The sequence below is a fragment of the Homo sapiens genome, chromosome 19 (genome assembly GCF_000001405.40).
Source record: "Homo sapiens chromosome 19, GRCh38.p14 Primary Assembly".
Lineage (NCBI taxonomy): Eukaryota > Metazoa > Chordata > Mammalia > Primates > Hominidae > Homo > Homo sapiens.
The window spans coordinates 22,575,933-22,720,111 of NC_000019.10; the positions used below are offsets into that span (position 1 = coordinate 22,575,933).

A 144,179-nucleotide genomic window follows, 5' to 3' on the forward strand; every position below is an offset into this window, starting at 1 on the left:
AAGGTAGGCTCGAGCGTGGTTATTGAGGACAAGTCGACGAGAGATCCCGAGTACATCTACAATCAGCCTTACGGTAAGCTCGTGCGCTCAGAAGCTAGGGTGACAATGGGGCAAACTCAAAGTAAAACTAAAAGTAAATATGCCTCTTATCTCAGCTTTATTAAAATTCTTTTAAAAAGAGGGGGAGTTAGAGTATCCACAAAAAAAAATCTAATCAATCTATTTCAAACAATAGAACAATTTTGCCCATGGTTTCCAGAACAAGGAACTTTAGATCTAAAAGATTAGAAAAGAATTGGTAAAGAACTAAAACAAGCAGGTAGGGAGGGTAATATCATCCCACTTATAGTATGGAATGATTGGGCCATTATTAAAGCAGCTTTAGAACCATTTCAAACAGAAGAAGATAGCGTTTCAGTTTCTGATGCCCCTGGAAGCTGTGTAATAGATTGTAAAGAAAAGACAGGGAGAAAATCCCAGAGAGAAACAGAAAGTTTACATTGCGAATATGTAGCAGAGCCGGTAATGGCTCAGTCAACGCAAAGTGTTGACTATAATCAATTACAGGAGGTGATATATCCTGAAACGTTAAAATTAGAAGGAAAAGGTTCAGAATTAGTGGGGCCATCAGAGTCTAAACCACGAGGGCCATGTCCTCTTCCAGCAGGTCAGATGCCCGTAATATTACAACCTCAAACGCAGTTTAGAGAAAATAAGACCCAACCGCCAGTAGCTTATCAATAATGGCCGCCAGCCAAACTTCAGTATCGGCCACCCCCAGAAAGTCAGTATGGATATCCAGGAACGCTCCCAGCACCACAGGGCAGGGCGCCATACCCTCAGCCACCCACTAGGAGACTTAATCCTATGGTACCACCTAGTAGACAGGGTAGTGAATTACCAGAAATTATTGATAAGTCAAGAAAGGAAGGAGATATTGAGGCATGGCAATTCCCAATAATGTTAGAACCACCTGGAGAAGGAGCCCAAGAGGGAGAGCCTCTCACAGTTGAGGCCAGATACAAGTCTTTTTCGATAAAAATGCTAAAAGATATGAAAGAGGGAGTAAAACAGTATGGACCCAACTCTCCTTATATGAGGACATTATTAGATTCCATTGCTCATGGACATAGACTCATTCCTTATGATTGGGAGATTCTGGCAAAATCGTCTCTCTCACCCTCTCAATTTTTACAATTTAAGACTTGGTGGATTGATGGGGCACAAGAACATGTCTGAAGAAATAGGGCTGCCAATCCTCCAGTTAACATAGATGCAGATCAACTATTAGGAACAGGTCAAAATTGGAGCACTATTAGTCAACAAGCATTAATGCAAAATGAGGCCATTGAGCAAGTTAGAGCTATCTGCCTTAGAGCCTGGGAAAAAATCCAAGACCCAGGAACTGCCTGCCCCTCATTTAATACAGTAAGACAAGGTTCAAAAGAGCCCTACCCTGATTTGGTGGCAAGGCTACAAGATGTTGCTCAAAAGTCAATTGCTGATGAAAATGCCTGTAAGGTCATAGTGGAGTTGATGGCATACGAAAACGCCAATCCTGAGTGTCAATCAGCCATTAAGCCATTAAAAGGAAAGGTTCCCGCAGGATCAGATGTAATCTCAGGTATGTAAAAGCCTGTGATGGAACTGGAGGAGCTAGCATAAAGCTATACTTATGGCTCAAGCAATAGCGGGAGTTGTTTTAGGAGGACAAGTTAGAACATTTGGAGGGAAATGTTATAATTGTGGTCAAATTGGTCATTTAAAAAGAATTGTCCAGTCTCAAGTAAACAGAATATAACTATTCAAGCTACTACGACAACAGGTAAAAAGCCACCTGACTTATGTCCAACATGTAAAAAAGGAAAACATTGGGCTAGTCAATGTCGTTCTAAATTTGATAGAAATGAGCAACCATTGTCGGGAAACAAGCAAAGGGGCTAGCCTCAGGCCCCACAACAAACTGGGGCATTCCCAATTCAGCCCTTTGTTCCTCAAGGGTTTTCAGGGACAACAACCCCCACTGTCCCAAGTACCTCAGGGAATAAGCCAGTTACCACAATACAACAATTGTCCCCCACCACAAGCAACAGTGCAGCAGTAGATTTATGTACTATACAAGCAGTCTGTCTGCTTCCAGGGGAACCCCCACAAAAAATCCCCACAGGGGTATACGGCCCGCTGCCTGAGGGGACTGTAGGACTTGTCTTGGGAAGATCAAGTCTAAATCCAAAGGGAGTTCAAATTCATACTGGTGTGGTTGATTCAGACTATAAAGGTGAAATTCAATTGATTATTAGCTCTTCAATTCCTTGCAGTGCCAGTCCAGGAGACAGGATTTCTCAATTATTACTCTTGACTTACATTAAGGTTGGAAATAGTGAGATAAAAAGAACAGGAGGATTTGGAAGCACGGATCTGACAGGAAAGGCTGCATATTGGGCAAGTCATGTCTCAGAGAACAGAACTGTGTGTAAGGCCGTTATTCAAGGAAAACAGTTTGAAGGATTAGTAGACACTGGACCAGATGTCTCTATCATTGCCTTAAATCAGTGGCCAAAAAATTGGCCTAAACAAAAGGTTGTTACGGGGCTTGTCAGCATAGGCACAGCCTCAGAAGTGTATCAAAGTACTAGGATTTTACATTGTTTAGGGCCAGATAATCAAGAAAGTACTTCCCATGCTAAAAAACATTTATTATCTTGTTTTGCTGTAATGGGAGTTCCAGAAAAAATTAAAACTGACAATGGACCAGGATATTGTAGTAAAGCTTTCCAAAAATTCTTACATCAGTGGAAAATTTCACATACAACAGGAATTCCCTATAATTCCCAAGGACAGGTCATAGTTGAAAGAACTAATTGAACACTCAAAACTCAATTAGTTAAACAAAAAGAAGGGGGAGACAGTAAGGAGTGTGCTACTCCTCAGAGGCAACTTAATCTAGCACTCTATACTTTAAATTTTTTAAACATTTATAGAAATCAGACTACTACTTCTGCAGAACAACATCTTACTGGTAAAAAGAACAGCCCACATGAAGGAAAACTGATTTGGTGGAAAGATAATAAAAATAAGACATGGGAAATAGGGAAGGTGATAACGTGGGGGAGAGGTTTTGCTTGTGTTTCACGAGGAGAAAATCAGCTTCCTGTTTGGATGCCCACTAGACATTTGAAGTTCTACAATGAACCCATCGGAGATGAAAAGAAAAGCGCCTCCATGGAGATGGAAACACCACTCACATGGATGGATAATCCTATTGAAGTATATGTTAATGATAGTGTATGGGTACATGGCCCCACAGATGATCGCTGCCCTGCCAAACCTGAGGAAGAAGGGATGATGACAAATATTTCCACTGGGTATCATTATCCTCCTATTTGCCTAGGGAGAGCACTAGGATGCTTAATGCCTGCAGTCCAAAATTGGTTGGTAGAAGTACCTACTGTCAGTCCCATCAGTAGATTCACTTATCACATGGTAAGTGGGATGTCACTCAGGCCACGGGTAAATAATTTACAAGACTTTCCTTATCAAAGATCATTAAAATTTAGACCTAAAGGGCAACCTTGCCCCGAGGAAATTCCCAAAGGATCAAAAAATACAGAAGTTTTAGTTTGGGAAGAATGTGTGGCCAATAGTTCAGTAATATTACAAAACAATGAATTCAGAACTATTATAGATTGGACATCTGGAGGTCAATTCTACCACAATTGCTCAGGGCAAACTCAGTCGTGACCCAGTGCACAAGTGAGTCCAGCTGTTGATAGCGACTTAACAGAAAGTTTAAACATTTCTGGTCATGAACATCCAAAATTATGGAGGCTTACTGTAGCCTCATACCACATTAGGATTTGATCTGGAAATCAAACTTTAGAAACAAGAGATCATAAGCCATTTTATACTATCGATCTAAATTCCAGTCTAACGGTTCCTTTACAAAGTTTCATAAAGCCCCCTTATATGCTAGTTGTAGGAAATATAGTTATTAAACCAGACTTTCAAACTATAACCTGTGAAAACTGTAGATTGATTACTTACATTGATTCAACTTTTAATTGGCAGCACCGTATTCTGCTGGTGAGAGCAAGAGAAGGCGTGTGGATCCCTGTGTCCATGGACCGACCATGGGAGGCCTCGCCATCCATCCATATTTTGACTGAAGTATTAAAAGGCATTTTAAATAGATCCAAAAGATTCATTTTTACTTTAATTGCAGTGATTATGGGATTAATTGCAGTCACAGCTACGGCTGCTGTGGCAGGAGTTGCGTTGCACTCTTCTGTTCAGTCAGTAAACTTTGTTAATGATTGGCAAAAGAATTCCACAAGATTGTGGAATTCACAATCTGGTATTGATCAAAAATTGGCAAATCAAATTAATGATCTTAGACAAACTGTCATTTGGGTGGGAGACAGACTCATGAGCTTAGAACATCATTTCCAGTTACGATGTGACTGGAATATCTCAGATTTTTGTATTACACCCCAAATTTATAATGAGTCTGAGCATCACTGGGACATGGTTAGATGCCATCTACAGGGAGGAGAAGATAATCTCACTTTAGACATTTCCAAATTAAAAGAACAAATTTTCAAAACATCAAAAGCCCATTTAAATTTGGTGCCGGGAACTGAGGCAATCGCAGGAGTTGCTGCTGGCCTCTCAAATCTTAACCCTGTCACTTGGGTTAAGACCATTGGAAGTACTACTATTATAAATTTCATATTAATCCTTGTGTGGCTGTTTTGTCTGTTGTTACTCTGCAGGTGTACCCAACAGCTCCGAAGAGACAGCGACCATCCAGAACGGGCCATGATGACGATGGTGGTTTTGTCGAAAAGAAAAGGGGGAAATGTAGGGAAAAGAAAGAGAGATCAGATTGCTACTGTGTCTGTGTAGAAAGAAGTAGACATAGGAGACTCCATTTTGTTCTGTACTAAGAAAAATTCTTCAGCCTTGAGATGCTATTAATCTGTAACCCTACCCCCAACCCTGTGCTCCCTGAGACATGTGCTGTGTCAACTCAGGGTTAAATGGATTAAGGGCTGTGCAGGATGTGCTTTGTTAAACAGATGCTTGAAGGCAGCATGCTCCTTAAGGGTCATCACCACTCCCTAATCTCAAGTACCCAGGGACACAAACACTGTGGAAGGCTGCAGGGACCTCTGCCTAGGAAAGCCAGGTATTGTCCAAGGTTTCTCCCCATGTGATAGTCTGAAATATGGCCTCGTGGGAAGGGAAAGACCTGACCGTCCCCCAGCCCGACACCCGTAAAGGGTCTGTGATGAGGAGGATTAGTATAAGAGGAAGGAATGCCTCTTTGCAGTTGAGACAAGAGGAAGGCATCTGTCTCCTGCCTGTCCCTGGGCAATGGAATGTCTCAGTATAAAACCCGATTGTATGTTCCATCTACTGAGATAGGGGAAAACAGCCTTAGGGCTAGAGGTGGGACATGCGGGCAGGAATACTGCTCTTTAAGGCATTGAGATGTTTATGTATATACATATCTAAAGCACAGCACTTAATTCTTTACCTTGTCTATGATGCAGAGACCTTTGTTCACGTGTTTACCTGCTGACCTTCTCTCCACTATTATCCTATGACCCTGCCACATCCCCCTCTCCGAGAAACACCCAATAATGATCAATAAATACTAAGGGAACTCAGAGGCTGGTGGGATCCTCCGTATGCTGAACGCTGGTCCCCTGGGCCCCCTTATTTCTTTCTCTATACTTTGTCTCTGTGTCTTTTTCTTTTCCAAGTCTCTCGTTCCACCTAACGAGAAACACCCACAGGTGTGGAAGGGCAACCCACCCCTTCATGTAATGTCCATTTAAATCCATAATAAATGGTATGCCCAGCCTGGCACGGGCTATTGATGAGTCTTTTGAGGGCTGGCATACATGCAACCCACTCACCTTACCCTTACCTCCTTGCCAACTTCCCTGTATTGCCTTATTACTCAGTCAGACTACACCCAGTCTCAGAAAAACAAGGAAAAGTGAAGGAAACATTGTCGATGACTGAGTCAGGGGTTAATTGGTCTCTTATCATTTAAACATGAAGGAAAGAATGTGAAAGAAGAAAATGATAGACAAGTAAAATTCTCTAGATCAATCCTGGAGATAATTGTGTAAAACTTTGCCAAGTATTTACCTAGTTACAAGTGCTAATCACTTTCACGTAAAAAGCCTTAATAAACTCTACACAGCACATTATTTTGAATCCACTAAAATCTAAATCTGAACTGTGTTAGATCTCTTCTTTCTAAAAAGTTTGATATACAGACCTGTATTACATTTAAAGAACACTGTGAGAAATTCAAAAATACTGAGACATTGATGAGCTGGGCACTTGGCTCAGGCTCCTATGAGACTTACGATTTCAAATTTGCTCCATCAGGCTAATTAAAGGGAGCCTGAAAAAAAAGCAAAATGGACTAAATTGGGAAGTCTTAGGATATATTTTAAGCTGGGTTATTTAACCATCTCTTGTTTGAAAGAAATCTAGTAATAAGAATGAAAATTGTGTAATGGATTTTTTTTTTTGTAGGCATCTTGTTTTTATTGAACAGATAGACTCTATTGATTTTGATCATAAAATAAATTTCTATAAGGGAAAGACTATTTTCCCTCACTGACCTCTATTCTAAATCAGAGAAGTAGTCCCAGAGAAAAATAATAATACGATGGTAAGTGAGAATAGCATCTCCTTTCAAAAAAATATAACTCAAGAAGGGCCTACAACTACCTTTCTCCTAGATCATAATGTTACAGTCTAAGAGGTAGGGTTTTCTAATGTATTTCCACCATATATTACACAAGTAAAATTTAATTTGGAGCAATAGGTTCTATTCTCTGGATGAGGTAATCCTACCATTGATTTATTCAGTAAATATTTTTATAATGTCTAATAACACCGTGTACTTGAGGAAATTAAATAAATTAGGTTCTTGACAGTCTCTATATAGCAAACACACAGTGGAATGTCAAATAAACAATATTTATTAAATATATACAATATAAATTCAGTATTATTCCAAGACTGTAGGGTTGGTGGAAGAAGTACGGAGAAATAAAAGAAGATTGAGTTCTTAGATTATGAAATTAACAAACTTGAATATCATGCAGTATTTTTTGGAGGCATCATGTACAGATTGAAGAATCCCATCAGGTGTTTAGCAAAATGAATGAAAAGTAAAGAGCATAATATAAAATAAAAGGTCAAATTTAATTATCCATATATATTATATTAATAAATAAATGGTATAGAAATCACCTATTATAACACAAAGACTCTCAGAGTGGACACAGAGTAAAATATAAGTAAATGTAGCATATGAGTCATTTACAACAAAGTGACTTATAAAGCCCTTTAGAAATTTTAAAATATGGTTCCTGAAATTAAAAAATAATAATAATACCATGGTTGGAAGATAAAGTCAAGGTACCATGATAAAATTAAAGGAAAATGAAAATGCTCAATAAATGTCCAGGTCATTGAATTAAAACACACACACATACACACATACACACACACACACGAAAGTAGGTCAAATTCAAAGGTACCAGACAACAGATATTCTAATAACAACATGGGCTGCTAAAATACAAAGAAGTGCTTTCAAAATTCCAGGAGAAAATAATTTCAATTTCAATTTCTGGAATCAAATGTGGTAGAATGAAGTATTTTGGTGTCTCATAAAATCTATCTCCTACGTACACTTTCTTAGAAAACTACTGGTAGATGTAATACAGTAAAGCAATGGCTTAAACTAAGAAAGAGGAAGACATGTTTTCCAAACATAATAGCTCCAACTACAAAGCCTAAATATGTCCTAGGATGACACCAGGGCAGCAAGGCTAGAGAGAAACCAGCACAAATTGGAGAAGGGTGGAAGATTTCAGGAAAGAGGACTTCAGGAATTGTTAAAATAGATGATATGATAAAACATTCTGATACAATTAAGGATATACGGAAAACAATAAGAGAATCAACAACAGTGATAATGGTTAACGTATATCGAACTAATTGTTAAAATAGATGATATAATTAAACATTCCAATATAATTAAGGATATATGGAAAACAAGAGAAACAACAGTGATAATGGCTAACATACATTGGTAGAGAGAATTATGCAACTAAAAACATTATACAAGGACTCAATTATTAAATTTAGGGAAAAATGCTTTATAAAATGGAAAAATGATTTGGCATACACTAGTTGCGCCTACCATTACCAAAATACATATAGTAATAATAAGATGAGTAATGATAGATTTAACTAAAAATACTGAGGTCACTGACTTTAGGAAGATGGTATGAAGAAAAGAATGGAATTTGAAAGAGCAATGTTTTCATTTATTGTAATAGGAAATTAATATATAATGTCCAGAATTGGTAATTCAAATAAAAGCAATGTAAGAATATTGTTTCTAAATGTTAAAACAACTACCAGAAGAAACAGTTAAGAGTTAAAGGGATTGCCACACAGAGTATGACTGTGTATCAGACTGGGTTTTTGTAAAAATTATAAAACCGCCAGAGATAATTTACTTTTTAAAATTATTAAATGTACTTGGTTTATTTAAAATGTTTAGTAAAGTAAAAGGTATGCATTACAAAATAAAGAAAGAACTAAGTGGTACTTTCAAAGATCTCCATTACTTAAAACACTTGCTCCAGCTGTTTTTACTCTATGACATACACTGAAGTGTGTTTGCTAATTCCTGAGGTATAAATAGTCCCATTACAGTTTATTTCAAGCTACTAACATGACATCACAGAATGTGGAGTTGAGAAGAGATGCAAAGTAACACACCATTATTATAGTAACTTCATCATACAGATACAGTAAATGTGAATAACCTTAAGAGCACAGATAATACCAAAATATAGTAAAATTATTAGGAAATGATGAGTTTTGTGTATCTATTAACTTTATTTTTAATATAATTTATTTGTTTATAAAATTTAGTTTTTTAATGGTTGTATGGAAAGCATGTAAAGTTTTCAGAAATTTAACAATCGTCCCTCAGAAGCCTATATGAGCCAGCTTCAGCTTACAGCTAATATTGAGATGCCCACCATATTCCTGTGGAGTGGGATGGGATATTAGCTGGCTGGCTGGCTGGCTGGATGGATGGATAAATGGATGGATGGATGGATGGATGGATGGATGGATGGATGGATGGATGGATGGATGATTAGTCAAAATGTAACTAACAGAAATGATTAACCACCCAATAGGCAATTCTCAGGACTGAGTTTCCTCTTCTGTGATTAATACCTTAAAATTCAAAGACAACCTACCCATAATGATAGTCGCTCTGTGTGGTGGCTTTAGTCAAGCGTTGTTCATTGTTGTTTTATAAAAAGCACAATTGGTTATTTTCTGACACTTTTGGCCACATTTTTTTTTTTTTTTTTTTTTTGAGACGGAGTCTCGCTCTGTCGCCTAGGCCGGACTGCGGACTGCAGTGGCGCAATCTCGGCTCACTGCAAGCTCCGCTTCCCGGGTTCACGCCATTCTCCTGCCTCAGCCTCCCGAGTAGCTGGGACTACAGGCGCCCGCCACCGCGCCCGGCTAATTTTTTTTTTTTGTATTTTTAGTAGAGACGGGGTTTCACCTTGTTAGCCAGGATGGTCTCGATCTCCTGACCTCATGATCCACCCGCCTCGGCCTCCCAAAGTGCTGGGATTACAGGCGTGAGCCACCGCGCCCGGCCGGCCACATTTACATAAAGTAAAATTTGGATGTTTCATCAAGTAGAATATCAACAAATCTAAAGAAATTATCAATAATTATCAGTTACCATAAATCTGGGCCTAGAGTGAATATTTACCTGAATTACCTGATGAAACTATGTTAGAATTAAGTTCTTCAAGTAAATTACAAGCACTTGTGGGCAGATTTTGTGTCTGGTTTGTTTTTCTAACTTCCTTAGCACCAATACAATGTTTAAAACTAGATTGGAATATACCACTCAATATTACAGTTATTTTTATGTTTTTGTCTTCTGATAACTATGGGATCTACTTGAGGGTGAAATTTTCATCTTGTCAAATCTATACACCAATGCCTAGTTTATATTAACCTCTCACTAAATATTAGTTCGGTTAGATTGAAGAGTGTCCAATACATATATATTGAATTAAATTAATTAGACTAGATCAGAATTTAATTTGATGTCATCTTAGCATAATCCTAAAAAAGCTATCAAACAGGCTAAGTTTTGTGTCATTAGGTAGTATAATGTATACAAGGGTGGATTCAAATTCCAGCTCATTTCTTATGAGCTTCCAGATCTTCATCAAGTATGTAATCTCTATAAACTTCATTTTCCCCACGCTAACAAGTAGATAATATGGTTGTTATGATTAAATCCATACAAAGTACTTAGCATAATACCTGGCACACAGTAAGCTCTTAATAAATGTTTGCTGTTATATTGCTATGCTTTATGCTCTAGATAAATCTGAAATGTGCTTATAATATATGATTTGCCTGAAGGGTGACCTAGGTCTTTAAAACAGTGACACATTTGCAATTGACCATCACAGGGCTTCTCACAAAATTGAACTTTATAATGCCATCGGATTGTCATAGTTTCCCTTCTAGAAAGGGAACCTATGATTCATTAAGCTAAATCAAGACTAAGTATCAAGTGACTATTGCCTTTTGATTTGTTTTCTTGCCTTAGGTTTGCCTTGATGATCTGGCATGTTAATAGAAGCCACGTATTGGTCTCTGTGTTATCTCATTGGATTTCCTGCCGACCATGGAGATTGACGGGTTTTATTAGCCCTCACAGGAAAACTGATTCTCAAAGTCAAAAATCTCAAGCATAGAATACAAGATATGGACCCATCGATCCCCACTACAAAAAGCCTTTCCTAGTACAGACTACTGCCTCTCAAAGATTGCGTTTCTCATCTCACTTTTCTTACCAAGATTTCTCCCTTGAAAAATCCAGGGAAATCAATTATGTGTGTTCATTCCTGATCCTCAGTTGTTAACATAAAGTTGTATACTGAGGCAAATTTAAAACATAGCTGAAAATCCTTTGACATTGATACGGTTTGACTCTGTGTCCCCAAACAAATCTCACCTCGAATTGTAATTCCCATAATCCCACATGTCAAGGGCGGGACCAAGTGGAGGTAATTGGATCATGAGGGTGGTTTCTCCCATGCTGTTCTTGTGATAGTGAGTGAGTTCTCACAAGATCTGATGGTTTTATGGGCATCTGGCATTTCCCCTGCTTGCACTCACTGACTCTGTCCTGCCACTCTGTGAAGAAGGTGCCTTGCTTCCCCTTCACCTTCTGCTATGATTGTAAGTTTCCTGAGGCCTCCCCAGCCATGCTGAACTGTGAGTCAATTATACCGTTTTCCTTTATAAATTACTCACCCCCACCTACCACCTTTTAGATAATGCTGTGGGACATAAAGACTTAGAATTCTCTCTTCAAAGGGCTTGGATATGGCTTCCAGGGTTCATGTTTCTCTCCTCCAGTTCTGTCTTTCATGGTGAGCCATGTATAGAGAGCGCACAACTAGAGGCCCTGTGGGCCAATGCAAAGCTGTTTACCAGAGGTACAGTGGTAGACTGAGCTTGGACATATCCACAGAGGTACCCAAAATGTGTACACACAAGGCCTGTCATGGTGTGAGACCACATTGGGGGACCAGCTCTCCCCATGCCCTTATATTCTGGTACTGGACTTTGAGGGCCCAAGAATTCCAGCTCTAAACTTGAATTTCATTAGGAAGCTACATGTGTCAAAGTGGGAAAACAAAGCATACTTAACAGTTTGTTAACATGATTTATAACTTTTAAATATTTAAACATGTACTATATAGGTTTTTATTATTATTCTTGCCCTAGGCCTTAAGAATGTTAAGTGTAAGACAATTAAATACTTTATTAGATATAAGAATGCAAGCACAGATACTCAGAAACTTAAATATAAGTCTCAAACTAGTCCTTACTTTTAAAAAATAATGATATATTCCATTTAACATCATATTTAGAGTGGATCCATTATGGCATCATGACATCTTTGCTGGTTCAGTTACAATTGAACAAAGTATTGGGCCTGACATCAACACTATTTCTCAAAATGCTAAAGATATAAAAGTGTGGGACAGATATGTCTTATGCTTATTTTGTAACATAACTATTCATTGCATATATCCAAACATCACTACATACTCCATAAGATTTAGTCTTATTTACAATTATTTAGTTGTTTACCTAATATTTGCTATGTAATACACACACACAGGCACACACCTACACACACATATGTGCACACATACACACATGTGCACACATATATATTTCAAATACAAACCATAAGAAGCAGCCAGGATGAATCCAGAGGACATTATGTTAAGCAAAATAAGCTAAGAACAGAAAGTTAAATAGTGCATGTTCTCACCGTATGTGGATGCTAAAAAATAGAAGATCTCATGGAAGGAAAAAGTAGAACAGAGGATACTAGAGGCTGGAGAGGTGGGTGAGAGATGGATAAGGAGAGATTTGTCAAAAAATACAAAATTACAGCTAGACAGGAGAAATAAGTTCTAGTGTTCTATAGCACTGTGAGATGACTATAGTTGACAATAATATATAGCTTCAAATTGCTAGAAGGAGTATATTGAATGTTCCCATCACAAAGAAATGATAAATGTTTGACATGATGCATATGCTAATTAATCTCTTAACTATTCATTGTATGTATCCGAACATCACTACATACCCCATAAATATGTACAATTATTATATGTCAATTAAAAAAATAAAATAATTAAGAAAAAATTGCAAAAGATTAAATAACTGTAACAGTAGATTTGTGCTCTCAAATATTAAAGCATTCTATAAATTTACATAGAATGGGGGTAGATATATAAAAATTAAAAATAATTGAAATGGAATCTGGGTGATAGATTGACAATACTACTCTTAATATTAAGAATAGTATAGCTGAACCAAAGTTTAACATGTTCAAACCTTTACATAAATGTATCCTCTCTAAACGATTTGACCCTGCTTATGGATAATTAAGGTTGTAATATTTTGGACATAAACGCCTGTTTACTTATACCAGAATATATCAGCAATTATAATTAAAATGATCTTACATATTATTTGTCATATCAGGACTCATACTATTTTTATTATGCTGAAGGTATATGGTGAATTTTTTATTTTTTTTTTTTGAGATGGAATCTCGCTTTGTTGCCAGGCTGGGGTGCAATGGCGCGATCTTGGCTCACTGCAACCTCTGCCTCCCAGGTTCAAGCAATTCTCCTTCCTCAGCCTCCCAAGTAGCTGGGATTACAGGCACATGCCATCACACTCAGCTAATTTTTGTATTTTTAGTAGAGATGAGGTTTCACCATGTTGGCCAGGCTAGTCTCAAACTCCTGACCTTGTGATCCACCCGCCTTGGCCTCCCAAAGTGCTGGGATTACAGGTGTGAGCCACTGCGCCTGGCCGCTTTTTTATCACTATGATTTACTCATCTACCTTTTTACAAAAAGAAAATGAGATCTCAGTAACAACTGGCAGCACTATGTTCCTCTGATGTATATGAAATATTTAAGTTCTAGGCTTGCTCAGGTATAAGCAGAGTATTCATAATGTCATCGTTTACATAAAGTATAAATGCACAACACCAGGAATACTTCAAAGACAAAAAGCAGAAATTATGCTTTAATGTATTATTACAGGAAATGTTGGTATCTTGTGCATTTGTGATTTGGAGCATTGAATGTTTATGACATGTTTCACTTGCCAATTTTCTGTCTTTATTTGGTAGCAGCCATTTATTCTTGAATCTTATTAATACATTTACATTCAGTGTATTGTTTATTTCATTTCATAAACTATGACACCTGAGCGAAAATGACTGGGTTTCTTAATCTGTACAAATCAGGGAGGACTTACAGGACATGGAAGCTGATTTGTACAGTATCCAAAGTATCCATTAGCAAGCAAGCTCATAGGGTTGTTGTAAGGATTAAAAGAGAAACCCTTATAGTCAATGCTACATATTATTATTATTATTATTTTTACTTTTTTTTTTTTTAGACAGAGTCTTGCTCAGTCACCAGGCTGGAGTGCAGTGGCATGCTCTCAGCTCACTGCAACCTCTGCCTCCCGGGTTCAAGCGATTCTCCCGCCTCAGCCTCCCGAGTAGCTGGGACTACAGGCGAGAGCCACCATGCCCAGCTAATTTTTGTATTTTTAGTAGAGATGGGGTTTCACCATGTTGGCCAGGATGGTCTCGATCTCTTGACCTCGTGATCCCCCCGCCTTGGCCTCCCAAAGTGCTGGGATTACAGGCATGAGCCACCGCACCCTGTCTTATCTCTTTTTTATAAACAAATATGAGATCTTTAAACGCATACTGTCTCTAGATTCCCTTGGTTGTGCTGTTTGTATATTTGGTGTCCCATGTGAAGTGCTTAGAACCAGACCTGATACTAAGCAAGAGCTTAATGGGTGATATTATTATTACTGCTGTTATTATGGTTCTGAAATTGTAGTTCTCTGGGTCAGTGGCTAAAAGTGGTTGGAGGAAGTCTTGTTAAAGTATAACAAAATTTACTATCTTTCCTGTTTGCAGGAAATCTGGAAAGTATTTGCCACTGATTAGGAAAGCTTTTTTTAGTATAATACATCCATCACTGAATGGGAAAGCAGGAAGGGGATCTGCCAATGATATGTAAGAAAATACTGTGGGTTAAAAAATTATCTTGGTGTGAAATACAGAGTTTTATGCGTTAACTTTTCTCTATTAATTCAGGAAATTGTTTTCTGGAAATAAATAACATTTACAGACAATTGAAAGTATTGATAGAACCACACAGTTGTTTCAAGCTATGTATGACCATCTATTAACATTCCGGGTGATAAATTTGGTCATAATTTTTATTTGTCATTGAGGATGCACCATCCAATGAGATTACCATTTAATGATTAAATATCCAATATGACTTATTTTATGAAATGATATAGCATTTCCTATTTAGTAAGGTAACACGGAAACTTATCTAGTATAAGACAAAAACCAGGCCCAATATATAAAATAATACATAATACTTGCTGTTAAAAGCTGAGAGAATCTTTCAGTACTGGAAGGCATTGCCTCTCTAAATTTAAGCCGAGAAATTGTTACCATAGCAACTCGCCTCTTATGTAGTTGTATTATTTTGTTCCCTTCATAAAAATTGCTATGTATTATCACTCTGTAAATAGAGACGATATGTTTAAATGCATATAATATCTGCTTTTCCTTAGTTGTGGAAAAGTTTATAATTCAGGTGAGTGACCATAGCAGAGAATGTCACCCAGGAACAGGAACATAGAGTGGGTTCTTGACATTTGTCTGGGGTACATCTGACAACCTTTACAAATTCCAAATTTGAGAATACTACTGTGGCACACCATTTTTCTGGAATTTCAATGTGCACCAAGAGGGGAGGAACATAAAGCTACATGCTCATGGAGATGTTGGGTTCCTCATTGGTTGCCCTTCCTGTACCAGCCAGCATCCTATTCTGGTGGACCAGCCTTGCACAGAGTTTGTCAATCACATTTGTATCCCAGCAACATTACACGTTACTTCGTGACATAAACCTGTGGGGTTGCTCAAGAAGAGAACTGAATCTGAAAATGCCTGAGTGACGACTAGATATGGAATTTGGCAGGGTACTGTTTAGAATGGGATCTAATCTCTGTTCTGCAGATTTAAAGTGCATTAAGGTTAAAGAATTTGACTAAGTCACAGAGTGTCTCAGTTTTTTCGTCTTCATGGTGTAGACGTTAGCTGAATGGACTGTGGAGCCTGACTCCTAGCAGTGGCATTTACTAGCTATGTCAACTTGGATAAGATACTTGGCATTTCTGTGCCTCTATTTCCACCTTTAAAATGGGAATTATGGGGAAGGAAGTGAGAGGGAGAGATATGTTAAAGCAGCGATCCTCAACCTTTTTGGCACCAGGGACTGGTTTTGTGGAAGACAAATTTTCCTTGGATGGGGATGGGGATGGTTTTGGGATGAAACTGTTTCACTTCAACTCATCAGGCGTTAGTTAGATTCTCATAAAGAGAACATAACCTGGACCCCTCCTATGTGCAGTTCACAATAGGGTTCACACTCCCACAAGAATCTAAAGCTGCAGCTGATCTGACAGGAGGTAGAGCTCAGGTGGGAATGCGGGCAATGGGGAGCAGCTGTGAACATAGATGAAGCTTCACTCACTCGCCCGCCCCCTGCTCACCTCCTGCTGTGTGGCCGGTTCCTAATAGGCCATAGACAGGGACTGGTCCATGGCCAGGAGGTTGGGGATCCCTGTGTTAAAGGATACAAAATTATAGCTAGATAGGGGAAATCAGTGCTAGGGTTCTATACCACAGTAGGGTGTCTACAGTTAACAATAATATGTGTTTCAAATAGCTAGAAGGAGGATATTAAATGCTCCCAACACAGAGAAATGATGGCTGTTGGAGATGCTGGATATCCTAATTTCCCCAATCTGATCTCTATACATTGTATGTAATAAAACATTACTATGTACCCCATGAATATGTACAATTATTATTTGTCAACTTAAAAAATGTCAAAAACCATACTAAATAAATAAAATGGGAATTATAATTTTACCTTATATGGCTGTAGTGCGAAAACCACGAGTGAATGCATAATGTACTCAATAAATGTTAGCCATGATCATAATGATAAATTTTACTCTGACCTTGAAAAATTCCCAAAGCTATGGTGACATTTTTATGAACAGGTAGCAGGGGAGTGTTTGCATGTGATCAAGGGTGAGTATAAAAGTATGTCTTTGGTATATATTCATTCATTTGGTCAATTGACATTCAAGAAGTATTTATTGAGTGTTAATTATCTGTTAGGCACTGAGAATACAACAGGAAACCAGGTATATTTAGTGCCTGTCACCAGAGAGATTATAGTTTAGAAAGGTATATCGAAAAATAAATACAAGATTATAAATAGTATGGTTAAGTTAGGGAAGGTACAGGGTGCTCCAGGAGGACAACGATATAAACACTAATGTGTTTTGAAATAAGATTTATAACTTTGCTACTCATCGTGTGTATCATGGACCAAGAGTACAGACATCACTTAGGAGCTTGTAAGGAATGCAGAATCTCAGGCTACGCCCTGCACCACTGAAATAGAATCTGCTTTTTAGCAAGATTTTTAGGTGATGTATACTGTATGCAATTAAAGTTTGAGAAGCACAGATTTTAAACAGAATGAGCAAAACCATAAGACAATTGAAGCATTTGTAAAATTACCTCAGGGCTAATTAAGAAAAAATATTTCTTGAGTACCTACTATGTGCAAGGCCTTGATGCAAGGTGGATAGAGTCTCAGCTGGGCAAGTGTTTGTGGATTCTCCATGGCTCAAGGCACATATAACAGCCCTAAGGAAAATAATCCATCCTGTGTGGTTCTTAGCTCCTGGGCCTGGCTCACTGACCACACACAGCTATTTGAAAAGTCTGGTTTTCAGAGAAGACTGTATTATGTAAAAATTAAGTCCTGTTTTAATAAACTTGAGACACTATCAAACCCTGAATTATATTCAACCTTCATGGAACGGGAGCATATAATATAACACAAGGAAGAGGCTTATATAATGAAATGTATTTAAAGTAATTGGTCTGTGGAAAGTTGCATTTGGAAACCACAAATTTAGAAGGAAGAAAGTAATACAGAAAGATATATCTTATTACTTCCAAATGCCCCTATGACTTGGATGTTATTGTTTCAAATTTAGGAATGAGGATGAGGAAACTGGGACATAGAGAGTTTGGAAACCTGCCTTGGGTTACACGAGTTGGGCCAGGATTTGAAGTGTTGCTCTGTGAGTGGCTGGTTTCAGGAGGGAAGTTCAGAATAGCTGAAGTGCATGATGTGGATGGATGAAGGTTGTTAGAGGAGGGAAGTGGGGAACTGATGAGGAATGAGGTTGGGGAACTGATGAGGAATGAGGTTGGGGAACTGATGAGGAATGAGGTTGGAAAGGAAGGATGTAGAAGTCAGATTCCAAAGGGCCTTGCAAGTCTCATAAAGGAGCAGCTTGAATATGACTTAAATGGTAGCCATCCTATCCAAACTTCAAATTCCTGCTTTAAAGTATTTCTGGAGCTCCTTCATCTTGCTTGATGTAGTGAAGAATATAGTCCTGGCTCAGCTGCCGTGACTTAAACATGACAAACTGTATTCCAGTAGAAACTGATTTTGGTTGAGGAAATTATTTTACCCTAGAGTAAAATAATCAGGAAAAAAAAACACTTCCTTATATGAACTTGTATCTTCCTGACAAACAGCATTCATTGTCTATAGTTCTTTTTGCTGAGATACATTTATTTTATTTTAATCTTTGGGTTAGATAGGACACAATGGACTGTCCTATTTTGTGGTAAGGGTGCCTCACCAATAATCTGTTATAAAAAATAAAGTATTGCACTTTGTGAATGTTTAATATAATTTAAAAGTAAACTCAGATTCAAAATGTTCCTTATATATAACCATTATATTAGAATTCTTCTTTTTTGAGTGGAAGAGGAAGAAGAGTTATTTTTAGTATACATACTATTGTATATGGAGGTGTTTCATGAATGACAATGACATTTCTCAAGTATATCAAGGCAAATGATCAATTGACAAAAAGTGTGGTGCTCTGGGAGGGTGGGGGGACTCATTAAAGAAGGAATGAGCTAGTGGCTACAGGAGGCTACATTCTTTTTTTTTTTTTTTTGACAGAGTCTCCTCTTTCACCCAGGCTGGAGTGCAGTGGCGCTATCTCAGTGCAGAGGCTACATTCTTAATCCTGGCCAATCATCTTATACTCAAAGAGCCAGGAAAAAAGAGTGTGTGTATTAGGGTTCTCCAAAGAAACAGTACCAATAGGAGACAGATAGATAGATAGACAACATAATTTACTAAGGGAACTGACTCACGGGATTATGGAGGTTCTTCTGAAATAAAATGGAAGTTTTGTCTTTGTGTCTGCTTGAGTACCTGCTCAGGAACCCTGAACTTAGTTCTAGGAATGCAACAAATTCTAATTTTTGGATTGCTAACTCAGGGTTAAAAAGAATCCTGTACATTCCCACTTTATTATCAACCACCTTAAATGTGGTTAATTATGTGAAATTATGGTTAAGGTGAGGGGTAAATATGGAGAAAAAGAAGGGGGCTTCCCTGTATTCACTAGACTTTTATTTCGTTCCAGGGCTTATGACAGAGCCCAAGAGAGTCAGAGAAGCTTTCTACAAATTCAGCTGTCGCATTCATTTTCTTACACACTAGAGTTGCCACTTAAAAATACTAAAATAAAATAAAAAATTAATGTTGACCATCTAACAGGAATACTTGACTCAGCTACTAAGTTACAAATTTGCTTCATTTTTGGAAGACATCTAGCATCTGAGAATTGGACTTTTCCCAGAAGTTCACTTGGTAACCTCAGGTAAGTCCTGGTTCATCCTGGAGAGGATCCGAGGGGAAAGCCTGATGGGACCCACGGCCGCCCTGAGAAGAAAGGGGTGCTGTGGGGTGCGGGAGGAGGAGGAGCTGGGAAGCAGGAGCGCCCGGGACTGGATCTAGCTGGAAAGGGGGCAGATGCTCTCCCGGAATCAGGGTAGGTACCCTCTAGGAATGGGACGTTCCGAGAGGGGGGTGTGTCTGGAACATTGGCTAGGGGTCCTTAGAGGTGATTTCTGGGAAGGGAAGGTCTGGGGCAGGGCTGTGAGGAGTCAGGAAAGAAACTGTGGAGTCCGTTCCTCACCCACTTCCTGAGCCCTAGGTTCCGAGGCCCCCAGGTCAGGGGGTTCAGTGGCGCAGGAGGGTCCAGGGCAGGAGTTGGTGAGTCACCTCTCAGGTCCACCTGTAAAGGAACTCTGACTCAGAGCATGAGGGTAGCCCAAGAAGCTTCGACTTCACCCAGAGAAAGTCTGCCCGCCGTTCTGCCCCTGGAGCAGGAGGCACCGCCCCTCTCTCACCCTTAGAGCCGGCGGCCCCGCCCCTTTCCTCCCACTGGAGCCTGCGGCCCCGCCCCCGCCCGCTCCCGGAGTCAGCGGCCCCGCCCCTCTCCCCAGAGTGGGCGGGGCCGCAATTGCCTGCTCAGCTTTCCTTGTGACGCCTCATATCCCCCTGGGTGCGCTGTTGCCTGGCTGCGCTTCCTTTTTCTGTCATCTTTCGCATCGACCAATGGGCTTGGAGCATGGAGGCCACGCCCCCCCTCTGCCCTAGTTGGCCCTGGTTACACCTTCTCTGGTCAGTCTCACAGCTGCGCGGTGGCAGACAGGACTTGTTCCACAGTGGTAACTGGGATAGAGCTGATGTGGCCCCAACCCCACCTCCCTTCCCGCCCTGCCATGTCGGAAGAAACCCGACGAGCAAATTGGCAGCAGCAAAGAAAAAGGTACAAGCGCCTGGTGGCAGCCCAACGACCCAGCCCCAGGTGCCGTCTGATGGCAGGACCACGGCCAGAGCTCATGCCACTCCCGAGGCTCACTGGGTTGGGCCCCCAGCTGCCTCTGGGCTCCCTCTACCAAAGTCTTGTCAGTGAGCCCCTCCCCTCAACAGCCCAGACCCTGCCTGGAGTGAGATTTGCTTATTTACCATGAAACAGATCTTGGGAAACTGAACTTGACACTTGAATCTTCCTCATATCTCAACCTAGGTGACTTTGAGTGCCACAGGGTAATATGGGGCATCTTTCTGAAGCATCAGTTTCCCTTGATTCTCTTGAGAGAGAAAAAACGTTCATGGACTTAGGGATGACAGCCCCATAGATTTCTAAGAGTATACCAAAATTCACTCTGAAAAGAGGCTTGGGTTGTCCTCTTTCTGTTCAATTCCCAGATGTAACAGAAAGGCTGCCTTCTGCCATGAGGACTCATTGATGTAAGAGTTTGAGAGGGGCTGCTGCACTTCCTACACTAACAGACATGTGATGATGTGTGACTCTAAACCACACAGTACCCAGTTCCTGCCTACTTAGTGTCTGTTTTTCTACCTCTGCCTCTGGTATTGGGCCCTGGCAGCTGCTGATTTGTGGCAAAACCCCAGATCTTGGAGTCAGAAGACAGAGTTCAAGTTCAATTATTGCCTTTTTTAAGCCGTGGTATCAATCCCTCTCAGTCATTAAGTCATTAAGACAACACCTTGTACAGTTGTTTGTGGCAATAAATCAGATGGCATAAAAGAAAGTTCTGTAAAAACTGTAAAGGCAGATGTGATTGTAGGGACTTCTCATGAGAATTCCTGCTCTTCTTTTCCACAGTTGAGAGACTATCAGTGGAGGAACAGCCCTGGTGTTCCTACAGGAGTGAAAAAGAAAATTAAAAATTGCAGTAACCCCGAGACAACCACTTCTGGTGGTTGCCACTCACCTGGAGATGTGAGTCTTGGCTGGCCAGGCTCCTGGGGACAGGGGGCCCAAGGGCAGTAGAGGGTACTTGTTAAGATTGTGGAAGAACTGTTGGGTCCTGGTTAAGAATTCTGGGTTTGAATCCTATCTCTCCCTCTGCTAGGGATATGATGTAGGGCAAATTGCTTGAGCTCTTTGGGCCTCTCTTTTCACATCTGTAAAATAAGGGTGGTATTGTTTGACTTACACTTGTGAAGCTTAAATGAGATTAGTTATTATTTTTATGTTAATGCCAAGTACAGGGCCTGCCATAAACACCCAGGACACCCAGGAAATGGTAGTTGCTGTTTCATTTTCCTCATCCCCAGTCTCAAGGGAAAGCCAGGCTAATGGGAACAGCCACTTGCCATCAGGCTGTCTCTTTTGGAGTGACCGAAAGGGCCCAAGGGTGCGATGAGGAGAGCCCCAAGCACTAAGATTGGGAGAAGATCTAACTTTTGAGCTCATCTTTGCCTCCAGCGTGCTGGGTGACCACAGAAAAATCACTTCTTCCCCTTGGCCTCTTTAACTCCTCTGTAAGATGACACTGGATAAGATCAGTGTCTTTCAGACTTGTTTTTTAGCTGGAGCCTCCTATGTTGAAGTGAACCCTTACTCAAAAGTCTGGTTTTTTAAATGGAGGTGGAGGTCTAGTGCTCTACCAGATTTATCCCCACATCCTGGGCCTGAGGAGAGCGGTCCAATGAGAGTATTCAGAGCAGCATTGTCAGGTGACTCCACCCTGTGTGACTGCACCACTCAGGGGACTTTTCCATCTATTTGTTTCTGCCCCTGGCAAGGCAGCAGGCAGCCATTTGGAAGGCACAGCCCCTGGTCTTGATCTCCTCCGCTCTTCTTCAACATTTCGCTTCCCTGAAGCCACCTCTTCCTCCTCCCCTGAATCTCTTGCCTCTCTCTAAGCCTCTTCTGTCTTTGTCCACCTGCCCTTGTTCTACCCTTTTGGCCTCCTGTGGATTCTCCTTCCTCCCGCTGCCAAGCATAGCCTGACACCCACAGTGCCAACTCAGAGAGGGAAGAGCCTCCTCACCCAAGCCTCTGGAGTCCAGAAGACAGGAGCTCCAGGAGGGCCCCACCCTCACACCCTACCTTTCCAGATGCTCTCTCCAGCTGTGCATGCCGCTGAGGCTCCTCTGGTTTGGGGGATACTTTGCCTCTGGCTTATTTTATGTTGCTGCCATTTCCCTTCTGACTGTTTATGTCTGCTTCTTCACCTGTTTGATTGATTGGGTTTTTTTCCTTCACCCACATCTTTTATTATCTTGGAGAAAGTGAGACATATCTTAAAGGTTAGAGGTAATTTGGGAATAACTTTAAGAGCAGGCATATGGAATTTGGGGCTTTTTTTCTTAGAGACAAAGTCTCACTCTCTCGCCCAGGCTGGAGTGTAGTGGTGTGATCTCAGCTCACTGCAACATCCACTTCACAAGTTCAAGCAATTCTCCTGTCTCAGCCTGCTGAGTAGCTGGGATTACAGGCGCCCGCCACCACACCTGGCTAATTTTTGTATTTTTAGTAGAGACAGGGTTTCACCATTTTGGCCAGTCTGATCTTGAACTCCTGAGCTCAAGCGGTCCACCTGCCTCAGCTTCCCAAAGTGTTAACATTACAGGCATGAGCCACCATACCCAGCCTGAGATCTTTTTAAAATTATTTAAGTTTTTATTTCTAAAGCAAAGTAACTTGACAGTAGAGATCTTTATTGACCGAGTTGTACATTGAGCCTAGCCCTAGCCCTTTTAAGGGGCACTGTGTGGAACAGCCTGGGGTCCCCAGACCTAAACTTCTCACTCTTCACCATCCAGTTTTCAAGCCGGTGTGAAGCCCCTGATGCTAACCAGCAGTTATGACAGGCCATGGAGGAGCGGGCACAGCTGGAAGCACACCTGGGGCAGTGAGGCTTTGCAGAGGGAGGGATGTGGAAGGAAGATGACCCCAGGTGGCTAGGAGCAGGAGAGGACCAGTGACAGTCCTTCCTAACTTCTGCACCCATTCTTGCAGGTAATGGAGGCATGTAGACAAATACAACTGGAGAGAGATACATTTGCTGAGATTCTTAAAGGAGAGAGAGCCACATGGCAGCAGAGGATGAATCAGATGTCGGAGCAGGTGAGACCTGACACTTCAGCCCCCACTTTAGATCTTTCTGGGCATCTGTAAAATGGGAGGGGTGGTCATGAGTCTGGGCTTTGTGGAGGAGAGGGCAGAGAGGGAGATGGTAGCCTGTCCAGCCAGCAGCCCCCCTCTCCAGGGCCCTTTCCCCCTGTGCTTTGTGCAGATGCACACACTGAGGGAGGAGAAGGAGTGTATTATGAATCGGTTACAGGAGCTGGAGACAAGCTTGGTGGAATTGAGAAAACAGATGAGTAAGCTGAGGCTGGGGTGACCTGGGAGGAGGGCTAACATCAGAGGGCCATGGGGGGTGGGTTAGAATGTCCTAGGGAGGTGGGTGGATGGAAGGACTTTGAGGCAGAGGAAAAGAGGTATGTGCCAGGAGATGACAAGTCTGGTTATCTCCATGAGCCTCAGTTTCCCAGTCAGCAAAGAGGGAGGAGTGCCTATTGTCAGCCACCCACACATGTCTGTATCTGTAAGTGGCTTAGAAGATTGGCTACCATCCAGGTGTGGGGAATCATTAGCAGGGAGGCCAAGTTTGTGGAGCCTGAGAGGAGCTGTGGACCAAGAGGAAGATTTTTTTTAAGATTCCAGAGGCCCTTATTGTCTGCTTTTTTTTCCTCAGCTGAACTCCCAGCCCTGGCACCCCCAGCAAGGCCCTCCGAGGTGGAGCAGCAGCTACAAGAGGAGGCTGAGCACCTGAGGGAGGAGCTGGAGAGTCTGGCAGGACAGCTCCAAGCCCAGGTACAGGACAATGAGGGCTTGAGTTGCCTGAACCGGGAGCAGGAGGAGAGGCTGCTGGAGCTGGAGCGGGCAGCTGAGCTCTGGCGGAAGCAAGTGGAGGCACAGAGACAAATCCTGTAGACCATGGAGACCACACCGCTGTCAGCCACGTGCTCTCCCAGACCTGTGAGGTCAAGGAACAGCTGGCCGAGCTGCAGAGTGGCTTCATAAAGCTGGTGCACGGCCCCACCTGGGGAGCCAGCCCTCCTCCCTAGCCCTTTGGGCCTTTGTTTTCCCACCTGTCAAATGGGGCCGTGTAGCCCTCACGTGAAATGGCACTTCTGAGGGCACCTGTGAGCCAGAGCCCTGCTCCAATGGCTGTGGGGAGGTGGGGATGATTTTTCTAACCTGACTTCACCCTTCCTGGTGCCATGGGAGGCAGACACCAAGTTCTGGGCTCTCCAGCTGCAATGAAGTTAGCATCTTCTTCGCAGAGGTGCCAAGGATTAAATGAGATAATACGTGGAGAGAATTAGGCATGTCGGACACTTAGCAGATGATGGCTGGCTCCTGCTTTTCCACCATTCTGTGGCCTACAGTTTAAGTGGTGGGAAGAAGAGTGTGAGATTTCATGCAGGGAAGGAGGCATGGGGCTCTAGGCAGTCTCTCAGGCCTGGAGCAAGGGGCCACGGGCCTGGGCAGGAGACACAGCCCTGCAGTGCCCTAGGTACCCTATTCATAGGCCCAGAATTTGAAAGCAGGCCACCACCTGCAGGTCTTCCTGCAGGTAGAGATGAAGAGCCAAGAGGCTCAGAGTCTGCAGCCGCAGCAAGACCAGTCCCTGGGTCCCCTGCATCAGTACATGGCCACTTGTCAGCAGCTGAGCTCTGAGATGGAGGCGCTGCACAGGCAGTTACTGCTGCAGACCCAGCTCATGGACCAGCTGCAGCAGCAGGAAGCTTAGGGCAAAGCGATGGCCGAGATGGCCCACCAAGAGTTGCGGGGGACCCAGGTGTGGGAGTTGCTGAGGGCGGGTCCCAAGGGGGACGACCTGGCAGCCTCTGTGCCTTCAACTCTCTTTCCCCGCCCCTTAGGAGCACCTGGAAGCTGCCAGCCAGAGAACCAGCAGCTACAGGCCCAGCTGAGCCTCATGGCTCTCCCTGAGGAAGGTACGGGAGATCACTCAGAGGAAGAGGAGGGAGCCCAGGAGGAAGGGGGGACTGTTAGCAGATAGGAGTGAGGAGTTTAGAACAGCTGGTCACTATGCCGACCGGGTTTCTGCGTTAAGTTCGGCATCAAAACGGTGACCTGGGAGTAGAGGGGCCACCAGGTTGCCTAAGGATGGGTGAACTGGCCCAAGTCAGAAATGAAGCAGGTCAGAACTCCCCTGCCGGGCAGTAGTGGAACTGAGCTTGGGCAACATAGTGCGACTTTGGTTCTCAAAAAAAAAATAAAAATAAATTACAGCTGCTCATTCCCCTCTGGAGAGGGACTGGCCCAGGGTTATACAGTGACGGTTGAGGCAGAGGTGGGCCCACCCTACTTCCCTTGTTGGGTCGCGTGAGGACCCCTCTAGCTCTGTGCCCTAGGAGGTAGACTGGACGGAGGGTGGGGGAGAAGGAGGGGCGGGGGGGGGAGGAGGAGGAGGATGAGGATGAGGAGGAGAAGGAGAAGGAGAAGAAGAAGAAGAAGAAGGAGGAGAAGGAGAAGGAGGAGGAGGCGTCTCGGCCCATGAAGAGCATCCTGCAGGACCTGGAAAGCCAGGAGTCCATGGTTAGCCTACTCCCCCTGCCCCACCTTTGCCCCCTCCCTCTGTGGTCCCTCCCAGACCCGCTTATGCTTTTGGTTTCCTGCTTTCTTATTTCTCTGGATCCTCACCCCTTTCCTGGGAGCCAGTGGTCAGACAGATACCATTTGACCTGTGACCAACAGGTGCACACTCTGAGGCCCCAAGCGAAGGGCTCCTCTCCACCTCCCTGCCCCGTTGGTCCTGTATATCCCCCAAGAAGAATGCACACCTCTTGCCTGCAGGTGGCATTTTTAACATCAGCTGTAGCCAGTGCAGATGGGGAGCAGGCTCGGCTCCGTGGGCAGCTGAAGGAGCAAAGGCTGCGCTGCCGGTGCCTGGCTCACCTGCTGGCCTGGGCCCAGAAGCAGCCAGAGGCAGCAGCCCCAGCCCCAGGGACTGGGATGGATTCTGTGTGTGGGGGGACCCACCGGGCCCTGCAGGGTGCCATGGAGAAACTGCAGGTGAGTGAGTCTCTTCTGGCATGGGCCAAGAAGGGTGTGAGCGAGGCAGTTCACTGCCGAGATGTGACCCCATTCTTTTGGCTCCAGAGCTGCTTTATGCAGCTGATGCAGGAAAAGGTGGACCTGAAAGAGCGGGTGGAGGAGCTGGAACATCGCTGCATCCAGCTCTCTGGAGAGACAGACACCATCGGTGAGGCGGAGGCCAGGGCACGGCAGGGGGAGCTGCCCAGTGGGTGAAGGGAACCCAGCGTCTGAGCCCTGTCCTCTCGCAGGAGTCTACACTGCCCTCTCTCAGCCAGGGGGCAGCGCTGAAGGAGCAGCACCGAGAGGAGGAGGAGCACATCCACAGGCTAGCCCAGGACAAGGAGGAGATGAAGGCAGGGCGTGGAGCTTCTCTGCCCGGCGGGGGGCTGCGGGGAGGGTGCAGCTTCAGGCATGGCAGCTGAACACCCTCTCCTCCAGGTGAAGCTGCTGGAGTTGCAGGAGCTGGTGTTGCGGCTTGTGGGCGACAGGACTGAGGGCCATGGCAGATTCCTGGCAGCTGCCCAGAGCCCTGCTCATGAGCCAGCTCCAGGGGCCCCAGCCCCCCAGAGCTCAGGGCTGCCGACAAGCAGGGTGATGAGTAGTGCCCTCAGGCGGTTTGGGCAGGCAAGAGCAAGGGAGGCTGGCAGTGTGCTCAGAGCCCTCCTCCCTCTCTCCAAAGATCTTTGCCAGGTGACCCTCACCAGCAGCGTGGAGCCTGCACAAGGAGAGGCCGGGGAGGGTTCTCCCCTCGACAACCCCAGTGCACAGCAGATCATGCAGCTGTTTGGTGAGATGCAGAACCCTCAGGAGCGCCCAGGCTTGGGCAGCATCCCCTGCATTCTGTTTTCCCACCAGGCTGACAAAAACCACCAGGTGAAGATCACCCTCATCTGAAAGCCAGTTGCCTTCAGCAAAGCCAGGAGAAGGGGGGTGGGAGGCTCCGCCCCCCCATGTCCCTCCCACCCCTTTGCAGTCACCCCTTTACCCTTAAAGTAAATGGATTTAGCCATACTGCTTGGCCTGGCGTATCCTGTTTCCCTCACTGGGTCCTGGGGTTTGTGCCACTGAATGGGGGCCCCAGAATGTCTGAGCATGTCGAGCTGGGCTGCTGGGGACCTTCCAGGCCTGTTACCTGCATGCTGCCTGGTGACACCTGGGGGATTCCACAGGTGGAATGGCACCCATGGGGGACAGTCCGGCCCTAATGGCCAACAGGCTCAGAAGCCTGATCTCTCGGTGGCTGGGAAGGCAGGGTGCCAGCACCCAAGGGCACTGACTTTCATCCAGCCCAGGCAACTTCAGTCCCATCCCCCTGTCTGCCTCACCTGCCTGTGCCTGGTAGCCTGTTCTGTGCCTTCCGTCCAGCCCAGGCAACTGCAGTCCCATTCCCCTGTCTACCTCACCTGCCTGTGCCTGGTGGCCTGTTGCATCCCTCCCTCCAGAGTGCAGGTGCCCCACAGGCTCCCTCTAGGCTGAGCTCATGGCCCTGCTCCTAGTGGCCAGAGGTGGCTTCCAGGATGAGCCAGCTAAGCTCCAGGGTCTTTCCGGGAAAAGAGTTCCTTGGAAAGCATGTGAACTTTTCACCGCTTCCGACAACCATGAAAGCTCTGAGCCAGGTTTAGATGCCGTAGGATTCAAGGGGGCAGCAAGGGGTCCAGAGCTGCAGACAGCTGAGGGTGACCATTGGGGTCTGCTCAGGCAAGATCCTGGAGTAGGTGACCACGTCCAAGGCAAACTGTGACTAAAAGGAAGTGCTGGGTTGGCCAGAATAGAGGAGGCTGAGTGCTGAGAATCCCCAGGGGATCTCGGAGGGGGCGTGGAAAGGGCCATAATGGGAGGGCAGAGGTGAGAACAGGGAATGATGATGTCACAGTGCTGAGCAGCGGGGCTGGGGACGGAGTAAGTGGAGGTGGAGGGAGTAGCCTGTTTAAACCTGGAGCTCATCCCTATGAACATGAACTACTGGCAAAAAAAAATCTTTTTAAAAGAAAAACTTAATAAACTTAGGGGTCAGTAGGCCCTTGATAGGGGAGAAACAAGCCTTTAAAGTGAGCGAAACCCAGGATTGAGGGTACGAGGTCTGTGCTGAATCTCCTGGATTCAGGATTATATCCCCTGAGGGCCCAGCCGGAAGGCTGGAACAGACCTGGGCACCTGGAAAGCTGACATGGGAAACAGGTAGCAGGTGAGACAAAGTGGGTCCTTGATGCCAGGAGGAGAAGTGAGTGCTGGGCCTTGCGGCCTTGGGTCCATCCTAGGAAGTGCTGGAGGTTCACACAAGAGCCCTGCCTGGCTGGGGTTTCTGGGAGCCAGAGGAGGAAAGTTAGGTTGGGAGGGAGCAGAGTGGGAAGCACAGCTACTAGCAGCCTAGAGACTTGGAGGGAGCCAGCAGTCTCGGCTTTTAGCCAGGAAGGGACTTAGGAAGTGGATAGTTTCCTGGGTGGGTCATGGTTTGGAGAAGTCTAGAGACTCGGGATGGTCGCTGACCTCCCTAAGGGATGGGGAGGGTGATCTCTTCACAGAAATTCATCAGCAGCCCTGAGGTCAGCGATCCCCATCCCATGTCCTGACAGGTGCCTCCTGCAGCCCCTCCACCGCCACTTGCCAGGTTCTGACCCTGCAAGCACATGTGTAAACACACACATATGTTCCTGCTTTCCTCCGGCAGCACCTTGCAGGGTTCTGAGCTCTTTATTCCCACTCCTCCATTTTGCTCCCTTTCCTGCCATAATTTCTCTGCCCGTGAAGCCTGCTCTTCTTCAGCAGATAGGAGGAACATGAGCTAATAGGGATGTGCTGGGCCCAGGCTGCAGGATCAGTCCCCCTGCAGTCCTGCCCTGGGGAGTGGGGCTGACAGAAGGTCTCATCGGGAGATGGAAGCGCCTCCTCAGCGGTGCTGTCAGTGGACATGTGGAGGGTGACGGTTCACAGGTCCTCTCTGTCCTTCCTACTCCTGGCCTCCTGGAGGGCAAAGAACGAGCCTAACCCCTCACTAGAATCCCTGGTTCTCCAGAGGGTGTGGCATGTTTGTGGAAGGAATAAATAAAGGAATGGCCGAGAGTCCTGCAGTAGGATGCCACGGGTGGGGGCACAGGTGGGTTCCAGTAGGAAAACGGCCAGCTGTGTCCTGGTCTCAGGGCCTCCTTCCTTTGATCAGCTCTCATGCACATGCTTTCCTTTCCCCGGTTCCTCTTGGCAAGTGCTGTTGTGTCCTGGGCAGCCTCCTGAGTGAAGGTGAGGAATCTCCCTCCCCTGAGCTCATCCACATCTACCAGAAATTTGACTTCAAGGCATTCTCCTTCCAGGCACCCAGCCACGTGGTGACAGCCACCTTCCCCTACACCACCATGCTGTCCATCTGGGTGGCTGCCTGCCATATCCATTCTGCCTTGGACACCTACATCAAGGTGATGCACAGGCCTGGAGTTTGTGTGTTGGGGACAGCCAGGTCCCTTGGGTGGAGCTGAGTAGGATTGCCCAGAGTGGGAGGAAGAGGTGATTTGGGGAGAGCAGCACTCTGGGGCCCTCATGGAACAGGTACCTGTGGAGCCAGGAAGATGGGCCGAGGTGTTGGCATCTCTTTCAGATGCCCAAGACCTTGTGGGAGCCAGAGCATCTCCCAAGAGCATGGAGAGCTTGTTCATGAACCTGGTCTGGTTGGTTTGGCTCTGGCTTTGACCAAAGACATGCTTAGTGCTAATCCCACACTCCTGGCTCAGATGGAAGGACAGTCCACTTTTCTCTCCCACTGCTAGAAGCCTGCAAAGCAAGGACCTGAGGCTCCCCGTGGCTGGGCAGGCCCCAGGTAATCACGTGTTGCCCTTGGCCCTGCCTCTGCTATGCACCTGCTCCCTGAGCCCAGGGCTGGGGCAGCAATGGCAGGCCCTTCTCCTTTACTTCCTAACCTGGTCACTGGCCATGGTGGCAGCACACCCTTCCTGGAGGAAGGAGAGCCAGCCACCAGGTTGTCTGACAGAGGTCTGTGTGTCTACAGAGATTTTTTTAAAACTTGCCCTTTTACGCATCCCTCCTCCTCTAAATGTTTTGTAAACCTGGAAACCAGGAAAATGACCCATTGGGGCTTGGAAGTGACTGTTGATTCATTCATTTAACTTGTTTATTTTCTGTGCGCCGGGTGCTATAATGGGCACAATGTGAATGAAACTTTGGTGCATGAAACAGGCATTTACAATGAGGTGGTGAAGACAGGTAATCAATGTCAGACAAAAATGGGACATGTGCTAGAGAAGGAGAGGGTGAGAAAAGTCAGGGAACCGACTTAAACAGAATGATCAGGGACAACCTCTCAGGGGAGATCACCTCAAGGCAGAGTCCTAGAGGAGCCTTTGGAGAAGAGGTAAGAACATTCTAGGCAGAGCTTTGGTCTAAATGCAGCAGGAAGTCACTGCAGTGTTCCAACCAGGAAAATAACACAGTTGGAGCAGCGTGTGTGCAAGGTGGGCTGTCCCATTCCCAGGCAGGAAGGGGCTGGACCACAGAACTGGGGTGAGGTAGAGGTGCTTAGGAGGCTGTCATGAATCCCTGTGTGAGTGGCAGCGGCTTGGGCAGGCCCAGTGGCTGTGGAGACGCAGACAAGGGCGGAGATTTACAGGCACTTTTGGAACAGAACTCACAGACTTCAGGTGGATTGGCTGTTGTGGGGAGAGGCAGTGAGGGAGTCACAGCGGGCTCCACTTCTCTCTGGCCTGGGCAGGTGGGCAAGCATGTAGTGATGCTTTTCACTGATGTGTGGGGGAACTGAGGGAGGCCCTGGTTTTGGGGGGAAGCCAGGTTATTGGGCTATCTCAGGGGAGCTGCCTGAGAGACATCCAAGTTAGGGGTGTGGAGTGGGCAATGGGATGTGTGGTCTGGAGTTCAGAAAGGGCTGGGCTGGTGGATATGTTTGGGGACATCAGCCTGCTGGCAGTATTTGACCAGCTGCCCTGTGCCTCCTGCCTCGGTGGGGCCAGGTAGGCCATGGACAGCCTGGGGCAGCAAGGGCTGGGCAGAGGGCATGGTCAGTGTGGCTGGGGTCAGGGAACAGGACAGGAGAGTCTGTGGGAGTGGGAGCTTGGAACACTTGGAGGATCCTTGCAACTTTGTTCACCAGAGCAGGCTGGGAAAAGGGACAGGGTGATGGGAATGGAAATGGAAGCTCTCCCAAAGTGCTGGGATTACAGGCGTGAATCACCGTGCCTGGCCTTCCCTCTGCCTTTTTCCCACTGCCCCATCAGGGCAGAAGGCAGCTGCAGTGAGGCAGTGAGCGCCCTGGGACTGGGTGGCTGCATTCTTCATGACTGTGCTGTGTGTGCTGAGCTGCCTTTTCCTGGAGGAGAAGGCGGAGTGGACCTGGCTAACCTGGGCTCCCTTTTCCTGGCCATAGGAACTGACATGATGAGTGACACGAGTTCTGGAAGCTTGGAGGTGAGCCCTGGTAGCCGGGAGACTTCATTTGCTACCGTGTCACCTGGGGAGAGCGGCCGCGGCTGGGAGGATGGTGACACCTGCAGTGAGTGCAGCTGCAGAGAGTCAGGTGCCAGCGGCTCCTCTTTTGAGGAGCTGGACCTGGAGGGTGAGGGGCCCTTGGAGGAACCACGGCTGGACCCTGAGACTGAGCCCCTGGGGGCTACCAAGTGGCCCTGAGAGCCCAGTACCCTGAGAAGGGCAAGGAGTAACCCATGACCAGCCCCCTCCTGCGGGGCAGGGCTGCGGAACCGAGCAGACTCTCCAGCCATCTTCCTCCTTCTTCTGGGGGCGAGGGGTTCCCAGGGGACGTAACTCCCCCTGCTCTAGGCCTCTTGTGAAGCCTTCTCCTCACTGTCCTTTAGGCTCCCAGGGCCAAAGCAGCCAAAGACTGTATCCTGCACCAGCCCTGTGGGCCGACACTCCTGTTGTATCTCTTTTTCAGACTGTCACTGGAGCTTCCAGGACCCAGAATAAAGCCAATGACTTACTTGTTTCACCTGGATTTGGGCTGCGTATTTGTTTGACAGTTTCACCTTTGTGGGGACCCCTGTATAGACCGGCCAGGAGTAGGAAGGAGCCTCCCCTCCCCAGGACGAGGAAAGGAGGGACCATGCCAAATACTGGGGTCGGGGAGGAGGGGTGGTGGAGATCCTCCAAGTCCTGCTCTGTGACCCCCAGCGGCCAGCCGCCCTCCACTGCAGCACTTTTTCACAGAGGTGGTTATATCTCTAGGATATGTTCCTTAAAGTGGGATTGCCAGGTCTAAGGGTGTATGTGTGGCCATGAACAGGGTTAAGAACTCTCGCCAAGCTCCCCTCAGTGGAAGTGGTTCTCATGTATCCTCCCAGCACTGAGACATGAGAGCTGCAATGCTCTCGTTCCTAGCTTTGTATTATAGAAATTTTAAATTTTCATACATAGAGAGAAGTTGAAAAAAAGCACCATGAGCACCCATGTACCCTGCACCTAGATTTAATGATTATCAGTTTTCATAAGCCTTCTTCTTTTCTCCCTCCCTTTCTATTATTTGAGTCATTTGTAAGTCGAAGACATCATGTCATTTTATCTCTAAGTACTTCAACATGCCTCCTTTAAAATTAAGAATATTCTGTTCTAGCCGCAATATCATTATTACACTTAGAAAAAGCTAACAATTCCATAGAATTACCTAGTATTCAGGCTGAAATTCAGACTTCCTGTTTGTCTCAGCTGTCTTTCATAGCTTTGGATTTTGTTTTGTTTTTAAATCAGAAGGAACTGCTTTTTAGCTTTATTTTCCTCTCTCTCCCACCCAAATCACTGTCTCTTACTGCAAGAAAAAGTCTGACCAGTTTTAAGAATGATGTCTTAGCGTTTTATATTCCTTATCTCATAGGATTCACTTTGGTATCATTTTACACATTGGGGGACTGCCTTGTCATGGATAGACATTTCAAATAATTTTTTTCTTTGTGACTGGAAAAGGTTGACTGGGAGATGTTGTTAGACATCAAACTAACAGAATTTCAGGGACCACAGGTCAGGAATTTTTTAATGGAATTTTCTCCTCTACCCTCCGCTCCCTGGGCATTCTGGTTCTCTGTTACCTATATTTTGTCTCCAGGTTCCCAGGTATCTTCTCGTCAGTCCACAAGCAACGTCAGACAAGTGTTTCTTCACCCAAAGACCCCCACCCTGCAGGGCTGCCCAGGCCCATCTCTCCTGACAGCCTGGAGATCATCAGTGAGCTTCAGCAGTGGGCAGATGTGGCTGCTGCCTGGGAATCCCATCAGAGTTCCCCAAGTACCAATGCTGCCCTGCCTGGCCCCCGGCCCACCTTGTGGACTGCACTGCTGTTCCCGGGACAGCTCTCAGAGCTGAGCCTGGACTCGGTGGTCATTGCCTCCATAGTTCCCTCTGGGTGACTGGCAGTTCTGTGGTCATAGGCACCCAGTGCTGGACTGAAGGGGCCACAAGTGGAAGTTGACCATACCATCTTCTCCCAGGAGTCAGCCTGCTGGTGGTCCAGCAAGGGCCATCTGCCAGCCCCTGTGCAGCTGCATGAATACAGGTGTCCAGTCTCTGGAGGGTTTGCCAAGCCACCTGTCTCCTTACATCATAACCTCACCACCCCTTCACCTCCTAAGCTGGGGACAACACTCTGTTTATGGGCAGTGCCCCCTCTTACTGCCAGCTACCCAATTTGCTGGCAGGTGCCCACCTGGTGTTTCCAGTGACTACTGACCCTCTGATGCCAGCCAGCAGGCCCTGTCCATTCCTCTTCTAAGCTACTTCCATCACTGCCAGCAGCCCCTCCTTCATGCTCAGCCCTTCTGTGCCAGGGAAACCACCCAGCTCTCCACTTCCATTCTCACAGCGACTCCTGACTGAGCTGAGGATGTTTGCACCTTTTCCTTCCCCTGTCGTGCCAAGCAACCTTTCATGGGGCATGTCTATCTACCCAGGCTACATGTCCCCATGGGCAGGCTACCCAGCTGGTGGCCTCCTTCCATTCCAGGTGCCTCTATTTCACTCTCATGAGGTTGCTGAAGTGGGGTTCAGCTCCAGTGATGATGAGAATAGGGACGATGATGTGATAGAGGTCACTGGGAAATAGCTGGGGAGCTCCTCTGCTCTTCAATTGGGGTCCCCAGGAGGTTGCCCACCAAGCTGGAAGGCAATGATTTGGACTTCTCCAGAATAGGAAACTTGGCAGAAGAGAACACAAAGGGGACAAAGGAGGGTGGTTGGCCATGGTGGCAGAGCTGTGTTGCTGTTTAACAAAAGAGGCAAAAAAAAAAAAAAAAAAAGCCCAACAGGGCAGCCAACAGCGGGAAATTGAAGACCCAAAGCAGGGCTGGAGAACTGCGCAGCCTCTCCCACTCCCTGCCTTGCTCATGCTGTCTGCTTGCTTGCTCGCCCATCAAAGTGCAAAAGCTCACATCCCATTTCTGTCTCTAGGATCATTCTTTCCAAAGAGACCTGCCTTACTGAGTGATTTAACTTGGCCTGGGGAGGGGAGGGAAGGGAGGAAGAGGGAAGAGCGAGTGAGAGAAGGAGGGTGGGCAGGGGAGCAAACTGTGATCCCAGGTGAAGTTGGGTCTTTTTATGGGGTGGAAGGAAGCTGACCAGGCTTGTGTGTTTGTGAGTCTGTGTGTGTTGATGTATGTATGTAACAGAGCAGGAGTAAAGGTGGGAGGGGAGGGAGGGAGAAACAAAGGGGGAAACTGAAATAAATTTATCTTTCTTCTAATGGAAATCAGAGTTTGGTCGTTCATGGCACCTATTAGTGTGAACATCAGGGTGAGCCCAGGTGAAGAACCATGGAAATTACAAGTTTCCTTCTGGTTGGGGGAAGAGAAGGCCCAGCTAACTCAAGTCCCTGGTTTTAAGAGCCACATTTGTTTGAGAATTTGGGGGAAATCATGAGAGAAAATGGGCATTACCAATCTGCGTCTCTTAACCCCCATGGCTCTCTGTGAGCAGCGTGGAAGGTTGTCTGTGTGCAGAGGCTGGGAGGGGGAGGCCCTGGAGCTGTGGCTGGAAAAGACATTTTTCACCGGTGGGACCTGAGCCCCCAGCTGCCTATCCTGGTGTCTTTCCTGTTCCTTTCCTTCCCCTTTAGAGAGCTCCATGTTAATTTATTTCTTATGGGCAATTACTTCTTACTTGGGCTTTTCATGTGTCTTGTTTGTTTGTGGGTGGGGTGCGGGGAGGTTAGGGGAAAAGAGAGTAGGAGATAGAGATGTTTTCAGATATCCCAGACTCCATAGCTACTGGTGAAAAACAATCCTGGGTGGATGGATATTGATGAGGGAAAGAGTCTGTTTGACCAAGGTTTGGATTAAACAACTATATTTTTGAGAGATTGCTTTTCAGAAAGATCAAGGAATCCTGAGACTGGATAGTTAGTGGGAGGTGAGACTCATTCCACAGAAATTGAAAGTTGGGATCAGAGTTTACAACTGGGAAGTCGGGAAGCCCAGATTTGGAGCTGTGTCCTCCTGGGATGATCTTAGAGGCTGGCTGTCTATGCTGAAGAGTGAAGCTGTGGGTAGGTGGTTGCTGGGTTGAGGGACTTTTGATTTCTTGTTAGGAAATGTCTTCGGATGACCCACATGGGCCTGGTGTCTGCTGCCTCCATCTTCAAAGGACCATGGAGAAGCCCTTTCTCTGTAGGAGTCATAAGTTTGGGTTTTTTCTTAAAAGAACACATTAGTCATTCTGGGTCTCCCCTTATTGCCAATGCCAGGGAAGAGGCATCTAGTCCTTAAGTACAAACACTGGCTGTCTTCCTATTCCTATTAGCGTCCCTACCCCCTCTGCATCCCCCACTCCCCATACCCCAAGGCTTTACCAGATGGTTCTTTATGATGAAGAAAGTCTGACTTTAGAGCTTTACCACCTCACCTTGGCTCCCTCCTTACTGGGCAGATGCTGGACTTGCCTCTTCGTAGCCCAGAAGGCAGCTTAGTCAGGTCATCCCTATACTAGCTCCTGCAGCCCTCTGACCAGCCTGGTTCCATCATTGGAGGGCCATAGCAGACTCTGGGGTAAGAATCCAGAAAACCTTCTCAGCAGGGAACTGAAACCAGTCACTGGAGGCATAGATTTGTGAAATTGCCAGAGAGCAAATGGGTATTCTGAGAGGCAGCACATGGCTACTGGCTACCCATGTTCCAGAGACTGGGTCTTGCTTCTCCTCAGCAGAGGCCATCATTCTGGGAGGCTCACCTGACTAGAGAAAGCTTTCTCTTATATGTGCAGTTTCTATTGTGTAGAGGGGTGGAGGTGGGATCATGGGAAATTGGAGTGCTACCAGGTCCCTGGTTTTTGCTTTTATTAAAAAAACACTCACACACAAAAAAAACAAAACAAAAAATGTGGGGCCACGTGCGGGAATGCAGAGGATCTGACTGAGGAATTTCCCCTCGCTATTGCCTTCCATGGAATTTTTTCAAGGGCCTCTCAAGCCCCATCCATCTGGTTTAGCCAAGTTCTCAGCCTGGGGAATGCAGTACTACTTAATGATTCAGGTTTGCCATTTGTAGTGATGCTTGATTTCCTTTTCTTAATATATTTGTAGATAAAAACTGAACAGGGACAAAGTAGCTATTTAAGAAAGGCAATGAACCATGGTGGGTCTTATCATTTTCTTTAGATTGGATATCTGTGAAGTCCTCACCCCTCTGAGTTATGCTTTTTTTCTTTTCTTTTCTTTCTTTCTTTCTTTCTTTTTTTTTTTTTTTTAGAGGGAGTCTCGCTCTGTCACCAGGCTGGAGTATAGTGACAAAATCTAGGCTCACTGCAACCTCTGATTCAGGGGTTCAAGCAATTCTCCCACCTCAGCCTCCTGAGTAACTGGTACTACAGGTGTGCCCCAGCACGCCCAGCTAATTTTTGTATTTTTAGTAGAGACAGGGTTTCACCATGTCGGCCAGGATGGTCTTGATCTCTTGACCTCATGATCTGCACATCTCGGCCTCCCAAAGTCTGGGATTACAAGCGTAAGCCACCGCACCCGGCCCTGAGTTATGCTTCTTAAGCGTCTATCTCATCATCTCTTGATTTAGGGATAATTCTGTCTGGTGCTTGGAGACCTCTTCCCTAGGAATTAGTGGGTGGAGTCTCTATATACTTGTGATTCACAGCTAAATATGAAATTTCCCAATCCAGGAGGAGACAGCAAAGAGCTGGGGTAAAGATGTGCAGACTGGTTGAAACACTTAGCCAAACTTAAGCGGCCTGGATGGGACCATCACTCCCAAAGCTGTCAGCAGAGAAACGCCCTCTGTGTCAATCAATTCAAGCCTGGTATTGCTCTGAAATTGAGTCCTCATCCCATGGGGGAAGGTCTCTGGGGGCTTTTCATTCCTTTATACTAGTGTTCTGGATATAACTTCCTGCTTCCCACTTTCTTTTTTGATTTCTCAGAAGACCAGTGTCTCCCTCTGAACCGTGGCCTTCTGTGCACCGAGCTCAGTGGCTCTTCCCCACCAAAACTCCTAAGAGAAGTCATCCCTCCCCAAAAGGATCCCCACAAGATGTTCTGGCCCTCTGCTGACTGCTCCCTCGAATCAGCACCTCAAGGACTGTTTGAGAATGCTGTGCTCTCCATTGGTCACCTTCGGACTCCGTTTCCCTGCTGCCATGTGTATTCTTCTCTTCTGCCCTGTGTATTCCATGGTGACCCCCTTAATGTCTGTTCTGTGCCACTAGCTTGGCCCTGGGCCTTTTATTTATACCCGAGTCTTACAACGAAGAGTGTCCTGAGCAGACAGTGTCCACCTTCTTTGCTCTTCCGGGTCCTGAGTGTGCTCCTTTCCCTTTTGCAGGTCTATTGGACATAGTAATCCGGTGTGCTGGGGAGGGGTAGCCAGGCCGGCTACAGAGTCTGCAATGCAGGGGCTTGGGGAGGTTTGGGTTCTCTCTGCCACCACTATTGAGATGATATTCAGAAGAGAGAGGACCTCATACTGTGACCAGACCCAAGACCCTTCCTGGAAGACAGCTCAGTCCAGCTGTGTGTGTGTGTGTGTGTGTGTGTGTGTGTGTGCGTGTGTGTGTGTGTGTGTGAGAGAGAGAGAGAGAGTTATGTGTGTGCTGTGCTCATGTGCACCTGGGTGTAAAATGACTGTTAGCTGGTTGTGTTACTCAGGGTGGGCTGGGGACTCACTGGAAGAATCCCCTCAGTCTGCCCAAGACAGGTTTTTTCCTTGTGCCCTCTTCAGAGAGGTCAGGGAAAGAGGGTCCAGGTGGGCAAAGGCGGAGATGCCACAAATGATTAATCACTAAGGCCAGATGGCTGCCAGGAGGAGTGGGGGATGATGAGGTAGCCCAAGGGTCCAGGCAACTGGCTTTGGTTTTCCATCTTCTTTCCTCAGGATGCCCCTGAGGCCTGGGACCTGTGCCTGGCTTTGAGGAGCATCTGTGGCTTGGCGATCCAGCTGCTGGGGTGATCATGGGCTTCCCTCCTCTCAGCAGGGCCGGAGTTCCTGGTCCAGAGACTGAACAACTGGCTCTTTCTGTGACATATTTATTTTTACTTGTGTTTCATGTCACTTTTTTGAAAAAAAGCAAGCAGAACAATTGTTAAGTCAGTATAGCTGCCTATCGGTTTTCCTTATTTCTCTTTTTGTAAAATAAAATTAAAACTCCAGAAGGCAGTGTTGTTTGATTGAGGAATGGTCTGGACACTGGGTTGGCTGGGTGCTAGTGAAAGGAATAGATCTTAGAACACAGTGGGCTCTGCGATAGCCCTTGGGTGGTGAGACAGGCAGGAACAGAAGGAAGACTGCTGGCAGTTTCTTTGTTACAGTGGGGTTCACTGGGCTTTTTCTGCTTTTGTTTACCTGAAGAGGGATGTATTTCCAGGCTCCAGGGGAAACAGCAAGCTGACTTCAGAGTGGCTTGAGGCTAGCTGGTCCTCAGCCATGACAAGTCCTGCACGGACAGCCCTGACCAGACTGTGAATGGCGGGGTATTGGGTGCAGTGCCTTCAGAGGGTGGGAGATGGTTGTAAGGGATAATTGGAAGGACAGCCAAGAAAGGAATGAGGCCAATAGACCCAAGTTCAGGCAAGCTGATTTATTGTCAGTCCTGCCTGGCTACCTCTTGACAAAAGCAGAGAAGGCAGCCCCACTTATAGGCTAGAGCAAGGTTTTATAGGACATAGAACTGGATCAGGGTGAAGGAAAAAGAAAAGGGGGGGGGTCCTTTGTGCCATGTGTCTGACCGCTTCCTGGAGATGTTTTTCTTGCCAGTTCTCTTGTGCAAAGTAGACGTCTTAACCGCATCCTGGGACAGCTGGCCTCTGGTCAAACAGTTACAGGCAGGTTTGGGGTAGCGGGTTTTACTTTTTGGCCTTTGGGGCTTAGTCTATGGGAGGGGGAAACAGTCCAGTTGGGTGGACCTTAGCAATGGTGTATCTGTAAGTGGCTGGTGGCAGCGACAACATTCTTACGCTGCATGTGTATTGTTCAGTTGTCATCTGTGTTGGGGAATCTAGCCACTGGCCCACAGAGAGTTAACCAGAGCTTGGGAGTGTGAGAGGTGGGAAAGAGGGAACCATCTACTCCAGCTTCCTGTCTAATTTCTTCAAGGGGAGGGGCCCTGGGGAAACAATTCCTTGGAAATGTACAAAGGAGGATAGAGAAAGAATCTCTGTAGGAATTCCTTGGGCAGAGGAAGGCAAGAGGACACCCAGGTCACGTCAGGGCTCATGATAGGGAAATCTGTGCTATGGGGAGATGGGACTGGGAGTGAAGGGTGGGTGCGGCAGATGGCTGGGCCAGCAGGTTTCCTGCCACCTGTTAAAAGGGGGTGGGGGTCGGGTAAAGAAAGTGCCTTGCAGAGTAGGCTGCTGCCTCCCGGTGGTCAGCCGCGGCCTTGCATGGATCTTGCCAAGGGAGTTTGCTTGGCGGTGTTGGAAGCGGCCTGAGATGAAGCTGGGCGGGCTGATGGCCTGCTTCCCCCGTCACCGGCAGACTCTCCTTCCACGAAAGACTTGCTGAAGCTCCTGAGGCACATGCTGAACTGTGATGTGGGACTCTGGAGTTCCCCAACCACGCTAAAGGAAGTGAGCAGAGAGGACAAGATGAAGAATGGGCGCCTCCTTATAACGGCTTCCTGGGAAAAGCTCACCACTTGATGAGAAGCAGAACTGACCAGCAGGCCCTGCAGGCAGAGGCTGTCAGTCTCTGAGCCAGTGCCATGGCCCTCTTTGTGTCAAAGGAAATGCTTCCAAGTGAATAGCCTGCCTGCCTAGGGCACCTGAGCTGAGCGTTTGACCGTGTCCTGGGAGTTCATAGGTAAAATAACTGCCGCGACCTGCACTGACCCGGACCGGAGTGCCTGAAAGGGGCCAGCTGCCTATTCCGCCAGTCCGCCTGGAGGGCTGGGACAGGCTTGGTCCTGTGGACGAGGTTCCATCTCCCCTGCCTGCGGAAGGAAGAACGTGAAGCACAGAGAAAGGAAGCGGGATGATGACTGCCCCTGTGTGCCCAGCCTGCTCTTTGCTAGTGCAGTAGTGGGATCCACAAGGTCAACCACCCCATGATTGCTGACTGTTTCCACCACCAGTTTCCTGGTGTTCCCATCTGCGGGATCCTCTCCCATCAGTACTGGTCAGAATACCGAAGTAGCTCTTAGCCTCGACGGTCTTGTAGCCAAGCTTATGAACATCGTTGTCACCTTCCCCACCTCCCACCAAAAGTCTAGGACTGTCGCGAGGGGAGGGTTTTATCTCTGGGCCCCTGGCAGAGTGCTTTGTGGTTTATATGTCCTCAGAAATTTGAAGGGAAGAGTGAAGCGATCATCAAGGAGCTTACACTTGACCTGGGAGTCACCTAAGCTATCGCTAACCAGAAAGGTAGACCAGCCTCCCCCAGCCACCACCAGGGCACTGAGGGAGGAGCCTGGAAGGGGGCATGCCCCTGGGATGTGGACTCCAGGAGGGCGGAGCCTTGGTCTTATTCACTGTATCCCCAGCCCCTAGAATTGTCCTGGCAGGGAGTGATCATAAATGTTGGATGGATGAATGTGCTCACGGAGCGGGGAGGGGTGGGTGGAGGCAGGAAGCAGATATTTGGATCCACCAGCTTCTTCCGTGAGCCCAGACTGGGCTTAAGCTTCCTCAGCTATGCCTTGCTTGGTTCCCAAGTCTTTTGCGAAGCCATAATGAGAGAAAGTGGCAGGACTAACGGTGGTACAAATGCCAGAGGCGGATACTGCTGTGCCGTGTCTCCCTAGCCTGTGCAAACGCTCCTCCTCAGCCTCAGCTCCCTGGCCCCAGCCTGGCCCTCTCCTGTGGACCCCCGGGCTGGGCTGTCACTGAGGTGCTCCGGCTGACCCAGATCCCCTGGGTGTTGCTAAATCAACCTCGGCAACTGTAGAGTTTGCTGAAGGCGGGAAGGTAGTCCGAGGGTTCCGCCCCAGCCGGCTCCAGGGTCAGGCGCACGCCCGTGGCCATGGAGACGGGGAGAGGAGGCCTCGGCCCTCCCGGTCCAGCGCATTCAGCCAAGGCTACGGCCACAGCCACGTCTAGCCAGAGAGGGGGCGGCGGATCCGTGTGCGCTGCGGGCAGTGGTGGAGGCGGGGCCGGGCCGGAGGCGGGGCCGGGCCGGAGGCAGGGCGTCCCCACTGCAGCGTGGGTCTGGGACACCAGTCCACCCCTGCGCGACCTCAGGGCCCCCACATCCTGAGGGGACCGGCTGCTCTTGGCCTCTCGCCTCGCCCATCGCTGGCCCCGGCCGCGTCCCAGGGCCTGGATGCGAACTTGGGGCAGCCCTCACCCTTCTGGGCAGTTTGGAAGGTGAGAGGAAGAGAGAGGTGGTTACTAAATTCCCTTCAGGGGACAGGAAGTGCTCAGCTGAGATGGCAGATCAGAGTGAGGGCTGGTCATTCCCAAGGCAAGTGGGGGGCCTAGATGCTAAGAGTTTTGCAGCTTTGGGCTCAGAGACGTCCAACAAAGATTAAATTCTTGAGTCTTTCTGGAAGCCAGTCACCAGAGAGGAGAGAGAAAGCGGAAATGGGGTCCTGGAGTCCGAGTGTCTGGGTTCATGTTGCCTGCATTTTGGTCCACATGGCTCTGTTTAATACCTGTGTGACCTTGTGCAAGTCTCTTAACCTCTAACCACTTGCACCCTTAGCCATACCTATCTTGTCGGATTGCTTTGAGGATGAATGAAGCAGCTGTGTTTCAACACTTAGTGCCTGGTGTATAGTAAGTGCTCGGTAGAAGATTTCTCATCATTATCATCAAAGACAACAGGAATGAAACTAACTGGAGACAAGATGAGTAGGACAGGCAGAAAAGAGAGAGAGATACTGATGGGTAGGAGCATAGATGGCTGAGACCAGTGGGCAGCACCTCCATGTCCTGACACTAAAAGTTTAGAAATTTACTTTGCCTCTGCCGGGTGCGATGGCTCACGCCTGTAATCCCAGCACTTTGGGAAGCTGAGGCGGGTGGATCACCTGAGGTCAGGAGTTCAAGACCAGCTTGGCTAACATGGTGAAACTCGTCTCTACTAAAAATACAAAAATTAGCCAGGCGTGGTGGCGGGTGCCTGTAGTCCCAGCTACTCAGGAGACTGAGGCAGGAGAATCGCTTGAACCTGGGAGGTGGAAGTTGCAGTGAGCCAAGATCATGCCACTGCACTCCAGCCTTAGCAACTAGAGCAAAACTCCATCTCAAAAAAAAAAAAAAAAGGCAGAAAGAAAAGAAATTTACTTTGCCTCTTTGTGAGCAAATACTGTGTGTTCATCGACTCCAAAAATAATTTTTTTAGTGTAAAATCAACACCCAGAACCCACAGGGAACAAATAATTCCACAGAGCTAAGTTTTCCACAAAGCTGCAGTGTGGCCTTTTCAGCTTCAAAACCTTTTAAATGTTAAATATTACTTTTAAATAATTGGGGTGGGAATGTACCCCCAGTGGGTCACATGCTTCCCTTCCTCTTTAAACAGTTTTCTCTGTGCTATAATTCCCCCCTCTCCAGGCAACTCAGGTCAAGGCCTCTGTGTAAGAGGGTTAGGCCTCTGGCCCCGAGCTGCCTGGAGACCTAGGCAGTCTGCCCGGAATAGCTCACACAATGGTTCTGTGTTGTGTTCCTGGGCCCGCTCTTGAACAGCTTCCCTTCCTCTATGCGTAGCTGTTACTTCTTCCTGTTGTGAGACTCCCCTTCTGGCAGCCTTTTCCTCTTACTCTTCACTGTTTCTTCTATGGGCTGGAAAATTGAGATGAAGCTTGTTAACATGGGTGATTCAAGTCTGGGAAGCTTAATGCTGAACTTTGTTCTAGCTGCTCAGGCCATTTTGCTGTGGTCTTCCCTCTGGTTCTGGATGGGTGAGCTTGCTGGAGAGCAAGGTCCCTGCAGGTCAGATGTACTTAGCAAAGAAGAGTTTCCTAAGAAATTCTCTTTCCTACACACATTTCCCCCTGGGGGGATTTTTTTCCCTCTGGGTTCCCTGTTTGTTGATAGGTGTTTGGACCCTGGTATTCATCTGTCCTCCCTCTGGCAGTAGTCCCTGAGGTTTCGGGAGGCTGGGCTGGCAGTGTGGCTCTGCTGTGGGAAGGAAGAGGTATTGTGGAGGAAAGGCAGGCTGGCTGGCATCTGGTATATCTTGGGGGAGACTTGTCCAGGCCAGGAGTATGTCCCTGGATGACTCACTCCTGTGCCCCTCTGTGACTCAGTTTCCCCCGGTGTGACCAGGGCTTCCAGCTGACAGGTAGAGCTGTTCTGAGATCCTCACCTACTGTGTTTAAGAAATAAAGAGGCTTGTGGCTTCAGTCATCCTTTATGGCTCTCTTCTAGGTCACTACGTGCTCTGGCCCCTCCACCTCCTGGGTCAAAGCACCCAAGGCAGGGCTGAGGAGGTTGGGCCAGAACCGGTTGGCGGGCAGGTGGGCACATTGTCAGAGATGGCTATCAGCCTCCTCTCCCTTCTTTCTCTGTTGCAGCTGCCTTGGGGTGCGGTGCAGGGGTCCAGAGCCATTTCGGACCTGTTACTACTGGGCCTCACAGGTGGCCTGACTCTGTTACTGCTCCTGACACTGCTGGCCTTTGCCGGGTACTCAGGGCTGTTGGCTGGGGTGGCAGTGAGTGCCGGCTCACCCCCCATCCCTACAAGTTCCATGTGGAGCCCTATGGTGAGGCTGGGTGGCTTTTCACCAGAGCTGCAGCATCTCCCCCAAGCTCTGCTCCATCGCTGTCCACTAGGACAACCCCACATGGTAAGGAGCCTCCATGGGGTTCTGCCCCACGGATGGACCTAGTGGGCCAGGGCTTCTTTGGGGAGGGTAGTTTTGGTTGCTGAGGAAAGGGTGGAAAAATCCTCAAGCTGGCCCTGCAGGCCCCTCCTCTGTGAGCTTGAAGCACCTTTCAGATTTAGCCTGGACTTCTGCTCCAGGAATCCATTTGCAGGCTTTCTACTTGCCTGGGTCTGGTTCCCCTTGACCATGGCTACTCATGGATTTTCAAATGCAGTGGATGATACCACTATGAGTCCCTAGCTTCTGCCAGGACTTCAGTCCCCTGCTGCCTCTTCTTGTCATCCCTCTTTCCATCTCCATTTAGGGCCAGTCCTGTCAGCCCAAGCCATTCAGATTCTGGCCACTCTCTGGGGTTACATCATGCTGTTTCTGTGCTTTCCACCCCTCAGCTCTCCTGCTGTAGTTGTGGGCTCTTGAGGGCTAAGACGGCAGGGTTGGGGGGCACCAGAATGGCTGAAGAGGTAAGATTCCATGCCCCATACCCAAGGTATATGGCATTTCCTTAGACCTCAAGCTGCCTAGTTGGGAGAGGGCCTGGGGGTCTAGTGGAACCAGATGAGCAGCTCAGAATGTCCAGAACACTGGAGTCATAGATGAACCCAGCATCATTAGCACCCTATGGGCATCAAGCTGTTCTTACAACCTATGGTGAGTAAAGCTTGCCAATGTAGCCTCCTGCTATGTTATAGGGTAGCGCTGCCACAGCTGGATGGGGCTGGCAGTTCTGCCAAGGGTTCTTCAGCCTCTAATACTGAGCCATGCCAAACCAAGCACTAGGAATCCCCAGTTCTGACTTTTTTTGCCTGGAAAGCTCAAGTGGACAAGCCCTACGGCCTACCCAATGTCTGCTGACCCGGCACTTAGTTGAAACAGGGTGTGCTGGTTCCCTCTCTGCCCCAGGTTCTGCTCTACACCTACACTTTGGAGATGAATCAGACCTAGCCCTGCCCTCATACAATGGGATAATTTAGGAATCAGAGAGACCGAGGGGTTGAGGAGGATTTATTATTATTATTATTATTATTTAGGTGAACTGGCCCAGTCAGATTAACATCCAAAAAAGACTGAGCCCCAAACAAAGAGTCAGGTTACCTTTTAAGCATTTTGTGGGGCAGGGGGAGATCTGTGCAGAGGGAAGCATATTACAGAAGCGAGAAACAAAAACAGTTCTTTAATTGAGACATGCATTACATCATTTCTTACTTTTCAAGGAAAAACATGTTTTACGACTTGAGTTTATCTGTCTAGTGACCTTGCAGCTGCACAGCTAGAGAAACAGGGTCTTCACAATGCCTGGGAAAGGGAGAGATAAGGCTCACTAGCCACAGACTGAAAAACAGACAGTTGATTTTTAAAGGAGTCCACCTCTTTCTCTTCCTCAGGGGGAATTGGGTTTTCTAACATACAACTGAGTTTTTGCTGACACATTCTTTAATTTCTTTTAATTCCTGTTCTAGTATAAGACCAAGCTGTGCCCCCAACCTCCTTGGTCACGTGTTGTCAGGACCTCCTGAGGCTGTGTCACAGGTGTGTCCTCAACTTTGGCAAAATAAACTTTCTAAATTGAGACCTGTCTCAGATACTTTTGAATTCACACTACTAATTTCAGGTAGAATTTTAAATTCTTAACATAGAAACAAATAAGGCCAGGTGTGGTGGCTCACGCCTGTAATCCCAGCACTTTGGGAGGCCGAGGGGGGTGGATCACGAGGTCAGGAGTTTGAGATCAGCCTGGCCAACATGGTGAAACCCTGTCTCTACTAAAGATAAAAAAAAAATTAGCCGGGCGTGGTGGCACATACCTGTAATCCCAGCTACTCAGGAGACTGAGGCGGGAGAATCTCTTGAACCCGGGAGGCGGAGGTTACAGTGGGCTGAGATCGCACCATTGCACTCCAACCTGTGCGACAGGGCGATACTCCGCCTCAAAAAAAAAAAAAAAAAAAAAGAAAAAAGAAAAAAAAGAAACGAACTAGTTAAACTGAGAAAAATTAATAAAAGTATGCTCAAATTTACTGACAGAATTATGGGTAAATCTAATTAGATTCTATCCATTTTAAGTAAATAAGAAAAAAAATTACGAAGGAGCCTTTACCTTTGGGAAATGAAAAAACCGCTTTTGACCAGTTGTTCCCCACAGGTACACACCCCAGTTCCCAGCCAAGCCAGGACGGCCTGTCCCGGTGCCTGGAGGGCAGGGCCCCTGCGGTCTGGGGTTGGGGTTTGTGTTCTGGCTCCGCGCGGTGGTCTGGACCGCGCCCGCCCTGCCTGGGCTCCCAGCCGGAAGGACGGAGCGGTTGCGGGGCGGGCGGGCTGCGAGCCACACAGGGTGCGGGCGGGGCGGGCGGGGCTGGGGTGTCGGGGGCTCGGATTCGGAGCCAGCTCTGCCGTGGGGCGGGCTGGGGCAGGCTTCCCGCTCTGGGAAATTTGCCCCTGCTCTCCCTGCCAGTTGCGGTCGTGGGCGGCCTCGCCTTGGAGCCCTGGCCACGGAGCCGCACGGGGCGGTAGAGAGGCTGGTGGGGAGGGACCAGCGGGCGGTGGAGGGGCGGCCCTGCAGGCGACGCGGGGACTGGAAAGGGCGCCTGGGTGGGAAGAGGCGCTGGCGGGTGATCGTCCCCACCGGGCCAGTCCCCGGGATCTGCTGCCGCCCCTCTCCGAAATTCACAGCCAGAGCGGGCGCACTGGTGTGTGTGGCGCCTGGAGCGCTAGGGTCCCCACCCAAGTGCGAGGCCCCCGCGGGGAGCCCAGCCCAGGGGCGTCCACAGTCCAGGCCCCAGACCCCAGGTCCTGGCTAGATTCGCCAAAGTCAGAGGCTGGAATCTGGAGGGCGGATGTGAGGGTGCCAGCTAAGCCCAGCCCCTGCCCGGCGGTGGCCAGCATAACGCGGTGACACTCTCTGGAGCCCCCACTGCCACCACTCTGCTGTCAAGCCCGCTGGGCTAAGGGATCCGTCTGCCCCTAGAGGTGCGCACCCAACGCCAGGCAGAGGGAGCTGGCGTGGGGCTGCTGGCGGTCAATGTCACCCGAGATGAGGAGGATCTTCTAGGAGGGGCCCCGGGGCCACAGAACGAGAGGGGAGTGTGCGCTGAGCCCACCTTGCAAAGACGCTCTGGTCCCCGAGGGGCGGCACCTTCGGCCTCCAGCCAAGTCGCCGAGCGCTCCCAGTGCTGCCTGCCCGGCACCTGCACTCCAGACTCCAGGCTGCCAACCAAAGAGGAAGCCCGCCCCCTGGGAACAGGCCACTCTCAGCTTGGGCGAGGGAAGCACAGACACCCCCATCCCTAGCCTGGCAGCCACACACAGGGAGGCCATCACCTGACGATTGCGGGGGGCCTGAGTTATTGACAGGTGAATATGCTGGGAATGAAGACTCCTGGGCCTGGGAGGGAGGGGCGGTGGTGTGGAGGGCGGTGAATGCCTGGACCTCTGGGTCTCCAGGCTGCCAGCGGCCTGACCAGGCTCCCGGTGTCCTCCTCCAACCTCAGTTTCCTTACCTGTCCCAGAGGAGAAATATGGCAGGGCTGTTTCGGTGATTAGGCCGGATAATCCTGGTAAAATTTATTAGCCTGCCTGGTCTGGATATTATTTTTTCTGACTTTGTTAAGAAACTTTGCTGCCCAATGTCTACTCTTGGAAAGTGAGTTGGGGAGGCAGGAAGTCAGGACTCTCACCCTTGGCTTCAGAGTCCCTTCCAGGTGCCCCCTCCCTTTAGGCTCAATGAAAGCACAGAGCTGGCAAAATTCCCTTACCCAAGACAGCTGTAGAGTCCAGAATCAGAAGATCTTGTTTTCTGACCCAAGGACCGTTTCTTACCCCAAAATCGAAATCTCTTTGAGTGGTCAGCTTCAGACAGGAGTCTGAATTTGATTGTTTTTCTCTAGGGTTAACCCAAGGCCCTTATGATAAGCGTTGCTTCATCCCCATTCCACCCCTTTTCCTGCCCTAATGCATTGGGGGTCCTTAACCGTAGTGACCTGGAATTGGGAGCAAGTTTCCCCAGGCGGGGCATATTGGCCTCCTCAACAGGCTGGCCTGGCCTTGGCCTGATAAACATCAGTCCTGGGGCAAAAGACCCAGGGCAGGGAGATCTCCCCCCCACCCCCACTTTCACATGCTGCAGTCATTTAATGGGCTGTGGTGACCTATCAGGGTCCCCTAGCCTGCAGGATGGAATTTAACTTTTTGCCATAGAGGGGGAAACTGAGGCACAAAGCTAGTGAGTGAAAAAATCAGAAAGACTCTGTGACTGGGAAACACTCCCCAGGACCAAGGTCCCTACAGGACTCAGCCCCTTTTGGGTTGTGCCAGTGGTTGGCATGTGCACCCTGGTTGTCGTCTGTACCTTTCTGGGGCTGAGGGTGGGGTGGGTGTTCTGGCAGGACAAGGTCTGTGACCCACGGGATAGAGAGACATTGCCCTCTTTCCCTGGCCTTGGGCAGAGCAAGAGTTCTGTTCTCTAATGTATGTAAGGACCAGTGCCTGTGTGAGTGGAGGTGGGACTCCTTTTTTCTTGATTAAATAAAACCCTTCCTGGGGCTGCTTAGGGGATTCTGGGGCTTGTGTACCTGACAGTTGGGTGTGGCATCTGGGTACTCAGCTTGTCTGTGCCTTGCTGTCACTTCTCCAGGGACAGCCACACACTTCTCTCTTAGTCCCCACACATGCCCAGTCCCTTACTTTTTCGCCTGGGATCCCCCTGCCTGAATCTCTCAACCCAGCCACTGCTAGGTCTCCCCAGGGACCCTGTAATCCCCGGGATGGGATTGCCGGAGGCGGTGACCCTGCTGCCTACCTCTGTCTGAAGTTAGGGTCCCTGGCCTCTGCCTGCACCTAGTGGACAGGGAGGGTGAACTGGTCAAGGATAGGCTCTTGGCCTAGCACAGGGCCTTTCTCTGCACCTCACCATATAGTGGTGGAGGCTCCAATCATGGCTGGCCTGGGAATTGCTCTGCATTGTGTCTCAGATTGCAGGAGATAAGCAGATCCGAGGAGAGGAGCACATCCTGAAAGAGAATCTGAATTTTCCAACTCAGCTGAACCCTCGGCCCCTGCCCTTGAACACACATTCTGGTTTTCTTACCAAGTCCCTGCTTGTTCCTGCCCACCTGGCCTTCCCAGGCAGGTGATTGGTGTTTCTGCCCCATGTGTGCTTTGGCTGGGAGGGTCACTGGTGGGCCACCATTCAGAAGGCAATTAAATCGGCCTCATTATCTGGGGTGTTACACGAAGTTCTTGGTCTCACAGCCAATGAAATCAAGGGTGCAGACACTCCAAAGGTGAGGTTAGAGAAGAATTTAATAAGTGAAAGGCAGAAAGCTTTCTGGCACAGAGAGGACCCCCAGGAAAAAGAGTTGCAGTTTTAAAGTGAAAAGCCCAAGGGATTTTATAAACAAGCTGGTCGGGAGAGGTGGTTCATTTACATAACGTGTGAAAAACCAGTCAGGACTAGGTGTGTCATTGCGTCCTTTGCATAAGGTGAAAACTTCTGACAGTCCCCACTCCACACTCCAACATTTTTTTTGTTTTGAGACGGAGTCTTGCTCTGTCGCCAAGCTGGAGTGCAGTGGTGTGATCTCAGCTTACTGCAACCTCTGCCTCCCGGGTTCAAGAGATTCTCCTGCCTTAGCCTCCCAAGTAGCTGGGACTACAGGCATGCTCCTGAGTAGCTGGGACTACAGGAGTGCTCCCGAGTAGCTGGGACTATAGGCGTGCACCACCACGCCCAGCTAATTTTTGTATTTTTAGTAGAGACGGGGTTTCACCATGTTGGCCACGGTGGTCTCGATCTCTTGACCTCGTGATCCACTGCTTTGGCCTCCCAAAGTGCTGGGATTACAGGCATGAGCCACTGCGCCCGGCCCCACTCCAACCTTTCTAGTGTGCCTGCAGGCTCCTTAGCGTGAGTTACTCCATGTTGCTTATCTCTTCCTACCATGCGTGTGTAAGTGTGTGTGTAAAAAGAAGTGGGTGGCAGAACCCTCCAAGGTAAACGTGCCTGATTCAGAGTAGCTCTTTTTTATCAGTGCTGTTGCAGGCACTCCCCTTGTGCAAGCCTCCTTGTCTGAATATTTTCAAAAAGAGAGAGAAATTTGCTCACTGGGGTCCTCCGTAGGTCAGTGAAACTTGCTGATCACATAGCAGTTCCTTTCTGTGTTAGAACTTGCCTCCATTATCTGCGTTTCCAGCCTGATCTTTTGAGCTCTCTTTGCTAAAACAGAAATGACCTCCGGGATTGCTTTTCCTTATAAGAGAAGCTGCTTTTTGTTAGAAGGGAATTCTACCAAGGACTCTCACCCTATCTGTCTAGTTGATTTCTTTCTCTCCCCTCTCTAAGTACCATCTGGTAGTGGGCAGCACTGAGTCATTGTGGTCTCTCCACAGCCTGCTGGGCTCTCTGCATCCCCCCAAGGGTCACCATTATCCACTCTTGGAGGGCAGCGCAGAGCTCTGGGAGGCGCCTCTTTCTAGCTTCCGTCCATACTCTCATGTGTGTGTCAGGGTCCTCCTCTGAGAGATTGGGGTATCTCTGCAGGCAGATGGCAGTGAGGTCACCATGGGGGGGGCTACCTCCCCCCTGTCTTGGGCCCAGGTCTTGGGCCCTTCTGAGAGACACTGGCCCAGCCACCCCATGAATCCTCATGGGGAGGAAGGCAGCTCCCATCGCAGCCTTCAGGAAGAGGAAAAACTAGTTGGGCTGTGAGGGAGGGGTGGCCGCAGTGCTAAACACCAGGAAGAAGAGGAGGCCGGGCCTGCAAAACTTCATTCTTAGTAGGTGCCCACCAGGTCCTACTAAGGTCCACTGCACAGTGGCAAAAGGTCTCAGAATCTCATAAATGGACACCACCCAACTGCCTTCTAGGCTCTTGGCACTGTGGACATCTGATTTCTCCCTTCTGGTAAACTGATCCCAAGGCCTGTTCTGGCTCCTTCAACCAGCTGGGATGCCCACTGGGTCCTCCCTGCTGGGCTTGCCCTGTTGTGCCTCCTTGAGAGGGTGAGAACTTCCCTGGAAGATTCCCTCATTCCCTGAAGTCCCCCAAGCCAGGTCGAAGCACCCTGGACTTCTCAGCAGCAGCAGCAGCTTGGAGGAAGGAGACAGAGGGGAGGAGACACACAGCCCAGCTCTGACAATAACCAGGATGTGGGGGGCATGGTGTTGATGCTCCTGGGAGCCTTTTTTAGCCCAGGAAAGAGACCTCAAAAGGCCAGCACTCTCCCTACACAGGAGAAGAAACTGAGGCTTGCAGGTAGACAGAAGGAGCCTTTGAAATGGGGTTGACCCAGATAGGCCTCCGTCTCCCACTTCTCTTATGGCCTTCACATGCCAGGCCCCTGACTGGACTCAGACCCAGTAGATAAGAAGCTGCTGGCCAATCCAACCACCCAACTCATTCACTTCAACTGTCCAGACACCAGCCATCCTACTTCCTCCATTTCCTGGATGAAAAACTACAAGAGGTTTCATAAAAAGCATCACATCAGGACATCAAGGTTGGCCTGGTGGCAAGGGTGTGACCCTTGGACTTGTGAGCAAGTGGTGGTGGGGTCTAAGGTAGGGGGCTCTGCAGGGCAGGACCTGTGATCCAGTCCTCTCACCTGAGCATCCACCCACAGTTGCGACATTAGCCGTGGAGCCTGGTTATGGAGAGCGTGGTGGAGAATAAGTTCGGCAGCATCCTGCAGATGGACATGATGGACATGCTGGGTGAGGGCTGCAGGCAGGCTCAGGCAGTGAAGAAGCCGGCCAGCCCTCATGTGCCCCTGCAGAGTGCTCTCCTCACTGGCCATTCTGCATACATGGCTGCTGGTCAACCAGACTGTGGTGCTGGGCGGTGAGGTGAAGCTCCGCTGTGAGGTGTGCAGGGACTTAGCATTTGGAGGCGAACAGCAGCAAGGTGGGCACCAATGTCATGCCCTCCTCACCATGCTCAAGGTGGGTGCTGCTGCCAGCTGGGTGCAAGTGGTAGGCAGGCTGTGGGGGGGGCTCCACTTCACTGAAATCTACCACCATTATAGAAGTTTTAGAGTAGCCTGCAAAAGATAAATTTATGGCACAGCCAGAAGACAAAATCATCTGCCGTGAGCAGTTCTGGATATGAACTTGCTGCTGGTTCATACCATCTTCTACGAACCATAGTCTAAACTTAGATGCAGTTTTTTGTTTTTTTTTTTCCGAGATAGGGTCTTGATCTGTAGCCAGGCTTGTGTGCAATGGGGTGATCTTGGCTCACTGCAACCTCTGCCTCCCAGGTTCAAGCGATTCTCCTGCCTCAGCCTCCTGAGTAGCTGAGATTACAGGCACACGCTACTATGCCCGGCTAATTTTTGTATTTTCAATATAGATGGGGTTTCACCATGTTGACCAGGCTGGTCTTGAACTCCTGACCTCAGGTGATCTACCCACCTCGGCCTCCCAAAATGCTGGGATTACAGGCGTGAGCCACCACGCCCAACCAAAGCAGTTTCTCTTAAAGTAACAATATACGTGTCAGTCAATAACAGTGGGAATGACTCCTGTGACTACTGTCTCTCGTAATCCTTTCAAAAACATTTGCTTCTCCCTTTGCAACCATATGCTCTATGAATTCACACACTGAGTAAAGAACTCTTTGGTGAGCTTATCATGAATCTCACATACTAAACAAACATAATACTGTATTAAGATCTCCTATAAAATTTGAGCAAAGTCTATTTGAATAATAGTAGATCAGAAATGAAAGAATTATGTTGAGCTTTCTGGAAGATGTAGAATTAGTTATTTTGTGTTTATGAGTTCTCTATTAACCTACATTTGTTACTTAGGAATATATATATTTTATAGAATTGGGTGCGATGGCTCATGCCTGTAATCTCAGCACTTTGGAAGGCCGAGGCAGATGGATCACTTGAGGTCAGAAGTTTGTGATCAGCATGGGCAACATGATAAAACCCCATCTCGACTAAAAATACAAACATTAGCTGAGCGTGGTGGCACATGCCTTTAATCCCAGCTATTCAGGAGGCTGAGATGTGAGAATCACTTGAACCTAAGAGGCAGAGGTTGCCCTGAGCTGAGATGCACCACTGCAGTTCAGCCTGGGCAACAGAAAGAGACTCTGTCTAAAAAGAAGAAGAAGAAAACAAAAGGTTAGGAATATATATGTTTCTTATTCTGTGAAGTTTAAACGGATGCACTTGCTCAAAAAATGAATAAATTTTACTCCAAATTTTTGCATTCTTCAATGCATCTTGTCTACAATAATTATTACTGTCATGTCCTAGTGGTGATTTTCTATTTTGCATTATCTATCTACATTGATTAGTACTTGGAATTTTTTAAAGAAGTCTCTTTTCTCCTATGTTTTTTCTTTTTAAAATTATTATTATTTTTTTGAGACAGAGTCTCACTCTGTCGCCCAGGCTGGAGTGCAGTGGCGTGATTTTCAAGCAATTCTTCTATCTCAGCCTGACCTCCTGTTGGCCAGGCTGGTCTTGAACGCCTGACCTCAAGTGATCCACCTGCTTTGGCCTCCCAAAGTGCTGGGATTACAGGTGTGAGCCACCATGCCCGGCCATTTTGGGTAAAATTTAAAGGAGAAACAATGTATTTATGCAGACTCAAAGGATCTGCCTCCAAATATTTATAAATACCATTTTATCTTAATTTTTTATGACTGTTTAAAAAAATTATAACAGTACTGTGAGATATATAATGTACAGATGTAAAATTTATGAATAATATAAAGAATTAAAAAAGTAATTAAAACTCTCCAACAGCAAGTTCTTCACATTTTAGCTTTATTAAAATAGTACAGTGTTAACTTTAAGTAGATTGTAATATGTTAAAGATGTATATGGTAATCCCTGAAGAAACCACTAAATAATGTAAAGAGGTGTCACTTAAATGTTGATAAATGAATTAAATTAAATTTCAAAAAGTATTTGTACAAGGATGTTTATAGACCTTTTAGTCATAATAGCTTAAAGCAGAAAACAACCCAAATGTCCGTATCTTGGAAGATGAATAAACAAATTGTAACTCATTCATGCAAGAGAAGACTACTCAGCCACAGAAAGAAACAAACTACTGAAGCACACACCCTGGATGAATCTCATAAACCTGCTGAGACAATCTTGAAATAAAATAATACATATTGAATGATGTCAGGCAAAATGAACCAATGGTTTTAAAAAAAAAACACACCAACAAATAGCCTTCATTGACAATAAAATCATCTGGGAAAAAAAGCATGAGGAAATTATTTGAGAATAATAATAATATTCTATCATTCTATTCTAGATTCCATCAATAGAATAAAAAAATTCTATCCATTCTTAAAAAATACGAAGACTATATATGAGTATATTTACATGTCAAAAATTTTTAGGATTTGTGCCTTTCAATGTTTGTATATTTGACCTCACAACAAACAAAAGTGAAAAAAATAATGGAGGGTGGACAATGTGTTGACCAGAAATGACTGAAGTAGAGAGCTATAGGTGAAACAAGAATGAGACATGATTAATAGTTCTCGAGGCTTCATGGCAGGTCTATTGAATTTTTGTTGTTGTTGTTGTCATTGTTTTTCATATGTTTAAATTTTTATATAATAAAACACTTAAATAAAAACACAAAATTGATCCACAATGTTAACTCTTAAGATTATGGTTATTGTCTAAGAAGAAAAAAGAAAGTGATTGTTGGGGCATGAATGAGGTTAGTTTTATTTTATTTTATTTTATTTATTTTGAGATAGGGTCTTGCTCTGTCAGCCAGGCTAGAGTCCAGGGGTGCAATCTCGGCTTACTGCAACCTCCACGCACGCCAGGACTCAAGTAATTGTCCCACCTCAGCCTCTGCAGAGGCTGGGACCACAGGTTTGCACCACCATGCCTGGTTCTTTTTTGTTGTTTTTTTTTTGGAGGGAGAATCTCACCATGTTTCCCAGGCTGATCTCCAACTCCTGAGCTCAAGCAATCCACCCACATTGGCATCCCAAAGTGCTAGGATTACAGACACGAGCCACAGCACCCAACCTAGTTTCATTTTCTGATTACAGAAGTGTATTTCTTTTTAACAATGCATTCAGCTTTACATAAATGAATGCTTTGTGCATACATTTCTGTATAAATGTTATATATCAATAAAAAATTATATAGTACTTTTTTTGTTGTTGTTTGTTTTTTGGGTTTTTTTTTTTGTTTTTTTTTTGAGACAGAGTTTTGCTCTTGTTGCCCAGGCTGGAGTATAATGGCGTGATTTCAGCTCACCGCAACCTCCGCCTCCCATGTTCAAGCGATTCTCCTTGCCTCAGCCTCCCAAGTACCTGGGATTACAGGCATGCACCACCACGCCTGACTAATTTTGTATTTTTAGCGGAGACAGGGTTTCTCCATGTTAGTCAGGGTGGTCTCGAACTCCCGACTTCAGGTGATCTGCCTGCCTCGGCCTCCCAAAGTGCTGGGATTACAGGCATGAGCCATCGCGCCTGGCCCATAGTACATATTTGAACAAAATGCTAACTTAGTATCTCAGAATAATGGCAACATTTTTTTGTTTGTTTTATGGTGGAACACACACACTCAGGGCATAATTATACAGCTTCTAATATTCCAAAAAGAGTATTCAAGCCCTTTTTGTTTGTTTGTTTGAGACAGAATCTCGCTCTGCTCTGTCGCCCAGGCTGGAGTGCAGTGGCACGATCTTGGCTCACTGCAACCTCCACCTCCCGGGTTCAAGCGATTCTCCTGCCTCAGCTTCCCGAGCAGCTGGGACTACAGGCACGTGCCACCATGCCCGGCTAACTTTTTTTGTATTTTTAGTAGAGACGGGGGTTCATCGTGTTAGGCAGGATGGTCTCAATCTCCTGATCTCATGATCCGCCTGCCTTGGCCTCCCAAAGTGCTGGGATTACAGGCGTTAGGCACCGTGCCCAGCCAAGCCTTAACTCCTGAATGAGACCATACGTCTTTTTATTTTAGCCCCAATTCGGTACATGGCATGTTTTTAATTTTAGGGGAATGCAACCTTTATTCTAGAAAATTTTTCCCTCACAGTAACGATCACCAATGTCAGGGCACCTACATTGGCCAATGTCAGGGCCTTGTGTGCACTCAGTATATATACAACTGGGTTGGTTCAGGAACAAAACCAATAGCGACGTTGGTTGTGCATAGAACAATAATTTGGTAATATTGGTAAGACAAAGCCATGACTTAGCGGCAAACATTTTTTCATTCATTTGAGAAAAAATTTGCAACTAGTCACCTAAAAGTACTGGTTTACAGCACTGGCATTTGACCTTGGCTGCGCTCTGTCATCACCTAGAGATATTTACACTATTGCCCAGGTTCCATTGCAGGAATTCTGATTTAATTGGTATGTGGCAACTTGTGTTTGGGGGATTTTAAAAGACCTCCGAAGTGATTTTTACATGCAGACTCGGGTGAAAACAATTGGTTCAGGGTGAGGGATGTATTCACTGTGTGTGATTTCCAGGTGTGCTTCTGGAGCTTTGCCCCATGGCTGCTTCTGACTTTGAAATCTTCAACAGCAGCTCTGCCATTGTAAAAATCAAAATGCAGGCCAGGCAGGGTGGCTCACACCTATAATCTCAGCACTTTGGGAGGCCGAGGCGAGTGGATCACCTGAGGTTAGGAGTTTGAGACCAGCCTGGCAAACATGGCAAAACCCCATCTCTACTAAAAATTGAAAAATCAGCTGGGCATGGTGGTGCACGCCTGTATTCTCAGCTACTGGAGAGGCTGAGACACCAGAATCTCTTGAAGCCAGGAGGCTGAGGTTGCAGTGAGCCGAGATCACACCACTGCATTTCAGCGTGGGAAACAAAGTGAGACCATGTCTTAAAAAAAAAAAAAAATCAAAAGACAACTTCAAGATGTACTCAAATATTTTGCTAAATTGCAGCAGAATGAAATGTCTTCCGGCTGGGGTCGGTGGCTCACGCCTGTAATCCCAGCACTTTAGGAAGCTAAGGAGGATGGATCACCTGAGGTCAGGAGTTCAAGACCAGCCTGGGCAAGATGGCGAAACCCCGCTTCTACTAAAAATACAAAAAAATTAGCCGGGCGCGGTGGCAGGCGCCTGTAATCCCAGCTACTCGGGAGGCTGGGGCAGGAGAATCGCTTGAACCCGGGGGCGGAGGTCGCAGCGAGCTGAGATCGCGCCACTGCGCTCCAGCCTGGGCGACAGAGTGAGACTCTGTCTCACACACAAAAAAGCCTAAATTTAAAAATAATTATTCTATTCTTTTCATGTGTGAGCAGCCATATAGTATATTATTTACAAATATATGAGACCTTACACACAACGTTAAAGGCAAACACCTTCTGCGGTGTGCTTGGCTCAGCTCAGGCAGGAAGCCCTGCCTGAAAAGGCTGCACCTTCGGCTGTCACTCTGTCCTCATTCGGCCCAGCGTTTGGTTACATCTTCTGTCACTCAGGGCCTGAGGGCGGGGGGGGGGGGGGTCTTAAACGTTATCCATTCAGCGACGCTGGCCTGGGAACTGTCCAATCAGGCACGCAGCTGGAGCGGAAAGGGCGGCTTCCGGGATGTGGCGGGGTCTTTGTCTCTCGCTGCAGTCGGAGTATGGTCTAGTGTTCGCTGTTCTGCGTCCTCTGGTCCTAGAGGCCCATCCTCTGTGGCCCTGTGACCTGCAGGTATTGGGAGATCCACAGCTAAGACGCTAGGACCCCCTGGAAGCCTAGAAACGGTGAGAGTGCCGGGTCCGACATCCCGAGAGAGGGGAAGGGGCTGGTTGGAACCGGTGGCAAGAGGCTGTGGCGGGACTCAGGCCTCCCCGCAGTCGGCTCCACAATCTGCGCCCCAAGTTCGCCTTGCCCAGCCCAGCCTCAGTCCCCTTCAGCCATCAGATTGGCGGCTGCGCTGGCAGCCGGACCCCCGGGCGTCCTGTCTCTTCCCTGCGCAGTGACGGTGCCCTGGCCTGGAGCCCTCTCTGGGCAGCTCTGCACCCGCAGCGTCGTGTCTCTCCCAGATTGTGCAGGGACCACGGGAGGGTGGTCAGGGGAGAATCCTGACTCGGGGTGCGGGTTCACGAATGGGAAGAGCTTTGGTTTGGTTTATGGGGTTCCTAGTTCCTCTTTTCTTCTATTAAAAATTTATGGGAGTTATCGCGAAAATACTTAAAAATTTAAGCAAGGAGTGGTTCAAAAGTTATAGAGCACCCAGCTGTGGGTTGTAGTTTGTGGTCGGTCCATGGGAGGATCTTGAAGGAAAGATGCAGATGAAAATACCCAAATTCAATAATCGGTTAGGTATATTTACGTAGTTTCTTAATTTTCACCTTGAGCCTACAAATTTCCTGGTTGTGTAATCAGAGCTTACTTGGCAGTTTATCGTTAGTTAAGCCTGAATTTTGTTTCCCCCAATGTAGTAATTTCTAAAAAAAAAAAAATGCATTTGAGTTTGATTTTTTAAAATTAGGAATCCAAAGATTAGAGCCACCTCAGTCTATTTGCCGCCACATGGGGCTGATTTTCCCTGGCATTTTTCACATAGGTCCCAAGCAGGTTCTCAAGTCAACCCCCCACACCCCATTTCTCCAGCTTAACTCTGGCTTGCAGTAAAATACTGAATTTTCAGTTCCTTCTGAAAATCTCAAATGCCAACTTCTTTTCCCTAATTTACATTATTATTTGTCCTTTAGTGTACATTTTTCATACTGTATTTTAATTAATCATTTTTTGACAAAGCATTAGATGGCATATTTAAAAAGATATGTTTTCTGTTTGTAAATATTTCCCATGAGAAGAAAGCAAGGAATATCCCGATAGTGAATTGTAAAAAATCTCTGTGCCTCTTTTTCTTTTGTCTTCCCTAGGCATAAAGATCTTATGAGAATGTTTTAGTGTCAAGATGTTTTTATTTTGCAAACGTTATGGGGTGATTTGTGCTTAGCAACCCTGTCGTTTATTCTTGGTCCTGGCTTTCAGTACTGTCTCTGAATAAACCAAGATAACCGCTATGGCGATGTCTGCTAGAGTATCTAGTGAATATCAGCTCCTAAAGTCATTTTCTTTCGTAGGACAACCTGAGATATGGAGTGTAGCCTCTCAAGTGGATACCCTGGGGAAAAGATGAATCTCTTTTAACTTTTATTTTTGGTTCAGGGGTACACATGCAGGTTTGTTATACAGCTAAAATTGTGTCATGGGGGTTTGGTGTGCAGATTATTTTGTCACTGAGGTACTAAGCATAGCACCAAACAGGTACTTTTTCTGATCCTCTTTGTCCTCCCATTCTCCAACCTCAACTAGGCCTCACTGTCTGTTGTTCCCTCTTTGTGTTTACGTGTTCTTATTATTCAGCTCTTACTTAAATATTTTTTTTTTTTTGAGATGGAGTTTCGCTCTTGTTGCCCAGGCTGGAGTGCAATGGCGCGATCTCGGCTCACGGCAACCTCCGCCTCCCAGGTTCTAGTGATTCTCCTGCCTCACCCTCCCAAGTAGCTGGGATTACAGGCATGCGCCACCACTTCCAGCTAATTTTGTATTTTTAGTAGAGATGGGGTTTCTCCATGTTGGTCAGGCTGGTCTTGAACTCCCAACCTCAGGTGATCTGCCCGCCTCGGCCCAAAGTGTTGGGATTACAGGCATGAGCCACCGCGCCCAGCCTCAGCTATTACTTAGAAACAACATGCATTTGGTTTTCTGCTGCTACGTTAGTTTTCTAAGAATAGTGGTCTCCAGCTTCATCTATGTTGCTCTATGTTGCTTCAAAGGACATGATCTTCTGTGTGTGTGTGTGTGTGTGTGTGTGTGTGTTTGTGTGTGTGCGTGTGTGTATGTGTGTTTTAACGGCCACACAGTATTCCGTGATATTTATCTACCATATTTTATTTATTTATTTTTATTTTATTATTTTTTTTTTGAGATGGAGTTTTGCTCCTATTGCCCAGGCTGGAGGGCAATGGCACGATCTTGGCTCACTGCAACCTCTGCCTCCCGGTTCAAGCAATTCTCCTGCCTCAGCCTCCCAAGTAGCTGGGATTACAGGCATGCGCCACCACGCCCAGCTAATTTTTGTATTTTTAGTAGAGACGGGGTTTCACCATGTTGGCCAGGCTGGTCTTGAACTCCTGACCTCAAGTGATCTGCCTGCCTCGGCCTCCCAAAGTGCTGGGATTACAGGTGTGAGCCACCACACCCTGACCCCATGTTTTATTTTTAGTAAACCTTTTTTTTTTTTTTTTTGAGACGGAGTCTAGCTCTGTTGCCCAGGCTGAAGTGAAGTGGTGCAGTTTGACTCACTGCAATCTCTGCCTCCTGGGTTCAAGCAATTTTCTTGCCTCAGCCTCCCAAGTAGCTGGGATTACAGGCTCTTGCCACCACGCCCGGGTAATTTTTTGTGTTTTTATTTATTTATTTTTATTTTTTTAGTAGAGATGGGGTTTCACCATGTTGGTCAGGCTGGTCTCGAATTCCTGACCTTGTGATCTGCCTGTCTTGGTCTCCCAAAGTGCTGGGATTACAGGCGTGAGCCATTGCACCCGGCCTAAACCTTTTATTTTATTTTATTTTATTTTTGAAGACAGGGTCTCACTCTGTTGTCCAGACTGGAGTGCAGTGGCATGATCTCAGCTTACTGCAGCCTTAACCTCCCAGGCTCAAGCAATCCTCTTCTACTTTAGCCCCCCAAGTAGCTGGGACTACAGGCACACACCACCAGGCCTGGCTAATTTTTTTGGTATTTTTTGTAGAGACAGGGTCTTGACATGTTGCCCTGGGTGGCCTCAAACTTTTGAGCTCAGGCAATTTACCTGCCTCAGCCTCCCAAAATGCTGAGATTACAGGTGTGAGCCACCATGCCCAGCCATACCATATTTTCTTTATCCAGTATACAATTGATAAGCATTTAGGTTGATTCCATGTCTTTGCTTTCATGAATGACAGGGACTGCAATGAACATACGTATGTCTTTATAATAGAATAATTTATATTTTACTGGTTATATGCCCAATTATGAGGTTGCTGGGTCAAAAGGTAATTCTGTTTTTAGTTCTGTGAGGAATCGTCACACTACTTTTTATAGTGGTTGAATAATTTACACTCCCATGGGTAGTGTATAAGCATTCCTGTTTCTCTGTAACCTTGCCAGCATCTGTTATGTTTTGACTTTCTAATACTAGCCATTCTCACTGGATGAGATGATATTTCATTGTGGTTTTTCTTTGAATTTCCCTAATGATTAGTGATGAGCATTTTTTTTATGCTCGTTAACCACATGTATGTCTTCTTCGAAGAAAACACCCTTTTCATGTTTTTTGTCTACTTTTTAGGTCTTTTTTTTCCTGTAACTTGTTTAAGTTTCTTATAAATTATGGGTATTGGACCTTTGTCAAAAGCATAGTTTGCAAATATTTTCTTTTATTCTGTGTGTTTTTTGTTTACTGTATTGATGGTTTCCTTTGCTGTGAAGAAGCTTTTTAGCTTAATTAGCTTCAATTTGTCAATTACTGCTTTTGTTGCAATTGCTTTTGGTATCTTTATTTTAAAATTTTTGCCGGCTTCTATTTCTAGAATGGTAATTCCTAAGTTATCTCATGCATTTTTTAAAATAATTTGAAATTTTACATTTAAATCTGTAATTTATCTTGAGTTGATTTTTGTATGTGGTGTAATGAAAGGGTCCAGTTTCAATCTTCTACATAGTCCTAGCTAGTTATTCCAGTACCATTTATTAAATAGGGATTTCTTTCCAGATTCCTGTTGTTAGCTTTGCCAAAGCTAACAACCAGATGGTTGTAGGTGTGTTGTATTATGGGCTCTCTATTCTGTTGTATTGGTCTATGAGTTTGTTTTTGTACCAGTACCATGTTGCTTTGTTTACTGTAGCCCTGTAGTATAGTTTGAATTCAGGTAATGTAATGACTTCAGCTTTGTTCTTTTTGCTTATGATTGCCTTGGCTATTTGGGCCCTTTTTTGGTTCCATATAAATTTAAAAATTTTTTTGTTTTGTTTTTTAGCTCTGTTAAGAAATATTTTTGGTAGTTTGATAAAAATAGCATTAAATCTGTAATTTCTTTGGCAGGATGACTATTTTAATAATATTGATCTTTTTTTGTTTGTTTGTTTGTTTGAGATGGAGTCTTGCTCTGTCGCCCAAGCTGGAGTGCAGTGGTGCGATTTCGGCTCACTGCAACCTCTGCCTCCCGGGTTCAAGCAATTCTCTCCCTCAGCCTCCCGAGTAGCTGAGATTACAGATGCCTGCCACCACGCCTGGCTAATTTTTGTATTTTTAGTAGAGATGGGGTTTCACCGTGTTGGCCAGGCTGGTCTTCAACTCCTGACCTCGTGATCCACCTGCCTCAGCCTCCCAAAGTGCTGGGACTACAGGCGTGAGCCACTGCGCCTGGCCAATATTGATCTTCTTTATCCATGAGCACAAAATGGTTTTCCATTTGTTTGTGTCATCTCTGACTTCAAGCAGTGTTTTCACAGTGTTGTCATAAAGATCTTTCACCTCCCTGGTTAGCTGTATTTCTAGATATTTTATTCTCTTTGTAGTGATTGTGAAGGGGTTCTGTTTTTGATTTGGCTTTTGGCATGCATGTTTTTGATTTACAGGGATGCTACTAATTTTTGTACATTTATTTTGTATTCTGAAATTTTACTGAAGTTTTTTGTCAGTTTGAAAAGCTTTCCTAGGCCTGGCGCGGTGGCTCACACCTGTAATCCCAGCACTTTGGGAGGCCAAGGCGGGCAGATCATCTGAGGTCGGAAGTTCAAGACCAGCCTGACCAACATGGAGAAACCCCGTCTCTACTAAAAAAACAAAATTAGCCGGGCGTGGTGGCGCATACCTTTAATCCCAGCTACTCAGGAAGGCTGAGGCAGGAGAATTGCTTGAACCTGGGAGGCAGAGGTTGCAGTGAGCCAAGATCGCGCCACCGCACCCCAGCCTGGGCAATAAGAGCGAAACTTGGTCTCAAAAAAAAAAAAAAAAGAAAAGAAAAGAAAAGCTTTTCTGTGATGATTATAGGGTTTTTCAGATACAGCATTATGTCATCTGTAAAAAGAAATAAGTTTGACTTCCTTTCTTCCTGTTTGTATGCCTTTTTTTTTTTATCTTGCCTAATTGCTCTAGCCAGGACTTCCAATTTTATGTTGAATAGGAGTGTTGAGAGGAGGCATGCTTGTCTTGTGCCTGTTTTCAAAGAAAAATGATTCCAGGTTATGTATATTCAGTATGTTGGCTGTGGGTTTGTGATAGATAACTCATTATTTTGAAGTATGCACCTTCCATCCCTAGTTTGTTGAGACTTTTTAACATAAAAATGTTAAATTTTATTGAAAGCCTTTTCTGCATCTATTGACATACTTTTGTGCTTTCTGTCTTCAGTTCTTATTATGTGATGAATCACATTTATTAATTCATGTGTGATTTTTTTTTTTCTTTGAGATGGAGTCTCACTCTCTTGCCTAGGCTGGAGTGCAGTGGCGCGATCTCAGCTCACTGCAACGTCTGCCTCCCGGGTTCAAGCAATTCTCCTGCCTTAGCCTCCCAAGCAGCTGAATTACAGGTGCTTGCTACCACGCTCGGCTAATTTTTGTATTTTTAGTAGAGACAGGGTTTCACCATGTTGGCCAGGCTGGTCTCGAACTCCTGACCTTGGGTGATCTGCCTGCTTTGGCTTCCCAAAGTGCTGGGATTACAGGCGTGAGCCACCACGCCCCACCTCATATATGTTGAATTAGCCTTGCATCCCCAAAATAAACTCTACTTGATTATAGTTGGTTAGGTTTTTGATGTCCTGCTCAATTTGGTTTGCCAATATTTTGTTGAGAATTTTTGCATCAATGTTCATCAAGAATATTGGTCTAAAGTTTTCTTCTTTTGTTTTATCTCTGTCAGGTTTTGGTATCAGAATGGTGCTGTTTTTAGTTTTTTGGAATAGTTTCAGTAGAAGTGGTACCAGCTGTCCTTTGTCCATCTACTAGAATTCAGCTGTGAATCTATCTGGTCCTAGCCTATTTTGGTTGGTAGGCTATTTATTACTAATTCAGTTTTCAAGCTTGTTATTTATCTATTAAGGGCTTTGATTTATTTTTTGTTCAGTCTTGAGAGGATATATTTATTCAAGAATTTTTCCATTTCTTCTAGATTTTCAAGTTTGTGTGCATAGAGGTGTTCATAGTAGACTTCAATATATTTTTGTGGGGTCAGTGGTAATGTCTCTTTTGTCATATTTAATTGTGTTTATTTGGATCTTTTCCTTTTTCTTCATTAATCTTAATGGTGGTTGGTTTTATTTTTATGTTTTTAAAAATTTTACTCCTGTACTTGTTGATCTTTTGTATAGTTTTTCATGTCAAAATCTTCCATTCAGAAATGATTTTGGTTATTTCTTCTGCTAGCTTAGGGGTTGATTTGCTCTTGCTTCTCTCAGTGTTTTATTTATGATGTCAGGTTGTTAAACTGAAGTCTTTCTAACTTTTCAATGTAAGCATTTAATGCTATAATTTTTTTCTCCTAACACTGCCTTAGCTGTGTTGCAAAAATTCAGGTATGTTGTATCTTTGTTCTCATTTTTTTCAGAGAACTTCTTGGTTCCTGCCTTAATTTCATTATTTACCCAAAAGTAATTCAAGTGCAGGTTGTTTAATTTGCATGTACTTGTATGATTCAAGTGATTTTCTTTGTATTGAATTACATTTTTATCAAGCTGTGGCCTCTGTGTGTGGTTCATATAATTTTGGAATTTTTAAATTTGCTGAGGATTGTTTTGCTTCTGACTGTGTGGTCAATTTTAGAGTATGTGCCACGTGATGATGAGAAGACTGTATACTATGTTGTTTTTAGATGGAGAGTTCTGTAGAAATCTATTAGGACTGTTTAGTCAAGTGTTGAGTTTAGGTCTTAATATCTTTGTTAATTTTCTGCCTCAATAATGTGACTATTAGTGCCCACGGGTGTTGTAGTCTCCCACTATTATTGTGTCAGTATCTCATTCTCTTCATAGGTCTCTAACAACTTGATTTATTTATGTGCCCCCATCAATTTATTTACTTATTTATTTTTTATTTTTTGAGACGGAGTCTTGCTCTGTTGCCCAGGCTGGAGTGCAGTGGGGCGATCTCGGCTCACTGCAAGCTCCGCCTCCCGGGTTCACGCCATTCTCCTGCCTCAGCCTCCCGAGTAGCTAGGACTACAGGCGCCTGCCACCATGCCCGGCTAATTTTTTGTGTTTTTAGTACAGACGGGGTTTCACCATGTTAGCCAGGATGGTCTCGATCTCCTGACCTCGTCATCCGCCCGCCTCAGCCTGCCAAAGTGCTAGGATTACAGGCGTGAGCCAGCGCGCCCGGCCACGCCCCCATCAGTTTATTATAACATCTTTCTCTCTTCTGCTTTTTTACCATAAACATTCTTTCACATTCACAATCCAGATGTCCCAGAGTTCAAGAACGTGTCCAGTGACCTGGTTGTTTTAGGAGAAAATGTAAATTAAAAATAAGAGGCTTTATTTACATACGTGAAAATAAGGGAGGATATTTTGTTCATCTCTGTTTTATTAAAGCATTTAGATTATATGTAGGTATTTTTCTCTGCTTTTTTGAAATATACATAAATTATATTAACAGCTAAATAAACCTTTTGTCTTTTTTTTTTTTTTTTTTTTTTTGAGATGGAGTCTCGCACTGTTGCCCAGGCTGGAGTGCAATGGCATGATCTTGGCTCACTGCAAGCTCTGCCTCCCGGGTTCACGCCATTCTGCTGCCTCAGCCTCCTGCGTAGCTGGGACTATAGGCACCCACCACCACGCCCGGCTAATTTTTTATACTTTTAGTAGAGACGGGGTTTCACCATGTTAGCCAGGATGGTCTCCATCTCCTGACCTCGTGATCCACCTGCCTTGGCCTCCTAAAGTGCTGGGAGTACAGGCGTAAGCGACCGCGCACGGCCTTGTCATTCTTTTTGACTCAGGATTGTCTTTATTTGTAACCTGAGATTCATTGCTTTGTGTTTGCTTTGGCAGAGGTTTATTTTTTTAATTTTCAGTCATTAAAAGTACACACAGATTTATTCAGAGTAAAGCTCATTTTAAGAGCACTTGAAAGTTGGACACAAAGGTAGAATTAAATTTAGCAATACAGAATGATAAAGACTAAAAGATACAGAGTTAAGTTCCTTTGACAGAAACTTGATTATCCAAGGTACTTATTTGCAGGCTGAAGTACTTACAATGCAAAAGCAAGGTCTGGCCGTGGTGGCTCACTCCTGTAATCCCAGTGCTTTGGGAGGCCGAGGCGGGCTGATCATTTGAGGTCAGGAGTTTGAGACCAGCCTGACCAACATAGTGAAATCTGTCTCTACTAAAAATACAACAACAACAACAAAATTAGCCAGGCATGGTGGCGCATGCCTGTAGTTCCAGCTACTTGGGAGGCTGAGGCAGGAGAATCGCTTGAACCTGGGAGGCAGAGGTTGCAGTAAGCGCACATCTTGTCACTGCACTCCAGCCTGGGCAACAGAGTGAGACTCTATCCTCAAAAAAATAAAAATAAAAAAAATAAATAAGTGCAGACTCAGTCGGATATTGCTGCTTTCTGTTTTCTCTGTAAACTTTAAAAAGCCAACAAAGATTATGATACTTTAAGATGGAGATTAGTTGTCTTCAATTTGTTCCAGAAGTAATTGTGTTGTGACAAGAGTGCCAAGTATAAGGGACTCTGTGCTGTGCCTGCTTTCTCTAACTAATGCTAATAATGAGCCTAGGGGGAGCATCATCAGCATTGACAGGGGACTTATTTAAAACACCCATTCATGGACCTTTCCATACCTGCAGAATCACATTACATAGATTGAGACCAACATTACCAAGTGATTTATAAGCTCAATAAAACTTGAGAGGCAATGCTTAGTTCAGTGGTTGTAAGCCCAGGCTGCTAATTACAATCACATGGCCAGTTTGCAGAACTCCCTTTACTGGTGCCCTTCCCACAGGTTCTGTTTAATGTTCTGGGTGGAAGCATTCATGTTATTTTAATTAACTGCCTCATGTGACTCTAAGTTGTGGCCAGAATCAAGTATAGGGGGTTCAAGATACATTTATGAGAGTTAAGTTTCACCTGTGCACTAAAGGGTAGTCCTAGAGCCTCTTTTCTTTGGGTTTCATAGGGACAGGGCAGTGTGGCTCATACTTTTGTTACTGTAGCAGAAATTGCTGGCAGGGGAGGGCACCTGAAGACAGGAAAGGAGAAACTTGTATTTTTATATCTGTAGAGCAGCTCATTGTTGCTGAATCTCTTCTGTTATAAAGTACAGAAATGGGTGGAGTTTTTTCTGTTTTGGGTCTTCTGCCTGTGGGTGTGGTGGTAGCAGGTAAACATGTGGTGCTGACACTTTTCAAGGCATAGTCTCAAGATGCGGTGTAATTTGTCCAGAGAATCTTATCTGAGAAGGAATCCTAGAAAAGAAGGAGAAAGAGAAAAAATGGCATTCTTAATGATGAAATATTGAATACTTATTTTATTTTTATTTTACTTTAAGTTCCAGGATACATGTGCAGAATGTGCAGGTTTATTACATAGGTATATGTGTGCCACAGTGGTTTGCTGCACGTATTGACCCATCTTCTAGGTGCCCTCCCCTTGCCCCCCACTCCACAACAGGCCCTGGTGTGTGTTATTCCCCTCCCTGTGTCCTTGTGTTCTCATTGTTCAACTACCACTTATGAGTGAGAACATGCGGTTTTTGGTTTTCTATCCCTGTGTTAGTTTGCTGAGGATGATGACTTCCAGCTTAATCCATGTTCCTACAAAGGACATGATCTCATTTCTTTGTATGGCTGCATAGTATTCCATGGTGTGTATGTACCACATTTTATCTATCCATTCTGTCATTGATGGGCATTTGGGTTGTTTCCATGTCTTTGCTGTTGTAAATAGTGCTGCAGTAAACATACGTGTGCATGTGTCTTTATAATAGAATGATTTGTATTCCTTTGAGTATATAACCAGTAATGGGATTGCTGGGTCAAATGGTATTTCTGGTTCTAGATCCTTGAGGAATCACCACACTGTCTTCGACGATGGTTGAACTAATACACATTCTCACCAACAGTGTAAAAGCATTCCTATTTCTTCACAGCCTCACCAGCATCTATTGTTTCTGACTTTTTAATAATCACCATTCTGACTGGTGTGAGATGGTATCTCATTGTGGTTTTGATTTGTATTTCTCTAATGATCAGTGATGTTGAGCTTCTTTTCATGTGTGTTGGCTGCATAAATGCCTTCTGAGAAGTGTTTGTTCATCTTTTGCCCACTTTTTTTTTTTGAGATGGAGTCTTGCTCTGTCTCCCAGGCTGGAGTACAGTGGCACGATCTCTGCTCACTGAAGCCTACACCTCCTGGGTTCAAGTGATTCTCCTGCCCCAGCCTCCCGAGAACCTGGGACTACAGATACCCACCACCACGCCCAGCTAATTTTTGTATTTTTAGTAGAGATGGGGTTTCACCATATTGGCCAGGCTGGTCTCGAACTCCATACCTCAAACGATCCACCCACCTTGGCCTCCCAAAGTGCTGGGAGTACAGGCATGAGCCACTACACCCAGCCTTTGCTCACTTTTTGATGGAATTGTTTTTTTTCTTGTAAATTTTTAAAAGTTTCTTGTAAATTCTGAATATTAGATCTTTGTCAGATGGGTAGATTGTAAAATTTTTCTCCTATTCTGTAGGTTGCCTGTTCACTCTGCTGATAGTTTCCTTTTCTGTGCAGAAGCTCTTTAGTTTAATTAGCTCTTATTTGTCAATTTTGGGTTTAGTTGCAGTTACTTTTGGCATTTTTGTCATGAAGTCTTTGCCGATGCCTATGTCCTGAATGGTATTGCCTAGATTTTCTTCTAGGGTTTTTATGGTTTTGAGTTTTACATTTAAGTCTTTAATCCATCTTGAGTAAATTTTTGTATAAGGTGTAAGGAAGAGGTCCAGTTTCAGTTTTCTGCATATGGCTAGCCAGTTTTCTCAGGACCATTTATTGAATAGAAAATCCTTTCCCCATTGCTTGTTTTTGTCAGGTTTGTTGAATATCAGATGGTTGTAGACGTGTGGTGTTATTTCTGAGGTTTCTTTTCTGTTCCATTGGTCTATATGTCTGTTTTTGGACCAGTACCATGTTGTTTTGCTTACTGTAGTCTTGTAGTATAGCTTGAAGTCAGGTAGTGTGATGCCTCTATCTTTGTTCTTTTTGCTTAGGATTGTCTTGGCTATATGGGCTCTTTTTTGGTTCCATATGAAATTTAAAGTCTTTTTTTCTAATTCTGTGAAGAATGTGAATGGTAGTTTGATGGGAATAACATTGAGCCCATAAATTACTTTGGGCAGTATGGCCATTTTCATGATGTTGATTCCTTCTATCCATAAGGATGGGATGTTTTTCCATTTGATTGTGTGCTCTCTTACCTCCTTGAGGAGTGGTTTGTAGTTCTCCTTGAAGAGGTCCTTCACATTCCTTGTTAGCTGTATTTTTAGATATTTTATTCTTTTTGTAGCAGTTGTGAAGTTTATTTATGATTTGGCTCTCTGATTGTCTGTTGTTGGCTTATAGGAATGCCTGTGATTTTTGCACATTCATTTTGTATCCTGAGACTTTGCTGAAGTTACTTATCAGCTTAAGGAGTTTTTGGGCTGAGATGATGGAATTTTCTAAATATAGAATAACGTCATGTGAAAACAGAGAGAATTTGACTTCCTCTTACTCTATTTGAATACTCTTTATTTCTTTCTCTTTCCTGATTGCCCTGGCCATAACTTCTAATACTATATTCAATAGGAATGGTGAGAAAGGACATCCTTGTCTTGTACTGGTTTTCAAAGAGAATGCTTCCAGCTTTTTCCCATTCAATATGATATTGGCTGTGGGTTTGTCATAAACAGCTCCTATTATTTTGAGATATGTTCCATTAACACCTAATTTATTGAGAGTTCTTAACATGAAAGAAAGTTGAATTTTATCAAAGGCCATTTCTGCATCTATTGAGATAATCATGTGATTTTTGTCTTTAGTTCTGTTTATGTCATGAATTATGTTTATTGATTTGCATATGTTGAACCAGCCCTGAATCCCAGGGATGAAGCCGACTTGATCATGGTGAATAAGTTTTTGTTTTTGTTTTTGCTTTTTTGAGACCGAGTTTCTCTCTTGTTGCCCAGTGCAATGGTGTAATCTCGGCTCACCGCAACCTCCGCCTCCTGGGTTCAAGTGATTCTCCTGCCTCAGCCTCTTGAGTAGCTGAGATTACAGGTATGCACCACCACGCCCGGCTAATTTTTTGTACTTTTAGTAGAGACGAAGTTTCTCCATGTTGGTCAGGCTGGGCTCAAACTCCTGACCTCAGGTGATCTGCCTGCCTCGGCCTCCCAAAGTGGTGGGATTTCGGGTGTGAGCCACTGCGCCCGGCCTGGTGGATGTTTTTTGATGTGCTGCTGGATTCAGTTTGCCAGTTTTTTTTTGTTTGTTTGTTTGTTGTTGTTTTTTTTTTTTTTAGGCAGAGTTTCATTCTTGTTGCCCAGGCTGGAGTGTAATTGTGCAGTCCTGGCTCACTGCAACCTCCGCCTCCTGGGTTCAAGTGATTGTCCTGCCCCAGCATCCCAAGTAGCCTGGATTACAGGTGCCCGCCACTACACCCAGTTAATTTTTTTTTTTAATTTTTATTAGAGATGGGGTTTCACCATGTTGGCCAGGCTGGTCTCGAACTCCTAACCTCAGGTGATCCCCCCCAATCTCGGCCTCCCAAAGTGCTGGGATTACAGGGGTGAGCCACCACGCCTGGCCCTATTTTGTTAATTTTTTCAAAAAACAGCTCCTGGATTCATTGATTTTTTTTTGAGGGTTTTTCATGTCTATCTCCTTCAGTTCTGCTCTCATCTTAGCTATTTCTTGTCCTCTGCTAGCTTTTGGAATTGGATTTGTTTGCTCTTGCTTTCTAGCTCTTTTAGTTTTTTTTTTTTTTTTTTTTGAGATGGAGACTCACTCTGTCACCCAAGCTGGAGTCCAGTGGCGTGATCTTGGCTTACTGCAACCTCCGCCTCCTGGGTTCAAGCAATTCTCTCTGCCTCAACCTCCTGAGTAGCTGGGATTATAGGTGCCCACCACCACACCTGGCTAATTTTGCTATTTTTTAGTAGAGATGGGGTTTTGACATATTGGCCAGAGGCTGGTCTTGCTCTCCTGATTTCAGGTGATTTGCCTGCCTCGGCCTCCCAAAATGCTGGGATTACAGGCGTGAGTCACCGTTCCCCGACTTAGCTCTTTTAATTGTGATGTTAGGGTGTCGATTTGAGATTTTTCTAGCTTTCTTATGTGGGCATTTGGTGCTATAAATTCCCCTTTTAACTCTGTCCCAGAGATTCTAGTATGTTGTGATTTTGTTCTCACTGGTTTCAAAGAACTTTTGATTTCTGCCTTATTATTTACCCAGGAGTCATTCAGGAGCAGATTGTTCATTTTTTATGTAAATGTGTGCTTTTGAGTAAGTTTCCTAATCCCGAGTTCTAATTTGACTGTGTTGTGGTCTGAGAGACTGTTTGTTACCATTTCAGTCCTGTTGCATTGGCTGAGGAGAGTTTTACTTCCAATTATGTGGTTGATTTTAGAAAAGTGCCATGTGGCACTGAGAAGAATGTATATTCTGTTGATTTGGGGTGGTGAGTTCTGTAGATGCCTATTAGGTCCACTTGATCCAGAGCTGAGTTCAAGTCCTGAATATCCTAGTTAATTTTTTGTCTTGTTGATCCGTCTAATATTGACAGTGAGGTGTTAAAGTCTCCCACTGATTGTGTGGGCGTCTAAGTCTCTTTGTAGGTCTCTAAGAACTTGCTTCATGAGTCTGAGTTCTCCTGCATTGGGTGCTTATGTATTTAGGAGAGTTAGCTCTTCTTGTTGAATTGACTCCTTTACCATTAAATAATGCCCTTCTTTGTCTTTTTTAAATCTTTGTTGGTTTAAAGTCTGTTTTGTCAGAGACTAGGATTCCATCCCCTGCTTATTTCTGCTTTCCATTTGCTTGGTAAATTTTGCTTCATCCCTATGTGTGTCTTTACACATGAGATGGGTCTCCTGAATACAGCACACTGATGGGTCTTGACTCTTTATCCAATTTGCCAGTCTGTGTCTTTTAATTTGGGCATTTAGCCCATTTACATTTAAGGTTAGTATTGTTCTGTGTGAAGTTGATCCTGTCATCATGATGGCATCTGGTTATTTTGCACACTAGTTGATGCTGTTTCTTCATAGTGTCATTGGTCTTCATGGTGTGTTTTTGCAGTGGCTGGTACCAGTTTTTCTTTTCCATATTTAGTGCTTTCTTCAGGAGCTCTTGCAAGCCAGGCCTGGTGGAGACAAAATCCCTCAGCATTTGCTTGTCTGGAAAGGATTTTATTTCTTTTTCTACTCATGCAGCTTAGTTTGGCTCGATATAAAATTCTGGGTTCAAAATTCTTTTCTTTAAGAATGTTGAATATTGGCCTCCATTGTCATCTGGTTTGTAGGATTTCTGCTGAGAGGTCCACTGTTAGTCTGATGGACTTATTTTGTAGGTGACCTGGCCTTTCTGTCTGACTACCCTTAACATTTTTTTGTCATTTCAACCTTGGAGAATCTGATGATTATGTTTCTTGGGGTTGATCTTCTTGTGGAATATCTTAGTGGTGTTCTTGGTATTTCCTGAATTTGAATGTTAGCTTGTCTTGCTAAACTGGGGAAGTTCTCCTGGATGATATCCTGAAGTGTGTTTTCCAGCTTGTTTCCATTCTCCCCCTTTCCTTCAGGTATTCCAGTCAATTGTAGGTTTGGCCTTTTTATGTAGTCCCATATTTCTCGGAGGCTTTGTTCATTCTTGTTCATTCTTGTTCAGTCTTTTTTTCTCTAATCTTGTCTGCATGCCTTATTTCAGCAAGGTGGTCTGCAAACTCTGATATTTTTTCTTCTACTTTGTCAATTTGGCTGTTGATACTTGTGTATGCTTCATGAAGTTCTCATGCTGTGTTTCTTAGCTCCGTCAGGTCATTTATGTTCCTCTCTAAACTGGTTATTCTAGTTAGTGGCTCCTCTCGCTAACTTTTTATCAAGGTTCTTAGGTTTTTTGCATTTGGTTAGAACATGCTCCTTTAGCTCAGTGGAGTTTGTTATTGCCCATCTTCTGAAGCCTACATCTGTCAATTTGTCTATCTCATTCTCCATCCAGTTCTGCACCCTTGCTGGAGAGGCATTGCAATCATTTGGAGAAGAAGAGGCACCCTTGCCTTTTGGGTTCTCAGTGTTTTTGTCATTGATTCTCATCTTCATGAGTTTGTCTAGTTTCGATCTTTGATGGGGTTCTTGTGGGGACTTTTTTGTTGCTGTTGTTCATTTCTGTTTGTTTTTCTTTCAATGGTCAGATCCCTCTTCTGTATGGTTGCTGTGGTTTGCTGGGGGTTCACTTCAGGCCCTATTTATCTGGTTCACTTCTGAACCTGGAGATATTAAGGAGATTGGAGAACAGCAAAGATGGGTGCCTGCTCCTTCCTCTGGGATCTCTGACCTTAAGGAACACCAATCTGATGCCAGTAGGAACACAGCTGTATAGGGTGTCTGACAACCCCAGTTGGAGTATCTCACCCAGTTGGGTGGCATGAGGAACAGAACCCATTTAATGAAGCACTTTTATTGTCCCTTGGTGGAGGGGGTATGCTTCACTGGGGTTAAACTCACTCCTCTGGGCTGCTTGGATTCCTCAGAACTGGCGGGGGGAAAAGCTAAGTCCACTGGTCCACAGAAACTGCAGTCACCTCTCCCCCTAGGGACTCAGGCCCAGGGAGATCAGAGTTCTGTCCCTGAGCCCCTGGCTGGAGTTGTTGGAGTTCCTGCAGAGTGGCCCCACACAGTGAGGAGGGATGTGTCAGGGTCAGGCCTGAAGAGGAGCTGTAGCTGCAGTCTGGCACAGCCAGTGTGTTAGGCTGTGGGGGACACCTCTTGGGACCAAGCCGTCCAGCATCCCTGGCTCCAGCAGGGGAAAAGCATGGCCAGGAGCTATAGAGATGACTGCCGCCCTTCCCCTGCCCAGGGAGCCTAGTGTGTTAGGCAGCTGTCAGTCCCAGTGCTGGTTGCTGCCCCTCCCCCAGGGAGCTCAAATGGCTTAAACAGCAGGCAGCCATAGCTGTAGTGCTGGTCACCCCTCCCCTGGGAACTCAGCAGGCTTAAGCAGATTTTAGCTGAGAGGCTGTTGAGAATCTGCACAGCTCTGGGGTTGGGATCCTAGGCCCCAGTGGCATGGGTTCACGAGTGAAATCTTTCAGTCTATGGGTTGCACAATTCCATGGAAAAGGCATGGTTTTGTCGGCTAAGTAGCACATTCATTCACCGCCTCCCTTGGCTGGGGGGTGGGGGCTCCCCTGCCCCGTGTGGCTCTCAGGTGGGTTGCTGCACCACACTGCTCTTTCTTCCTCTCTGTGGGTCATGCCAGCTGCCTAGTCAGTTCTGATGAGAGAACCTGGATACCTCAGGTGCCAGTGCAGGATTCACAGGCCATTATGGTTCTTTTCGGTGGGAGTCTCTGATCACCGCTGCTTCTAGTTGGCCATCTTTGCCCTGCCCCTAAAAAATGGCTTTTTTTTCTTTTTAAGCTAAACATGTCTCAGATGAAGAACTGTGTCCACTCTGCCTCCTGGAATGCCATGTGTTCAGTACTTGCAAAGCTTTACTTTTCTACTTGTGCTTTTTCTTCCTAATGAGTTTAACTACTTTTTAGTTCTTATAATAGTCAAAGGTCTCTGAAAAATATTTCTTTCCTACATACCAGAGTCTTCTCTACATTCTCAACATCATGGCTTCTTACATGTCATCAAGAATTCTCACCATGAATTTATGAACTGCAATATTAAGAATGTTTCCTTCGTGGCTATGGAACATGGGAAGGTGTAGATACTCAAGATTCCTATTGGGGAAAAGCTGGGGTCCTTAATAAAGATGGAGAGCATGTAATTTTGAGGTTCCATCTCTGTTCTCCATTAGCTGTAAACAAATAAGATTAAGAAAATGCTTATTTAAATGGGATGGCATTTATTACGCAGAAAGTTTAAAAATAATAATAATTAGGAGATACTTGCTCTTTAGGGTGTGAAAGAAAGACTACTTAAAATCACTATTAAAATTTACAGAACATGGCAGATATTGGTATCTGGAACTTTACATAAAACCAGTGTTTCTTTATGATTAAATTCAGACTATAATTTACTTTTGGCTGGGCAATATCATAGCAGTGATGCCGTGTCCTTCTGTGTGCATCAGCACATTTGTCTTCATGCACTTGATGTTAATAACTCACTTGATTAATGAACTCTGTGACAGATTTTTTTCTATAGAGTTAATTATTTTTCTCTTCATTACTGAGTATCTTTATTCAGCAGATGTGCATAAACAATCACATTTAATCTGGCAGCTGACCTTTCTTAGGCTTTTTTTTTTTTTTTTTGAGACGGAGTCTCGCTCTGTCGCCCAGGCCGGACTGCGGACTGCAGTGGCGCAATCTCGGCTCACTGCAAGCTCCGCTTCCCGGGTTCACGCCATTCTCCTGCCTCAGACTCCCGAGTAGCTGGGACTACAGGCGCCCGCCACCTTAGGTTTTCTTTGCATTTATCTGTCTTTGGAAAATGAAAGCTCTCATCTTTGTTTACAGGCCAGAAAAACTGAAAAACACACAGGCTTTTCCACTTACTGGATGTTTGACAAAATAGTTTTCTTGGACCAAAAACATGGGCATTACTGGTGAGCTTGTTAGAGATTCAGAAACTCAGATTTTATTCCAAATTTTCTTTTCTTTTTTTTTTTTTTGAGACGGAGTCTCGCTCTGTCACCCAGGCTGGAGTGCAGTGGCGCGATTTCAGCTCACTGCAAGCTCCGCCTCTGGGGTTCATGCCATTCTCCTGCCTCAGCCTCCCGAGTAGCTGGGACTACGGGCTCTCGCCTCCACGCCCGGCTAATTTTTTGTATTTTTAGTAGAGACAGGGTTTCACCGTGTTAGCCAGGATAGTCTCGGTCTCCTGACCTCGTGATCCACCCGCCTTAGCCTCCCAAAGTGCTGGGATTACAGGCGTGAGCCATCGCTCCCAGCCCAGATTTTCTGAAAAAATAATCTGCATTAACAAGATCTCCAGTTTATTGTACACATTAACATGTGAGCAGTATTTTCTAACTGAATATGTCTTTTCCATCTGAAAAATTTACACAACTTATTCTGTATGATGTAAATGTAGCACTCAAAAATGTACATGTTAGTGTTAATGCCCTCAATTTTATACTTCATCATCCGAAGAAGTATCATACTTACCTCGATGTTGTGGATCTTATGCCACTCTCTTTTCTCAGAGTTAGAGAATGCATTAGAGAATATACTTCTGTGCTGAAAGTTATTTATTAAATATATCAGTCACTCCTATAAGTAAGAACCAGTTCTCTTTACTCTTGTTTTACCTTGAGTCAAATTAAAAATTCTGTTCATGGCCACTTGGTAAATATGTATGTGTGTTTGTATGTTTTTCAGGGAGTGTTGACATTTAGGGATGTGGCCATAGAATTCTCTCTGGAGGAGTGGCAATGCCTGGACACCGCACAGCAGAATTTATATAGGAATGTGATGTTAGAGAACTACAGAAACCTGGTCTTCGTGGGTGAGGATAACTTCAATATACAATTCCCTAATATACCCTATAAATTTTATTTCTCTTTTTTGTAGAATGGTTTTTGGTAATTTATGCTTTCAGATCTCTGTTTTTTGTTTTTAACTTCAAGATTTGTCTATGTAGAAAAGAATTTCAAGATGTTTCATTTTGACCTGAACTTTCCACACTCCTGAGCTGATCTGTGTTCTTCACTCTAGATTAGTGTTAATTTTAGAAATTTAGTGGCATAACGTACTGTTGCCCACATCTTAAAATCTAATTGCCACTACCAGTTTTTGATTTAGTAGTATCAGGTAGTGAAATTAAGAACTTACAAAATTAAAATATTTCCTAAATATTTAAAATTTTTTGTTGTGTATTAGTATTTTGGAATCAATTTACTAGAATATTCTATTACATCCTTTTTTCTGAACACACTACTAAATTGGTAATTGGAGAATATGAGCAAGATTCATGTTATTTGTAATAAAACAGGTATTGCTGCCTCTAAGCCAGACCTGATCACCTGTCTGGAGCAAGGAAAAGAACCTTGGAATGTGAAGAGACATGAGATGGTAGCTGAACCCCCAGGTAGGTGAGAGTGAAAGTGAATACAACAGATGACACAGATGAGAGCTCCAAAGTAGAAAAAAAAAAAAGCCAGTCCTTAAAATGATTTGAAATCTGTGTTCCAAAGGAAATAGTTTCTGGGAAGCCTGAATTTTTTAAATTTTGCTTTCACATAGAAGCATCTTCTGTCTTATATTTTTAAAATCTCTGAAGATTTTACTTTCCCTTTGGTGATCTTCTTCAAGTTTACAGTGACAGCCAAGACAGCCCTCTTCATGGCACATAAGAGACTGTGAAATCTGACTTTTTCACTGTTTTTGAAAACACGTAGATAATCTGCATAATTTTGAGAAACTCTATGTTAAACTGTTTTTCAAGTTCTGTTTTTACATTATGTCCTAAATGTGTGAGAGCAGTGGTTTCTGTTCCATTGGTTTCTTTATTGCTAATTTTTCTGCACATTGCATTCTGTCTTATTATAGTCTTGAAGTATAGTTTGAAATTATAAAGTATGATGTTCTTCTGCTTTGTCCTTTTTTTTTCAAGATTGCTTTGGCTATTCAAAGTTTATTGTAAGTCTATGTGAGAATTGTATTTTCTTTTTCTCTTTCTTTTTTTTTTTTTTGAGATAGAGTCTCGCTCTGTCACCCAGGCTGGAGTGCAGTGTCATCATCTCGGCTAACTGCAACCTCTGCCTCCTGGGTTCAAGCGATTCTTCTGCCTCAGCCTCCTGAGTAGCTGGGAATACAGGCGCGAGCCACCATGCCTGACTAATTTTTGTATTTTTAGTAGAGATGGGGTGTCACCATATTGGCCAGGCTGGTCTCGAACTCCTAGACCTCGTGATCCGCCCACCTCGGCCTCCCAGAGTGCTAGAATTACAGGCGTGACCCACCGTGCCTGACTGAGAATTGTATTTTCTATTGCTGTAAAAAAAAAATACTGGAATTTTGATAGAGAATTTATTGAATCTAGAGAGCACTGTAGATAACACGGCACTTTAATAATATTCTTTCAGCCGGGCATGGTGGCTCACGCCTGTAATCCCTGCACTTTGGGAGGCCGAGGCAGGCGGATCACCTGAGGTCAGGAGTTTGAGACCAGCCTGGCCAACATGATGAAACCCTGTCTCTACTAAAAATACAAAAAATTAGTCAGGCGTGGTGACAGGCGCCTGTAATTCCAGCTACTTGGGAGGCTGAGGCGGAAGAATCGCTTGAACCTGGTAGGCAGAGGTTGCAGTGAGCTGAGATTGCACCACTACACTCCAATGTGGGCAACAAGAGTGAAACTCCATCTCAAAAAAAAAAAAATTCTTTCAATCAATAGACATGAAATGTTTTTAAATTTATTTTTGTCTTCTCCAATTTTTTTTTATTGATGTATCTTTTATTTGAAAGATATTTAAGCTCCTTGGTTAAATTTGTTCTCAGAAATTTATTATTTTAGTGCTATTGTAAATAAGATTGCTTTCTGTCTCTTTTTTGTCAGATAGTTTGTTTAAAGTGTATGGAACCATAACTTACACTTGTATGTTAATTTTCTATTTTGCTAAATTATTGAGTGTAATTATTACTTTAATTAGGTTTTAAATGTACTGTTTATGGTTTTCTATATACAAGATCAAATGATCTACAAAAAGCAACTTTTTACTTATTTGTCTTCAATTTCAGTGACTTAATTTTTTTTTTTTTTTTTTTACTTATTCCACATACTTCCAGTGCTGTGTTAAAATAGAAGCGTTGAGAATGGGCATAATAAACTTTTGCATTGGTGTCTGTGAGTTTGAAGGAGCAAACACCTCTTCAAGTTTTTCTTGTTGTTTTTTTTTTTTTTTTTTTTTTTTTTGAGACAGCGTCTCACTCTGTCGCTGAGACTGGAGTGCAGTGGCGCGGCCTCGGCTCACTGCAACCTCCACCTCCCAGGTTCAAGTGATTCTCCTGCCTCTGCCTCCCGAGTAGCTGGGACTACAGGTGCGTGCCACCATGCCTGGCTAATTTTTATATTTTTAGTAGAGATGGGGTTTCACCATGTTGGCCAGGCTGGTCTTGAACTCCTGACCTGGTGATCCACCCGCCTTGGCCTCCCAAAGTTCTGGGATTACAGGCATGAGCCACCGCGCCTGGCCCTCTTCAAGTTTTTATAAATTGGTTTCAGAAAGTGAAGATCTTTTGTTGAGCCCCCAGGGTGATGGGATGTCCTATGGGTTTGTAGTGGAGAGGGGTAGGTAGCTTGTTTACAAAGGCTGCTGGGTCTGCATTAGGGTCCACCTTTAGTTGGCTTGTTACAAGGGGCTTAGGTAGTTGTAATTCCCATTTTATTTTTGGACAGAGTGAGTATCCTTCAGGACTTTGCTCTGTAGGGCAGACGCTAGGGCAGATTTCTGCACTTGGGTCTGCATATGGTAGGCTTTATATTAGGATGTAGATGAGTTTGGCTTTCACTGAAAACCAGAGAGGATTTCCCATGGTCACTGTGTGGGTTTCTACATAGGCAGAACTTGCCATGAACTGTGGCTCAGGGTGATAAAACTGAGTCATGGAACTGCTTCAGGGACCACAGTAAGGGCCAAGGTCTGCAGGCCTGCTGCATGGCTATAAAGGGGTGTCTGTCTCTAGGCTTCTGAAAGGGCAAGACCTCTCCCAGACTGTGGCTGGGAGGAGTTTGGGATGATTGCAGTGTAAGTTCAGAATTCTCAGTGGGACCAAGTTTGGTGGGCCATTTTCTGGTCTGTAGCCAAGAACAGGGGTCCTATAGTTTGCCACCTGAATGAAAGCCTGCCTTCTGAAGAGAATATTCCTCAATCTTGGGCATTAGCAGAGTTTCACAGCTCCCTCCGTAGATCTCAAAGCTCTTTAAGGGCACTTATTTTGGAGATGGGTTCTTGCTACATAACCCAGGTTGATCTTGAAGTTCTGTCCTAAAGCATTTCTCATTACAGGTTTGAGTCATGATTCCTGTTTCTCTCATAAAGGCATTTTTGTCAGGCTGATGAATTTTCTTGCTGTCAGAAAATAAGCAAATAAGGCACCATTTATTTTTCCATCTTAGTGATGTCACTCTTCCTGTCCATTTTTACTTTCTACTTTCTATTTCAATTTTGTCAGTAGTTTTAGATTTAGACATTTAGGACAATATACTAAAATTTACATGTTATGTCTGAAGTGAATTAGGTAATTAGTAGACAGACAAAAAGGAAATATAGACAGGCAAAAAAAGATTACAGGATTTTCACTCACTTTTGTCAGCTAGTACCTAAAATATGACATGATTTGTTCCCAAATATTTGTTTCATATATCAGAGGCCCTGACCATATTCTGCAAAATAGATATATTTTTTCTTTATTTAGCAATGTAAGGCTATTTTTTGCTTCTAAATTTGGATTACAGCAGTTTTATTTTGTGTAAGAATAGCATATATTTAAAACTTAGAAATGATCTTAAAATGCTTATTTATCAGTTTGTCATTAGAGTCTTCTGTTTATGATTATACTGCATTTTATCTGAAACTTTTACTGCATTACAGTGCATGCCAATGATTCAAAATAGCCACCTTCAATGAGTACACAGTTACAGTAAAATATTACAGTTATCTACACAAATTCTTTGTTAATGCTACATCAAGTTACATACCAGATTTTATGAGTAAACATTTATTATTATTTTTTAGTTTCATATTAACGCATTTTTTCAGTGTAGGTTTCTTAACATAAGTTTATTGTGTTTTTTGGTTTTACAATTTTAGACAATTTGCAATTCTGTTTTTACATGTAAGTCGGTGTGTGGTTTAAGAGATAGATCAGCCTTATCTCTATTACAATCTGATTATATGTGTGTGTGTTTTTATCTATAAATATGACCCCAATTTTGGTTATGGCTAATCTTGTATATATTTTTTCTTGGCTGATTTTTAATGGTGGCTTTATCTTGTCTAAATGAGTAGTCATGGAAATAGTCTTATTTTCACCTTGTGTTTAATAATAAACATATTTCCTATGTGTGAGGGAAACACTTTTGTGACTTGACGGTAATTTTTGGAAAGATTTATAATTCTGGATCTTCTTCAGTTATTCTTCTAAAAAACAATTGTATAAACATATAACCTAAAATTTACCACCTTAAATCTATTTAAATGTACATTTCATGGCCAGTCATGGTGGTGGTTCACGTCTGTAATCCCCGGATTTTGGGAGGCCAAGGCAGGAAGACTGAGCCCAAAAGCTTGAGAACATCCTGGAAGACATATGGAAACCTCATCTCTGTAAAGCATTTTAAAACTTAGCCAGACATGGTGAAGTGGTCCTGTCTCCTTGGGAGATTGAGGAGGGAGGATTACTTGAACCTGGAAGTTTGAGGCTGCAGTGAGCTGTAATTGTGCCATGCACCCCAGCTTGGGTGACAGAGTGAGACCCTGACTCAAAAACACTGTACATTTCAGGCATGTTAAGTATATTTACATTATTTTATAAAAGATTTCTAGAAATTTTACAATACACATTAAACAACTACCAATTTTTCCCATTTCCTGGCACTTTTCAAATACCGTTCTGTTTTCTGTTTCTAAGAGTATAACTGCTTTATATATCTCATAAAATCTGTTTGTGGCTGGCTCATTTTATTTTGCATAAAGTCATCAAGATTTACCTTTATAGTTGTTAGAATATTTCCTGCTTTTTTTCAAACTGAGTAATATATTGGCATTTTTGTATTTCAAATTATATCTGCTGAACGATTTGGTGACCGAAATTTGCCTTGCTTTTACCTACTGGCTTTTAGTAACAATGCTAAAATAAATGTGGGTATGCAAATGACTCTTCATGTGACCATATATGTGAGAGTTTATATATGTGCTGCATTCTATTTTATTAGTCTACTTTTTCACCTTTATAGTCATACCAAATTGTTTTAATTCTGTAGCTTTGTGTTTTGAAATCAGGAACTGTAATGCCTCCAACATTGTTTTGTTTTGTTTTTAATATTTTTGGGTACTTTATTGTATGTAGAGATTCTGTATACTCGAGGGATTGCTGTTTCTGTTTCTTCAAAAATGCAGTGAGAAATTTGAAAAACATTGCATTAAATCTGTAGATTGCATTGAGCAGGATGGACATCTTTACAGTATTACCTTTTTCAGCCTTTCACAAGAGCATGCTCAAGAGTGTGTTGTTTAATTTCTATATATTTGTTAATTTTTCAGATTTTTTTTCTCGTTGTATACTCATTTCATTTTGGTGATAGAAAGTAATTTATAAAATTTCAGTTTTAAAAAAACTGGTAAGACTTAATTTTCTTCTTTTTGTAATAAGAGGAGGTCTATCAAGGAAAATGTTGTATTAGCTATTGAGAACCATGTGTGTCCTGGTGTTGAGGGGTGTTTTCTATACCTCTGTTAGAAATAATTGTCTTACACTGCCTGGAAGTCCTCTATTCCCTTACTAATATTCTCATTTAATTTTTATTACGGAAAATGCAGTGTCAAAATATCCTACTATAATTATGTTGCTCTCTATGTGTCTCTGTTATTCTGTCAATGTTTGCTTTATATGTTTGGAGCCCTAATGTGAGATACACACACACACACACACACACACACACACAGAGAGAGAGAGAGACGTGTATACAGATTTGTCATAGGTTCCCAGTGAGTAAATCTGAAGTGGTTTTTTTTTGTTGTTTTTTTTTTTTTTTTGAGACAGAGTCTCACTCTGTGTCCCAGGCTGGAGTGCAGTGGTGTGATCTCGGCTCACTGCAACCTCTGCCTCCTAGGTTCAAGCGATTCTCCTGCCTCAGCCTCCCGAGTAGCTAGGATTACAGGTGCCCACCACCATGCCCGGCTAATTTTTGTATTTTTAGTAGAGTCAGGGTTTCACCATGTTGGCCAGGCCAGTCTCGAACTCTTGACCTCAAGTGATCCACCTGCCTCAACCTCCCAAAGTGCTGGGATTACAGGCGTGAGCCACCATGCCCAGCCTAAATCTGTAAGTTTTAATGTCCTTTTTTGTCTCCTTGGAGTTTTAACTTCAAGTACATTTTGTAAAATATGATAGTTTTTGACTTAAGATGTAGCTTGCATAATACTATCTTGATTTCTTCTGCTCTCATTTGATTAATATTTGCATGAAATGTATTCTTCCATCTTGCCCCTTTTAGTGTTTTTTATCATTAGATCTCTACTGACTCTTGTAGAAAAAAAAGTTGGATCTTGGTTTTTAAAATTTTTAATCTGTTGAAAGTATGTCTCGATTTGAAAGTTAATTTTATATATACATTTAAATAATTGATAAAGACGGACTGTTACATTTTTAATTATTTTATTTGATTCTTGCATCTTTGTTTCTCATTTTCTCTCTTTGTGTCTTTTTGATTTTTGTATTGATATGCTTTTACTTATTTCTAATTCACTTTTGTATATTTGTACAGATTTTTTTTTTTGGTGGCACCTTGGGGGTTGCATAAAACTTCTATAAGAAACAACAGTATAGTTTTAATTTGGTATAAAATAAATCTCAGTTGAATAAAAAAATCTTCCTCATTACATCTGCCCTGAAATTTGTCTTTGATGTTGCTAATTATGTTTTTACATTGTATATTCATTAACAGTTGTTTATAATTTCTGTGCTTTTATTTTTCAAAATTTAGAGATCATTTAAAATGTTTTCTGCACCATTATGATAATGCCACAAGATTCTGTTTTTATGTATGTGCATATCTTTCCTGGAAAATAATGTATTTTTATATGATTATGTGTTTTTTTTTTTAATACTTTTACTTTCAGTTTAAGGAACTGCTTTCATCATCTTTTATATGTAGGGCATATGCAGTGCTAATATACTTTTTCAGAATTTGGTTGTTTTGGAAGGTTTTTTCTTTTTATGTGGCAGGACAGATTTGTTGATGGTATTATCCTCAACTTGATAGCTTTTTTTTTTTTTTTCCCCTCAGGACTTTGTGTCACACGGTATCTTTCTGATCTGCAGAATTTTTGTTGATAATTCACTGGTAATATCATAAGACTATGTTTGTAAATGACACATTACTTTTACCTTGTAGCTCCTAAGACTTTCTTCTTGTCTTTGATTTTTGAAAATGTGCTTAATATGTATCTGTTTAAATATCTGTGTGTGTATCCTAATTTGTTTGTTGAACTTCATTTTTACATCATTTTTCTTTTAGGATTTTCCAGTTGTTTATTTTTCTACTTTTTACCACCAAATTGTTTTTTTTAATATTTTGATATTCTTGTATTTATTCTCATTTTTGTGACTTTCTACAGTGGACTGTGTTCCTGTTTCACTCATTGGATATTATTCAACTTATGAGTGTTTAAAATGTGTACATCTTTTTTATGGTTTCTTTCTGAAGTTTATACGGTATTTTTGATGAAATTATATTGCCCTGTTTTGTATACATTGTAATCTTGGAATGAGATTTGGACATCAAAAAAAGCTACCTGTCACAGTCTTTAAAATGTGTTTTTTTCTGACATAGTCTGAAAACAATTATCTTGGCTAGAGATTCTGGGAGTCTCTCAAACATGTTCTTAGGATCTGCCTTGTCTAAAATTTTGTGTTTAGTTTTTAGTCAGAGGAGTTTATTTGTGTTTCTCTTCTTTTTTTTTTGAAACAGAGTTTTGCTCCTGTCACCCAGGCTGCAGTGCAATGGCATGGTCTCAGCCCACTGCAGCCTCCACTTCTCTGGTTCAAGTGATTATCTGGTCTCAGCTTCCCACTTAGCTGGGATTACAGGCATGTGACCCCATGCTCAGCTACTTTTGTATTTTTAGTAGAGACAGGGTTTCACTATGTTGCCCAGGCTTGGTCTCAAACTCCTGACCTCAGCTGATCCTCCCACCTTGGCCGCCAAAGTGCTAGGATTACAGGTTTGAACCACCAAACTCCTTCTTAATAACCAATAATCACTTGCTATAATTGTTTCCTGTCTGTAGTACCACAGTCTTTCTGCTGCTGTAAAACTTACCTTTCTTATTTATTTATTTCATTATACTTTAAGTCCTAGGGTACATGTGCCCAGCGTGCAGTTATATTACATAGGTATACATGTGCCATGGGTTAATGCTATCCTTCCCCCAGCCCCTCATACCCCGACAGGCCCTGTTGTGTGATGTTCCCCGCCCTGTGTCCAGGTATTCTCATTGCTCAATTCCCACCTATGAGTGAGAACATGTGGTGTTTGGTTTTCTGTCCTTGTGATAGTGTGCTCAGAATGATGGTTTCCAGCTTCATCCATGTCCCTGCAAAGGACATGAACTCATCCTTTTTCATGAATGCATAGTATTCTGTAGTGTATACATGCCACATTTTCTTAATCCATTCTATCATTGATGGACATTTGGGTTGGTTCCAAGTCTTTGCTATTGTGAATAGTGCCGCAATAAATATACGTGTGCATGTGTCCTTATAGTAGCATGATTTATAATCCTTTGGGTATATACCCAGTAATGGGATGGCTGGCTCAAATGGTATTTCTAGTTCTAGATCCTTGAGGAATCATAACACTGTCTTCCACAATGGTTGAACTAGTTTACAGTCCCACCAACAGTGTAAAAGCGTTTCTATTTCTCCACATCCTCTCCAGCACCTGTTGTCTCCTGACTTTTTAATGATCACCATTCTAACTGGCATGAGATGGTATCTCATTGTGGTTTTGATTTGCATTTCTCGGATGGCCAGTGATGATGAGCATTTTTCCATGTGTCTGTTGGCTGCATAAATGTCTTCTTTTGAGAAGTGTCTGTTCACATCCTTTGCTCACTTTTTGATGGGGTTGTTAGTTTTTTTCTTGTAAATTTGTTTAAGTTCTTTGTAGATTCTGGATGTTTGCCCTTTGTCAGATGGGTAGATTGCATAGATTTTCTCCCATTCTGTAGGTTGCCTGTTCATTCTGGTGGTAGTTTCTTTTGCCGTGCAGAAGCTCTTTAGTTTAATTAGATCCCATTTGTCAATTTTGGCTTTTGTTGCCATTGCTTTTGGTGTTTTAGTCATGAAGTCCTTGCCCATACCTATGTCCTGAATGGTATTGCCTAGGTTTTCCTCTAGGGTTTTTATGGTTTTAGGTCTAATATTTAAGTCTTTAATCCATCTTGAATTAATTTTTGTATAAGGTGTAAGGAAGGGATCCAGTTTCAGCTTTCTACATATGGCTAGCCAGTTTTCCCAGTACCATTTATTAAATAGGGAATCCTTTCCCCATTTCTTGTGTTTTGTCAGGTTTGTCAAAGATCAGATAGTTGTAGATGTGTGGTGTTATTTCTGAGGTCTCTATTCTGTTCCATTGGTCTATATATCTGTTTTGGTACCTTACCTTTCATCTCAGCAGCCTCAAACTGTCATTTGAAAGAATACCACTATTTCTTTCAGAACTTTTATGCAATGAGACACAGGAACCAGTGTAAAAGCCCCTGCCATTGAGAAATAAAGATGTATAAGCCATTATTTTACTTGTCTTTTAAAAATGAAACCAGGAGTTGGCAATTTATTTCTAAAGTCACTATGTTATATAGGGAAGCAGGAAGATCTGCACTGGGTAAATGTAACAGACTTTTCTTTCTTCTATGTGACTCTTTGCATTGGGCTCACCTGGGGCACTGCACACACTTAACTTACTTTAATTTTTCAGAAATGTAATTTGTTCTGTATGCTTTTATATGTCTGTGAAAATGTTAGAGCGTGTAATATTTTGCTGTAACATCTTGTGATGTAGTTTGTATAATTTTATAGGTTAGATTTGTAAAGTACATTCGTCTGAGTCAGTAAGTGAAGTAATTTATTATTTTTATTTCTTTCAGTTGTATGTTCTTATTTTGCCCGAGACCTTTGGCCAAAGCAGGGCAAAAAAAATTATTTCCAAAAAGTGATACTGAGAAGATATAAAAAATGTGGATGTGAAAATTTACAGTTAAGAAAATACTGTAAAAGCATGGATGAGTGTAAGGTGCACAAAGAATGTTACAATGGACTTAACCAGTGTTTGACGACTACCCAGAACAAAATATTTCAATGTGACAAATATGTGAAAGTCTTTCATAAATTTTCAAATTCAAACAGACATACGATAAGACATACTGGAAAGAAATCTTTCAAATGTAAAGAATGTGAAAAGTCATTTTGCATGCTTTCACACTTAGCTCAACATAAAAGAATTCATAGTGGAGAGAAACCCTACAAATGTAAAGAATGTGGGAAAGCCTATAATGAGACCTCAAACCTTTCTACACATAAAAGAATTCATACTGGAAAGAAACCCTACAAATGCGAAGAGTGTGGAAAAGCCTTTAACCGGCTCTCACACCTTACTACACATAAGATAATTCATACTGGAAAGAAACCCTACAAATGTGAGGAGTGTGGCAAAGCTTTTAACCAATCTGCAAACCTTACTACACATAAGAGAATTCATACTGGAGAGAAACCCTACAAATGTGAAGAATGTGGCAGAGCTTTTAGCCAGTCCTCAACCCTTACTGCACATAAGATAATTCATGCTGGAGAGAAACCTTACAAATGTGAAGAATGTGGCAAAGCTTTTAGCCAGTCCTCAACCCTTACTACACATAAGATAATTCATACTGGAGAGAAATTCTACAAATGTGAAGAATGTGGTAAGGCCTTTAGCCAGTTATCCCACCTTACTACACATAAGAGAATTCATTCTGGAGAGAAACCCTACAAGTGTGAAGAATGTGGCAAAGCTTTTAAACAATCCTCAACCCTTACTACACATAAGAGAATTCATGCTGGAGAGAAATTCTACAAATGTGAAGTATGTAGCAAAGCCTTTAGCCGGTTCTCACACCTTACTACACATAAGAGAATTCATACTGGAGAGAAGCCCTACAAATGTGAAGAATGTGGCAAAGCTTTTAACCTATCGTCACAACTTACTACACATAAGATAATTCATACTGGAGAGAAACCCTACAAATGTGAAGAATGTGGCAAAGCTTTTAACCAGTCCTCAACTCTTTCTAAACATAAGGTAATTCATACTGGAGAGAAGCCCTACAAATATGAAGAATGTGGCAAAGCTTTTAACCAGTCCTCACACCTTACTACACATAAGATGATTCATACTGGAGAGAAACCCTACAAGTGTGAAGAATGTGGCAAAGCCTTTAACAACTCCTCTATTCTTAACAGACATAAGATGATTCATACTGGAGAGAAACTCTACAAACCTGAAAGTTGTAACAATGCTTGTGACAACATTGCAAAGATTTCCAAATATAAAAGAAATTGTGCTGGTGAGAAATAATAGAAATATGAATGTGACAAAGCCTTTAAATGGTTATCACACTGGATTGTAGGTAAGGTAATTCATTCTGGAGAAAACTTCTACAAGTGTGAATGAACAGTGTGGCAAAACTTACACAATGCTCAAACCTTATTGCACAGGAAAGCCTTTATACTTGAGAACAAATGTACAAATATAAAGAAAGTAAAAAAGTGATTAATATCTGTGCACATCTTATTCAACATCAGAGTTTATATTAATAGCATTAAAAGTGCAATTACTGTCAAAAGAGTTCAAAAAATAAGCATTTAAAGTGCTGAAGAGGATTTATTTTGAAGACAAACATTACAAATATAAACGAAGTTGTGGTAACTTTACTTGTAACACAGATCTTGTTGTATTCATTCTGTATTAGAGCAAACCCTGAGGCAATTGCTCAAACTTTGTTCAACATCAGAGAATTTATATCGAAGAAAAACCCTGTAAATGTAATAAATTTAGAAAAAAACATTTATTCAAAAACTACAGGTTAGAAAATTCCAGAGAGTTCATATTAAAATATTTTTGCATATACAGTAAATAGAAAAAAATATTTAATTCAATGGTAAGTTTATGTAAATATCAGAGAATTTATGTTAGAAATATATAAGGCAATGACACTTCAGACTTTACACTGAATCAGAGTTCTGAGTTTAGAAAGTAATCCAAAACTAAACTTGGCAGAAAAATTATTTGTTTATAACTTTAAAAGAGTAGAAGATTTTTTGGAGAGTTACAAGTATACTTTTTTTTAGAAAGATTACAGATTTTTTTTAAAAGTAAATAACTCTCAAATTACTTCATACAAATAATGTTGTAATTAACTCAAATTACTTCGTGTTAATGTTGTAATTAACTCTCAAATTACTTCATGCTAAGGAAATTAGTTTTTCTTTTTCTTCTTCTTTTTTTTTTTTTTTTTAGATGGAGTCTTGCTCTATCGCCCCCCCAGGCTGGAGTACAGTGGCACGATCTCAGCTCACTGCAACCTCCGTCTCCAGGGTTCAAGTGATTCTCCTGCCTCAGCCTCCCAAGTGGCTGGGATTACAGGCGCAAACCACCATGCGTGGCTAAATTTTGTATTTTTAATAGAGCCAGGGTTTTGCCATGTTGGCCAGGCTGGTCTCGAACTCGAGACTTTAGGTGATCCGCCCAGCTTGGCCTCCCGCAATGCTGCAATTACAGGTGTTAGCCACTGCGCCTGCCTGATGTTGTTTCTTTATTCCTATTGTATTCATATGTGAAAGCATGTGACCAAAAGATATGAGGATTATTTTTTATTAGGTGAGCATTTATGACCTCTTCTATGAAAGAGTAAGGACATTAAAATGCATGATGAAAATCTAAGTAAAGAGGTTCTTTGTGATTCACTTACAGTACTGAGTGATGCATGAGGTAGGTGTTCTGAGTAATATTCTGCATTATATTGAGAGACAAATTTTTAGTTTTAGTTAAAATTAAAAATAAATTAGTATATTATTTTACTAATTTTACTTTTATGAAAATGCAGTACATGTTAAAAATTTTAGATTATGTGTGAACTTAATTTCTTAATTCAACATTTTTAACAGTTTAAATATTGTGCATTCAATCAAGTCACATTATTCCACTTACTTTAACCTAGTCCACCTTACTCAAGGGTGTAGGTAAAAGGTGGTAACAAGGCCGGGCACGGTGGCTCACGCCTGTAATCCCAGCACTTTGGGAGGCAAAGGTGGGTAGATCACCTGAGGTCGGGAGTTCAAGACCAGCCTGACCAACATGGAGAAACGCCATCTCTACTAAAAATACAAAATTAGCCAGGCATGGTGGCGCATGCCTGTAATCCCAGCTACTCGGGAGGCTGAGGCAGGAGAATCACTTGAACCCGGGAAGCAGAGGTTGCGGTGAGCCGAGATCATGCCATGGCACTCCGTCCTGGGTGACAAAGTGAGACTCCCTCTCAAAAAATAAATAAGTAAATAAAATAAATGGTGGTAACAATACACTATTTGGTAAAAGAATGCACTAACATCTGTAGTACTAATCTTTTTTCCAGTGGCTTTAAACTGCAAATAAGGAATGTTGTTTCTGTAGGTAAAATTTTTATTTATTTTTTCCCATTTAAATTTACTTTTGTTAGTTTTTTCAGGCATATAATATTTATGTTATATATGGCATATTCTGATAAGAGGCATACAATATGTAATAATCACATTAGGGTAAATGAGGTATCCATCACCTTTAGAATTTATTTTTTGTATTATGAACAGTTCAATTGTACAGTTTTAGTTTTTTTAAAATATACGATTGTTATTGACTACAGGGTTATTTTTATAATAAAAATTATATACAAGTATAAAATTTACACATTTCTGAGTCCTGAATAAATAAAAATAATTTCTTGTATATTTTTCTTTGAATATGTGGCCTCTCTACTTGCAAACAGATACAGGCTTTTAGTTTTGATTTACATAGAGTTAAATGTACACATCTATTAGTCTAAATATAAACCTTAGGTGTAAGAAGATTATGGATTAAGTGTGTTTGAGTATGAGTTTGTAACTATTTTCAGAATAATATTGGAACAAGACATCATTTTAATAAGGTGTCTAATTTTCTTTTCTTTTTTCTTTTTTTTTTTTTTTTGGAGACAGAATCTCACTCTGTTGCCTAGGCTGGAGTGCAGTGGCGTGACCTCCGCTCACTGTAACTCTGCCTCCTGGGTTCAAGCAGTTCTCCTGTTTCAGCCTCCCTAGTAGGTAGGACTACAGGCGCAGGCCACCATGCCCAGATAATTTTTGTATTTTTAGTACAGATGGGGTTTCATCATTTTGGTCAGGCTAGTCTTGAACTCCTGACCTCAGGTGATCCACCTGCCTCAATCTTCCAAAGTACTAGGATTACAGGCGTGAACCACTACACCTGGTCAGGTGTCTACTTTTTTAGAAAACAAAAATCCTCAAAAATGAATGCAAATCTATACTCTGGTTTGTATTGAATTTTACTGTATAATTTTACGGCTTATGGTTCAGAATCTTGCCATTCAAATTCTCTTGTTTTCACTTGTCTGGTACTCATGCTAGGCCCATAAATTTCTTGTTTCTGATATATATTTGTTGTTTTATAGTTTATGAGGTATTCATTTTGTGAGCTGCTCTGTGATTATAAGAATGATTTTAATGAAATTTAGTTATGGGCTGGGTGCAGTGGCTCACACCTATAATCCCAACACTTTGGGAGGCCGAGGTGGGTGGATCACTTGAGGTCAGGAGTTCAAGATCAACCTGGCCAACATGGTGAAACCTCATCTCTACCAAAAATAACAAAAATTAGCCAGGCATGGTGGCATGCTCCTGTAATCCCAGCTACTGGGAGGCTGAGGCAGGAGAATAGCTTTAACCCGGGAGACAGAGGTCACAGTGAGCCAAGATTGTGCCACTGCACTCCAGCGTGGGCGACAGAGCAAGACTCCACCTCAAAATAAAATAAACTTAGTCATGTACACAAAATAATTTTTAGCTGTAATTCTAAAATTAGTGCATTAAATTTTATTTAGTTGGAACATTTCATTTAATTGGAGAACCCTATATAAGCCTACTTTTCGTATGTTATTTTTTTTCACTTTTTGTGATGGATATAAGTAAATTTATTCATTAGGCGATTTGTTCAGGTAAGTACTAGGGAAGCTTCATAAGTCGAGAATGTTTTTATACATAAATGTAGCAAACAAACATGACAGTGCTTGCTGTATAACAGATGCTCCATAATAAGGCATAAATACTCCTGTGAAAGTTGCAAACTTCAAGTCAGGTGGAAAATATCAAAGGTAAACAAATAACATTGATTCTTCATGTGGAGGGGACATTTTATTTTTTTTCAGGCTGCAAAGCTGAATTTTGCTGAATTTAAAAAGAAATTCTGCTTCATTTATTTTCTAATTATCTTAAGCTTTGTCTTTTTATGTGTATTCCACCCACGTATACATCATAGCCCTTCTTTTTCTGTGTTAATGGCTGCAGTTATCCCACTGTTTTTTTCATGCCATGTCATCTCACATGGTATTTTGTGGGTTTTGATGAGAACTTTGGTATTTTTTAATGGACTGAAAAAATGGTTTTAACTGGAGAGTTTGCTTATCAATATAACTTTCAGATCAGTTAATTAAGATAAAAGGCATACATGTCCACAGGCGAGAGGATTAAATCAGTTAGTGTTGTGCTGCTTTCTTTGTAAAAAGAAAAAATATTGTTAGAAAAAGAGTCTTACTAGATTCTTACCCAAAGTGTGACAAATACAAAATTTCCTAGAAAATATAGAAATTAGAATTTTAGAGAGTTTATGGTAAGTGAACCATATTAAATTATTATTTTTTAAGACAGAGCCTCACTGTCACCCAGGCTGGAGTACAGTGTCACAATCTGGGCTCACTGCAACCTACATCTTCCAGGTTCAAGCAGTTCTGCCTCAGCCTCCCAAATAGCGGGGATTGTAGGCACCCGCCATCATGCCTGGCTAATTTTTGTATTTTTGTAGAGACAGAGTTTCACCATGTTGGCCAGGCTGGTCTCAAAACTCCTCGTGATCCGCCAGCCTCAGCCTCCCAAAGTGCTGGGATTACAGGCATGAGCCACCGCGCCCAGCAAAGAAAACTAATTTGTATGAAAGAATAAAAGAGCCCAAATAGTCAAGGCAACGTCAGAAAAAAAAAAAAAAAAAAAACCAGAGGCCTCCTATTACCTGATTTAAAATTGTACTACAAGCTACAGTAACCAGTATTACATGGTTCTGGTATGAAAATATACATTTAGATCAATGGAGAAGAGAAAGCCCTGAAATCTGCACTTTTACAACCAAGTTAATTTTCACAAAGCCCACAGAAATTAACAAAGGGAAAATAACTGCCTATTTAATAAGTGGGGGCTGGATGCAGTGGCTCACACCTGTAATCCCAGAACTTTGGGAAGCTGAGGCTGGTGGATCACGAGTTCCGGAGTTCGAGGCCAGCCTGGCCAACAGGGTGAAACCCTGTCTACTAAAAATACAAAAATTATCCAGGCGAGGTAGCAGGCACCTGTAGTCCCAGCTACTCGGGAGGCTGAGGCAGAAGAATCACTTGAACCTGGGAGGTGGAGATTGCAGTGAGCCAAGATGGCGCCACTGCACTCCACCCTGGGTGACAGAGTGAGACTTTGTTTCAAAAGTAATAATAATAATAAATGGTACAGGGAAAACTGGTTATGTGCAGAAAAAAGTGGACTCCTACCTCTTTCCATATAGAAAATGCAAGTCAAGATAGATTAAGAACTTATCTGTGAGTCTTCAAGCTACACAAATCCTAGAAGAACATTTAGAAAGGACTGCTGTAGACACTGGCCTCTGGAATGAATTTATGAATAACATCTTAAAAGTGCAACAACAATAAAAATCAAAAATTTGCATCTAATTAAACTAAAGAGCTTCCGCACAGCCAAAGAAACTATCAACAAAGGAAACATACCTTACAATGTGAAATAAAATATTTGCAAAGTGCATACAACTGATTAATATATCGAATCTTAAGAAATTTAATTTGACAAAGCAGAAAATATCGACACTTCTCAAAGGAAGACGTAAGAGTTGCCAATAAACATTCAAAAAATGCTTAACATCTGTAATCATCAGAGATGTAAATCAAAATGACAATATGATACCATTTCACACCAGTTAGAATGGCTGTTATCATAAGTCAAAAAATTACATGTTGAAGTTGTGGAGAAACAGCTTTCTGTTTCAACTTCATCCTGACTTCAGGAGAAACGGGTGCCTATAAATCTTAGATTGGATAAGAAAAATGAGGTACTTACAGACTGCAATACTATGCAGTCACAGAAAAGAGTGAAATAATGTCCTTTGTGGCAACATGAATGCAGCAGAAGGCCATTAATGTAAGCAAATTAACAGAGATCAGTAAAACAAATACCACATGTTCTCACTTATATGTGGGAGGTAAACATTGGATGCTCATGGAAACAAAGATGAAAACAATAAACACTGGGAATTCCAAAAAGATGGAAGAAGAAAGGGAGACAAACGCTGAAAAACTACTTACCATGTGTAGTGTACACTGCTTGGGCAATGGGATAGTTAAAAGTGTCCAAACTTCAACACCATGCAGTATACCTATGCTACCAATCTGCAGGTGTATTCCCTGAATCTAAAATAGAAATAACAAGATGTTTTGTGGTATAATGAAATGTTATATTTCTGTAGTTCCAAGTTAATAGTTGGAATTAGCAGTGAAAGAATTATTTACTCCTTAAGGCATAGGGGTAAATGTTTCTATACCCAGTCTCCCCACATTTTGTAAGCTATCTTCTCTGAAAGCTCTTGGCCTATAGCCCAAGATGTCTTTTATTCCCAAGTGTGCAGTTAAAATAGATGACTCTGGATTTAAGGGAGGTTCCAAGATGGCCAAATAGGAACAGCTCCAGTCTACAGCTCCCAGCTTGAGTGACACAGAAGATGGGTGATTTTCTGCATTTCCAACTGAGGTACTGGGTTCATCTCACTGGGGCTTGTCGGACAGTGGGTGCAGCCCACGGAGAGTGAGCCGAAGCAGGGCGGGGCACCACCTCACCCGGGAAATGCAAGGGGTTGGGGAATTCCCTTTCCTAGCTAAGGGAAGCCATGACAGATGGTACGTGGAAAATCGGGACACTCCTACCCTAATACTGTGCTTTTCCAATGGTCTTAGCAAACAGCACACCAGGAGATTATATCCCACGCCTGGCTCGGAGTGTCCCGTGCCCACGAAGCCTCGCTCACTGCTAGCACAGAAGTCTGAGATCAAACTGCAAGGCTGTAGTGAGGCTGGGCAAGGGGCATCTGTCGTTGCTGAGGCTTCAGTAGGTAAAGTGGCTGGGAAGCTCAAACGGGGTGGAGCCTACCACAGCTCAAGGAGGCCTGCCTGCCTCTGTAGACTCCCACCTCTGGGGCCAAGGCATAGCCGAAAAAAAGGCAGCAGAAACTTCTGCAGACTTAAACGTCCCTGTCTGACAGCTTTGAAGAGAGTAGTGGTTCTCCCAGCACAGAGTTTGAGATCTGAGAATGGACAGACTGCCTCCTCAAGTGGGTCCCTGACCCCCAAGTAGCCTAACTAGGCAACACCTCCCAGTAGGGACTGACTGACACCTCATATGGCCGGGTGCCCCTCTGAGACGAAGCTTCCAGAGGAAGGATCAGGCAGCAATATTTGCTGTTCTGCAGCCTCCACTGGTGATACCCAGGCAAACTCCAACAGACCTGCAGCTGAGGGTCCTGACTGTTAGAAGGAAAGCTAACAAACAGAAAGGACATCCACACCAAAGCCCCATCTGTACGTCACCATCATCAAAGACCAAAGGTAGATAAAACCCACAAAGATGGGGAGAAACCAGAGCAGAAAAGCTGAAAATTCTAAAAACCAGAGTGCCTCTTCTCCTCCAAAGGAAAGCAGCTCCTTGCCAGCAACGGAACAAAGTTGGATGGAGAATGACTTTCACGAGTTGAGAGAAGACTTCAGACGATGGGTAGTAATAAACTTCTTCGAACTAAAGGAGGATGTTCCAACCCATCACAAAGAAGCTAAAAACCTTGAAAAAAGATTAGACGAATGGCTAACTAGAATAAACAGCATAGAGAAGACCTTAATGACCTGATGGAGCTGAAAACCATGGCAAGAGAACTACGTGACACATGCACAAGCTTCAGTAGCTGATTTGATCAAGTGGAAGAAAGAGTATCAGTGATCAAAGATCAAATGAATGAAATGAAGTGAGAAGTTTAGAGAAAAAAGAGTAAAAAGAAATGAACAAAGCCTCCAAGAAATAAGGACTATGTGAAAAGACCAAATCTACGTCTGATTGGTGTACCTGAAAGTGACGGAGAGAATGGAACCAAGTTGGAAAACACTCTTCAGGATATTATCCAGGAGAACTTCCCCAACCTAGCAAGGCAGGCCAACATTCAAATTCAGGAAATACAGAGAACACCAGAAAGATACTCCTCAAGAAGAGCAACTCCAAGACAATTGTCAGGTTCGCCAAAGTTGAAATAAAGGAAAAAATGTTAAGGGCAGCCAGAGAGAAAGGTCAGCTTACCCACAAAGGGAAGCCCATCAGACTAACAGTGGATCTCTTGGCAGAAACTCTACAAGCCAGAAGAGACTGGGGGCCAATATTCAACATTCTTTTTTTTTTTTTTTTTTTTTTTGAGACGGAATCTTGCTCTGTTGCCCAGGCTGGAGTGCAGTGGCATGATGTCGGCTCACTGCAAGATCCGCCTCCCGGGTTCATGCCATTCTTCTGCCTCAGCCTCCTGAGTAGCTGGGACTACAGGCGCCACCACCATGCCCAGCTAATTTTTTGTATTTTTAGTAGAGATGGGGTTTCACTGTGTTAGCTAGGATGGTCTCGATCTCTTGACCTCATGATCCACCCACCTCAGCCTTCCATAGTGCTGGGATTACAGGTGTGAGCCACCGTGCCCGACTCAACATTCTCAAAAGAATTTTCAGCCCAGAATTTCATATCCAGCCAAGCTAAGCTTCATAAGTGAAGGAGAAATAAAATCCTTTACAGACAAACAAATGCTGAGAGATTTTGTCGCCACCAGGCCTGCCTTACAAGAGCTCCTGAAGGAAGCACTAAACATGGAAAGGAACAACCGGTATCAGCCACTGCAAAAACATGCCAAATTGTAAAGACCATCAATGCTAGGCAGAAACTGCATCAACTAACCAGCAAAATAACCAGCTAACATCATAATGACAGGATCAAATTACAATATTTACCTTAAATGTAAATGGGATAAATGCCCCAATTAAAAGAAACAGACTGGCAAATTGGATAAAGAGTCAAGACCCATCAGTGTGCTGTATTCAGGAGACCCATCTCACCTGCAGAGACACACATAGGCTCAAAATAAAGGGATGGAGGAAGATCTACCAAGCAAATGGAAAACAAACAAAAAAAGCGGGTTGCAATCCTAGTCTCTGATGAAACAGACTTTAAACCAACAAAGAGCAATAGAGACAAAGAAGGCCATTACATAATGGTAAAGGGATCAATGCAATTAGAAGAGCTAACTATCATAAATATATATGCACCCAATACAGGGGCACCCATATTCATAAAGCAAGTCCTTAGAGACCTACAAAGAGACTTAGACTCCCACACAATAATGGGAGTCTTTAACACCCCCCTGTTGACATTAGATCAACGAGACAGAAAGTTAACAAGGATATGCAGGAATTGAACTCAGCTCTCCACCAAGCATACCTAATAGACATCTACAGAACTCTCCGCCCCAAATCAACGGAATATACATTCTTCTCAACGCTACATCGCACTTATTCCAAAACTGACCACATAGTTGGAAGTAAAGCACTCCTCAGCAAATGTAAAAGAATAGAAATTATAACAAACTGTCTCTCAGACCACAGTGCAATCAAACTAGAACTCAGGATTAAGAAACTCACTTAAAACTGCTCAACTACATGGAAACTGAACAACCTGCTCCTGAATGACTACTGGGTACATAACAAAATGAAGGCAGAATAAAGATGTTCTTTGAAACAAATGAGAACGAAGACACAACAGACCAGAATCTCTGGGTCACATTTAAAGCAGTGTGTAGAGGGAAATTTATAGAACTAAATGCCCACAAGAGAAAGCAGGAAAGATCTAAAATTGACACCCTATTGTCACAATTAAAAGAATTAGAGAAGCAGCCGGGTGCAGTGGCTCATGCCTGTAATCCCAGCACTGTGGGAGGCCAAAGCGGGCAGATCATGAGATCAGGAGATCGAGACCATCCTGGCTAACACGATGAAACCCCATCTCTACTAAAAATACAAAAAAAAAAAAAAATGGGCCACACGTGGTGGCAGGCGCCTGTAGTTCCAGCTACTTGGGAGGCTGAGGCAGGACAATGGTGTGAACCCGGGAGGTGGAGCTTGCAGTGAGCTGAGATCGTGCCACTGCACTCCAACCTTGGCGACAGAGCGAGACTCCGTCTCAAAAAAAAAAAAAAAAAAAAAAAAAAAAAAACTAGAGAAGAGCAAACACATTCAAAAATTAGCAGAAGTCAAGAAAGAACTAAGATCAGAGCAGAATTAAAGGAGATAGAGACATAAAAAAACCCTTTAAAAAAATCAATGAATCCAGGAGCTGGTTTTTTGAAAAGATCAACAAAATTGATAGACCGCTAGCAAGACTAATAAGAAAAGAGAGTAGATGCAATAAAAGATGATAAAGGCGATATCACCACAGATCCCACAGAAATACAAACTACCATCAGAGAATACTATGAACACCTCTACACAAATAAACTAGAAAATCTAGAAGAAATGGATAAATTCCTGGACACATGCACCCTCCCAAGACTAAACCAGGAAGAAGTTGAATCCCTGAATAGACCAATAACTGGCTCTGAAATTGAGGCAATAATTAATAGCCTACCAATAAAAAAAAGTCCAGGACCAGATGGATTCACAGCCGAATTCTACCAGAGGTACAAAGAGGAGCTGGTACCATTCCTTCTGAAACTGTTCCAATCAATAGAAAAAGAGGGAATCCTCCCTAACTCATTTTATGAGGTCAGCAGCATCCTGATACCAAAGCCTGACAGACAACAAGAAAAGAGAATTTAGACCATTATCCCTGATGAACATCGATGCAAAAATCCTCAATAAAATACTGGCTAAACGAATCCTGCAGCACATCAAAAAGCTTATCCACCACGATCAAGTTAGTTTCATCCCTGGGATGCAAGGCTGGTTCATCATACGTAAATCAATAAATGTAATCCATCATATAAACAGAACCAAAGACAAAAACCACATGATTATCTAATACATGCAGAAAAGACTTTTGACAAAATTCAACAGCCCTTCATGCTAAAAACTCTCAATCGACTAGGTATTGATGGGACGTATCTCAAAATAAGAGCTATTTATGACAAACCCACAGCCAATGTCATACTGAATGGGCAAAAACTGGAAGCATTCCCTTTGAAAACTGGCACAAGACAGGAATGCCCTCTCTCACCACTCTTATTCAACATAGTGTTGGAAGTTCTGGCCTGGGCAATCAGGCAAGAGAAAGAAATAATGTGTATTCAAATAGGAAACAAGGAAGTCAAATTGTCCCTGTTTGCAGATGACATGATTGTATATTGGTCTCAGCCCAAAATCTCCTTAAGCTGATAAGCAACTTCAGCAAAGTCTCAGGATACTAATGTGCAGAAATCACAAGCATTCCTATACACCATTAACAGACGAACAGCCAAATCATGAGTGAAATCTCATTCACAATTGCTTCAAAGGGAATAAAATACCTAGGAATCCAACTTACAAGGGATGTGAAGGACCTCTTCAAGGAAAACTACAAACCACTGCTCAACGAAATAAAAGAGGACACAAACAAATGGAAGAACATTCCAGGCTCATGGATAGGAATAATCAGTATCGTGAAAATGGCCATACTGCCCAAAGTAATTTATAGATTCAATGCCATACTCATCAAGCTACAAATGACTTTCTGCACAGAATTGGAAAAAACTACTTTAAAGTTCATATGGAACCAAAATAGAGCCCACATTGCCAAGACAATCCTAAGCCAAAAGAACAAAGCTGGGGGCATCACGCTACCTGACTTCAAACTATACTACAAGGCTACAGTAACCAAAACAACATGGTACTAGTACCAAAACAGAGATATAGACCAATGGAACAGAACAGAGCCTTCAGAAATAATACCACACATCTACAAGCATCTGATCTTTGACAAACCAGATGAAAACAAGAAATAGGGAAAGGATTCCCTATTTAATAAATGGTGCTGGGAAAACTGGCTAGCCATATGTAGAAAGCTGAAACTGGATCCCTTCCTTACACCTTATACAAAAATTAATTTAAGATGGATTAAAGACTTAAATATTAGACCTAAAACCATAAAAACCCTAGAGGAAAACCTAGGTAATGCCATTCAGGACATGGGCATGGGCAAGGACTTCATGACTAAAACACCAAAAGCAATGGCAACAAAAGCCAAAATTGACAAATGGGATCTAATTAAACTAAAGAGCTTCTGCACAGCAAAAGAAAACACCATCAGAGTGAACAGGCAACTTACAGAATGGGAGAAAATTTTTACAATCTACTCATCTGACAAAGGGCTAATATCCAGAATCTACAAAGAATTTAAATTTACAAGAAAAAATCAAACAACCCCATCAAAAAGTGGGTGAAGGATATGAACAGACACTTTTCAGAAGAAGACATTTATGCAGCCAACAGACACATGAAAAAATGCTCATCATCACTGGCCATCAGAGAAACGCAAATCAAAACCACAATGAGATACCATCTCACACCAGTTAGAATGGCAATCATTAAAAAGTCAGGAAAAAACAGGTGCTGGAGGGGATGTGGAGAAATAGGAACACTTTTACACTGTTGGTGGGAGTGTAAACTAGTTCAACCATTGCAGAAGACAGTGTTGCGATTCCTCAATTACCATTTGACCCAGCCATCCCATTACTGAGTATATACCCAAAGGATTATAAATCATGCTGGTATAAAGACACATGCACACATATGTTTATTGTGGCACTATTCACAATAGCAAAGACTTGGAACCAACCCATATGTCCATCAATGATAGACTGGATTAAGAAAATGTGGCACATATACACCATGGAATACTCTGCAGCCATAAAAAAGGATGAGTTCATGTCCTTTGTAGGGACATGGATGAAGCTGGAAACATCATTCTGAGCAAACTATCACAAGGACAGAAAATCAAATGCCGCATGTTCTCACTCGTAGGTGGGAATTGAACAATGTGAACACTTGGACACAGGATGGGGAACATCACACACTGGGGCCTGTCGTGGGGAGGGGGGCGTGTTGAGGCATAGCATTAGGAGATATACCTAATGTAAATGACGAGTTAATGGGTGCAGCATGCCAACATGGCACATGTATACATATGTAACAAACCTGCACGTTGTGCACATGTACCATAGAATTTAAAATATAATAATAATAATATCAGGAAACAACAGGTGCTGGAGAGGATGTGGAGAATTAGGAACACTTTTCGGTGTTGGTGGGAGTGTAAACTAGTTCAACCATTGTGGAAGACAGTGTGGCAATTCCTCAAAGGATCTAGAACTAGAACTATCATTTGACCAAGTCATTCCATTACTGGGTATATGCCCAAAGGATTGTAAATCATGCTGCTATAAAGACACATGCACACATATGTTTATTGCGGCACTATTCACAACAGCAAAGACTTGGAGCCAATCCAGATGTCCATCAGTGATAGACTGGATTAAGAAAATGTGGCACATATGCATCATGGAATACTATGCAGCCATAAAAAAGGACACGTTCATGTCCTTTGTAGGGACATGGATGAAGCTGGAAACCATCATTCTGAGCAAACTATCAGAAGGACAGAAAACCAAACACCATATGTTCTCACTCATAGGTGGGAATTGAAGAATGAGAACACTTGGACACAGGGTGGTGAACATCACACACTGGAGCCTGTCGTGGGGTGACGGGAGCCGGGAGGGATAGCATTAGGAGATATACCTAATGTAAATGATGAGTTAACTGGTGCAGCACTCCAACATGGCACATGTATACATATGTAACAAACCTTCATTTTGTGCACATGTACCATAGAACTTAAAGTATAATGATAATAACAATAGTGATAAGGTCAGGAAACAACAAGTGCTGGAGAAGATGTGGAGAAATAGGAACACTTTTACACTGTTGGTGGGACTGTAAACTAGTTCAACCATTGCGGATGACAGTGTGGTGATTCCTCAAGGATCTAGAACTAGAACTACCATTTGACTAGGTATATACCCAAAGGATTATAAATCATGCTGCTATAAATACACATGCACAAGTATGTTTATTGCAGCACTGTTCACAATAGCAAAGAGTTGGAACCAATCCAAATGTCCATCAATGATAGACTGAATTAAGAAAATGTGGCACATACACACCATGGAATACTGTGCAGCCATAAAAAAGGATGAGGTCATGTCCATTGTAGGGACATGGATGAAGCTGGAAACCATCATTCTGAGCAAACAGTCACAAGGACAGAAAACCAAGCACCGCATGTTCTCACTCATAGGTGGGAATTGAACAATGAGAACACTTGGACACAGAGTGGGGAACATCACACACTGGGGACTGTTATGGGGTGTGAGGAAGGGGGAGGTATAGCATTAGGAGATATACCTAATGTAAATGACAAGTTAATGGGTGCAGCATACCAACATGGCAAAAAGGAAATATAGGCAGGCAAAAAAAGATTACAGGATTTTTACTCACTTTCGTCACCCTATATCTAAAATATGACATAATTTGTTCCCAAATATTTGTTTTATGTATCAGAGGCTCTGACCATATTCTGCAAAATAGATAATTTTTTTCTTTATTTAGCAATGTAAGGCTATTCTTTGCTTCTAAATTTGGATTACAGCAGTTTTTTTGTGTAAGAATAGCATATATTTACAACTTAAAAATGATCTTATTTATTAAAATGCTTATTTATCAGTTTGTCATTAGAATCTTGTTTATGATTATACTACATTTTATCTGAAATTATACTGCATTACAATGGATGCCAGTGATTCAAAATAGCCACCTTCAATGAGTACACAGTTACAGTAAAATATTACAGCTATCTACACGAATTCTTTATTAATGCTACATCAGTGTTGCATACCAGATTTTATGAGTAAACATTTCTTTTATTATTATTTTGTAGTTCCATTTCAGTGTTTTTTTTTTCAGTGTTAGTTTCTTAATATAAGTTTATTGTGTTTTTTGGTTTTATAGTTTTAGACAATTTGCAATTCTGTTTGTATACCTAAGTCAGTGTGGAGTTTAAGAGATTAATCAGCCATATTGTCTGTTAAAATCTGATTATATGTGTGTGTGTTTTTAATCTATAAATATGACCCCAATTTTGGTTATGGCTAATCTTGTATATATTTTTTCTTAGCTGATTTTTAATGGTGTCTTTATCTTGTCTAAATGGGTAGTCATGGAAATAGTCTTATTTTCACCTTGTTATAATAAACATATATTTCCTTTGTGTGAGAGAAGCACTTTTGTGACTTGAAGGTAATTTTTGGAGAGATTTATAATTCTGTATCTTCTTCAGTTATTCTTTTAAAAAATAATTGTACAAACACATAACCTAAAATTTACCATCTTAAATCTATTTAAGTGTACATTTCATGGCTAGTCGTGGTGGTTCACATTTGTAATCCCCAGATTTTGGGAGGCCAAGGCAGGAAGACTACTTGAGCCCAAAAGCTTGAGAACATCCTGGGAGATATGTGGAGAACTCATCTCTATAAAACATTTTTAAAAATAGCCAGACATGGTGGTGTGGTCCTATCTACTTGGGAGATTGAGGAGGGAGGATTACTTGAACATGGAAGTTTGAGGCTGCAATGAGCCATAATTGTGCCGTGGACCCCAGCTTGGGTCACAGAGTAAGACCCTGACTCAAAAACACTGTACGTTTCAGACATGTTAAGTATATTTACATTGTTTTTAGAAAAGACTTCTAGAAATTTTACAATACACATTAGACAACTACCAGTTTTTCCCATTTCCTGGCACTTTTGAAACACCATTCTGTTTTCTGTTTCTAAGAGTATAACTGCTTTATAGATCTCTCATACAATTTCTGTTAGTTGTTAGAATATGTCCTGCTTTTTTGCAAATTGAGTAATTCTTTGGTATTTTTATATTTTAAATTATATCTGTTGAACGATTTGGTGACAGAAATTTGCATTGCTTTTACCTATTGGCTTTTAGTAACAATGCTAAAATAATTGTGGGTATGCAAATGACTCTTCATGTGACCATATATGTGAGAGTTTATGTATGTGCTGCATTCTATTTTATTAGTCTACTTTTTCACCTTTATACTCATACCAAATTGTTTTAATTCTGTAGGTTTGTAATGTGTTTTGAAATCAGGAACTGTAATGCCTCCAACATTGTTTTATTTTGTTTTTAATATTTTTGGGCACTTTGTAGAGATTCTATGTACTTGAGGGATTGCTGTTTTTCTTTCATCAAAAATGCAGTGAGAAATTTGAAAAACATTGCATTAAATCTGTAGATTGCATTGAGCAGGATGGACATCTTTACAATGTTGCCTTTTTCAGCCTTTCACAAGAGCACGCTCAAGAGTGTATTGTTTAATTTCCATATATGTGTGAATTTTTCAGGTTTTTTATTTTCTTAATTGTTGTATACTCATTTCATTTTGGTGATAGAAAGTAATTTATAAAATTTCAGTTTTAAAAAATTTGGTAAGATGACTTTTTTTTGGCATAAGAAGTGGTCTATCAAGGAAAGTGTTGTGTTAGCTATTGAGAACCATGTGTGTCCTGATGTTGAGGAGTGTTTTTTATACCTGTGTTAGGAATAATTGTTGCCTGCAAGTCCTCTATTCCCTTACTAATATTCTTATTTTATTTTTATTACAGAAAGTGCAGTATTGAAATATCCTACTATAATTATGTTGCTCTCTCTGTGTCTCTGTTATTCTGTCAATATTTGCTTTATATTTGAAGCCCTAATGTGAGATACACACACACACACACACACACACACACACACACACACACACGTACATATATACAAATTTGTTATAGGTTCCCAGTGAATAAATCTATTTTTTTTTTTTTTTTTTTGAGACAGAGTCTCATTCTGTGTCCCAGGCTGGATGGAGTGCAGTGGTGTGATCTCGGCTCACTGCAACCTCTGCCTCCTGGGTTCAAGTGATTCTCCTGCCTTAGCCTCCCAAGTAGCTAGTATTATAGGTGCCCACCACCATGCCCAGCTAATTTTTGTATTTTTAGTAGAGATGGGGTTTCACTATGTTGGCCAGGCCAGTCTCGAACTCCTGACCTCAAGTGATCCACCTGCCTCGGCCTCCCAAAGTGCTGGGATTACAGGTGTGAGCCACCGTGCCCAGCCTAAATCTGTAAGTTTTATGTCCTTTTTTGTCTCCTTGGAGTTTTGACTTCAAATACATTTTATAAAATATGACAGTTTTTGACTAAGATGTAGGTTGCATAATATTATTTTGATTTCTTCTGCTCTCATTTGATTAACACTTGCATGAAATGTATTCTTGCATCGTCCCCCTTTCAGTGTTTTTTTATCATTAGATCTCAACTGACTTTTGTAGAAAAAAAAGTTGGATCTTGGTTTTTAAAATTTTAAATCTATTTATTGAAAGTATGTCTCTTGATTTGAAAGTTAATTTTATATATATTTAAATAATTTTCTGAAAGAGACTTACTGTTTTAATTATTTTATTTGATTCTTGCATCTTTGTTTCTCATTTTCTCTTGTGTCTTTTTGATTTTTGTATTGATATGCTTTTACTTATTTCTAATTCACTGTTGTGTATCTATACAGATTTTTTTTGTGTGTGTGGTGCCTTGGGGGTTACAGATAACCTCTATAAGAAACAACAGTATATTTTTAATTTGGTATAAAATAAACTTCAGTTGAATAAAAAATTCTTCCTCATTACATCTGCCCTGAAATTTGTCATTGATGTTGCCAATTATGTTTTTACATTGTATATTCATTAACAGATGTTTAATTTCTGTGCTTTTATTTTTCAAATTTTAGAGAATAGATTAAAATATTTTCTGCACCATTATGATAATGCCACAAGATTCTATTTTTGTGTATGTGCATATCTTTCCCAGAAAATAATGTATTTGTATTTGATTATGTGGTATTTTCTCAAATTCTTTTACTTTCAGTTTAAAGAACTGCTTTCAGCGTCTTTTATATGTAGGGCATATGCAGTGCTAATAATATACTTTTTCATAATTTGTTTTTTTTTTTTGGAAGGTTTTTTCTTTTTATTTGGTAGGGCAGATTTGTTGATGGTATTATTCTCACTTGGTAGATTTTTTTTTTTTTTCAGGACTTTGACTGTGTCACACAGTTTCTTTCTGGCCTGCAAAATTCTTGTTGATAATTTACTGGTTATAAGACTATGTTTGTAAATGACACATTGCTTTTATCTTGCAGCTTCCAAGACTTTCTTCTTGTCTGTGATTTTTGAAAATGTGCTTATAAATGTATTTGTTATAAATATCTTTGTGTGTTTCCTAATTTGTTTGTTGAACTTCCTCATTTTTACATCATTTTTTTCCTACTTTTAGGATTTTCCAGTTATTTATTTTTCTGTTTTTTTTACCTACAAATTTAAAAAAAAAATTGTAGATACTTTCGTTTTTATTCTCATTTTTCTGATTCTTTTTTTTTTTTTTTTCGTTTGAGACAGAGTCTCGCTGTGTCGCCTAGGCTGGAGTGCAGTGGCGCGATCTTGGCTCACTGCAAGCCCCGCCTCCCAGGTTCATGCAGTTCTCCTGCCTCAGCCTCCCGAGTAGCTGGGACTACAGGCGCCTGCCACCACGCCTGGCTAATTTTTTTGTATTTTTTTTTTTTAGTAGAGACGGGTTTTCACCGTGTTGGCCAGGATGGTCTCGATCTCCTGACCTCGTGATCCACCCACCTCGGCCTCCCAAAATGCTGGGATTACAGGCGTGAGCCACCACGCCCAGCCCATTTTTGTGATTTTCTACACTGGGCCGTGTTCCTGTTTCACTCATTGAATATTATTCAATTTATTATCAGTGTTTAAAATTAATGTGTACATCTTTTTTATGGTTTCTTTCTGAAATTTATACAATATTTTTGATGAGACTATATTGCCTTGTTTTGTATACATTGTAATCTTTGATTGAGATTTGGACATTAAAAAGCTACCTGTCACAGTCTTTAAAATGTAGTTTTTTCTGACATAGTCTGAAAATAATTATCTTGGCTAGAGATTCTGAGAGTCTCTCAAACATGTTCTTAGGATGTGCCTTGTCTAAAATTTTGTATTTAGTTTTTAGTTAAAGCAGTTTATTATTCATGTTTCTTTCTTCTTCTTTTTTTTTTTTTTTTTCTGAGACACAGTTTTGCTCCTGTCACCCAGCCTGGAGGGCAGTGGCATGGTCTCAGCTCACTGCAGTCTCCACCTCCCGGGTTCAAGTGGTCCTCTTGTCTCAGCCTCCCACATAGCTGGGATTACAGGCATTTGACCCCATGCTCAGCTAATTTTGTATTTTTAGTAGAGACAGTGTTTCACCATGTTGGCCAGGCTGGTCTCGAACTCCTGACCTCAGGTGATCCACCCACCTCGGCTTCCCAAAGTGCTAGGATTACAGGTGTGAGCCACCATGCTCAGCCTGTTCATAGTTCTTCTTAATAACCAATAATCACTTGCTATAATTGTTACCTGTCTATGATATCACAGTCTTTCTGCTGCTGTAAAACTTATCTTTCATTTCAGCAGACTCAAACTGTCATTTGAAAGAATACCTCTATTTCTTTCAGAACTTTATGTAATGAGGGACAGGAACCAGTGTCTGTAAAAGCCCCTACCATTCAGAAATAAAGATGTATAAGCCAGTATTTTACTTGTCTTTTAAAAAGGAAACCAGGAATTGGCAATTTATTTCTAAAGTCACTATGTTTTATTGGGAAGCAGGAACATCTGTGTTGGGTAAATGGAACTGACTTTTCCTCTATGTGGCTGTTTGCATTGGGCTCACCTGGGGCACTGCACACTTAACTTACTTTAATTTTTCACAAATGTAATTTGGTCTGTATGTTTTTGTTACATTATATGTCTGTGAAAAAGTTAGAGCCTGTAATATTTTGCTACTTGTGATGTAGTTTGTATAATTTTATAGGTTAGATTTGTAAAGTATATTCATCTGTATCTAGTAAGTGGAGTAATTGATTATTTTTATTTCTTGCAGTTGTATGTTCTTATTTTGCCCAAGACTTTTGGCCAAAGCAGGGCATAAAAAATTGTTTCCAAAAAGTGATACTGAAAAGATATAAAAAATGTGGACATGAAAATTTACAGTTAGGAAAATACTGTAAAAGCATGGATGAGTGTAAGGTGCACGAAGAATGTTACAATGGACTTAACCAGTGTTTGAGAACTACCCAGAGCAAAATATTACAATGTGATAAATATGTGAAAGTCTTTCATAAATTTTCAAATTCAAACAGATATAAGATAAGACATACTGGAAAGAAACCTTTCAAATGTAAAGAATGTGAAAAGTCATTTTGCATGCTTTCACACTTAGCTCAACATAAAAGAATTCATACTAGAGAGAAACCCTACAAATGTAAAGAATGTGGGAAAGCCTATAATGAGGCCTCAAACCTTTCTACACATAAGAGAATTCATACTGGAAAGAAACCCTACAAATGCGAACAGTGTGGAAAAGCCTTTAACCGGCTCTCACACCTTACTACACATAAGATAATTCATACTGGAAAGAAACCCTACATATGTGAGGACTGTGGCAAAGCTTTTAACCAATCTGCAAACCTTACTACACATAAGAGAATTCATACTGGAGAGAAACCCTACAAATGTGAAGAAAGTGGCAAAGCTTTTAGCCAGTCCTCAACCCTTACTACACATAAGATAATTCATGCTGGAGAGAAACCCTACAAATATGAAGAATGTGGCAAATCTTTTAACCAATCCTCAACCCTTACTACACGTAAGATAATTCATACTGGAGAGAAATTCTGCAAATGTGAAGAATGGGGCAAGGCCTTTAGCCGGTTATCCCACCTTACTACACATAAGAGAATTCATTCTGGAGAGAAACCCTACAAATGTGAAGAATGTGGCAAAGCTTTTAAACAATCCTCAACCCTTACTACACATAAGAGGATTCATTCTGGAGAGAAATTCTACAAATGTGAAGTATGTAGCAAAGCCTTTAGCCGGTTCTCACACCTTACTACACATAAGAGAATTCATTCTGGAGAGAAGCCCTACAAATGTGAAGAATGTGGCAAAGCTTTTAACCTATCTTCACACCTTACTACACATAAGATAATTCATACTGGAGAGAAACCCTACAAATGTGAAGAATGTGGCAAAGCTTTTAACCTATCTTCACACCTTACTACACATAAGATAATTCATACTGGAGAGAAACCCTACAAATGTGAAGAATGTGGCAAAGCTTTTAACCAGTCCTCAACTCTTTCTAAACATAAGGTAATTCATACTGGAGAGAAACCCTACAAATGTGGAGAATGTGGCAAAGCCTTTAACCAGTCCTCACACCTTACTACACATAAGATAATTCATACTGGAGAGAAACCCTACAAGTGTGAAGAATGTGGCAAAGCCTTTAACAACTCCTCTATTCTTAACAGACATAAGATGATTCATACTGGAGAGAAATTCTACAAACCTGAAAGTTGTGACAATGCTTGTGACAACATCTCAAACATTTCCAAACATAAAAGAAATTGTGCTGGTGAGAAAACATAGAAATATGAATAATGTGACAAAGCCTTTAAATGGTTATCACACTTGTTTGTAAGTAGGGTAATTCATACTGGAGAAAACATCACGAGTGTGAACAGTGTGGCAAGACTTAAACAATGCTCACACCTTATTGCACAGGAAAGCCTTTATACTTGAGAACAAATGTGCAAATATAAAGAAAGTAAAAAAGTGATTAATATCTGCTCACATCTTAACATCAGAGAATTTATACTTAATAGCATTAAAAGTGCAATTACTGTCAAAAGACTCTTGAGAAAATGTAAGCCTTTAAAGTGCTGAAGAGGATTTATTTTGAAGACAAACATTACAAATATAAAGAGAGTTATAGTAACTTTACTTGTAACACAGATCTTGTTGTATTCATTTTGTATTAGAGCAAACCCTGAAGCAATTACTCAAACTTTGTTCAACATCAGTGAATTTGTATTGAAGAAAAACCCTGTAAATGTAATAAATTTAGGAAAAAAACATTTATTCAAAAACTACAGGTTAGAAAACTCCAGAGAGTTCATAGTAAAATATATTTTTGCAGATGCAGTAAATAAGAAAAAAAAATTTAATCCAAAATTGTCTATGTAAATACCAGAGAATTTACATTAGAAATATATAAGGCACTGACACTTCAGATTTTACACTAAATCAGAGTTCTGAGTTTAGAAAATAATCCAAAACTAAAGTTGGGAGAAAAATTATTTGTATATAACTTTAAAAGAGTAGAAGATTTTTTGGAGAGTTATAATTACATTACAAGTATACTTTTTTTGGAAAGCTTACAGATTTTTTAAAAAGTAATGTAATTAACTCTCAAATTACTTCATGTAAATAATGTTGTAATTAACTCAAATTACTTCATGCTAAATAAATTAATTTCTTTCTTTTTTTTTTTTCTTTTAAGACAGAGCCCCACTCTGTCACCCAGGCTGGAGTGCAGTGGCGCTTTCTCGGCTCACTGCAACCTCCGTCTTCAGCATTCAATGATTCTCCTGCCTCAGCCTCCTGAGTAGCTGGGATTACAGGCACACACCACCACGCCCAGCTAAGTTTTATATTTTTAGTAGAGCTGGGGTTTTGCCATGTTGGCCAGGCTGGTCTCAAACTCGTGACCTCAGGTGATCCGCCCAGCTTGGCCTCCCAAAGTGCTGGGATTATAGGTGTTAGCCACTGGGCCCAGCCCATGCTGTTTCTCTTTTCCTATTGTATTCATCTGTGAAAGCGTATGACCAATTGTTGCTGCATCAAAGATATGAGAGATTTTTTTTTTAGGTGAGCATTTATGACCTCTTCAATGAAAGAGTAAGGACATTAAAATGTAAGATGCATGATGAAAATCTTAAGTAAAGAGGTTCTTTGTGGTTCACTTACAGTATTGAGTGATGCATGAGGTAGGTGTTCAGAGTAATATTCTGCATTATATTGAGAGACGAATATTTTTAGTTTTAGTTAAAATTAAAATAATATATTATTTTACTAATTGTACTTTTATGAAACAAAATGCAATACATGTTAAAAATTTTATATTATGTGTGAAAATTTAATTGAACATTTTTAACGTTAAATATTGTGCATTCAATCAAGTCACATTATTCCACTTAATTTAACCTAGTCCACCTTACTCAAGGGTGTAGGTAAAAGATCGTAACAATACACTATTTGGTAAAATAATGGACTAACATCTCTAGTAATCTTTTTTGCCAGTGGCTTTAAACTGCAAATAAGTTAAGGAATATTGTTTCTGTAGGTAAAATTTTTATTTTTTTCCCATTTAAATTTACTTTTGTTAATTTTTGTGGGCACATAATATTTATGTTATATATGGCATATTCTGATAGGCATACAATATATAATTTATACTAATAATCACATTAGGATAAATGACGTATCCATCACCTCTAGAATTTATTTTTTGTATTACAAACAATTCAGTTCTACAGTTTTAGATCATTTCAAATGTATAATTAAATTGTTATTGACTACAGGTTTATTTTTATAATAATAAAAATTATATACAATTATAAACAAAATTTACACATTTTTGAGTCCTGAATAAATACTTTAAAAAATTTCTTATATATTTTTCTTTGAATATGTGGCCTCTCTGCTTGCAAACACATACAGACTTTTAGTTTTGATTTACATAGAGTTAAATGTACACATCTGTTAGTCTAAATATAAACCTTAGGTGTAAGAAAATTAATAAGGTGTCTAATTTTCTTTTTGATTCTTTTTTTTGACAGAGTTTTGCCCTGTTGCCTAGGCTGGAGTGCAGCGGTGTGATATCGGCTCGCTGCAACCTCTGCTTCGCAGGGTCAAGCAATTTTCCTGTCTCAGTCTCCTGAGTAGCTAGGACTACAGGCCCAGGCCACCACACCTGGACAATTTTTGTATTTTTAGTACAGACAGGGTTTCATCATATTGGTCAGGCTAGTCTTGAACTCCTGACCTCAGGTGATCCACCCACCTCAGCCTCCGAAAGTACTAGAATTACAGGCATGAGCCACCATGCCCGGCCAGGTGTCCAATTTTCTAGAAAACAAAAATCTTCAAAAATGTGAATGCAAATTTCTGCTCTCTGCTTTGTTCTGAATTTATTACTGTACAATCTTATGGCTTATGATTCAGAATCTTGCCATGCAAATTCTGTTTTTACTTGCCTGGTACTCATGCTAGGCCCATAACTTTCTTGTTTCTTATATAAGTTTTTTGTTTTATGGTTTATGAAGTTTTCATTATGTGAGCTGCTCTGTGATTATATGAATGATTTTAATGAAATTGAGTCATGGACCGGGCGCGGTGGCTCACGCCTATAATCCCAACGCTTTGGGAGGCCAAGGTGGGTGGATCACTTGAGGTCAGGAGTTCAAGATCAACTTGGCCAACGTGGTGAACCCTCCTCTCTACTAAAAATACAAAAATTAGCCGGGCATGGTGGCGTGCACCTGTAATCCCAGCTACTGGGAGGCTGAGGCAGGAGAATAGCTTTAACCCGGGAGACAGAGGTTGTAGTGAGCTGAGATTGCACCTCTGCACTCCAGCCTGGGCGACAGAGGAAGAATCCATCTCAAAAAAAAAAGAAATTTAGTCATGCACACAAAATAATTTTTACCTGTAATTCTAAAATTAGTTTGTTAAATTATATTTTATTTAGTTGGAACATTCCATTTTGTTCTTTTAATTGGAGAACCCTATATAAGCCTCCTTTTCTTAAGTTACTGTTTTTTTCACTTTTTATAATGGATATAAATAAATTTATTCATTGATTGGGCCAATTTGTTCAGGTAAGTACTAGGGAAGCTTCATAAGTCATGAAAATGTTTTTATACCTAAATGTAGCAAACAAACATGACGGTGCTTGCTGTATAACAGATGCTCCATAATAAGGCATAAATACTCCTGTGAAACTTGCAACTTCATGTTCAGAGGTAGAAAATATCAAAGGTAAACAATTGATTCTTCATGTGGCGAGTACTTTTTTTTCAGGCTGCAAAGCTGAATTTTGCTGAATTTAAAAAGAAGTTCTGCTTCATTTATTTTCTAATTATCTTAAGTTTTGTTTGTCTTTTTATGTGTATTCCACCCATGTATGCATCATAGCCCTTCTTCTTCTTCTGTGTTATGGCTACAGTTTTCCCACTGTTTTCTTCATGCCATGTCATTTCATACGGTGTTTTGTGGGTTTTGATGAGAACTGTGATATTTTTTAATGCACTGAAAAATTGGTTTCAACTGGAGAGTTTGCTTATCAATATAACTTTCAGATCAGTTAATTAAGATAAAAGGCATACACTGTCCACAGGAGAGAGGATTAAATCGGTTAGCATGGTGCTTCTTTCTTTGTAAAAAGAAAAAGTATTGTTTGTAAAAAGAAAATCATACTAGATTCTTACCCAAAGTGTGACAAATATAAAATTTGCTAGAAAATATATCATAGAAATTAAAATTTTAAGAGAGTTTATGGTAAGTAAACCATATTAAATTTAATTTTTTCTTTTTTTTTTTTTAAGACAGTCTCACTCTGTCACCCAGGCTAGGGTGCGGTGGCACAATCTGGGCTCACTGCAACCTACATCTTCCAGATTCAAGCGATTCTTCCGCCTCAGCCTCCCTAGTAGCTGCCCCAAGCTTAAAATAAAGCACTAAAGTACATTGGCTCCTCCCATGCACTGTGCTGGGTTTAAAACATGCTGTCAAGCCTGGGCGCGGTGGCTCACGCTTGTATTCCGAGCACTTTGGGAGGCCGAGGAGGGTGGATCACCTGAGGTCAGGAGTTCAAGACCAGCCTGGCCAAACATGGCAAAAACGCATCTCTAATGAAAATACAAAAATTAGCTGGGTGTAACAGCACACTCCTGTAATCCCAGCTACACGGGAAGCTGGGGCAGGAGAATCGCTTGCACCTGTGAGGCGGAGATTGCAGTGAGCAGAGATGGTGCCATTGTATTCCAGCCTGGGCTACAAGAGCAAAACTCTGTCTCAAAACAAACAAAAAAAACAAAACAAAAACCATGCTGTCAAGTATCAAAATTCCTGTGGTTATGACTGACACATGATAAAACAGTACAAAAACTATTTTTTATACTATTCAGCCAAGTTTATGACAAAGACACAGACATTATTTGAAATACTGTTATCTTTCTATAAGGTTTTAGAAATGTATTCTCTAACTTGAAAGAGAAAATGTGTATTTATTCTGTAAAACAGCATTTTGAAGTATATACAGGTGGTCAGATGCTTATTAGCTTTATGTAATTAATGCTTTATCTCAAATAGTTAACATTTTGATGGTGAGATTACATAACATTGTCTTAGCATTTTTTCAAACATAACAAATGCAATATTATAAACTATAGTCGCAATGCCGAACAATCTTGAACTTATTCCTCCTATCCAACTATATGTATTATTTGGCAGATATCTTTCGAATTCCCCCATTTTTAAAAATACCTTGGCATCTAGTGGTCACCGTTTTGTTCTCCACATCAATGAGATTAAGTTTTTTTGAATCCATGTGTAAGTGAAATGAGATACTAATCATTTTGTAACTGGCTTATTTCAACTAATATAATGTCCTTCAGGTTAATCCATGTGATTGAAAATAGAATTTTCTTTTAAATATAAATAGTATTCCATTGTGTATATATGCCATATTGTCTTTATTTACTTATTAGATGTTGAACTGTTGATTGCATAATTTGGCTGTTGGGAAGAGTGCTGAAAGCAACATAGAAGTGTGAATATTTCTTCATTCTGATTTTGTTTTGAATACATACCCAACAGTGCAATTGCTGTATTATATAGTAGTTTGATTTTAAGTTTTTTTGAGTAATCTCTATTTTGTTATTCATAATGGCTGTCCTCATTTACATTCAAACCAACAGTGTGTAAGCATTTTCTTTTATTGACATCTTTACCAACTAACACTTTTTTCTTTTATTTATTTATTTACTTATTTATTTATTTATTTATTTTTGAGACAGTTTCACTGTGTCACCCAGCCTGGAGTGCAGTGGTGCGATCTTGGCTCACTTACAACCTCCGCTTCCCGGGTTCAAGCAATTCTCCTGCCTCAGCCTCCCAAGTAGCTGGGATTACAGGTCCCTGCCATCATGCCCAGCTAATTTTGTATTTTTAGTAGAGATGGGGTTTTGCCATGTTGGCCAGGTTGGTCTCAAACTCCTGACCTCAGGTGATCCACCTGCCTTGGCCTCCCAAAATGCTGGGATTACAGGCATGAGCCATTGCATCCGGCCCTTTTTTTTTTTTCATTTTTAGTAAGCGTCATTCTAATGAGTGAGTTGATATCTCATAGTCTTTTCTGGCTTGCTTTCCCTAATAAGAATTGACATTCGGCTGGGCGCAGTGGCTTACACCTGTAATCTCAGCACTTTGTGAGGCCAAAGCAGGCGGATCACCTGAGGTCAGGAATTCGAGACCAGCCTGGCAACATGGTGAAACCCTGTCTCTACTAAAAATACAACAATTAGCTGGGTATGGTGACGCATGTCTGTAATCCCAGCTACTCAGTAGGCTGAGGCAGGAGAATCGCTTGAACCCATGAGGTGGAGGTTGCAGTGAGACGAGATCGTGCCACTACACTCCAGCCTGGGTGACAGAATGAGACTCCATCTCCAAAAAAAAAAAAAAAAAAAAGACATTCAGCATTTTTAAATGTATCTATTTGCCATATGTATGTATTTTCTTGAAAAATATGCTTTTTGCTTTTTTTTTTTTTTTTTTTTTTTTTTTTTTTTTTTTTAGATGGAGTCTCGCTCTGTTACCCAGGCTGGAGTGTAGTGGCGTGATCCCTCAGCCTCCCAAGTAGCTGGGACTACAGGTGCCTGCCACCACGCCTGGCTAATTTTTTGTTTTTTAGTAGAGATGAGGTTTCACCATGTTGGCCAGGCTGTTCTCGAACTCCTGACCTTGTGATCTGCCCGCCTGAGCCTCCCGAAGTGCTGGGATTACAGGCGTGAGCCACTGTGCCTGGCCAGCTCATTTTCAATAGTTATTTGTTTTATGTTGTATAGTCATTTAATTTTCTTATATATTTTTGATATTAATAATGCCTTGTCCCATTTTTTAGTTATTCTGTTGATTGTATTCTATGCAGCAGCATTTTAATTTGAAGTATTCTGACTCATTTATTTTTTTCCTTTTGTTCCCTGGGATTTTGAGTTTAAATGTTAATGGGGCCTTCTCTCTGGTTTTTTTTTTGTTCTTGTTGTTGTTTTTTGTTTGTTTGTTTTTGTAGTAGTAATGGTAGTTTCAGAGTTTCAGGCCTTACATTTAAATATCTAATTTATTTTGAGTGGATTTTTATATGTGGTGTGAGTTAGGGTCTCCTTTTATTGCTCTGCATTTGGCCATAAAGTATTCTCAACATAATTTTCTGTCTTTTTCCTACGAAATTGTCACCTTTATTTAAAATCAGTTAGCTGTAAGTACATGGCTATATTTCTGGAATCTTTTTTTTTGCTCCATTGGCCTAGTGTCTGTTTTTATTCAAGCACCATACTGTTTTTGTTACTGTACTTTTGTAGTATATTTCAAAGTCAGGTAGGGTGATAGATTCACTTTTTTCTGTTAGATTGCTTTGGCTATTGAGGGTCTTTTGTGGTACAATATACATTGTAGATGTATTTTTTAAGAATTTTTATTAAGTATGTCACTGATATTTTCATTGAGGTTGCATTATATCTTTAGGTTATTTTGTGTAATACAAATATTTAACAATATTAATAATGGCAATTCATTAATGATTAACTTTTTAATTCATGTATTAATTTCTTGAATGTTTTTAGAGTATAATGTAAAGTGCTTCAAAATTTTGATTAAATTTATTTTAAAGTATAGTTACTACAGTTACTGTAGATGGAATTGTTTTTTAAATTTATTTTGAGATAGTTCATAGAAATGCTACTGACATTTGGATATTGGTTTTGTATTCCACATGTTTAATAAATTTATTAGTTTTAATAGTTTTTGGTAAAGTCTTAGGCTTTTCTTAGGATTATGTATAGGGATAAAAGATTATTTTTTATTATTTATTATTTTTTGAGATGGAGTTTCACTCTTGTCACGTAGGCTAGAGTGCAATGGTGCGATCTCGGCTCACTGCAACCTCTGCGTGCCGCATTCAAGCAATTCTCCTGCCTCAGCCTCCTGTGTAGCTGGGATTACACGCATGCGCCACCACACCCAGCTAATTTTTGCATTTTCAGTAGAGATGGGTTTCACCATGTTGTCCAGGTTGGTCTCGAACTCCTGACCTTAGGTGATGCACCTGCCTCGGCCTCCCAAAGTGCTGGAATTACAGGTGTGAGCCACAGCACCCAGCCTGAGATAAAAGATTATCATACAATGATAATTTAACTCCTTTTTTTCCAATCTGGATGCCTTTGATTTTATTCTTTATTTTCTATGTCTTGGACATTTAGTACTATGTTTAGTAAGACTGAAGAAAGTGCACATCCTTGACTTGTTTTAGCTCTTAGAGTAAAATCTTACAGCATTTCCCTATTCAGTATGTTAATACCTGTGCATTTTTTGTTATATTTGACATTTATTATCGGAATTAACCAGACAAATCGCTCCACCAACTAAACGCCACTTGTCCCTCTAAGAAGTTGGGGGACGCCGACCGCAATCTCAACTCACTGCAACCTCCGCCTCCTGGGTTCAAGCGATTCTCCTGCCTCATCATCCCAAGTAGCTGGGACTACAGGTGCCTGCCACCTTCCCTGGCTAATTTTAGTATTTTTTAGTAGAGACGAGGTTTCGCCGTTTTGGCCAGGCTGGTCCCGAACTCCTGACCTCAGGTGATCCACCCGCCTTGGCCTCCCAAAGTGCCCAAAGTGCTGGCATTACAGGCGTGAGCCACTGCACCCAGCCTAACAATCATTTTTAATAAAAATTAACACATTGAATAATTGAATAATTTTCATTGTTGTATATGTGTGTAAATGTATAAAATGATACTTGAAAAAAATAAGCCAGAAAAAGTATGTTAATATTTGTAATAAAATGGGAAGGTAGTTAATTATTATTTGCAAATGATATCTTTTGTTTACTTAGATAAAAAAAGAAACTATAAGACTATTTTAACAGTCTATTCAGGTGGGTAGACAAAATTCTAAGATGATCGCCAGGATTCCCAATCTGTTGCACACCTGCTGTGTAATCCTCTCCTTTGGCGTGTAAAGAAAATATGACTTACTGTCGTGGAAAATCACTCATGAAATTAGGTTGCTGATGTATTGACTTTGTGTTCATCAAAAGGGAGATTATCCTGATAGGGCTAAACTTAATCAGAGGTGCTTTTAAGAGAAAGACACGGGCCGGGCGTGGTGGCTCACGCCTGTAATCCCAGCACTTTGGGAGGCCGAGACGGGTGGATCACTTGAGGTCAGGAGTTCGAGACCGCCTGATCAACGTGGTGAAACCCATCTCTACTAAAAATACAAAAATTAACCAGTTAGCCGGGCGTTGTGGCATGCGCCTGTAATCCCAGCTCCTCAGGAGGCTGAGATGGGAGAATCACTTGAACCTGGGAGGCAGAGGTTGTAGTGAGCCAAGATCACACCACTGTACTCCAGCCTGGGCGACAGAGCGAGACTCTATCCTCCCCAAAAAATAAAAAGACACATTGTAGAAAAACACCCTTGCTGGCCTGGAAGTAAGTGACTTCTAGGTGGAACAGGTTGTAAGCTGCTCTTGGTGGCCACATGGCAGGAAACACGTTTGTATATTGTCATCATTCCTGCCTTCCACATGTTGCTTCCAATAGGGAGGATCCCAGGACAGAGATAAAAAGGGGGTCTTCTTCATGCAAAAATAATCACCTCTCATCTGGGATAGCCTAAGATAAACAGAGGAGACCACAACATGAGCAAATCAATGGGAGGAAAAGGGCAACCTGGTTGAAAGGGCTCACTGGCATGATGGAGCAGCATTTACTAAGTTGTAGTGAATGATCAGCCTCTGGGATAGCAATAGTCAGCCAAGGAGGCTGAACTCATTTTTATTCTCATTAAATCAGCATATCTGCACCATTCTGGTGGCCCAGTGTTACACTACCCATTACAAAAATAACACGGAGACCAGTGGGTAACTTCCTAGAATTGAGCTTATCATGAAAAAGCATATCTCATTATTTGTTTTCACAATTGAAAAGCCTCGAAAACAATGAATTTATTAATAATGAACTTCTGCTCATTTTAGAGGATTCTACGTTGTCATGTATTAAACTTTAAACACTTTAATATTAATGTCTTGAATGCATAAACTATGCAGATAGTTTAACACGATAAAAGTAACAATTAGAAAAAAACATTTGAAATGGGATAGAATTTATCAAAATCACATCTTTTCAATGGCTTGGCATAATTGCCGTGCTTTCTGAAGTGGCTAGATTATTAACAAGTAGCAAAGACAATTTTGGTTTTGTTCAATCATTAAGTTCTTGACCATTTAAAATCTAAAATTCTGGCTAAAGGATTTAAAGGCCGTATTCTTTAGTGGCTTCTTAGGGTTTCACAGGCAATACAAAAAGAATTTTGATAGGCAGAAAAATGCATTCTACATATATACACAGTGCTCTTCTCTAGTTTGCATTAACATTAAAAGATTGAAGATTTCAAATCTAGTCTGTCAGAGTAAATTGATAAAAGTTGTATTTTTCAGCTAAGCAAATAATTGAATAAAATAGGTAACAATTTGTCATTAGCTGCCAAAAAATAGTATGACCAGATTCACTAAGTATCTAGCCACGCAAACGACAGCCCAATTAAGTCAAGATCCTAACAGGTGCGTGTGGAAAGCATTTATGGGCAATGTGGTGCCCCTCCACTCAGCACCTTCTTCTGCCCCTTTACAGAGATACAATTTCCCGAGTGACTCAGGGTGAATACTAGGAGCTGAGAATGCTGTATTCAGTTTATTACCGGGAACATAATCAACAAATTTATTTCATATTATAAAAATTTTATGAATCAGTTTGGTGTGGTGGCTCACACCTGTAATCCTAGCACTTTGGGAGTCCTAGGTGGGTGGCTCACAAGGTCAAGAGATGGAGACCATACTAGACAACAAGGTGAAACCCCGTCTCTACTAAAAATACAAAAATTAGCTGGGTATGGTGACACGTGCCCGTATTCCCAGCTACTTGGGAGACTGAGGCAAGAGAATCGGTTGAACCCGGGAGGCAGAAGTTGCAGTTAGCCGAGATCGCGCTGCTTCACTCCAGCCTGGCGACAGAGTGAGACTCCGTCCCCCCCGCCAAAAAAAAAGAAATGAATACTACTCTGCCTCACAAAGGCTTTTAGTAAAAGATTGCATATAATACTCAATTTGGATTCATAAAAATTTCAATATTCCAGGTAAATCAGCAGCACTTAAATGTCAACCAAATTTCATAAAACATATTTCAATGAGATAAGTCTTTTTAGCTAAGAATTTTATTTTATTCGTAAATTTAGAGAAAAATAGAAAACCAGTACTTTGAGCTAAATAACAGTGTTTGGCATGAGAGCACCATCCAAACAAGTGCTCTTCATGATTAACATAGCAATGGCACCATGTGCTCTCCTTGAGCAGGCCGGCCTGTTTCCACTGATATAAAGTGGAGACGGCATTGAAATAGTGAGCGAGGGTGATATAAATGGAATATTTATATTAAATACAGTTTTTAATAAAAAGCATTTGATGTTGTACAGCTACAGATGAAATTATTAGTATGAGGCCGTAATATTTTTACTTCTACTGACAGGATAACTTGATTCACAATATTCTTATTTCAAATAATATTCCTTTTTTTGCTGTATATTTGCTAGCTTTTGGTCCAAATATTACCGGAACTCAATAGAAATCAACAAAATTCATCTTTATTTTACCACAAGCATTTTGTTATTGATGCATATGCTTATTTTGCTTAAAAATCCATTAGCTTTTGATGAAAGATTTGTACTTTTCTTTCAGTGTGTTGTTTATTGCTGACAAGTGGCTGTCCTGCCAGGAAACTGCTGTTCTCAGCTCTATCCACACTGACAAATAGTGAGTGGAAGTGAAGTGTAAGTAAGAACCAAATGTGTCTTCTCTTCATCAGTTTTTTCATCCATTGGCTGAAAAAAGAGAAAGATGCAGAAAGATGAAAGAAGATATGATCCCTGAAAGATCACATAGAAGTCCTCTTAATGAGAAAAAAATGGTTGTGTGACCATAAAATACATTATTTTGCTAAGCCTCTGAAATTTTAATATACAACTTGCATTGCTTTCAGTCCTTCAGTTTTGATGCTTCAGGATATGACACAATTCCCTGGTGAATCAAAACTGAAAAGAATAATTTATTAAGGTAAGAGATACAGGAAAGACCTCTTACATTTGACCAATATCTCCACCCCCAGCCTTTTTTTTTTTTTTTTTTTTTTTTTTTTTTTTTGTTGAGAAAAACTTTCGTTCTTGTCACCCAGGCTGGCGTACAATGGGGCGATCTCAGCCCACGGCAACTTCTGCCTCCTGGGTTCAAGCGATTCCCCTGCCTCAGCCTCCCGAGTAGCTGAAATTACAGTCACGTGCCACCACACCCGGCTAATTTTGTATTTTTAGTAGAGACTGGGTTTCTCCATGTTGGTCAGGCTGGTCTTGAACTCCCAGCCTCAGGTGATCCACCCACTTAGCCTCCCAAAGTGCTGGGATTACAGGCTTGAGCCACTGTGCCTTTTTTTTTTTTTTTTTTTTTTTTTTTGAGACGGAGTCTCACTCTTGTCCAGGCTGGAGTGCAGTAGTGCAATCTTGGCTCACTGCAACCTCTACCTCCCAGGTTCAAGTGATTCTCCTGCCTCAGTCTCCCAAGTAGCTGGGTTTACAGGTGCCCACCACCCCGCCCAGCTAATTTTTGTATTTTTAGTAGAGACGGGGTTTCACCATGTTGCCCAGGCTGTTCTCAAACTCCTGATCTCAGGTGATCCACCTGCCTCAGCCTCCCAAAGTGCTGGGATTACAGGTGAGTCACCACACCCGGCCGAGTTAGAATTTTTTTCTACTCTACCTAGACATGAGATCATGTGGCTCTTCCGAGACATTGTCTGCAGGCACTCAGAATGGTCCAGCGTTTGACATACCAATGTAGGCATTCCTACAGTACAGCCTCTAACAAAAGTAGGCTGTTCCGAACCCCTGGTAATAGAATACCTTTATACCAAGAAGGTTGGAAAAGCATCAAAATCTGCTTGTGGCATGTGCCCAGGCAGACTTCGAGGGGTTCGTGCTGTAAGACTTAAAGTTCTTATGAAATTGTCCAAAACAAACAAACATGTCAGCAGGGCCTATGGTGGTTCCATGTGTGCTAAATGTGTTCGTGGCAGGATCAAGCGTGCTTTCCTTATTGAGGAGCAGAAAATCGTTGTGAAAGTGTTGAAGGCACAAGCAGAGTCTTCTCACTCATTTTATTTAGCTTTGCAGCTAAATAAAAAGTGAAACTTTTTTGAGAAAGAAAAAAAAATGAGATCATGTGGTATGTTTTTGTTTTCTTTTTTCTTTGTGCTGGCTCTTTTTTTTAGTATTTATTGATCATTCTTGGGTGTTTCTCACAGAGGGGGATTTGGCAGGGTCATAGGACAATAGTGGAGGGAAGATCAGCAGATAAACAAGTGAACAAGGGTCTCTGGTTTTCCTAGGCAGAGGGCCCTGCCACCTTCCGCAGTGTTTGTGTCCCTGGGTACTTGAGATTAGGGAGTGGTGATGACTCTTAACGAGCATGCTGCCTTCAAGCATCTGTTTAACAAAGCACATTGTGCACCGCCCTTAATCCATTTAACCCTGAGTGGACACAGCACATGTTTCAGAGAGCACGGGGTTGGGGGTAAGGTTATAGATTAACAGCATCCCAAGGCAGAATAACTTCTCTTAGTACAGAACAAAATGGAGTCTCCTATGTCTACTTCTTTCTACACAGACACAGCAACAATCTGATTTCTCTATCTTTTCCCCACCTTTCCCCCTTTTCTATTCGACAAAACCGCCATCGTCATCATGGCCCGTTCTCAATGAGCTGTTGGGTACACCTCCCAGACGGGGTGGCAGCCAGGCAGAGGGGCTCCTCACTTCCCAGCAGGGGTGGCCAGGCAGAGGCGCCCCCACCTCCCGGATGGGGCAGCTGGCCGGGCGGAGGCGCCCCCCACCTCCCTCCTGGATGGGGCGGCTGGCCGGGTGGGGACTGGCCCCCACCTCCCTCCCGGACGGGGCAGCTGGCCAGGCGGGGGCTGCCCCCCACCTCCCGGACGGGGCGGCTGCCGGGCGGAGACGCTCCTCACTTCCCAGACGGGGTGGCTGCTGGGCGGAGGGGCTCCTCACTTCTCAGATGGGGCGGCCGGGCAGAGATGCTCCTCGCCTCCCAGACGGGGTCGCGGCTGGGCCGAGGCACTCCATACATCCCAGATGGGGCGGCGGGGCAGAGGCGCTCCCCACATCTCAGACGATGAGCGGCCGGGCAGGGACGCTCCTAACTTCCTAGATGGGATGGTGGCTGGGAAGAGGCGCTCCTCACTTCCCAGACTGGGCAGCCAGGCAGAGGGGCTCCTCACATCCCAGACGATGGGCGGCCAGGTAGAGACGCTCCTCACTTCCCAGACGGCGTGGCGGCCGGGCAGAGGCTGCAATCTCAGCACTTTGGGAGTCCAAGGCGGGCGGCTGGAAGGTGGAGGTTGTAGCGAGCCGAGATCATGCCACTGCACTCCAGCCTGGGCAACACTGAGCACTGAGTGAGCGAGACTCCGTCTGCAATCCCCGCACCTCGGGAGGCCGAAGCTGGCAGATTACTCGCGGTTAGGTGCTGGAGACCAGCCCGGCCAACACAGTGAACCCCCGTCTCCACCAAAAAAATACGAAAACCAGTCAGGCGTGGCGGCGTGCGCCTGCAATCCCAGGCAGTCTGCAGGCTGAGGCAGGAGAATCAGGCAGGGAGGTTGCAGTGAGCCGAGATGGCGGCAGTACAGTCCAGCTTCCACTCGGCATCAGAGGAAGACCGTGGAGAGGGAGGAAGAGGGAGACCGTGGGGAGACGGAGATGAGGGAGAGGGAGATGGAGAGCTGTGTTGGCTCTTTTTACTTAGGCTAATGTCCTACAGGTTCATCAGTATCGTTGCAGATAACAAGATTTCTTTATTTTTAAGGGCTGAATAGCATTCCATTGTGTAAATACACGAAATTTTCTTCATCCATTCACCTGTTGACACTTAGGTTAACACTTAGGTTGATTCTCTATCTTAGCTATTGTGAGTAACCTACTTCCTTCTCCTTCATTTGTTTTCATATCTTTTTTTTTTTCTTTCTAAAAGTATTTTAATTTAAAATACAAATTTTGACTGTTAAATGCCTTCATTTTTCTGCCTTCTTTTGGATAATATTTTGGCTAATTTTAAAAATAAATTTTTTAAAAAGCTCTTGGGGGCCAGGCACCGTGGCTCACGCCTGTAATCCCAGCACTTTGGGAGGCCGAGGCAGGCAGATCACGAGGTCAGGAGGTAGAGACCATCCTGGCTAACATGGTGCAACCATGTCTCTACTAAAAATACAAAAAATTAGCCAAGCGTGGTAGCACGCGCCTGTAAGTCCCAGTTACTAGGGAGGCTGAGGCAGGAGAATCGCTTGAACCCGGGAGGCGGAGGTTGCAGTGAGCTGAGATTGCACCACTGCACTCCAGCCTGGGTGACAGAGTGAGACTCCATCTCAAAAAAAAAAAAAAGAAAAAAGAAAAAAATTCTTGGATCAAGGTTATTACTTCATTATTAACATAATTTGAGACAAAATAGCGATAAAAATAAACATTGATTAGTGAAACAACAATTGTCTAGCCCCTGGTAATCATTTCCTCTCTCACCCAACATGAAAGCTGTATCTTTGTGTCATCTCTCCCAGTTGTGAGAAAGACGTTTCTGATTAAATTGTTTGGCATAAAATTTTGTAAAATTTTACTCTTTTGGTGTGAAAATCAAACTGCTCTATTACTAGAAAAGTTTACCTTTTGATAAGTATAATTTTACTCTATTCTATTTAAATTCTTCAGAAAATCCTGACATAGAATGCACTTAAATTTTTTTGAAAATTAAAAGTGCTTAAACATTTTTTATACAAACTAAAAATAATTTTAGATTCTTAGAAAACATCTTTCAAATACTTTAAGTTACCTTCCTCTGACAGTACTTTTTTTATATTGCTATAACACAGCTTTTCTGTCCTTTGTGGCCAACTCTGTCACTTCTATCCTATTTAGTTGTGCAGTATTTATGTTTTGCATTTTACATTTTTTTAAGGTTATAGATTAACAGCATCCCAAGGCAGAAGAATTTTTCTTAGTACAGAACAAAATGGAATCTCCCATGTCTACTTCTTTCTACACAGACACAGTAACAATCTGATCTCTCTTTCTTTTCCCCACATTTCCCCCTTTTCTATTTGACAAAACCACCATCGTCATCATGGCCCATTCCCAATGAGCTGTCGGGTACACCTCCCAGACGGGGTGGCGGCCGGGCAGAGGGGCTCCTCACTTCCCAGATGAGGTGGCTGGGCAGAGGCGCCCCCCACCTCCCAGACGGGGCAGCTGGCCGGGTGGAGGCACCCCCCACCTCCCTCCGGGACGGGGTGGCTGGCTGGGCGGGGGCTGCCCCCCACCTCCCTCCCGGACGGGGCGGCTGGCCGGGCGGGGGCTGCCCCCACCTCCTGGATGGGGCGGCTGGCCGGACGGGGGCTGCCCCCCACCTCCCGGACAGGGCAGCTGCCGGGCGGAGGGGCTCCTCACTTTCCAGACAGGGCGGCTGCTGGGCGGAGGGGCTCCTCACTTTCCAGACAGGGCGGCTGCTGGGCGGAGGGGCTCCTTACTTCCCAGATCGGGCGGCTGCCAGGCGGAGGGGCTCCTCACTTCTCAGACGGGGCGGCCGGGCAGAGACGCTCCTCACCTCCCAGACTGGGTGGCGGTCAGGCAGAGACATTCCTCAGTTCCCAGACGGGGTCGCGGCCGGGCAGAGGCGCTCCTCACATCCCAGACGAGGCGACGGGTCAGAGGCGCTCCCCACATCTCAGATGATGGGCGGCCGGGCAGAGAGGCTCCTCACTTCCCAGATGGGATGGCGGCCAGGAAGAGGCGCTCCTCACTTCCCAGACTGGGCAGCCGGGCAGAGACGCTCCTCACTTCCCAGACGGGGTGGCGGCCGGGCAGAGGCTACAATCTCAGCACTTTGGGAGGCCAAGGCAGGCGGCTGGGAGGTGGAGGTTGTAGCCAGCTGAGATCACGCCACTGCACTCCAGCCTGGGCACCATTGAGCACTGAGTGAGCAAGACTCCGTCTGCAATCCCGGCACCTCAGGAGGCCGAGGCAGGCGGATCACTCGCGGTCAGGAGCTGGAGACCAGCCCGGCCAACACGGCAAAACCCAGTCTCCACCAAAAAATGCAAAAACCAGTCAGGCGTGGCGGCGCGCGCCTGCAATCCCAGGCAGTCTGCAGGCTGAGGCAGGAGAAATCAGGCAGGGAGGTTGCAGTGAGCGGAGATGGCGGCAGCACAGTCCAGCCTCGGCTTTCACAACTTTGGTGGCATCAGAGGGAGACCGTGGAGAGGGAGAGGGAGAGGACATTTTACATTTTAAAAGTTGTAATTCATGCAATGTAATTTTCAAACAGTTGACCAACCTTTTTTCATGTGAAACTCTGCTTAATCAGCAGTCACTTTATTTTTACTCTTCAAGGGCATTTTCATTCCCTGAAAAGCAGAGCGAAAGTTCAAGTGAGTGTGCTGAGCTGGTCCTCGCCAGTGTCAGTTTATTCACATTCACACAGGTGACCTTCTGGGGAAAGAGGGTTCATTTCAACAGCCTTATTACAGGAATGTGGAACAGATTTAATAGAGTAAAATGTAAATCACTGACTTTCAAGAAAAAAAGAAATTTTTTTTTATTCTTTGTATGTGAGTATGTGGTGGTTGTAAAGTTTACAATAAAGACTAAAGTTAGAGAGCACACTTTACATGAGGGGTACAGTGCAGGTCCTATGCAACCTTCTTTTTGCCAAACATGCCCTTAATGCTTTTTTCAAGTAGTATGTTGCTGTATCCATCACTTATCAGGCTCTGATGATCATTTTCTAATTTATCAATTTAAATATGCAGTCAATATCATCCAGAGTTCTGTCCTTGACGTTTAACTGCTCAGACATAAAACTATTTAAATATTCTTGATAAAAGATGAGGTTTTATTTATTTTACTACAGAGCATTTCATGCCAGTAAGCTTAAGTTTCATGAAACTTGAAAACATGCTTTAGTTTTACCTTCGTTTGGAAAGCCAAATTTGGCCAAAAATGAATACAACAATAAACTTGAATATAAATCATTTTGAAATTGAATTCAAATTATTAAAATATTAAAATTGATAAATGTATTTGACTATGTGTCAAATTATTAAAAATTTTTGAATAAAAAGTGTAATAAAGTTGGAACTTGAGAAATATGCATGCTTTTATGATAAATCATTTTGTGATTAAAGTTTCAATTTAGCAGTTTTGACTGTTGAAAATGTGAATACTGACATATCAGAGAAGAAAATATTGATAACAAAGAATACAAAACAAAGCACAATAGTGTTGATAGCTGTGGTGAGTCCTCAGCTCTTGTCTTAGTTTCAAAAAATTTAAACAAGACAAACCACAAAGAAGATGCAGCATAATTTATTGCAAAGGAGAAAGACTATTTTAAAAGTTAGATGCAGAATACCCAGTACACGCTGAGCGAGAAGGGATTCAGGGCGGGCAGCTTACAGGAATGAGACGAAAAGACTAGAACTAGGAACACTCCATTTATGGGAATCTTACATAATTATTCATAAGGAGGTGGAAAGAGGTGTTAACTGGTAAGCATGTTCTGGGTGGTCCTCTTGGTGCACATACACAGTGGCTGTACATGCTTGTTTATATGTCACGTGTTATTAGCATCTTAAATCTCAACCACGGTGTGTTTTTTACTATTTATAATAGTAATAATGAGTAAAAGGTCACTTTAAGGACAGGTAAAATCAAAATGTGCATGCTCTCTACAAGGGTATTTCCCTACATGAGAGAGCTTTGCTTGAATGAGTTGAAATACGATGCAAATGCTGGGGCTTACTGGGTTGACAATATGCAGTTGCCATGCATTCACCGTGGTTGCTGCATCCCGAGGACATTATCAGTATGCCAACGTGGTATACTGTAGTAGTCACTTTCTTGAATACCCATCCTGCCTCAATAGTACTTGTACTGATTTATTCCCAACGACTGACTCCGAGACTTAAGATTTAGCTATTATATCAACATTGTCAACAGTAGGAAAATCAAAATTTTAAAATCAAATGTATTTGAGTTTGATTTGGGTAATTAGCTGAGTGCCCAGGAAAAATTATTTTACATTTCTGAAGCTTCAATCTTCATTATTAATAAAAAATATTATCTCCCTCAGGGCTGTTTTAACACATGGTAGCTATAAGTATTTTTAACTGAAAGTCTTGTGTAAATATTATAGTAAATATTTAAGAATAAATATTCATATTTCAAAGATTATGTGAGTTGGTATATTTTGTCATGTTTAATGTATTTATCCTTTCCAGAAAATGCCACAGTAAGAATTTTTTATTTTCTCTGGAATAAAAGACTAAGGTTTTCTACATTGTGACTGTGCTGATATTTGCATAGGGTTTTGACTGTTACTGTTGAATTTAGGTTGAATTTCAAATCCACTGTTGTTTAGCTTGTGTGGTTTCTGGTTCATTTGGAGAACCAAATATATTAGACGTGAACTGTTTGGAGTAACTTGGCATCATTTCAGCTGTCCTTCTGTTATTACATCTGGGGCTTTAGAAATGACTAGGATTCAAATAAGGTTGGTTTGGAATCAAGCAATAGAAAATCCCCCCAAATACTCAGGGAAATAGCTACTGAATAATGCCTTTCAGTGAGATTTATACATGAAACAGAGTTCAATGAAATTCAAAAATTATTGCAAGTTTTCTAAATTTAGAAACTGACTGCAAACAACATATTAGGCACTTGTAGCTTGTCTATAGCATCTGTAGCCTGGGGAAGCTGACATTACAGAAAAGCATATTGCTACTGTAATAAGATTTGGAACAAAAACTTACGTGCATGTAAACATTCCCCCTTAGTAATCCTTAAATACTTGTCATTCTGGCTCAATCTTTTTGGTGCAACTGTTTATGATTTCAGAGATTCTATCTCACCAATTTCAAGCTATGGTGTTTTCAGCTCTTAATGTTTACTTGTACCCAGTAAGCTTCATGGTTACATCATTATATTGGGGTCCCCCAGGCAATCCCTGAGGCTTAGAGCTGACCATCCTACCTCATCTTTTTTGCTTCACATGCTGTTATTGAGTCCCTTTCACTCCATATTTGAGCCTTAATGAGCCTTCCATTTAAGGAAACCAGAAGAATGGGTTGCCCATATATGTTGAGTTGAGAATCAGGATTCTCTTGAGTATAAAGACTTTACGGCCGGGCACGGTGGCTCACACCTGTAATCCCAGCACTTTGGGAGACCGAGGCGGGTGGATCAGGAGGTCAGGAGTTTGACACCAGCCTGACCAATATGGTGAAACCCTGTCTCTACTAAAAATACTAAAATTAGCCAGGTGTGGTGGTGCGCGCCTGTAGTTCCAGCTGCTTGGGAGACTGAGGCAGGGGAATCGCTTGAACCTGGGAGGCGGAGATTTCAGTGAGCCAAGATTGCCACCACTGCACTCCAGCCTGGGCAACGGAGCAAGATTCCGTCAATAAGTAAATAAAATAAATAGACTTTACATTTATTCATAGTACAAAGCAGTATTTTTTTTTTTTTAATATGGAGTCTCACTCTGTCGCACAGGCTGGAGTGCAGTGTCATGATCTTGGCTCACTGCAACCTCCGCCTCCTGGGTTCAAGCGATTCTCCTGACTCAGCCTCCCGAGTAGCGTGGACTACAGGCGCATGCCACCACGCCTGACTAATTTTTGCATTTTTATTAGAGACGGGTTTCACTATGTTGGCCAGGCTGGTCTTGAACTCCTGACCTCGTGATCTGCCGGCCTCAGCCTCCCAAAGTGCTGGGATTACAGGCGTGAGCCACCACACCCGGCCACAAAGCAGTGTTTTTAAGATGTGAACATGTTTTACTCAAATTAAATATAAATGATTTTATCAGTATTCCAATGTGGTGAAAATAACTGCATGAAGTTCACCAAATGTTCTGCTTCAGACTTTTTCGAAACAAAGATCAATATGTATGCACTAGTGGATATTAGTTATTTGGTGTTGGTTTTCATTTTTAAAGATTTTTTCCCTACTTTATGCTGATGTTAAGCTACACAAAGCATACCAAAAGCTATAATTTACCACACTTTTTACCAAAATTTCAAATACTTAAATATTGAAAGTGATATTCTTGATTACCATTTTTTATGTGATGTAGTCTGCATTTATTAGTACTACATTGCATTTTTTTATGTGGTGCCAGGTTATAAAAATGCCTTCCAGCTGATTTCTTAGGTAACAGTAGAATCTGTTTTCTTAGACAGTAACATGAGAATTCTTTGTATACTACCTTTGGAGGTACTAAAAGCAGCTGGTTAAAGGTACTGAAATCTGTCCTTATTAATGGAAATTTAATTCAAAGACTATGCAAAGAAAAGTCATTCAGGCACCCTGAAACTAAATTGGAATCTGGTTCCTGACACTGATTAACAGATTGAGCAGATTAGAGTGGACCTACGTCCCTTTAAACAATATTGAAACACATTTTTTTTTGAGACAGCGTCTCGCTCTGTCACCCAGGCTGGAGTGCAGTGGTGCAGTCTCAGCTCACTGCAACCTCCACCTCCTGAGTTCAAGCAATTCTCATTCCTCAGACTCCTGAGTAGCTGGGATTATAGGTGCCTGCCACCATGGCCAGCTAATTTTTGTATTTTTAGTAGAGACAGGGTTTCACCATGTTGGCCAGGCTGGTCTCTAACTCCTGACCTCAAGTGATCTGCCTGCCTCGGCCTCCCAAAGTGCTGGGATCACAGGCGTGAGCCACCGCGCCCAGCCAGATTTGATTTTTTAAATGTTTGTGAATGTGTATCACTGTAGTGAAAAATCAAATTATTTAAATCTACTTTCTAAATAATTTTGATTAAAGTATTCTGTATTTTGAGTGCCAGTATTCATATAGTATGCCAAATCACCCATTTGTTTACTATTTTGCCATTTTATAAAATAAGCCTGAATTTGTGGAGACATTTTTAAAGAAACCGATCTTTTCTACAAAAAGATTTAGACATCGAAAATAGAGAATTTAGTTTCACATTATATATATAGTTTGCTGAACCCTACAGTAATTTGTAAAGTTTGTTTGTGTATGCCAATCTTAGATTTTCTAAAACAAAATGAAGGGTTTTTGTTTTATGTTACATTTAATATACAAAGTCCAAAATATGCTCAGACAGACAACTTCATCAGACTCCTTCATCAACTCCGTTTCCATCGTGGCGTGAACGGTTTCTCACTGCTTTAGCATCTGCCTTTGATTTCTACTAATTTTCTTTGACTTTGATTTTTCTTGTCCATCTCTGGTGGTTGCTTTGCTGCTCCACTTTGAGGAGTTCGGGCAGCTTCACCCTCAGCCGCTCCAACAGTCCGTCCATTTGGCTCAAGCTCTAGGCAGTTTCTCCTGGTTCTTCTGTTCCTGGCGTCTGAGATTTGTCAGCAGGGCCAGATTTTCAGGAACCATGCATGGCTATCGCCTCCTCCCGCCTGGAGGGCTGCTCCTGCGCCTCTGACCGGCGCTGGTTCCAGCCGCGGCCCAGCTGAGCACAGCAGGAACCGCAGTAGCAGCCGGAGCGCCCACGCCCGGGGTCGCCTAGCCCAGGAACGCCTTAGTTGCAACCCTGCGTCGAGGCCCAGCTCCGTGCGCAGAAAGCCGAGGCCAACCAGAGCATTTCCTGGACGAGTCCTCTCGGCCTGCGGGGCCAGTTCCTCCTACCAGCTTCCTGCTGCCACCTCGGCTTCCATCAGAGGGACGCTTAGGATGGCGCAGGGGCCCGGAGACACTGTGAAGAGTCCAGGGGAATGAGGAGGGGCTGGGCCGGGCAGCCTCAGGCCCAGCGCAGGTTAGCGCTTCTCACGCCTGAGCAGAGATCAGCTACTGCCACTGCGGGGAGGACAGAAGGACCCAGGCTCCCCAGCCTCCCTCTGCACCGGGAGTGTAGGAAACTATTTAAAAATAATAATAATAATAATAATAATAAGTATGGAATAGAACTTGCAGATCTAACCCAACCAAGTTTTCATTCTTTTTCCTTTTCCTTTTCTTTTTTTTAATGTATTTTTCTCTTATATTATGCTCGCCTGACGGAAGATTTTATGTTCCATCCTCACATGGAAATTTAAATGTAATCATAATGGTCACAAATTTAGAAACAGTATTTACTTTATTTTGCCTAAGAATGCTGGGGTAACATTAATTTTTCAATGGTGCCTTCTGAATCTTAACGTTGATTACCTTTTATTTGAGTCTATTAACTAAACTGTAGTAAGTAATAATAATAAATTCTTGATTTGCATAGGGCTTAACAGTTTACAAAGGGCATGTATTCATTCGTTTAACCGATAAATGTGCGTTGAGCTACACGTTGTGCTATATTTTTTGCTAGCCTTGGGAGATAAAATTAATAAAAGAAAGTATTGGCCGGGTGCTGTGGCTCACGCCTGTAATCCCAGCACTTTGGGAGGCCGAGGCGGGCGGATCACGAGGTCAGAAGTTCGAGACCAGCCTGGCCAACATAGTGAAACCCCGTCTCTACTAAAAATACAGAAATTAGCCGGGCATGGTGGCACGCGCCTGTAGTCCTGGCTACTCAGGAGGCTGAGTAAGGAGAATCACTTGAACTTGGGAGGCGGAGGTTGTGGTGGTGAGCCAAGATCTCACCACTGCACTCCAGCCTGGGCAACAGAGCGAGACTCAAAAAAACAACAACAAAAAAAGAAAGTGTTGATCTCTTCTCTCAGGAAACTTTCAGTCTGGCTTCATAAAATCCTCACACACTCTCATAAAGTCTCTTAAGTCTTCTATAAGCCTGCTACCCCAAAGTGACCACTATCTGAATTTTGTGTTATTCACTTTATGCAATTTTATGAACAATATACATTTTAGTGTTGCCTGTTTCTTTTTTTTGTATATATATGCTAGCATTAGTTTTCATGTGTGCCTTTTTTAATTTATATGTATATTTTCCTATTTTTCCATGTTGCTTTGCATAGCAACAGTGATTTTATGTACCTTTGGAAGCAGTATTGTATGTATGTTTCCTGGGTTAGACCAGTGTCTTCAACGGTTAGAAGAGCAGGCTCAGACAGCCTGTGTAACGTTGGGCAAGTATCTTAACCTCTCTGATTCCTCTGTTACTTAGAGATAATAACATGGCAGTGAAATCCGTGTTGTTCTTTGAATGTAATAATAAAGTAGGTAAAGTTATATTAAGAACAATAAAAACATTACAAAAGACAAAAGAGTATTTATAGATACATTCAAGACTTAAACATAAGATAATATTTTAAACAATTTTATGTTATTAAATTTGAAAATTTAGATAAAACTACCTTTTTTTTTCCAGAAAACTATGTGACAAAAACTGATTAAGGAAGAAATAAAAAAGATAAATAGAAAAATTGGCCGGGCACAGTGGCTCACACCTGTAATCCCAGCACTTTGGGAGGCCAAGGGAGGTGGATCACGAGGTCAAGAGATCGAGACCATCCTGGCCAACATGGTGAAACCCTGTCTCTACTAAAAAAAATAAAAATAAAAAAATAAAAATTTAAAAAAATTAGCCGGGTTGGTGGCGGGCGCCTGTAGTCCCAGCTACTCAGGAGGCTGAGGCAGGAAAATCACTTGAACCTGGGAGGTGGAGGTTGCAGTGAGCCAAGATTGCGCCACTGCACTCCAGCCTGGTGACAGAGCGAGACTCCGTCTCAAAAAAAAAAAAAAGAAAAAATGTTGTTTTTAATTTTACACACCTAAAAAGTACATGTATTATAAAAGAACAGCTTGATAAATGTTTACAAAAGATATATACCATGAACCCAGCACCCAGCAGTGGAAGAGTATGAACAACCTGGACACTCCCCCTCCTTTATTCTCCTTTTTTTTTCTTTTCTTTTCTTTTTTTTTTTGAGAAGAATTCTCGCTCTGTTGCCCCAGGCTGGAGTGCAGTGGTGTGATCTTGGCTCACTGCGACCTCTGCCTCCTAGGCTCAAGCCATTCTGCCTTAGCCTCCTGAGTAGCTGGGATTACAGGTGCACACCACAACACCTGGCTAGTTTTTGTATTTTTAGTAGAGACGGGGTTTCACCATGTTGGTCAGGCTGGTCTCGAACTCCTGACCTCATGATCTGCCCGCCTCAGCCTCCCAAAGTGGTGGGATTACAGGCGTGAGCCACCGCACCCAGCTATTCTCCTTTTCAATCACTGTTCTGCCAACAGAAACTTATATCCTGGCTTTTTATACAATAAATAATATTTGTCTGTTTTTGAACTTTAAATAAATAGATTAATACAATAAGTTCTCATTTTTGGCCAGCTTCTTTTGTTCAACATTGTGAGATTAATCTCTGTTGCTGTCTGTGGTTTGCATATTTATTGATCTACCATGTGACATCATATAAATACACTACAATTTATTTATTCAACTGTTCATGAACATTTTGTTAAATTTCCAGATTTTTCAGTGCGTCTATAGACCATCTTGTGCTTTTTTTTTTTTTTTTTTTGAGGTGTCGCCCAGGCTGGGGTGCAGTGGCACGATCTCGGCTCACTCCAACCTCCGCCTCCCGGGTTCAAGCAATTCTCCTGCCTCAGCCTCCCGAGTAGCTGGGATTACAGGCATGCGCCACCACGCCCGGCTAATTTTGTATTTTTAGTAGAGAAGGGGTTTCTCCATATTGGTCAGGCTGGTCTCGACCTCCCGATCTCAGGTGATCTGCCACCTCGGCCTCCCAAAGTGCTGGCATTACAAGCATGACCCACCGCGCCCGCTTGTGTGCATTTTTAAAGATAAATTTCTGCAATTATGTAGATATTTTACCACAAATATAATTAAAATATATTTATATCTTCAGCTTGTGTAGGCATTGGCAAGCCCTCTTCCAGAATGTAGTACCAACTTATACTACCAGCACTACAGGATGGATTATATATTATCTAATTGTCTTTATTTTCTAAACCCTACAGTGTAAACTTTGTGAAGTCAAAGGCCTTTAATTTCATTCACCATAATATTTGCAATTTTTAATTAAATGAATTTTATTTGACTTTGAAGCATTTTCTTTTTTTTTTCTTTTTTTTTTTTTTGAGACAGAGTCTCGCTCTGTCACCCAGGCTGGAGTGCAGTGGCGTGATCTCGGCTCACTGCAACCTCTGCCTCCCTGGTTCAAGCAATTCTCCTGCCTCAGCCTCCCGAGTAGCTGGGATTACAGGCGCCCGCCACCATGCTTGGCTAATTTTTTGTATATTTAGTCTGGTCTCAAATTCCTGACCTGGTGATCTGCTGCCTCGGCCTCCGAAAGTGCTGAGATTACAGGCATGAGCTACCACGCCTAGCCTGAAGCATTTGTTTTCTTAAAAATAACTGGGGTAGATCGGGCTCGGTGGCTCATGCCTGTAATCCCAGCACTTTGGGAGGCTGAGGCAGGTGGATCACCTGAGGTCAGGAGTTCGAGACCAGCCTGACCAACATGGTCTCTACTAAAAATACAGCATTAGCTGGGTGTGGTGGTGCATGCCTGTAATCCCAGCTACTTGGGAGACTGAGACAGGAGAATTGCTTGAACCCAGGAGGCAGAGGTTGCAGTGAGCCGAGATTGCGCCGTTGCACTCCAGCCTGGGCAACAAGAGTGAAATTCTGTCTCAAATAAATAAATAAATAATAAAAAATGACTGGGGTAAAATTGATTTATTTATGCTTTTCTGAACATTTTTTTCCACATCTCTGTCTCTTTACACATAAGATTTATCTGCCAAAATTTTTTTTCTTATTTTGACCATTCTCAGTGAGGGTCATTCCACCCCAGGAGATACTGTAACCAAGCAGGTGCAATTGAAGGCAGGCCTTGGCTGACCAGGTGAGCTCTAAGCAATTGTAAATAACTACCTTCCAAATATGTATAATTTATATTTTTTATTTATATACCATAAACGTTTATTAAGCTGTAATATTTACAATATTATTTTCTGTTCTGAGATCTACAACTATATCTACATAACACCAATGACAATATTTTAATAAACAGGAGGAATATATATATATAGCTTTACAAAAAAAGCCTGATACATTTGCATCGTATAAGATACTGTAGAATCAATTTCCAAAGCTCAAAGAACTAAAACACACACACACAGACACACACACACAAACATCCTAATACAAGAGTCAACATTTCTCCTCTTTCCTGGGTCCAGGTATGAGAGTCATCACTGTGTCTGTGAGCTGAGACCAGAAATAAGACACCCACCTGTGGCAACATCCACATATAAAAGTCACAATACAAACTGTGAGCTATATCCACAAGTGAGACTCAGAACCTCAGCAGTGGGCTCCGTCCATGTGTGAGGGTGATAATCCTGTCAGCTGGGTGTGCATAGAAGAGTCACAATCTCAACTTTGTACTGGGACCTAATATGAAACCCTTGGTGAAATGTAAGGGCTTTATATTATATACATGAGTGTGGTAATCTTCTGAGAACTTTCTGCAAGTAGAAGACTCAGGACCTTACCCATTGCCCTAAGCCCAGCTACAAGAATCAACACCTCTTCTATTGGCTAAATCCAAGTATGAGAGTCATCATTGCACCTGTGAGCTTGATCCAGAAATGAGTCATCATCTCACACATTGCTAAATTTACATAGGACAGTCACAACTCTAACTGTGGACCATGTCCACATGTGAGATTCAGGACCTCACCAGTGGATTCTGTCCATGTGTGAGAGTGACAATTCTAATTGTCCACTGGGCGTGCCTATGGGATGCACAATCTCACCTGTGTGCTGAGTCCTGTTAGGACACTCTGTGTCACTCAAGGATGTTATAGGATATGCATGAGTGTCATCATCTTCTGTGACATTACCACAAATAGGAAACAGAAGACCTTACCTATTCCCCTAATTCTAGCCATGAGAGTCAAAATCTTTTCTGTTGGTTGGGTCCACATATGACAGTCATCATCACACCTGTGAGCTAGGCCTAGGTATGTCACAATCCCACCTGTGGGAAGACCAGACAGGAGAGTCACATTGCTTGAATGTTGGTCTAGGAATATTTCAATAACCCCATGTGTTCAGGGCCCTGGCAAGAAAGTCACATTACTTGAGTGCTGAGCTCAGCAATATGTCAAAATGCCTCTGTGGGCAGGGCTTAGCCTAGAGAACCACATCACCTGGGTTCTGTGTAAAGCAATATTTCACAATTAACTCTGTTTACATGGCTCAGGAAGGAAAGGAAAGTCATGTAGGTTCTGGCCTACTGGATAGGTCACAATCCCTCCTTTGACAGAACTCAGGCAGCAGAGTCACATCATTTGTGTGTAGGGCCCAGTATATGTCAAAATCCTCACTGCAGTCAGGGGCCATGATGGAAGAAAGAGTCATGTCACCTAGGTTCTGGGCAAGGAATATGTCACAATCCACCTGTGGACTCAGCTCTGGCCCCAGAGTCACATCTCCTGAGCACTAAATTCAGGAATATGTCACAGTGCCCTTTGTGGTACAGGCCAGAGCAGATGTATCACATCACCTAGGTGCTATGCCCAGCAATATGTCACTATTTATTTTGTGGGCAAGGCCCAAGCAAAAGAAGAATTACATCATCTAGGTGATGAGCCCCATGATATATCACAGTGCCCCCTTTGTGTAGGGTCCAAGCAGAAGTGAAAAGTCTCATCATTGTGTCTTGGGCCTAGGAATACATCACAATGGCTTGTGTAAGCAGTGCTTAGGCAGAAGAGTCCCATTACCTAGGTGCTGGGCCCAGAGATATGTGGAAATCTTCCTGTGGGCAGAGCACAAGCAGGTGAGGAAGGTCACATCAGCTAGGTGGTAGGCCCAGAGATATGTCACAATTTCCCCTTTAGGGCAGGCCAATGCAGAAGAGTCACATCACCTGGGAGATAGTCCCCACATTATGTCACCTTGCCCCTTGTAGACAGGGCCCTGGTGGGAGCTGAAAATCGCATGACCTAAGGGCTAGTCTTAGCGATATCTTACAATTCTCTTTTAGGACAGAGTACAGACAGGAGAGGAGAGTCACATCACCTAAGTACTGAGCCCAGTGACATGTCACCATTCTCTTTTATGGCAGGGACCAGGAGCGTCACATCACCAAGGTGTTGGGTTCAGTGATATGTCAAAATCTCCCCTATGGACAGGGGCCAGGCAGGAGAAAACACTGATATGGTTTGGCTGTGTCCCCACCCAAATCTCACCTTAAATTTTAGCAATCCCTTCATGTTAAGAGCAAGGACAGGTAAATATAATTGAATTATGGAGGTGGTTTTATACTGTTCTTGGGGTAGTGAATAAGTCTCGTGGGATCTAATGGTTTTATAAAAGGGAGTTCCCATGCACAGGCCTTTATGCCTGCCACCATGTAAGATGCCTTTTTGCTCTTCCTTTATCTTTTACCATGACTGTGGGCCTCCTCAGCCATGTGGAACTGTGAGTCCATTAAACCTATTTCTTCTATAAATTACCCAGTCTTGAGGATGACTTTATTCGCAGTATGAGAACAGACTAATGTAGAAAGTCACAATTTTAGTTGATGGGCCCACACATATATCACAATGCCCTCTGTGGGCAGGGCCCATGCAGCAGAGTCAAACCACTTGAGTGCTGGGCCCAGCATTTTGTAACAATCACAGCTGTGGGTGGCACATATTCAGAAGAGGATAGCCACTTCACCCAGGTGATGGGGCCAGAGATATGTCACGATGCCCCTTTTGGGCAAAGCCCAGGTAGTAGAGGAGAGTCACCTCACCTAGGTCTGGGGCCCAGTGATATTTTCTATTTTTTTGTATGTAAGGCACAGGAAAAAGTCACATCACATAGGTTCTGGGTTCAGTGATATGTCACAATTCTTCCTATGGGCAACACAGAGGCAGAAGAGTCACCTCACGTACATGCTGGATACAGTAATATATCAATTTTCCCTGAAAACAGGGCTCTGGCAGGTAAAAAGAATCCCATTACTTGGGTGATGAGCAGAAAGATGTGTCACAATGCCTTTTGTAGGCGGGCAAGGCCAGGCAGGAGACTAACATCACCTGGGTCCTGGGCTCAGCAACATGTCACAATCTCCCCTTGGGCATTGCCCAGGCATGAAAAGAGAGTTACATCATCTAGGTGATACATCCAAATACATGTCACACACACAAAAAAACAGGGCCTAGAAAAAAATAGAGACAGATTACCTAGGTGCTGGATCCAGAGACATGTTACATTCCCTTCTGTGAGCCAGAACCAGGCAGGAGAGGAGAGTCACATCACCTAGATGATGGGTGCAGAGGTATGTCACAGTGTTCTCCATAGGCGAAGCCCAGATAGGAGAGTTAAATCATCTGGGTTCAAGGCTTATGAGTAGGGCTCACTCAGGAGAAAAGAGTCACATCATTTAGCTGTTGAACATGGTAACATGTCACAATACCCACTGTGGGTGGGTCAATAAAGGGAAGAAGCATTACATCACCTAGGTGATGAGCCCAGTGACATCTCACATTTCCCACTGTTGGGAGGGCCCAAACAGGAGAGAGTCACATTACCTAGGTGCTGGGCCCAGCGATATGCAACTCTCCCCCGCTGAGCAGATTCCAGGCAGGAGAGGAAAGTGACATCATCTGCTTGCTGGGCTCAGCAATATGTTACCATTCATCCTGTGGATGGGGTCCAGGTAGTAGAGGTGAAAAAAATCACCTAGGTTCTGGATTCAGTGATATGTCATAATACCCCCGAGGGAATGACCCAGGGATGAGAGGGGAGTCCCTTAATCTAGTTAATGTTCCCAGGGATATGTCACAATGTCCCTGTAGGAACAGGGAGGAATGTCACAATGTCCCATATTCCAGGGAGGAATGTCCTGGAGGAAGAAATCTAAATGCTGGGCTTAGCAATATGTCACAATCTTTTCTGTTTGCAGATCCCAGGCAAAAGAAGAAAGTCACAGCATTTAGGTGTTTGGCCCAGGTATATGTCACAATTCCAGTTTTGGCCTGGGCCAAGGCAGGAAAGTCAAATTACTAAGGAGCTGGGCAAAGGCATATGTCATAATCACATTTGTGGGAAGGTACAGGGATGAGATTGACAACCCTGTATATGTCCCAGCTCTAGGTATGAGATTCAACATCTGTGTGTTGGGTCCTCGTACATGAGTCACAAACTCAATGGTGGACTGGGCATGTGCATGAGACCTCAATCTCACCAGCAGACTATATCCCAGTAGGGAACTCACAGCCTCACAGGGGTGCTAAATCCAGGTCAGAGAGTCATTATCTCACTTGTGGACTGGATTCTTGTCTGAGACACAATTCCAAATTTTGACTGCCTCCAGCTATGAGATTTAGGACTTCAACAGTGTGCTGTATTCAAGTGGGAGGGTGACAATTCTTACATCACCTGGGTGTACATACAAGAGTCACAATCTCATCAGTGTGCTGGGCCCTATTATGACACACTGTACAACTTGAGGGCTTTAAAATATACACCTGAGAGCCACAATCTGCTCTGAGACCTTCATGCTTGTATGGATCTGTGATCTTACTCATTGCCCTAGAATCAGGTATGAGATTGAACATCTCTTATTGGCTGGATCCAGGTATGAGAGTTACCACCATTCCTGTGATCTGAGTCCATAAATGAGTCACCATTGGAACTGTGGCCATATTCACATATGATAATCACAATTCCAACTGTGGACTGTGTTTGCAATTCAGGCTTAGAATTTTACCAACAGGCTCTGTCCATGTGAGAGAGTGACAGTTATAACTGTGGCCTGGGTGTGCATATGAGAGTCACAATCTCTACTGTATGCTGAGTCCTGTTATGATACTCTCTGTACCACTCAAGTGCTTTATATAGTATGAGTGAGTGATGTGATCCTTTGTGATCTTTATACAATTTAGAAACTAAGGAACTTACTGGTTGCCCTAATCTTAGCTATGAAAATTACCATCTCTCCTATTAGCTGAGTCCAGGTACAAGAGTCATCCTCATCCCTGTTAGCTGGGAGCAGGGATAAGGCTGGATCATCACATCCCGTGGGTGCTGGACCAGGGCTCGGCAAATGTATACATAAAAATCACACCTGCAAGAAGGTCCAGTGGTTAGATTTACAATTCTGCACGTGTCCCAGCTTTAGGTATGAGAGTCAACACCTCCTGTGAGTTACGCACAAGTACAGGACTCATCATCTCAATAGTAAATTGGATCCATGCATGAGAGTCCCAGCCCCACCTAGGGGCTGTGTTCTGGTGTGAGAGTAACAGGCCCATGGGTGTGCTGAATTCTGGTCCAAGCATCACCACCCCACCTGTGGATGGGATCCATGTATGAAAGTCATGATTTTAACTGTCAACTGTCTCTGGATGTCAGATTCAGAACCTCAAAGGTGAGCTGTGTCCATGTGGGAGAGTGGCAACTCTTATTTTTGGGTGAGTGTGCATTTAAGGATCACAATCTTCCCTGTGTGATTGGCACCGTTATGACATTTTCTGTATCACCCAAAGGCTTTATATGATATGCATGAGAGTCACAGTCTGCTCTGAGAGTTTTGTGCTAGTATGACCCATGATTTTACCTGTTGCCCTAAGCCCAGGTATGAGAGTCAACCTCTCACTAATTTGCTGTATCCAGGAATGACAGTCATCACTGTGCCTGTCAGCTGGATTCAGAAGTGAGTCACCATCCCACCCGTGGCTGGATCCACGTATAAGTCACAATTTTAACTGCAAACTGCATTTACATGTGAGATTTGAGATCTTAACATGTGTAAGTTAAAATCCTAACTGTCGGCTGGGTGTGCATGTGAGAATCACAGTCTCACCTATGTGCTGAGCCCTGTTATGACACTCTTTGCACCAACTGAAAGCCTTATACAATATGCATGAGTATTGTAATTTTCTCTGACCGTCGTACAAGAAACACACCCAAACCTTACTCACTGCTTGAAGCCTAGCAAAGAGAATCAATATCTCTCCTATTTGCTGGGTTCAGGTATGATTGTCATCATTGCACCAGTGAGCTGAGCCCAGATGTATGTCACAATCCCGCCCGTAGACAGGGACCAGGCAGAAGAGTCACATCACCTGGATGCTAGGACAGGAATATGTCAATCCTCATTATGAGCAGGATGAGGGAAGAAGAGTCATTGCTGGGTTCTGGGCCTAGTGATATGCCACAGCCCTTCATGTGGGCAGGTCCCAAGCAGACGAGAACAATAACATTACTTAGGTGATGAGCCCAGCAATATGTAACAATGCCCAATATGAGCAGGGCCCAGGGAAGAGAGGAGAGTCACATCACCTAGTTGCTGGTTCCCATAATATGTTGCAATTCCCACTGTTCACAGGACTTAGCAAAAGAAGTGAGTCACAAAATTTAGGTGCTGGGCTGGGTGTGGTGGCTCATGCCTGTAATCCCAGCACTTTGGGAGGCCAAGGCAGGCAGGTCACCTGAGGTCGGGAGCTCGAGACCAGCCTGACCAACATGGAGAAACCCTGTCTCTACTAAAAAAAAAAATCCAAACATAGCCAGGCGTGGTGGCACATG

At 42.8% G+C, this 144,179-nt stretch overlaps 1 protein-coding gene, 2 long non-coding RNA genes and 6 pseudogenes across 8 annotated transcripts, besides 1 other annotated feature; 7 read left to right on the forward strand and 2 right to left on the reverse strand.

Annotated features, from left to right (window-relative positions):
• Positions 4,226–4,752: an enhancer, noted in NCBI's record as "H3K27ac hESC enhancer chr19:22762960-22763486 (GRCh37/hg19 assembly coordinates)". NCBI's record gives its function as "activates a minimal SCP1, AML or CMV promoter by ChIP-STARR-seq in naive H9 embryonic stem cells {active_cell/tissue: H9 hESC(naive)}" and the evidence as "EXISTENCE:reporter gene assay evidence [ECO:0000049][PMID:30033119]".
• On the reverse strand, positions 19,450–20,117 carry LOC105372331 (uncharacterized). 2 transcript variants are annotated; one of them, XR_936470.1, is made up of 3 exons: positions 20,066–20,117; positions 19,852–19,950; positions 19,450–19,595 (listed from the first exon to the last, which is right to left on the reverse strand). It is a non-coding gene; the product is annotated as an uncharacterized LOC105372331 (long non-coding RNA). The 2 variants fall into 2 exon arrangements; XR_936469.2 differs by lacking the exon at positions 20,066–20,117 and having other exon boundaries at positions 19,852–20,042.
• A 207-nt stretch (positions 20,118–20,324) lies between these two features.
• GOLGA2P9 (GOLGA2 pseudogene 9) lies at positions 20,325–27,618 on the forward strand (annotated as a pseudogene). Its single transcript, NR_033899.1, has 10 exons — positions 20,325–20,487; positions 21,352–21,468; positions 23,497–23,604; positions 23,774–23,861; positions 24,236–24,354; positions 25,428–26,106; positions 26,365–26,583; positions 26,671–26,773; positions 26,856–26,960; positions 27,287–27,618. The product of NR_033899.1 is annotated as a GOLGA2 pseudogene 9 (transcript).
• Positions 25,553–25,775, forward strand: RN7SL860P (RNA, 7SL, cytoplasmic 860, pseudogene; annotated as a pseudogene).
• Positions 27,619–32,083: 4,465 nt separating the features above from the next.
• LOC100996349 (testis expressed 264, ER-phagy receptor) lies at positions 32,084–32,569 on the forward strand (annotated as a pseudogene). Its single transcript, NR_103470.1, has one exon. The product of NR_103470.1 is annotated as a testis expressed 264, ER-phagy receptor (transcript).
• On the forward strand, positions 33,674–34,862 carry RAD54L2P1 (RAD54L2 pseudogene 1; annotated as a pseudogene).
• On the reverse strand, positions 39,625–48,039 carry LINC01785 (long intergenic non-protein coding RNA 1785). The gene is made up of 2 exons (NR_135233.1): positions 47,925–48,039; positions 39,625–40,621 (listed from the first exon to the last, which is right to left on the reverse strand). It is a non-coding gene; the product is annotated as a long intergenic non-protein coding RNA 1785 (long non-coding RNA).
• A 10,352-nt stretch (positions 48,040–58,391) lies between these two features.
• On the forward strand, positions 58,392–91,739 carry ZNF492 (zinc finger protein 492). Of its 3 annotated transcripts, none has more exons than NM_020855.3 (4): positions 58,392–58,542; positions 77,375–77,501; positions 77,988–78,083; positions 87,868–91,739. In NM_020855.3, exons 2-4 carry the CDS (start codon positions 77,468–77,470, stop codon positions 89,331–89,333), a joined length of 1,596 nt encoding a protein of 531 aa, NP_065906.1. In that variant the 5' UTR covers positions 58,392–58,542; positions 77,375–77,467; the 3' UTR covers positions 89,334–91,739. The 3 variants fall into 3 exon arrangements, with proteins under 3 accessions (NP_065906.1, XP_047295086.1, XP_047295087.1); XM_047439130.1 differs by having other exon boundaries at positions 58,392–58,489; XM_047439131.1 differs by lacking the exon at positions 77,988–78,083 and having other exon boundaries at positions 58,392–58,489.
• ZNF849P (zinc finger protein 849, pseudogene) lies at positions 109,251–110,592 on the forward strand (annotated as a pseudogene).
• RPL34P33 (ribosomal protein L34 pseudogene 33) lies at positions 123,388–123,923 on the forward strand (annotated as a pseudogene).

Bases quoted from the DNA above. Each gene is read 5' to 3' on its own strand.
- ZNF492 (NM_020855.3), top strand. From the start codon at position 77,468: ATGTTAGAGAACTACAGAAACCTGGTCTTCGTGG. The intron at 77,502-77,987 runs GTGAGGATAACT...GTAATAAAACAG, and splicing joins CAGAAACCTGGTCTTCGTGG to GTATTGCTGCCTCTAAGCCA. The intron at 78,084-87,867 runs GTAGGTGAGAGT...TATTTCTTTCAG, and splicing joins GATGGTAGCTGAACCCCCAG to TTGTATGTTCTTATTTTGCC.